General features: G+C 30.3%; 4 protein-coding genes and 2 pseudogenes across 66 annotated transcripts in view; 1 reads left to right on the plus strand and 5 right to left on the minus strand.

The window, feature by feature from the left end:
• Positions 1-25,030: 25,030 nt before the first annotated feature.
• Positions 25,031-27,615, minus strand: LOC111314605 (F-box/kelch-repeat protein At5g15710-like). Its single transcript, XM_022916125.2, has 2 exons — positions 27,456-27,615; positions 25,031-27,200 (listed from the first exon to the last, which is right to left on the minus strand). Exon 2 carries the CDS (start codon positions 26,960-26,962, stop codon positions 25,646-25,648), a length of 1,317 nt encoding a protein of 438 aa, XP_022771860.1. The 5' UTR covers positions 26,963-27,200; positions 27,456-27,615; the 3' UTR covers positions 25,031-25,645.
• Positions 27,616-38,582: 10,967 nt separating this feature from the next.
• LOC111314606 (uncharacterized) lies at positions 38,583-44,055 on the plus strand. 4 transcript variants are annotated; one of them, XM_089752109.1, is made up of 7 exons: positions 38,583-39,491; positions 39,569-39,605; positions 40,475-40,711; positions 40,821-40,868; positions 42,125-42,567; positions 42,708-42,809; positions 43,663-44,055. In XM_089752109.1, the coding sequence occupies exons 1-6, from the start codon at positions 39,196-39,198 to the stop codon at positions 42,778-42,780; spliced, it is 1,134 nt and encodes a 377-aa protein (XP_089608235.1). In that variant the 5' UTR covers positions 38,583-39,195; the 3' UTR covers positions 42,781-42,809; positions 43,663-44,055. The 4 variants fall into 4 exon arrangements, with proteins under 4 accessions (XP_089608235.1, XP_022771863.1, XP_089608234.1 ...); XM_022916128.2 differs by lacking the exon at positions 43,663-44,055 and adding an exon at positions 43,351-43,594; XM_089752108.1 differs by lacking the exon at positions 43,663-44,055 and adding an exon at positions 43,439-43,594.
• A 191-nt stretch (positions 44,056-44,246) lies between these two features.
• LOC111314607 (disease resistance-like protein DSC1) lies at positions 44,247-52,223 on the minus strand. Of its 10 annotated transcripts, none has more exons than XM_089752102.1 (6): positions 51,391-52,222; positions 50,144-51,248; positions 49,743-50,048; positions 47,394-49,600; positions 45,994-46,151; positions 44,248-45,289 (listed from the first exon to the last, which is right to left on the minus strand). In XM_089752102.1, the coding sequence occupies exons 1-4, from the start codon at positions 51,858-51,860 to the stop codon at positions 47,450-47,452; spliced, it is 4,032 nt and encodes a 1,343-aa protein (XP_089608228.1). In that variant the 5' UTR covers positions 51,861-52,222; the 3' UTR covers positions 44,248-45,289; positions 45,994-46,151; positions 47,394-47,449. The 10 variants fall into 10 exon arrangements, with proteins under 10 accessions (XP_089608232.1, XP_089608231.1, XP_089608230.1 ...); XM_089752101.1 differs by having other exon boundaries at positions 44,248-45,294; XM_089752098.1 differs by having other exon boundaries at positions 45,910-46,151.
• Positions 52,224-52,629: 406 nt separating this feature from the next.
• LOC111314613 (disease resistance-like protein DSC1) lies at positions 52,630-96,855 on the minus strand. Of its 49 annotated transcripts, none has more exons than XM_089753165.1 (20): positions 96,329-96,855; positions 95,066-96,164; positions 94,654-94,962; positions 92,742-94,519; positions 92,203-92,278; positions 91,999-92,085; positions 91,844-91,914; positions 91,331-91,409; positions 90,955-91,099; positions 90,152-90,283; positions 89,683-89,762; positions 89,390-89,571; positions 88,592-88,957; positions 87,260-87,666; positions 86,728-86,802; positions 86,556-86,616; positions 86,395-86,457; positions 85,569-85,674; positions 84,776-84,845; positions 83,120-84,270 (listed from the first exon to the last, which is right to left on the minus strand). In XM_089753165.1, exons 1-4 carry the CDS (start codon positions 96,808-96,810, stop codon positions 92,807-92,809), a joined length of 3,603 nt encoding a protein of 1,200 aa, XP_089609291.1. In that variant the 5' UTR covers positions 96,811-96,855; the 3' UTR covers positions 83,120-84,270; positions 84,776-84,845; positions 85,569-85,674; positions 86,395-86,457; positions 86,556-86,616; positions 86,728-86,802; positions 87,260-87,666; positions 88,592-88,957; positions 89,390-89,571; positions 89,683-89,762; positions 90,152-90,283; positions 90,955-91,099; positions 91,331-91,409; positions 91,844-91,914; positions 91,999-92,085; positions 92,203-92,278; positions 92,742-92,806. The 49 variants fall into 49 exon arrangements, 47 of the variants coding, with proteins under 47 accessions (XP_089609311.1, XP_089609315.1, XP_089609314.1 ...); XM_089753163.1 differs by having other exon boundaries at positions 85,569-85,683; positions 87,260-87,803; positions 89,390-89,553; positions 90,152-90,463; XM_089753160.1 differs by having other exon boundaries at positions 85,569-85,683; positions 86,556-86,802; positions 87,260-87,803; positions 89,390-89,553.
• On the minus strand, positions 77,746-82,680 carry LOC111313166 (disease resistance-like protein DSC1; annotated as a pseudogene). Its single transcript, XR_016332853.1, has 5 exons — positions 81,969-82,680; positions 80,761-81,826; positions 80,360-80,665; positions 77,939-80,220; positions 77,746-77,817 (listed from the first exon to the last, which is right to left on the minus strand). The product of XR_016332853.1 is annotated as a disease resistance-like protein DSC1 (transcript).
• Positions 96,856-142,607: 45,752 nt separating the features above from the next.
• Positions 142,608-144,179, minus strand: part of LOC111313168 (uncharacterized) — a 2,521-nt pseudogene continuing 949 nt past the window's right edge. Inside the window, exons 2-3 of the transcript XR_016332856.1 lie at positions 143,381-144,179; positions 142,608-143,235 (exon numbers count right to left, since the gene is read on the minus strand). The exon at positions 143,381-144,179 is cut by the window's right edge and continues 17 nt beyond it. The product of XR_016332856.1 is annotated as an uncharacterized LOC111313168 (transcript). The remainder of the gene's footprint in view (positions 143,236-143,380) is intronic.

Here is a 144,179-nt window from a genome sequence, read left to right on the forward strand (position 1 = left end):
TCTCCAATATATTTGTAAAATTTAGAAAAAAATTTTCATCTAGAAATTTATATAAAGATTGCTATTTACAACACTCATAGTGATTTCATCATAAAAAATTCAAAATCTAACTTTGTAAAATTACTTTTTTTTTTCAAAATTATCTTTTAAATATGTTGGTAAGATTTTTTGTTAGAATTATCTCTCAATATGTTGGTAGGATTTTACGAAAATTATTTTTTCTAAAAATTAATTTTTATTTAAAAATCATAAGATTTTCTAATATGTTGATAAAAATTTATCTTAAAAATCAAATTACTTTCCAATATATTGATAAGATTTTATTGAAAACTATTTTTTTAAAATTTATTTTTCATAAAAAATTAATAAGGTTCTCCAATATATTGGTAAAACTTTATTTTAAAAATCAAATTGCCTTCCATTATATTGGTAAGGCTTTTTTTTATTAAAACAATTTATTAAAATTTTGAATCTTTCAATATGTTGGCAAGATTTTTTTTATTTAAATATTTATTTTAAGAAAATTTGAACTCTTCAATATGTTGGTAAGATTCTTTTTATTTTATTTAAAAATATTTACAAATAAATGAATAATAAATAACATAATAAAAAGATAGAAAACAAATAAATAAACAACTAAACATAAATAAAATAAATAAATAAACAAGAAAAATAATAATAAAAAAAAGAAAACAGCTCGGCTTGGCAACTTTGAGAATACGACTTAAGGCACAGATGAGCGACACGGCTCATGACTCACAGCTCGCTGCTCAAGGCTTACTTGACTCAGCAGAAAACTAATATCTAAGAATGCGAGTCGGATGTGCTGCAAGTTGAATTACCACTTAAAAATGCACAGATCTTGCTCAAATCCAAGGAAGACAAAAAGGTGTTCTTTTGTAGGCAAATAAAAGGCTAAAAACCTTGTTTTTTCTTCAAAACCCATTTTTATTTTCTCTCTCTATACCAGTTTTCTTTGCCTTTCTCTCTAGACAAAAAAAGAACCCCAATTGAATATCACCAGTTTTTGGAAAAATCTACCAAAAATTGAGAAATTAGTAGAAAAAGCCGCTGGAAAATTCAAGAGCTATAAAAAAATTCAATCGAAATCTGGGTTTTCTAGAAATTTTTAGAAAAAAATTTATAAAAATTTCCAAATCTTTTTTGTCTTCTTAAATCTTCCAAGAACACCAATTCTTACTTTCACAATCTTAAAAAACTCAAAGTACTTTCCTTTCAAAAACTATCCTAAAAAAATTTCTACTCTTATACTCTTTTTGTTTTTGCCGTGTATATTTCTATACAATTCATGTCACTGATTTTTGTTGATTATGGGTTTGTATTTATAGGGTTTAAATTATAAGAGTAATAAATCAAAAAGTGTTTTAATCTCACTTCAATTCCAACTTCAAACTTTGATTTTAACTTTATAACCCTAAAAGAAACAGTCCCAAATAAACTCCACTCCAAGCTTTTCTGATTTTTTTTTTTTTTTTACAATTTAAAATAAAAACAAACTATTAGCCTTGAATTGATTAAAAGTTTTGAATTGACAAAACAAAAATTTGCCTAACCTGAATAAAACTTTTTTAATCTTAAATTGAACATTTTTTCAACCTTTTATCTTTTCAAAATTCATTTAGGAATTAAAACAAAGCAAATTCTTGAAACAAAATGGATGAAGGCATGTTTTGGATAGAAGGGATAGATCCCTTAAGGGAAGGGATCGATCCCCTCCCTTACCTGATTGATCCCTTGGCCAAATAAATCGATCAATTTTTCTTCTAGAAGCTAAACTTGTGAAATTTTGGCAAGAACCAATCGATCCCCTCCCTGTAGGGATTGATTGGTTAGGGTTATGTACTTAATCGATTGATCCCTCCCTTAAAGGAATCGATCTATTTTTCATACAGAATGGAATTCCCGTTTAAAAATCCACAAAAAGGATCAAGCCCCTCACATAAAAGATCGATTACCTAGGGATGGGATCGATCCCTTCCTTAAAAAGATTGATTTATTTTTAATATAAAATGCTATCTATGTTTAAAAATCCAAAAAAAGGATCGATCACCTAAGGAATGGATTAATCAGGTATATTACTTGATCGATTGAGTAAACTTTTTAAGGTATGAAATGGGCTTTCTTCATAACTAACCTAATTGATCACCTATATGAGGAGATCGATCCTCTGATACCCAAAAAAGCCCAACAGTTATTTTTTTTTGTCTGATATTTTACAGGTTTGAAGTAATAAATGCAAGGCAACGGCTTTCAACTCTTTCTTACATATAAATGAAGGCTTCCACTATAAATTAAAAGTATGAATAGCTAAGAGAACTTATTACCTTCACTAACTATTTTATTCAAGCATTCAAACTAGTTCAAAAGAGAAAAAAGTGCAAAAAATCTTTTTTGTATCAGTTTTCTCTAAATTTTATTGTCAATTTTGCTTTGTACTTCAAACTAACAAACACCTAACCTTAGAGAGGTTCTTTAAGTTTGCATAGCACTTTAGAAACTTTGTATTGTGAGATTATGAGCTTAAAGGGGAGGATAATCTTTAAGAGTTTGTGGTATTGATTGTGTAAAGCTTTGAGAAGCTAGGTTGTAACTTTCAACACATAATGGATTGAACTCCTTGGTAAGTAAGGCTAAGGAAAAAGACGTAGGCACCTAAAGAAATGATTGAACCTCTATAAATTTTTGTGTCTAACTCTCTATCTTTATCTCTTATTTACTCTAATTTATTGTGTTCATACGCTTAGATAAATTATTTTACAGAATTTTTGCTTACTAAGTATTGATTTTTAAAAATTTTATTATCAACCAATTCACCCCCCTCTTGGTTTATTTCAAGTTTTTGAGCTAACAATTGGTATTGAAGCTAGTACTCTTTTTTATAGGTCTAACAACCCAATAGTGATCCTAAAAATGGCTCATAAAAATATGGTGATCAATGTGAAACAACCATTCTCAGGCTACAATAAATATAATGGGCAACAAGAAGTGTTCTCATGATAAATGAAATAATTGTTATATCTCTTAGAAGTGAAGGCCATTCAATTGTAAAACCCCCTCTCTTTGTTGGTGATAATTACTCTTATTGAAAAACTAGGATGAGGTTGTTTATTCAAGCCAATGATTATAAAGTTTAGAGGGTCATTGTAAATAGTCCTCAAAATCTAATGAAGATGGTGGATGGTAGGGAGATGATCAAGTAAGAGAGTGAATAAGATGTCAATAATATGAAGATGGCTCAACTCAATGCCAAAGCAATATATACACTCTTTTGTGCATTGGGACCTAATGAGTATAATAGAGTTTCTTTATGTGAAAATGCAAAAAAAAAAAAAAATTGGAACAAGTTAGCTATCACTCATAAAGGTACAAATCAAGTGAAAAAGATAAAAATTAACATGCTCACTCATGATTATAAGTTGTTTAAGATGAAACCAGATGATACCATTAGTGAAATATCAAACTATTTCACCGACATCATTAACAATTTAAAAGCTCTTGGAAAGACTTACTCAAATGTGGAGATAATGAAAAAAATTCTTAATAGTCTACCAAATAGTTGAAAAGCTAAAATGACAGCCATTAAAGAGTCTAAAGATACTCACATACTCTCTTTGAATGAACTGATAAGTTTTCTCTTTACCTATGAAATGAAGCTCAAAAGAAGATAAGAACCTATCAAGAAAGGTGGCATTGCTCTCAAATCAACCTTTAAAGAAGATAAAAAAAATCTTAGATAAGAAAAAGATGATAAAGATGAAGAGATGGCTATGTTTACAAAAAGATTCAAAAAATTTATGAAGATGAACAAGTTCTCAAGTAAAAAAAGACCACAAAAAAAAATTATTAAAGGAGAATCAAGTAGAAGAGAAAAAAAGTAGATTATTTGCTATGAATGCAACAAACCGAGTCATTAAATTTGATTGTCTTTCGTGAAATAAGCAAAACATGACAAAATTAAAAAAGAAAGTAATGGTTGCAATATGGAGTGATAGTGACTTATCCAAAGATGAATCAAATAAGAAAAAAGTAGCCAATCTATGTCTCATGGCTCTTGATAAGTTCAAGGTAATTTTTAATCCATATGATTTAAATTTATACACATTTGATGAATTGCAAGATGCTTATGATGAATTAACCGTAAAATTTGAGAACATGAACATGAAATTTAAAAAAAATGATCTCTAAGTTGAAACTAGAAAATGAACTCTTGACTAAAGCAAAAGATGACTTAGAAAAGGAAATTGAGCTCTTAAAGTTGAATGTTAATGATTTGATTAAGAAAAATAAAAATTTACATAACTTATTTTCTAGGTTTTATATGAGACATCAAAAGCTTAATGACATGCTTGAAACATAAAGAGCATTCTTTGATAAATATGGATTCGGCTATAACGGTGGCAACAAAGAGACTCATTTAAAGAATTTTCTTGTTAGACCAAATGATTCATTTAGCATAAGTGAATATTACCATAAATTAGGTCATTCTATACAATATTATTCCTTAAAGAAAGTTACTTATAGCGGTAAGCTCATTAGAAGATGTGGATTCCAAAAGGAGTTAGCACATCTCAAGATGAGATTACTAAAATGAAGTGAATTCTAAAAGGCACAAAATTATTAGTACTAACAATCAAAGACCCAAGAAAGTTTAGATACCCAAAATAAAACTTTAATTATGTTTTTGTAGGTGGATGAGCATTACTACCAAGTAAATTCAAGCAAGAACAATTCATGGTACCTTGATAGTGGATGCTCAAAACACATGACTAAAGATAAGATTCTTACTTAAAAGCTAAAAGTGAAGGAAATGTTACATTTGGTGACAACTCTAAAGGCCAAATTGAAGGTATTAGCTCCATTGGTAACAATTTTTATACTACTATTGAAAATGTTTTACTTGTAAAAAGATTCAAGAATAACTTAGTATTAGTCAATTATGTGACAAAGGACTTACAGTTGTGTTTGAATCAATGTGCTATCAAGTGATTGATATCAAAACTAACAAACTTATTTTTGTTAAACATCATAAAGGAAATATTTATGTAGTGCATCTAAATGATATTTCCTCTAAAAATGTTTGTTTTATGGCTTAAAAAGAAAATGAAAGTTAGATGTGGCATAAAAGACTTGGACATGCAAGTATGCATGTAATTTTAAAATTTTCTCAAAATGATTTGGTTGTTGGTTTACCAAAATTGAAATATGAAAAATGATAAAGTTTGTGATGCATGTGCTCAAGAAAAACATATAAAAATTTCTTTCAAACCTAAGAATTGCATTTTAACTACTAGACCTCTTCAACTACTTCATATTGATCTTTTTGGTTCTATTAGGACAATGAGTCTTAGTGGAAAATAATATGGGTTTGTTATTGTTGATGACTTTACTAGATTCATATGGGTTCTTTTTTTGCATTCAAAGAATGAAGTTTTGAAAAAATTCATCACTTTTAGCAAAAATAAATACAAAATGAAAAAGGTTATTTAATTTTTAGTATTAGAAGTGATCATGGAAAAGAATTTGAAAATCTTGGTTTTAATGTGTTTTGTAGTGAAAATGGTATTAGCCACATTTTTCTGCTCCTAAAACTCTTCAACAAAATAGGGTAGTAGAAAGGAGAAATAAGACTTTTGTTTGAGAATCTAGTTAAAGTATTCTATAGCAATGCCATTTGTATTAAAATTGAAAAGTCATATAGATATTATTCTGATAAATTTAGAACCTACGTTATGGGTCAAGAAATTATGGTTAGCAAGCAATTGTTAGCTAAATATTCATGCTAAATGATGAGGGAGACACCAATATTAGGTGTGATATGTTGGAACTAGCTCAAGATATATTTAAAAATGATAATTTAAGAGTTGCCCTTACCCAAGCCTCTAGACTATTAATGCATGATAGGTTATTACACCTTATTGTCACTCATGTATTAGCACCTTTTGGCACTCAATACTCAACTATTATGAAGCAAGATTACTGATGGATATATAAAATCAAACATAAGGAAAAACTAATTTGGTGTATTTTATTTTCAATGATATGATTATGGTATTGCAAAACAGAGACTACACCTTAGTTTATGGGTTTTCAATCAGTAATCTTTTGAAAAAATTAAACATTAATACTATAAGAGATAAAGAGATGGTATTTAATGATCCATTTAGCATTTTGGGTGTTCTTACTCTGTATAGTATGAGATATATTCAAAATGCAGCAGGTTTATGAGTTAGAAAAATTGATATTTAGGCTATGCAAGAAGAGAAAGAAGAACATGAAATTTTAGATATTCTTGATATACCTAAAAAAAAACCTTTTACCCTATCATTTGATACCCAAAGAGCCTTAGAAATGCTTATACTTCAAATGAACAGTCTATATTCAGTAATTTGGATTATAAATTCTCAATTGAAAAATAAGGAAGTGACTCAAAATGAGCTAGTTTCTTAAGTTAGACAAGTTAGAGCTGATATTGAATAAATTCGATTTACACAACAGCAAATGGGGTAATATTTCCCTCATTCTCCATCTTCTCATCAATGATCCATCCTAGTGTCATTCTTCATATGTTTTCCCACATCTTTTTTATGTTGTAAATTTATCTTTAAAAACACTTTACATTATGGTTTGATATCAAACTTTGGTATTTGATATTTATATTAATAAAATCTATATTTCATTTTCATTATGATATTTGTTATATCACTTTGAAATTTGGCTTGTAAAATTATGGCTTGTGAAATTGATATATTGCTTGATGATTGTTATATTGCTTGACATTGAGACTGGTATGAATTTAAGTTGCCAAATTGAGTTGGTATGGCTTTGAATTGATTGTTATCTCCCTTTGATTGACTTCATGCCTTTTGCTATGGCAAAAAGGGGGAGAGACAATGGTATGAAAAATTTTTATTTAATTAATGATCTTGATGGCATTGATGATTTTGATGGTATGAAATTTTTTATTTTATTGATGATCTTGATGGTACGAAAAATTCTCACTTGATCATATTGACATTATTTTGTTCTTAGTTGTTTTAAAATCTTTTAAAAAAATTTTTATGCTTAAATTTATGGGAGCTTATTTTTCAAATGGAAAAATGTTTTTAAGCAAAATTTTCACTAGATTTTGTCATATCAAAAAGAGAGAGATTGTTAGCCTTGAATTGATTAAAAGTTTTAAATTGACAAAACAAAAATTTACCTAACTTGAATCAAACTCTCCTAATCTTAAATTGAACATTTTTCCAGCCTTCTATCTTGCCAAAATTCATTTAGGAACTAAAATAAAGTAAATTCTCAAAACAAAATGGATGAAGGCATGTTTTGGATAAAAGGGATCGATCCCCTCCTTTACCTGATCGATTCTTTGGCCAAAGGGATTGATCCATTTTTCTTTCAGAAGCTAAACTTGTGGAATTTTGGGAAGAACTAATCGATCCCAACCCTGTAGAGATCTATTGGTTAGAGTTTTGTACTTACCCGACTCTATCCCATTTGTTGTTTGTTGATGACTCATTATTTTCTTAGCAGCTAACAAAAATAATTGCAAGTACATGTTTAAGATGTTGGAATGCTACTTTAGTGCCTTGGGATAAAAAGTAAATCTGGGCAAGTCTAGCATAGTGTTCGGCAGTAATACTCTTAAACAACTAAATAAAGATATTGTGGCATGTTTAAAGATCCCATTAGCTGAGAATCTAGGATTCTATCTAGGAATTCCTTCATTCTAGGGAAAGATTTATTATTCAGCAATATAGGGAAAAGGTTCAGAAAAAGTTACAGACTTGGAAAAGGGGCTTGTTGTCTCAAGGAGAAAGAGAAATATTAATCAAAGTAATTACAGGTGCAATACCAACATATGTGATGAATTGTTTCGAGCTGTCAAAAAAGATATGAAAAAATTAATAAAGATATGGCAAGATTGTTGTGTGGATGAAAACTAGATGAAAAAAAGATCCATTGGATAAGATGGTGGAAGCTAACAATGTGTAAAAGTAAATAAGGGATGGGATTTAAAGAACTAAACCTATTCAATAAAAGCATTGTTGGTAAAACAATGTTGGAGAGTCATAACCAATCCCGAGGCTTATTAGGTAAGGATTATGAAAGTAATATACTTCCCTAATAGATCTATTTTGAATGTTAAAAAAAGTGATAAAGCATCATTAGCATGGTATAGTATTTTAAAAGGGAGAGATTTAGTAAAAGAACAAATATGTTGGCAAGTGATGAATAGGAAAAATATCTAAATTTGGAAGGATTGATAGATACCTAGTGGGGATACTTTAATGCCAAATAATAACACTATAAGGGAACAATTGCAACAGAAGGTTGAAAAACTAAAAGATAAAGAGAGGGTTACTAAAAGTTAGACTTCATATAGAGTTTTATATCAACTTAAGTCGTAGCAAATATTAAAGCTATACAAATTCGCATGAAGGGGGTTATTGGGGAGATAAATCACATTTGGAGCCTATGGGAGTACACTAGAGAACCTATACATACATGTTGGATACCACTTCAACCTAAAAGCTTAAGCTATTAGGTTCTTAGGTCAGTGTAGACATCCCAATCTATCTGGGGGTTTACATTTAATTTTTGTTAATAAAAAAAATAAAAAAATTAAAAATGAAAAAGCTGGAAAAAATAAAAAAACAAGAAGTTGATTTGGATTGGAATTGGGTTGTAGGGTTTGAACGGGTTTAAGGTTAAAGTTTAATAGAATTTAGGATTCCTATTCGGATGGGGATTCTTTGGTTTTTAATCTTATAAATAGAGACTCTAATTAAGGCTAGAGAACACACAAAAAAAACATAGAAAGAGCAACACAGAAAGTAGAAGCAAAAAAAGATGTTTAGAAGAGCAGAAGCAATCCTAGAATTTTTAGGAATTTTTTGAAGGTTTTTTTTTTTGGAAATTTCCATATTCTTGTTGAATTTTTCGGTAAAATTTGAATTTTTTAGTGACTTTCGATGAAATTCCCAGTTTTTGGTGAGATCCATAATTTTTGGTGTCACATCTTCAGAAATCAATGAACTTTCTGACGAACGTTCAGCGAATAACCCAAATTTCGATCAGATTTTTCAGAATTCGATGAAATTCAACCGATGTTCTAAAAAGGTCTAGAGAGAAAGGGAGAGAAAAAAGGGAGAAGAGAGAGAAGGAAAAAAGGAGATCTAGTGAAAAAAATCAAGATTTAGCCTTATGTACCCGACTAAAACGACGTTATTTTGGTGTTAAGACACCCATTAAGATCTGTGTATTTCCATTCGGGGGACCCAACTTGTAGTGCTGACCTGCTTTGACCCGCGTTTGACCCACATATCAGTGGATCCTTTGAGTTGAGCAAAGTCGCCAAGCTGCATTCCTCGAATAGCATTTTGTGCCTGGAGCCGAGCCGAATCCTCCCACCGAACCATTACGTTTTTTTTGTATTTTTGTATTTATTTTGTATTTATGTGTTTGTTTATTTTTATGAATATTTTTGCATGATTAAATTTTAAAAATAAAAAAAAATAAAAATAAAAATAAAATATTTTTTAAGAAGAAATAATAATTATCTAATGATGAACTTTTTAAAAATTTCAAATGATAAATTTCTATAAAAATTCTTAAGTGAGAAATTTTTTCTAAATTTATCCCAAATTATGGAATAATTTAGATAAAATTTCAATAATAATAATTAATATTTATTCTCAAACAAAAAAAAAAGAATAACAAAATTTTCTTATTGAAAATATTTGATAATTATCCAATAATGAGATTTTTAAAAATTTCAAATGGTAAATTTTTATAAAATTCTTAAATGAAAAATTTTGTCTAAATTTATCCTAAATTGTAGAATAATTTAGATAAAATTTCAATAACAACAATTAATATTTATTCTCAAACAAAAAAAAAGAAGAATAAAATTTTCTGGTTGAAAACATTTGATAATTATCCAATTATGAGACTTTTAGAAATTTCAAATGATAAATTTCTAAAAAATCTTTAAGTGAGAAATTTCTTTAAATTTGTCTTAAATAGTGGAAGAATTTAAATAGAATTTCAATAAAAAAAATAATTGTTATCCTATTTTCTTTCTAAAAACAAAAAAAGAAAAAAAATTTCTAAATAAGCCCAAATAGTGAAAATTTTAAAAATTTCAAAAAAAAAAATTTTCTAAATTGACCCAAATTATGAAAAATTTAGAAGTCCAAAAAAAAAAAAGAATTTCTAACTAGGCCCAAATGGTGGAGAATTTAGAAATTAACATAAAATATTTCTAATTTAGCCCAAATTGTGAAATAATTAAATATATTTTTAATAAAAAATAATAAAACTAAAAAAATAATTTTTCGATGATGGAGCCTCTTGAAAAAAATAAATAGGATCCTTGAATACTCTTGAGGTGAGAAAATATTTTTAAGAATTCTACCATATTGATGGAAGAATCTTATAAATTATTTTTAATATTTAACATAAAAATTTAAAACCATTAGAATCAAACCCTTAGGATAAATTTAAAATAATATGGTACCATCCTTTGAATGAGCATATGGGGTACTATAACCTTCTTCACATGTAACTAAACTTTCGAACCTTGTTCTAGTTTGTAGACTCAAACCTATTCTTTTAGGGACCCTTAGTCAAGCTTGGAAGCTTCTTAAAAAGATAGATTTCTTAGGTGACCAATCACACCTCGTTAAAAAAGATTGGTGGCAACTCTATCCATTTATTAAGTCTAGTTATAGCTTTTCGGATCTATATATTATGACTATTTGGCGACTCCACTGGGTACGTTATAGAGAGTCAAGCCATAACATTTTGATTTTATCCTATTCTTTGATCTAATGGTTTTAAATTGAAATGATTTATGTTATCTGTTTACTAACATTTTTGTCTTTTATTTTTAGGGCACCAAACCCATATGTTCCTTCGCGCACACTATTATATGCATTTGTATTATATAAGCTCTATACTCGGGCTCCGTTCTTCTTAGGAGAGAGTAAAATACCTACGCTCTAATAAGATAATAATCTCTGTAATGGCTAACGAAATATTCCTACTCAAATTAAATATTTTTTGTTGGTAGCCTGTAAGGGGTGAGGATTGGATTGTCTTACTAGTCTGTGATGGACCATGATATAAGGAATAATTTTGGAACCTTTGGTGGTCAATATCACTTAACCTTACATATAGTTCACACTTAAGATGCCAGCCCTAAGATAGAGCCTTTCCTACCTAATGATAGACGTAACCTGAAGTTAGGACATAAGAAGGAATAATTTGTCTGATATATGGTTGAAGTTAGGACATAAGAAGGAACAATTTGTATGATATATGGTAATCTAACCATTTTATTTTTTTGACTTTCAGCATTTGCATTTGCATGTCATGCATCACTTTCATTGTCATATGTAACATTTTACATCTGCATCACTTTCATATTTCATTCATGAAAATGTACACTTTATTTATGCATCAACATATCATGCATAAAGCATAATATTTTTTATCATAGTTGTGGTACCAAGGTTCAAGGATAGTTCTACAAACCAAGAATCCCACATAATTAACCCATTCATATAATACAAGAGCTTGAGCCAGACAAATGGAATAAAAAAATTTCAATCATCTTGAGAGGATGAAGAAAGCTCAAGAGAAGCTAGAAAGGGAGTTGAATAAGATTTTAGAGGCTTCGAACAAGTTAAACAAGGAAAAAGGTATAAAAGCATGTACTAGCCAATAATACCATCCATCACAAGAGGTGGATGACCCATTGTACCCTCTTAGTTTTAGGCCATATTAAGCTCAACTCGCATAAGGTCCTCACCACAGCAATTCACCTATCCTGTAGGGTACACATACCTTGAAATACCATCAACTTCAAATCTAAAACAATATCAGAGTTATGTAAATCCCATATTTATCGAGAAGGTAGTAGAACCAATACTAGTCCCTAATTTGGATGATTCAAAAGAGAAAAAGAAGCTGAGGCCCAAAGAGAAAGAGACTTTAGAAGTGTCAAAAACTGAACGGAAGATGAACTTATTAGAGGAAAGGTTAAGAGCAATAAAGGGAATTGATTTTTATGATTCAATAGATGTTGCTAGGCTCTGTTTGGTCCCTAATATGGTTATTCCTTCAAATTTTAAAGTGTCAAAGTTCGAGAAGTATGATGGAACAAAGTGTCCAAAAACTCACATTATCATGTATTATCAAAAAATGGTTGCTCATGCTAATAATGAGAAGCTATTGATGCATGTATTTCAAGATAGTCTTACGGTCTGTTGTTATATGGTATATCCAATTAGATAGGACCCGTATCCAATCCTAGAGTGATATGATCCATGATTTCATTAGTCAGTATCGACATATCGTATACTTAGGCCCAGATCATCTTTTTTTATAGAATATAAAAAAAAAAGTGATTGAATCATTTAAAAAGTATGCCCAGAAGTAGAAAGATATTGCTTCTCAAGTACAACCTTTTTTAACTGAGAAAAAAATCATGGTGTTGTTTGTCAGCACTTTAAAATCTTTTTATTATAAAAAGATGATAAGAAATGCAACAAAGAATTTCACCACATGGTAATTTCAAGCAAAATCATTGAAAATGCCATTAAAAATGGTAAGTTGAAAGGAAGAGAAACCAGGAAGGCACCAAAACTCAAGCCGTAAGCTTTGATAAATAGTTCAGGGGTTATTAACCTTATCCACTACAAGATTACTCTCCATACTATCTTGCTGTGAATAATACCTCATCTTACCCATACCAGCTAGCCTTATGCCATCTTATCCATCAACATATCAGTCCATTTTTAGCTCTCAAGCTCCTATATACAGCCTTAACATTCAATCACCCATAGGATCTCAGATTCATCCTGCTAACCCAATAAGTGGTTTACAAAAGCAACAAACTACTCAAGAAAAGCTCGAATTTGATCCAATCCTCATAATTTATATGAAGTTATACTGAGAGCTCTATAACAATCACTTAATTCCCCTCAGCCATTTGGAGCTGCTCAAGCTACCCTATCTTAAGTGATATGATCTTATAGCTCACTGTGACTAGCACTATAGAATTACCGATCATTTCACTAAAAATTGCATTACTCTAAAGCATAAGGTATAACGATTGATCAAAGATGAAATGATAAACTTTGATCAAACGGGAGTAATAACACTTAGTGGCAATCCATTACCTAATCACAATGTCAATATTCTAAGTGAGAATCAAGAATACATTAATCCGAAAGGGCCTAAAAAGTTATAATGAATTAAAGAGCCAGATGTTAAGAAAGATCCTTCACTTAATCGTATGGGGGCATAAATTTTGAAAAGAAAAAAAATGTTAAGGCTGATTGGAAGTTGCTTGTTATTTTAGGATTTTTTTTAAAGTAATGTTAGGATTTTTTTATGCAATAGGATTTCATTTGTTATAATTTTAATAAAAGGCAATTTAATGCATTTCATTACATTTTCTATTTCATTCAACCATTATTTCATGCTTTGTCACCTTTCATAATTTTTCATTTCCATTCTCAAATTTCGGATAGTGAATATTTAGATAATGATAATAATAATTTTGGGATTTAATTTTGAAAACTCATTCATATTGTTTTGAGGAGACTATTTGAGCAAAGAAGCCAGCTACTAATAGATATAGAATAAATATATCTTGAAGATATATAGTTCTTTATAAAGATTTATGAGTTTGTTTGGTTCAATAGATGATCTTTAAAGAAAGCATTCACATTTGAGATGAAAAATGACCATCTTTCTTTTACCATTTGAAAAACCATTCATTGCTACCCCTTTGAGCTTATTACGATTTTTTTTTAAAAGAACCCTAATCAAGGATCACCCTCCACACTATAGGGTAATTTTTTTTTGAAAAAAAAAGTGGCCAAAGATCACAAAAGGTCACAAAAGATAGAAAGCAAAAAATAAAAAATAAAAAAAAAGTAAGAGAAAAGAAAAATAAATGCCACAAATGGTTTGGGGCAACGTAATGAGAGTTTTTTTGTGATGAATAATGTGAATAAAAAAGAAAAAAGTAGTGAAATAATGTGGAATTGGGAAAAATGCCAAGTTGTATCAAGTGATGAGAAATAAGTCTCTAGTTTTAAACCCTTTAAGCACATGTTTGAAGCCTATTTTATCTATTTTTTATGACCCCTCACCATGGCCTACATTACAATCTTTAAAAGTTTATTTGAATCAAATGTGAGTGCTCGAATTGAATGATCATATATTGGACTAAGACATGCTCATAATGAAATAACAGAATCATACTACATTACTTTAGAGATCGATGTGTGAGAGATATCACTAATGGATGAAAAAAATGAAAAAAAAAAAAAGGAAAAAAAAAAAAGAATGAAAGAATGGGAAAATGCCAAAGGAAAGAAAAGGAATATTCAAATTGAAAACTCGAAATGGCGATTTAGGTAAAAAATCTCTGAGCTGAGAGTTAGATAAACAGTTCACATGAAGAAAGGTCAAAGACATCTGAAGATCCCTCAAATTTGGGGTAAAGTTCAATGAGCTCAAAAATGATCTCAAAAGTCAATGGAATGAGTTTTTGAAAAAAAAATTGGATTAATGTTAAGAATTGTTTGAGTATTCATTATTTGGATATTGTTACTCCATTTGTTCAATACCATTCCCAAGGACATACTTTGAATTTGCTTATTTGCCCAATTATTTTTGTACCAAACTCACACTTCATTTATTACCTTTCCCTCAATTCACCTTGTGTTATCTTATTATTGCATCTCCAAAATAAATCAAGAAAATATCTAATTGTATTATAATTGTCAAAAATTGAAATGATGATGAATTAATGACAATGTGCATAAAAGAGTCTTGCATTCCTTTAAAAAGAAATCCAAGATGATGGGGAGCAAAAAAAAAAATAGTGTAAAAACTTGAAAAGATGATTTGAAAGGACACATGGTGTGATCAAATGATGAATATGGTGATGGATTGATCGACATAACTTATGAGTTGTGATCAAATGATAATGATCAATGGACAAAATTCATTCTAGAATGGCTAGTGTTGACAAGCCTGTAAATGGTGATCAAGTGATGAACATAATCAATTGATAGAATTTATTCTGAGATTGATAATGTTGAAAAACCTGTGAATTGTAATTAAATGATATGGGGTAATTGACAAAACTTATTCTGGAATTATTAGTGCTAAGAAGCCTATGAATGATAACCAAGTGATAAAAATAATAAGGATCATTAGCATAATTTATTCCAAGATAGCTCATGCTGAGTAGATGAAAAGGAAAATATGAGATGGTAGGGTCTTAAAAATCAAATTACCACAATTAATTAGAATTTCATGACATAAACATTCGATTACATACATCATATTTGCATTGTTGTTTGGAGAATATTTGAAACTTTGGTTTGGCTATACATTTGCATTATAAGTAAACATTTGAATCATGATTGAAAAGATGACATTTGTAGTATTGTGAGGATCTAGATTGTTGCATTTGCGTAATTAAAAAAGCATTTGCATCATTGATCATGACATTCATTACATATAAAATTTTGATTTTGATAAAAGTTTGAAAGTCAACTGGAAAAGAATTTTGAATATTTTGATGAAATCTTTTAAGACAAGATTGTGAATCCTCAAATGAGAATCGTTGAATTTTTTAGTTTTCAAATGAGAGTTTTTGAATTTCAAATAAGAATCTTTGAGGTGTAAAACCCTAAAATTTACCAAATGTGAACCTTTAAACTTGAATGAGAAGTTTTGAACTTTTAGATATGAATCTCCAAAATTCGAATGAGAATCTTTAAATGTTAAATGCGAGTCTTACAATTTGTAAATGCGAATATTGAAATCTTACAAATCTAAATTATTGCATATCTAAAGTTTTGCGAATCAAATTTTTATGAAACTAAAATTTTAAAAATCAAATTTTAGTGAATGCTTGTGAAGCTGAAAAGTTCTTGCGAATCTGAACCTTTGAATTTCAAACTCAAACTATGAACATTTGAGTTTCCATTATAAATTTCATCAAACCTTATCTATGACTCTTTTGGACATGATTATCGATGAACCTTTTATTTTCAAAGTTGTTGTGCCTCTATTTAAATGAGCCTTTTATTTTTCAAAGTTATTATACCTCTGTTTAGAGGAGCATTTTATTTTCAAAAGTTATAGTGCCTCTGTTTAGAAGACCGTTTTATTTTTCAAAGTTGTGGTGCCTCTGTTTAGAGGAGTCTTTTATTTTTCAAAAGTTGTTGTGCATCTGTTTAGATGAGCCTTTTATTTTTTAAAGTTGTTAAGCCTCTATTCAGATGAACTTTATTTATTTTCAAGCAGTTTTTATGTTATTTAAGGAGTCTGACTAAAAAAAAAGTGTCGAGTTGATTAGGTTGTCTACGTCTTTATATAATTCTTGTTTCATAGAAAATGTACAAAGAAGAACAGCTATAGATACCCTTATCTGTCTAGGGGTCTACGTTTGATTTTTGTTAATAAAAAAAATTAAAAATTAAAAAAAAAACCAAAAAAAAAAAAACAGGAAGTTGAATTTGGGTTGGAATTGGGTTGTAGGATTTGAGCTAGGTTTAAGGTCGAAGTTTAAAAGAAATTGGGATTCCTATTCGGATGGAGATTTTTTTGTTTTTAATCCTATAAATAGATGCCCTAATTGAGGCTAGAAAACACACAAAAAAAGCAACAAAAAAGTAGAAGCAAAAAAAAAAAAGTGTTTAGAATAGTATAAGTAATCTTAGAATGTTTTTTAAAAAATTTCAAAATTTTTGGTAATTTTTTTCTAGAAATTTTTTGAAAATTTTCAGATTCTGGTTGAATTTTCTAGCAGAAGTTGAATTTTTCGATGACTTTCTTAAGAAATTCCTAATTTCCTATGATATCCCCAGTTTTCGGTGTCACATTTTCAAAAATCGTTGAACTTTTCGATGAACGTCTGATGAATAACCCAGATTTTGACTAGATTTTTCAAACTCTAGTGAAATTCAATCGAAGTTCTAAAAGGGTCTAGAGAGTGTGTGAGAGAAAAAGGGGAGAAGAGAAAGGGAAGAAGGGAGATGTGGTAAAAAAAAGTCGAGATTTAACCTTATATACCCTACTAAAACGACGTTGTTTTGGTGTTAAAAGACCCATTAGGATCCGGATGTTTTCATTCGGACACCCCGACTTGTTGCACTGACCCACTTTGACTCGCATTTAACTCACGTACCAGCCGATCTTTTAAGCCAAGCTGAGCCACCAAGTCGCGTTCCCTGAGCCACATTTTGTGCCTGAAGCCGAATCGTCCAACCGAGCCGTTATGTTTTTTTTGTATTTTTTGTTATTTTCTTTTTTTTTATTTATGTGTTTGTTTATTTTTAGGAGTATTTTTGCATGATTAAATTTAAAAAAATAAAAATAAAATATTTTTTTGAGAATAAATAATAATTGTCTAATGATGAAATTTTTAAAAATTTCAAATAATAAATTTTTATAAAATTTTTAAGTGAGAAATTTTGTCTAAATTTATCCCAAATTGTGAAATAATTTAGATAAAATTTCAATAACAATAATTAATATTTATTCTCAAACAAAAAAAAGAAAAATAAAATTTTTTAGTTGAAAATATTTTATAATTATCCAATGATGAGACTTTTAGAAATTTCAAATGATAAATTCTTAAGAAATCTCTAGGTGAGAAATTTCTTTAAATTTGTCCCAAATGGTGGAAGAATTTAAATGAAATTTCAATAAAAAATATTGTCATACTATTTTCTTTCCAAAAACAAAAACAAAAAAAAATTTAAATAGAACCAAATGGTGAAAAATTTAGAAATCCAAAAAAATAAATAAATAAAAAGAATTTCTAAATAGGCCAAAATGGTGAAGAATTTAGAAATTCAAAAAAACTATTTCTAATTTGACCCAAATTGTAGAATAATTAGATATATTTTCAATAAAAAAATAATAAAACTAAAAAAATAATTTTTCGACGACAAAGCCTTTTCAAGGAAACAAATGAGATCTTTGAATACTCTTGAGGTAAAAAAATATTTTTAAGAATTATACCAGATTGATGGAAGAATCTTATAAATTATTTTCAATATTTAACATAAAAATTTAAAATCATTAGAATTAAGGCTTTGGGATAAATTTAAAATAATATTGTATCATCTTTCGGGTGGACATGTTGGGGTACTATAACCTTCCTCACATGTAACTAAACTCTCGAACCATATTCTAGTTTGTAGACTTAAACTTGTTCTTTTAGAGACCCTTAGTCAAGCTTGAGAGCTTCTTAAAAGGATTCTTTAGGCGGCCAATCACATATAGTTAAAAAAGATTGATGGCAACTCTATCTATTTGTTAAGTCTAGCTATAGAATTTTGAATCTATATGTTATGATAGTCCTTCATGCATATATAGGACTTCTCATTTAGATTTCCTATTGATGTTGGATTTTTTACTCACACGTGAACTATATCCCAACAATCTCCCCTATTTACTTGTGAGTTCTGATCAAGTCTCACATTGGCTCTCCCGTGTGAGTAAGTCCGATCAATACCTCATTTGGGCTAGGCAACCTCACTTAACTTGGCTATCTAGGTTGTCTCAGTACTTCTTCAAGCTTGCACTCCAGATTTACTCAATACATCACCCATTGATCTGCCAACAATCTCCCTCCCCAGCAACATTATTGACACTTGAACCTGTGACTTTTTGGCCTGATACTACTTGTTAGGGAGATAAACTACACTTTGAGCCCATGGAAGCATACCAGAGAGCCCATACATACCTGTTGAATATCACTTAAGCCCAAAAACTTAAACTATTAAGTTCTTTGGTTCTTCATGCATATATAGTATACCTCATTTAGATTTCTTATGATGTAGGATTCTTTATTCACATGTGAACTATATCCCAACAGCGGTGAGGGTTGAATAGTGTGGCCATTAGTAGGTAATTGCATTTATACTGTAAGGAGTGGCTACCATGCATGTAAAGAAAGAGAAATGCAAAAATGCATGCCAAAACAATCGTCTTCACATCAGGTGGACAATGAGGGATGGTGCTTGCTATGGAAAAAATTTTCACATAAAATAAGCAATTTTTTATAGAGAGTCTGCCCTAATGCTTTAGCAACAAGGAAGAATCTATGGAAACGAAAAATATGTGAGGAGCCAATATGTGCTATATGTGGGAAAAGGGAAGAAACGGTTGAACATGTTTTATTATTATGTGAATGGATGAGGTGTGTGTGGTTTAAGTCAGGACTGGGGTATAAGGCTCACAAAAGTAGAATCACAACTGTTGATTGCTAGCTTAAGGAAGTATTAACAATGGGGGACATAAAGGAGGAAGAAAAGAGCTACTCAGCAGTTGCAATCCCATTTATGTGCTAGTATATCTAGAAAGGAAGATGTAATGCAAACCAAAATATGAGGAAACCTGACATGCTAACTACAGTGAGAATAGCACAGGCTGCAATAATGGAGTTTATGGATGCCTAGATTGGATGTGGCAGGAGGAAAATAGGCCATCCAAAGTTAGGAAAACCAAATAAGTGGGTGAGGCCTGATATTGGATAGGTTAAAGTAAACTGCGATGAAGCATTTTAAAAAAATCCATTGTCTGCTGGAATTGGTGTCGTAATAAGGGATCAAGGTAGAAAGTTGATAGGAGGAACTGGCAGAGTAATTTGTGCGAAATCTAGCATAGAAGCTGAAGCTATAGTAGTAAGGGAACGTCTGTGGTTAGCACTAGGCAAAAATACCCAAAAGTGGTATTGAAAATGGATTCTGAGATTCTTTATAAGCATATTAGTTTAACAAGCACAGAACATGAGTGGAGAATCAAGCCAGTGGTTCAAGACATATTAGCAGGCATTAGGAGAATGAAGGAATTACAGGTTGTATGTGTAGATAGAAAAGCTAATAAAGCGACGGATTGGATAGCTGTCCAATTTAGAAATAATATATGCTTGAGTAACTGGGTAAATGCACCCCCATCTTCTTTGGTGTTCATACTTGACAAAGATGGATTACCTGTCCCTCCGTAGTTGAGCAGTAAAAGTATAAAGATATGCAGGAGGTTCAGTTGTATATCTCAGTAGCTATCTGTGTGTTGCAATAGATGAGTTTGAAAGTGTACTGAATTGGTTTTAATGAATATAAAGTTTTGAATTGACAAAAAAAATTTTAATCTAAATCATATATGATAAAATTAAATTTGAGAATTTGAAATTTCAATATCTCCTCCTTATTATTAGGACAAGACTTAATTGACTGTTAGCAAAAATTAAGTTCCAATAAATGTAAGAGGGAAGAAGGTGAAAATAGCAACTAAGCCAGGACAAAAATAATATGATGCAGAGTTCCCAAAGAAGCATTCCCATGGCATCAAATTACGAGCTTGGGGTAACATGGGCAAGTGAGTGATGCATAGAATTACTAAAGCATGTCATCTTTAATTTAACCATGTATTTATAAATTTGAGCATAAAAAAAATAAATTAATATTATTAGTGTTTAACAGTTTAGAACACAAGGGAGTATCCTCCAAGTTGATGCTTGTGGTCACCTGATCTTGAGAATAGTGTGACCTCCTTAATTACCCAAGTCGGTTCCATGGTTAATTGATTCTCCAACTTAAAGAAAATGGATCGGAATTTCCATTAATGCTCAAGTGAGCTAATTCATTTTGGTTTTCCAAATTAATGACGGCCGTGTGTATCAAAACCATTTCTGAATGATTAAACCTGAAAAAAAAATTATGTTACAATTATATAATAGGAAAGAATAAGGTACTAGCAGCTTGATTTTGTTACCTCCAAAATAAAGTCAAAGAAATGAATTTTACGATAGCCAAAATTCGAATTATCAAAAAGAAAAGCATAGCTGGTATAAGATTTTCCCATGCATGCAAATTAGATTTTTTTCTTATAATTATCAAAAATCTTTTATTCCATAAGTTTGGCAGTTGATTCAGACAGTTGTATTCAAGATCCAAAAAACCAGCGCCAATCACAAATTCAATAAACCTGTTACTTTTTAGTTCATTTATGTTTCATTTACACGATCCATGAAAAAAAAAAATTTAATTTCATCATTATATCGTTATGTCATTGAATTCTTCTCATCAGCCATACAAAAGATACATTAGTCTTTAGTACATCTCCAATGCTCTCACTCAATGCTACTGTACTTTAGTTCCAGGTTTGCATCAAAATCCAAATTGACATTTGGTCTCCTTAACAAAAATTTTCCTGTATACAATGTTCTTTCGCTCCTCGAAATCTTAAGCTCACAAAGAATAAAATAAAGTAGATTTGGACACCTGGAAAACAACAGTGTGGCTCCATTTCCCAATGTCATGTCTTTGATCTTGAAACCTGTTGATGAATACTTCTATTTGTACAAATCCACCGCCACTTACCAAAAAGACAATTTTGACTGTGCTTTTTATTACAAAGAAATTATTTGCAATCCCTTTTAGTGTACAGAATTTGGTCCTTTGAGGTTTAAGGGAAATCCGAGTTCATGTGGGTGACTACTGTTGTCTCCCTGAAAGCACCGCCACGCCAAAGGAGCTGATTTTTTGGAATTTGATGTTCAATTTTCTAAGGACAATTTCACATGTGGAACAGTAACCTTAATTAATTATAGTATTAATTTGACTGTAATGTTTGCTTTTCTCATCAATTTGTAGTTGTCAAGAAATTGTTTGACAATCCAAGAAATGATTCCCTTTAGATTGCCTCTGTTTCTTCTTTGACACCATAAAAATATTTGGTCACAAGAATGTCATTTACATTGAAATATCTTCGAATCTTCATTCAAGACAATCTGATTAGCCGCCATGGACACTTGTAATAGAAATTACATTGAAGCATCAACCAATATTCACGAGTTTATTTTCCAATATTATATATATTATTGCTTTGTATTTTATCAAAATCAACCAATATTCACCTACCACCACCTGCCATATTCTTTGTCATTGTTGAAAGAGTGGAGTTTATCCTGCAGCTCTTTCCCTGTCCATTCTCCATGGATGGTCCCCGAGGAAAAACCTTGAAAAATTTTGAGCAAAACTTTCCATTGGTTTGCTCCACAACAATACAAGAATGAAGGCAAAGAATGGAAAGCGAAGCAAACATAAAACTGAATATGATAAGAAGTAATTGTTTTGGAGTGTCTTCAAAGGTGTGAACTGCATTTAATTGCTAGCAGATTGTTCATAAATTCCCTACACAAACTCCATTAATACCTTCTGTAGAGAGAATAAAAAAATAAAAAAAATAAAAGAGAAAAGAATTGAAAAAATTGAAAGCGTTGAGGATGATCAATGGTTTATTCAGTTGTTTCAAACCCTCCAAAACTTCTGTTCCAGGTGCCTTTTACTTCTCTGGTCAATCAAATATGTTTCAGATTGAGGAATAGTCAAATAAAGGGATAAAGGTAAATTCCAACCCTGTACTATAGGTCGATCCGAAATTTTCCTCTCTCCTTTTGTTAAATTTTACCATTATACTTTCAATTTTTTTGAATTTTGCCATAGTATTTTCAGTGTTGTTGATTTCTAAAAATGAAATAAGAAAAATTAGCCAAATTGAAAATGCAACAAAAAAATTTGCTTTTGTATTAACAAAATGTTCTATGAAATAATTTGATTCCGTTACTTTCATCCAATAATCAACGAAATAGAAAGTACAAGGGCAAAATTCAATAAAATTTAAAGTATAATGGCAAAATTCATCGAAATTGAAAATAGTGACAAATTCATTATTGAACCATAATATTATAGCAAAATTTACCATTAACCCTAAAATAAATACACACCACAACAGAATCATTTTGTTCTACTTAACAAAAAGATCGACCCTGCTAGTACGGAAGTGGTTCCAGCTGGAGCATGAACACTTCGCAGCTGCATCCAAGTTACTATCCACAGTAATCAGTAACAGCAGCTAAGCTGACCAACTAAGAACTTGTCTGCTTCTTTTAATCAAACATCTGTACTTTGATTTGCAACATCGTCAAAATCCTTCTAGACGTGGTTTAAAAAACGCAATCCTCAACAAGATATTACTTAAATAAGACATTCAATTCACAGAACCAACAATGAGGATTTAGAGGTTTCCTACCACCAAGGCCATTGTTATCCTATTTTAACAGTTCTATCCAAAACAACAAATGTTCTCAAATTTGAAGAATTGTTTACTAATCATTCCAATCCAAATATCGGTTTTCATAAAGATAAAAATATGCACTAAACTACAGGAAATGGATATAACAATTGGCAGTTTTTTGTTATTTATTTAGTCCATTACCGGTCACCGCTCAATGGCAACTATGACTCAACCCAGCCCCGTTAGCACCAGATCTTAAGTTTCATCTTCACTTCCAATCAAAGTTGGTTGTTGTACATAGGAGGTAATGAAGGGGATCTTACCAGCCTTCCTCAGCAGCAATGATGCTGAAACAGAATATCATTATTCATTCAACTCAAACAGCCAATGCAGTTATAGATGAAACTGCTTCACCGATTGAAACCAGATGCAATGCATGAGCATATAGTAGTTGTCTGTTAAACATCCAACTTAAAACTAATTAACAGTAAGTGAAAGAGTCCAACTTAAATATAAGATTACAAGAAATTAAATATTTATTATATGCTGGATAACACCACTTTAACAAGATCCCATCATGTGTAGGTAGAAATAGAAAAAACCTATCACGTGACAAATTTATAAAAGACAACAAAAGAAAATCTTAACTCTGATACCATGAAAAAATCTCTATAAAAAAACTATTTTATTTTTTTATATGTTTCTTATTACAATACTAGAATTACATAAAAATATATAGGTTAAAGATTGAATATTCTCAGCCTTAAAACCTGAGATTTTCATGTATTAAAACCGCTAATCAAAAGAGTAATTTATTCTCTGCACATGATAAGAAAATATCTAATGAATTTGGTATAATAACCCAAATCACTTCTTATTCTAAAAATAAGATACCTAACTAAAATAGATAAAATCAACTAATCAAACAATAATGAAGATCAGATTTCCACATTGTCAAACTGCAAACTACAGAAAAATTACATGGACTGTCATCGTTACTACAGTTTCAATTGTTTAGCTCGTTTGTGAAGCTACCAAACTGTAAAGGCTGCTCTGTGGAAAAATTTTATTACTAGCAAAATTCTATTACTACTTCATCCTCACCAAACCCAAATCTTGTATATGTAAAATGATTTAATTACTCCTGTTGACTCAATAAAGCATATTCTCACTTTAAGTCAATAAGAACAAAGTGGATCACTTAAGTACGAGAAAAGGTGATCATCCAAAGCAAGAAGCACCATGCAACTAACCTTCATTATACAACAAAAGCTAACAGGCCAGACTAATGATTATAAAGAACGGAAGCAGTACCAGTTACATGTGACTCCAAAAAACTAAAAGATTTAGTCAGATTTAATCTTTCGCATTGTGACTATAGAACTTAACAAAGACACTCTGCTCTAGAATACATACAGAACAAGTTCTAAGATATATTTCAGGGGAAATGACCTTCATATTTCCATTTAGTGAAAGTGAAACTCCTAGAAAATTTCTAGGTTGAATATCCTAGAAGGTTTTCGCGAAGCTTTCTCGATATGAAAGCTAATGCAAAAGGATAAAGCATGATGTTGATTCATTTGGTGCAGCAAAATACAACACATTATATGGTGTCAGAGAAACCACCAGATTGGATTAACTCATCACAGATCATAACCAAACTCAAGTGGTCCATTTTTTTTTTATGAGAAACAATAATAGTATAACTTCCAGCATAATCCAAGGATGCTCCAAATCATTTTCGAAGATCATGAAAAGGCACCATTTTGTTATTATTGGAATTGTGGTAAATTTCTAGCAAATGACGTCTAAAAAGAATTTAAACAGCCTTATTAGATTTATTTAAGGAAAAAAAAAGTAAAGAGGGTCGAGAAGAGTTCCCAAATCAATAAAAGGGGAGAAATCCTTCTAGAGAACTGAAAGAGTTAACAACATCGAAAGTACAATGTGTACAAGCTGTGATGAAGACAGCAAAATCACATTAGTCAGACATCAGGATATAAATCAACAGGCAAGGAAAGTAAAATAACATTTTGAAATGGAACTGCCAATGTACCAAACGTTAAGTAAGTATGCAAAGGCTACCATAAAAATAAAAATTTCTTCCAATTCTTCTCCAAAAATCATTCCCATGATATACACCTTCAAGAAGCCCAGCCCTCATCTAGTCATCAAAATACAAGTCTGCCCAGTGTCAATGTGGATCATTGAGTCTCATATGGAATGATATCACCAATTGCGCCAAAAACCTTGGTGATAGAAACAGCTTCAAAGGGATATGCTTAAGATGCTGATGCAGTAGCAAGGACCACTGGATTCCACTTGATTCACAATCCACCAACAAGTGAGAAGTAATTCCAGTATATGTGCAGGACGGGGGAAAAAGGATAGTACAAAAGTTGATATCATTCATTTCTTACAAAAGAAAGAGGAGTTTTTTGCTGCATGTTAACCTCTCAACAGCTCATGAACACAAATCTCCTTAAGCAAATTTTCCACCTCAGTGGACAGAAGCATCAAATCTTGGCTCATAAAAGCAAACCTGACTATTGTATGACTGAAGAGCACAGCCAGCAATCCAAGACCAAACCTTTTTATCCACATCATAAAGGAGGCCCTTCCCTTGGTTCCAGGATGTGAAGCATATAAGATTATCCTGTCCAAAGCACTCAAATCTCTCAGCTGATAGCCTCAACAAAGCTCGAAAATACTTAGGTGGCATTCTACTTATCTCCACCCACATAATCTTAGCATGATCCAATTCCCAAATTCTCATACTCTGTAGAGTGCTATAAAGACCAATTCTTCCAACCAGAAACAGGCGCTTCTGTGTCCCGGTAACCAAATAACCATCTAACAAAGATCTTGGGAACTTTGCTGGAATATGCTCCCAATATCCTGAATCCAGTCGATACATCATCAAACCAAGTGGTGAAAGGGTTTCCAAATACAACCTGGAGTCACAATACGCCATCTTTGAGGAGCAAAGATTAACAGCAGGCATTATCTGGTGGACTGTCCACGTATCAATCTTTGAATCATAGACTTCAGTGGGCAGTGACTTATCACCATAAATATCACTTGTGGCTATAACCTTAAAAGATTTATCTGTTCGATCCACAACCATAATCAATTGTCTTTGCTGGTTATAATTCATGCTTGGCAGTGTTCTCCAAGTTTGTGTAAGAGGATTACATACTAAAGTTTTGAAAGTTAGACCATCTAGTCCAGAAAAGCAAACTAGACCACCAGAAGAGCCAACCAACCAGAAGGCCCACTGAGGCAAAAAATTAAAGGGAACTCTATACCAAGTTTTTAATGGCAAGCTAAAAATGGAGCATTGTGGAGTCTGTGAGTTCTTCCAAAATGTAAGTAGACAAGGCCCATGAGAAGGCACTTGTGAGTGAAACTTAAGAAAACTATTATCTTGAAGTATTGAGTTCCATCGTTTACAAACTGAACGAAGCCGAAATATCATAAATGGAGGAACCCTAGCCAAAATTTCATTCAGTAAGTCCTCAGGCAACATTGCCCATATGTTATCCTCCATTTGAACATCAGGATGAACCGCCTTACCAAATGTAGCAACTGTTTCCTCATCTAAGCCCCGTGGTTTAGTCTTTATCACCTTCTGCCTAGACGGACTAGTGTTCCTCGATCCTACACGACCCAACGGGCTTGTATTCCTCGACCCACCGCCCCTAATAGGTGACACTTGTTTAGGACAACTCTCTTCATCACGAAAAGCCTCATTTTTTATTAAGTGGGAACTTGATTCTCCAGACCCAGATTCAGATGATTCTCCAACACCATCCATAGCTATTAATCCTCAAAACCTTAAGCAACCCAATGTTGTTTTTTTAATTAAAACCGAGCCCAAAGACCCTAGCTTTCAAGCTCAAATAATGAATTCAAGTACCGAGCAGATAATTCCTCAACACCATCCGTAGCTATTAATTCTCGAAATAAAGCAACCCAATGTTGTTTCTTATCTAAAAACCAAGCTGAATGTCCCAATGCAAGTCGTTTTACACGCAAAAATCCTAGCTTTCAAGCTGAAAACAATGAATCAAGTACCACACAGCAAATCACAGAAACCCAATTAATAAACCAAATAACTGAACAATACCAGAAGCGTACTTCAGATAAAAAATTAAACCCCCCCCCCCCCCAATTTTTAATCAGATCCACGCATGATAATCTTGTAAACCCAAATTCAAAGAAATGATGGAAGCATTGAGTTTAAATCAATGGGACGATAAAAAAAACATAGAAAAGTTTGAATCTTGGAGAATATTAAGATGCGTTACCTTAAATTCAAACAAGTTTTCTGCTTGGTGAGGAAAATCCTTTGTCAGAAGTCAGGAGAAGTTAAATTCTGGCATAGAAATGAATGAGAGAACCTAACCTCAGGGTCAGGACTCTCTCTTAAATTGTTTTTCTGATTTATTTTGTCATTATTTGAGGGCGGAAAAAAAAATTTTAAATGGTTTATTTGGGTGAAAATTGGGGGCCCAATCTTGTCATGGCACGGGATGTTCATTGAAGACGTGACACAGTAGCAAACTTGAAATTGATTGGTCAATGACTTAAGAGGATTATTTCAAATGCTTAAAGCTAATGTCCCCCACCAATTACTCTTTAATCAAAGACAGAGACTAGAAATTATTGCATATATATATATTTTTTTATGAAAAAGAATATAATAGTACAAGAATAAAATTTAAAATTATTAAATATTATCTAAAATAATTATATAAAGAAATTTAATTATGTATAATTTTTTTTATTTGCTAACTGTGATTTTTTTGTCAAAGACATTTACAGAGGGTGAGGAATAATTGATGGGTGGGCAAATAGTAACAAGTAAGGATACAGGGTAGTTGATGAAAACGTGATGAAAAATCAGACAGATTAAGCTTTGTGATTTTGGTTTGGGTCTTTTGTTTGTTGTTGCCTTGTTGGGCTCCACTAAATGCTTCTCAACTTACATCATTGAGCTCCACTAAATTGTTTTTGCCTGTCTGTTGATGGTTTCATTGCAGGTCTGTTCTTGCGACATGGCGGGTGGGTCTGTCAACTCCCAAAATTATCCCACCTTCCATTCGTCACATAGCAACTCTTGTTTATTCTCAGATATGGTGGCAACAGATAGCATCCAAAGCTCTATGCTCGATTAGAAAAACAATAATAAAAAGCATAAGAACTCCTTTGTGAGAAAAATATATTCCAGCATATTTTAAGTTGTTCAAAACTAACAACACTTAGTATGACACCAACTTAAGTCGTAACATCAACATTACATATATAGTAGCCTATATTTGTTTTTTTAAAAAAAAAATTTAAGATTGATAGGTTGCTCCAACTTCGAATATAATTGAAAATTAAATTAATATATTAACATATTTGATCTTAATTAAATTTAAAAACATTTTTATATATTTATATATTTTTTATATATATATAAATGTAGCTCGACCAAAAAAAAAAGGGGGACTACATGCATTTCAGTTTTTTTTTTTTTTTACACTTCAGTTTTTTTAAATTTTTTAAAATAAAATTATTTAATTATCTTTTCTATTTCACATAAATTTTTGAAAATATTTTTTTCTCAAAAATTCACTTTTGAGAGGTGAGATAATAAAATTTTAAGAAAAATTAAAAAAAATAAAATTTTATTAATTAGTGTAATAAAAAATTATTTTTAAAAAATCATAAATTTTAAAATTAATAAAAATAAATTAATTTTACTATTTTAATTTTAAAAAAATAATAAAATTTTAATTAAATATTTCGTCTCATATTGTTACAAAAAATGATAAAAAAACTATCAAATTTAATCAATATCTTAAAGCTAAAATTCTTAAAAGTTGTACAAGTAATATTACTTAATATTATATAATTTTATCAAAATCTAATATGATAATTAGGTAAACTAATCATGATAAATAGTCAGAGAGATTTTTGGAAAAAATTTAATTTAAATATAGTCATTATAAAACTTTAATAATCGATATTAAAAAAATTTTTAAATATGAATTTTTAATTTATAAAAAATAAAAATAGTAAATTAATTTTTTATTAATTTTAAAATTTATGATTTTTTAATAATTATTTTTTCATTACACTAATTAACAAAAATTTCAAAAATTTTCTTTTTTTTTATAATTTTTCTTAAATTTTCATTTTTGACGAGTAATATGACTTTTTGAATTTTTATTTTTGAAAAAAATTATGATTTTCTGGAAATATAATTTCATATGACTTTTTGAAAAATTATAAAATTTTAAAAAGTTATGAAAAAAATAATTAAATAATTTCATTTACAAAATAAATTTTTTAAAAAATAGAATGTAAAAAGAAAAATTGGGATACATTTAGTTTCCTTAAAAATAATTATAAATATTAAAAATTCAAATTCAAATTTAACATCACTATCTTAAAGGTAAAGACGTAATCAAATGAAATAACGGTCAAAATGGAAGCATTTATCACTATATTCTTTCTTTCCTCGTACACGGGTAGGAAGAACAGTTTTTCAAGTTCAATGAGCAAAGTTTTAGTGGCTGAATCTAATGTGGCAATTCAATCTGTTCTTGATAAATTTTAATTCAACATGATTTTATAGGATTGAAATTTTTTATTTTGAAAATTAAGTTTTGAGTTGAGTCAATAAAATAAAAAAAATCGAAATTAAATCAAATTTAAATTTTAAATAAATTCACTCAATCTAATATTATATAAAAAATTATTAAAAAATAATTTTTTAATAAATTATATTTATATAATTATATATTTAAATATTTATATTAAAAAATAATATTTTATTAATTTCAAATTAAATTAAATATGATTTATACAATATCAAATCAAATAAAATATAAAAAAAATTTAAATTAATTTAAATTTAAATTTAATAAATATAAAATCAAATTAAATTCAAAACGAATAAAAATTTACCCATTGCTAACTCTAGTTGAATCCTATTGGTAACACGGAAACTAGGAAAGGGAGTAAATAGCCTACAAACGCAACTCGTCCCAAATCATCAGCCCATTCAAGACACTGTGGCAGAGATCCAAAAGGCCCCATGAAATTTCAACCAAGTCTATCTACCCACAACCTTACAGGGTCTGATCAGACCACTCTGCATAAAATAATTGAAACAACAAAAGAAGAATTAAATTTAGGTCCCACAAGGCCTTGAGCAGTCTCGGCTTCAATTATTTTTTGGTTTGGATGCGAATTTTGATAACAGATTTTATGTTTTCTACTTTTCTTTAATGGGTTTATTAATTTTGGAAACCGTCAGTGCCCTGATTGATGTTACACAGCCTGCCATTAAACATCTAATTTAAGAATGTTTATTGTGCTTCCCAAAGTCTCAAAATACTGGAAAATCTTCAAGATTTGTTTTTTATAAGGGGGAAAGAGATCTTAAATTATTCAAAGAATTGGTTTGAGTGATTTGTTAACAGAGCGTTTGATTTTTAATTTTAATGATTAAAATTTAAATTTTGATAATTTTAAATATAAAAATTAATTCAAAAAGTTTGTCTAGAAACTAACACGAAAAGGAAACAAATGCCCAAAGCAAGTAAAAGAATGGTTGATCTTAGAAGTTGTCAAGACACCCACTCTCACTTAAGGAACAAGCATATTAAACTTGAGGCATAAGGCACATCAGTGAAGTTGCCAAGTTTCCATGACTTGAAACCCTCGATCTCAACAACCCAGCATTTCCTGCTATCTCGCCAGCTTTCAATATAGTCAACTTTGCAAATGAGAGATAATGGTTTTTTACACAATGAATGTTCCAATATCCAGCTATGCTAATGAGAAATCGACCCGGTGTAAAATAGGCAATTCCAAGAAATTAATGGATGTTAGATATCGTCATGTAAAATATGCAAAGTGACAATTTAATTAAAGTTTTCTTACGTTATGCATACTTTTTTGTGGCGAAAATTAATGTGAGCTTTTGAGATGCAAAGTAACAAGTTTCAGTATCGATTTGGAAACATAAAATTGTGCAATGAATTTGAAGTTCGACGGTTGACATACATTACCGCTACAACAAGTGAGATATTTAGCAACAAAAAATTTATGCTATGATATAAATAGTTGTGTCACTAAAAGTATTTGCAACAAATTTTTTTTTTTTACATCTTTGTTGGAAAAAATAGTTTACAACACTTACCACAACATAATACTTTTATATTGCAATATAATTTTGTATATAAAACGTTAGCAACAAATTTGTATATAATTTTGTTATAAAATGTAACATCTACTAAACTGTTGCAATATAACACTATTTACATTGAATTATATATGTTTTACAATATTTATAACATATCTTAAAAAATTTTGTTGTTTAAAATGATTTTTTTTTTTTAAATGTAGACCCTACAAAACTTTGGAATTATTGCGTGCAGGGACCCAGGATTAATACAAGATCTAGATTTGGAATGTAAACACATTATTACTAATAAAAATTAAGAGGCTATGATCATAAGTTAATCTTCATCTAATCAAAATGCCATGTTACTATAAATTTAAGAATGCCACGACAAAACAACTTTTTCCATGAAAATGAATCCTGGAGGAAGCGGAAGACTGAGGGATTCCCTATTTTTCAAAAGTGAAAATGATGCAATGTTTGGCAGAAAATATTGGCCCATGAAAGTTCACAACGAGCTGAAAGGAAAGATAACTATCAATATTTTGCAGTCTCCAGTGACAAACGGATGGAGCCCTTTGTTGAAAATATTGTGGACACTGAATTGCAATAATGGGAGTGTGCTTTGGTCTGTTCTCTCTCACCTGGCCCCAACCACTATTCACCATTGTTTTTTCCCCCTAATTTTATCCAACCCTTTGGACTATGTGCTACTTGGTATACATTTGAGTTTGGAACTAGATTTTTTGGTTCAATAATGGACCAAACATTCTTTGACAGTATGATTTCCATCAAAATCTCGTTAGATTTTGGCGCAATTGCAATCCAATGGCCCAAAATTTTTTATTGTGACCTATAATTTTCAGTTTTTAGAGAGAGATTTTTTTTTTCTAGTTTTAGAGAGAGATATTTGGATAAAGAGAATTAAAACACTTCTCCAAAAATCAATAAGGAAAATGTATGTTTTTTGATAATTATAAATGAGAAATTATTTTATATTTTATTAATGAAATTTTTAGATTCTATGAGTAAAAATAGCAAAATGAAATATATTTATTAAAATATATTAAAAATAAAAATAAATAACTAATAGGCATAACTCATGAGACAATTTTTTAATTTTGTTTATAGAGTTAAAAAAATTTCATAATCATATATATATATATATATATATTATATTATATTATATTATAACGTATATAGTTACCATATAGCAATTGCTAATGTGGATAGATTTTTTTTTTGATACGTAAGATAATTTTTAAAACTTCTTATTATGATGAAAAATAAGGTATTTATTAATTTTAAAATATTTATAAAAATATATATTTTAAAAATTATTAAATTATTTTAAATTTTAAATTTTAATCAAAAATCAATTTAAATTTTGATAAAATTTCTTTCTCTTGTACATTGCATCGTCTCAATTTAAAATCAATTTTAAGATAATTTATTTTTTTAATTTATCTGAAGTTAACATGAGTCTTTAAATTTATCATAACTTTTAAAATATTATTTAATATCTTTAATATTTTTTATAAATAATCTTTGTATTATCTTTAGTTTTTAAATATATTTCACAAAATAAAATGTGAAAAAAAAATATAAATATCAGAACAACTTTAGAAAAAATTTTCCTATACATCATCTCATCTCAATTTAAAATCAATTTTAAAGTAATTTATTTTTTTCAATTTATCTGCAGTTAACATGAGTATTTAAATTTATCACAACTTTTAAAAAATATTATTTAATATCTTTAATATTTTTTATAAATAATTCTTACATTATCTTCAGCTTTTAAATATATTTCGTAAAAAAAATATGAAAAAAAATATATAAATACCAAAACAACTTAAGGAAAGCTTTTCTTGTACATCAAGTTTCTTTTGTATATTACCTCATCTTTTAACATCAATTTTAAAGTAATTTATGTTTTTTTAATTTATCATGAGTATTTAAAATTATCATAACTTTTAAAAATATTATTTTATATCTTTAATATTTTTTATAAATAATCATTATATTATTTTTAATTTTTAAATATATTTCACAAAATAAATATGAAAAAATATACATAAATACTATAACAACTTTAGGAAAGCCCTCATTGTTGATAGTTCTTATTTATATAGCTTTTCCAATATCCCACTGAGTTAAATGTATTTTTTCCTACATTAATTTAGTATTTCTTTTTATTAGTCTATTCTTATCATAAGAACTAACATACTTTTTCTAAAGATAGGTATTATTTCACAAGACATATTATTCATTTCATCAGGTAATAAGTATTATTTTACTAAGCATATTATTCATTCCATCATGTAGGAATTTTTTTTATCTAACTATAAATTTTTTTAAAAAACTACAAAGACACATATTCTTATATTTTTACCAATGTTGTTTGCATAACTTTTATTTTTTTGCAGATTCTTCACTTAATCAGATAATATATTTTGTCTTTTAACTTATTATTTATTTAATATTCCCTATTCGTCTAAAATAAAAATAATACTCTAATTAATTGATATAATAGAGTTATGTACCTTAAATAAAAACTTATATGCCAGTTGTACATTCAAAGAATGAATAACTTCTCAACTCATATCCTTATTGTGAAACATGTAACATAATTTCAAATCAGGAAATTATTTTTTATAAAAAAATAAAATTGAAAAGAAATAATTTTGAGATAGTCTCACAAATAGTATTAATTTTAAGTTTATTTATATCTTAATTTAAAAAAACTCAGAACCCTAAAAGATTTCACTAAGATTCTTGAAAAATAATATATGAATCTTATGATAATTTTGTTATTATGAAACAAAAAATTTCTTGTAACCTTCAACAGAATTTAAATAGAAAACCTTATTTTTATTATGATTTGATATTTTAATTATATTATTTATATGTTACATATATTTTGAATATGTAAATAATTTAATAATATTAATTTAAATTTTTATTTAAATTTAAATAAAATAAAAATAATCTATGCATTGCACGGATAACATGATAATTATTATATAAAAACCAACTCATTATAATTATGCAAAAAAAATTTATGTCTTAAGAGTTTTTTAGTTGAATTTTATGCACATATATATATATATATATGAATCTCTATTATGCTGTAATTAATTTTTTATAGATAAAAATTTTTTTTTTTTTATCTAATACTTCATGGATAGAGTTTATTTTAAACTCTGCAAACGAAATTAATAAATAAATTTCTAGCTCTAATTAATTTTTTATAAGTAAAAGAATCTGCATTTTGCCTGCAAGTACTGTTCATTATTGAACATAAATTTCTCACAATTACAATTATATCCACGGAAAATTGGCATGATCGATCCATTATGTTGAAAGAATTTGCCTTAAAGCAGAGTTAAAAAAGGGTGAATTAGCTTCAAATATTAGGCATAAAATTATTGAATTTTTCAAGGTAGAAAATTAATTTTTCTTTTCCTTTGGGGTATTTTTTTTTTTGGTAATAAACAATAATGAAAATTTTGGGAATAGATAGGTTATTCAGTTCTTTAAGTTAATATAAGATGTATCATATTTAATAGTTTAAGATAAATAGATGTATGTCATACATTTAATATGATCCAAACAAATTATTAATAATAAAATTTAAATCTAAGATTTTTTTATAAAAAAAATGATCTTAATCAATTGAACTAACTACTTATTAATTTTATAGGAATATTTATTTCTCACTTTCGGCAGCTAAATTTTCTAAAGGATATGTATTATTGCATTATGAAAAAATAAAAAATTGTGGGCGAGGTGCTATAGTGCCCAGCAACTTGTAATTCTATTTTTCTAAAATTATATAAATATTGACACTTTCATCTCAAGGGAAGCCACTTCAATAAAACTTTTTTATCTCCCTGTCATAGTTATTAGAACAGATCAATCCGTTAGTCTGATTTAGTGAATCAATAAATTGATATTAAAACTGAACCAAATTTGTAATTAAACTAATTATATAATTAAATCACTTTAAATTATTGTGAATCGATGATTTATATAATAAATTAATAGATCCGATATATTTTTTAACTTGAATGATTCAATATCTAATTAATAAATTTAAGTAAAATATATAAAAAAAAACCTTTCAAATATTCAAAATAATCTAATTAAGTCTTTATACTACTATTTTATTTAAATAAGTCTCCCAACTTTTATTTTTTGCTATCAAAGTCTTTATAAATTTATATTAATGATATGTTGATATATTTTGAGATATGTAGATATGAATTGCAAAAAAAAAAAAAAAAAACTTAAACAGGTGTAAAATAAACAATTTTTTAAAAAAGATGATCTAATAATAATTTTATTAATTGATATCATAATTAAAAATAATTATAAAATTAATAATATATAAAATTAATAAAAAAATTAAATGTTCATAAAAATGATTAATTATTTGACCATGATATAAAATAATTAATAAAAAAATCTACATTCAGATAAAAAATATGAAAATGATTTTAATTTCCTTTTTACTAATTTTCATATAAATATAAATATTTCTGTTTTATTAATTTTATATATAGATATTTCTTTTTTTATTACAAAAAGATTAATTATTATATATTAATAAATAATATTTTATATTTTAATAAATGATAATAATAATAATTTATTAGTTATTATTTATTATATTTATTAAAATATAAATATTATTTCTAATTATTAAAATATAAATTATGATTTTAATAAAATGTTAAGTAATTTTATTTCTAACAGTAATTAATTGTTCTATGAAATTTATATTTTAAAATTTGTAATTTATTATATATCTTAAACTATATAGTTTTATGGTTGAATTATTAAATTATAATTTGAGTTAAAAGTTTGAATTTTAAAATATTTATATTTTTTGTAATGTATTTTATTAAATCGACAATTGATTTAATTGATTCGATGGTTGAACCATTAATCTGGTAACTTAAAACTTTAAACAATTTAATGTTCGGTTCGATTTTGATAACCATGCTCCCAATAACTATATATGCAATATATTTTTTATTTAAAAAGAAAATTAAATTTAAATTTATGAGCCATTTGAATCAAAATAATATTTTTAAATTTAATAATTTTGATCGAAAGATATAAAAAGTGTAAGAATTACACTAATATAAATAAAAATTTTCTCACTTTAAGAAGTTATATTCATAATTTAATTGGCGAGAGTTGTAAAAAATAACAAAAAAAATTATTCCTTATATAACTTAATTTTTTTTTGCCAACTTATATAACTTGATCAATAAATTAATATATAGTAAGAAAGGGAGAATCTAAGGTAAAATAAATGTATTAGAACATGAGGCTCTCTAAGTATAAGGTGATCTTGTAGTGGCCAAAAAAATTTAATGTGATTTTGCGTGTACTAGCCTTGAATGCAATTTACTCGGATAAGTAACCATACTTAATTATTTGTTGTTTAATTCGATTAAGAACTCAGATTGATATATATTTAAAAAAATTAGATTTGTTATGTATAAATATATAATGGATTTAAAAATGGTTTCATTATTTTTTATATAAAAAAATCAAAATTTCAGAATAGAGAAAAAGTATGTAGCATTAAGATTTTAATTTCAGATCCATTAACAATTACTTTTTAAAAATGATAACATGAATAACTAAATTTAATTATAATTTCTTTTTTTAACATTTTTATTAATTTATTTTCAATTTATTTTTATCATAGTGCAAGAATATTTTTTCCCATTTAGGCTGTGAAGCATGCATTTTGAGTGCATCTTTGAATAAATATTAACTTTGATTGACATTTCGCCTATCTAATTTACTATGAAATTAATGTACCTCATCTTAATATGTAACGTAAAAAAGAAAAAAAAAAGGCAACACCCAATGGCAAAGACTAAATGAAGGAAAAATTAAAAATGAAATTTGGAGGGACGAAACGCCACTGAAAATCTACAAAATATTCAGCTCATTAGGGAGTCAACACTGCTAGAACCGTTTGGTCTTTTCAATTAATTTTAGCCATTTATTGATGGCATTTAATGCGACATGGATCTACTAGAAACATACTTAAACAACAATCGGACCAACAACCCTTTGATTGAATACTAAAGAAAATTTATAATAGGTTGTAAATTTTGGATTCCAATGAAAACAATTTTCATTATGGCTTCAAATATTCAAAAAAAAAAAAGTGATGACATAATTTCCTTAGGGCATTAAAATAATTTAAAAAATTTGATGTCCTAACTACTAATATATTTATAGTGGGTTTAAAGGCACTAGACAATGGTAAATGACTTAAATTCGACATACAAATACCCTTTATTTTTCAGAAAAAAACTTCCATGAAAAAAAAATAAAATTCAGTACTGAATCACCTTTGAATGGAAGGCCTAGAACTAGACCAGCTTATTTTCTGTAAAAGCACGAGAAATCTGAAGAAAATCGTGTACATACCATATGCTACATTTTATTTTTAAATATGCGTTTGAATCTTCGACATGAAGATTAGCTATGTTCATTCGAATAATTCAATTAATTTTAAATTAAATTATTTAAAATTAAATTAATTAAATTATGATATTTTATTTTTATTAATTAAATTGAATTTATTAATTTCAAAATTTTAATTAATAAAATTTAATATTAATCCAATAATAAAATATATTTAATTTAAATTATATTTTAAAATTTTAATTTCTCATATTTATAACAAGCCGAATAAAATTATCAAATAAAATATTTAAATACTAAAATATTAAGTGAAATCTTTAACAACTAATAAAATGAAACAATTTGTTTCATGTATTTTTAATTTTATTTTCAAGTTATATATATTCAATTAAAATTTTGATTAGTTTGATCATTTAAATAAATTAACGACAAATTAAGATTTTTTTTTATAATAATCGATTAAAATTAATTTAATATTTGATCAATTAATTTAATTAAAAACAAATTATGAACATCATGTTATATAAACTTGTGATGTAGTACAATTATTACAGTAGCATAATATTTTTTATTTCAAATTCAGTAACCTAATTATAATTTAAAATAATATAGTAAAATAATCTTTAAGTCTTTTAACGTAAAATATGAAAAATTGTAATATATAAAATTAAAATTTATGATAATATTTTTATTTTGCAAATGATGAAAAGAAATTAAAAAGTTAAATAGAAATGCAAATCCAAGAAAAAAAGGACAACATTGAATCCCTATCACCGCCACGGACATGTCCAAACCAAAGACAGCACAGCCAATTCCAGCCGTTAGCACACTTTGAAAGATCCAATCCGACCAAAAACAAAGTCCAAAACCCCCAAAACAAAATCAAAAGCTGGCAACAATGATCGATCCTTGCTTTTACTTTTCCCCAGTCTTTGCCCTACGTGGACACGTGTCACTTTGCACTTCATCGGTCACCATCATTCTATCCCTCCTCTCTCTTTACTTATTACTTCCACCACACGTGCTGTTCTTCCTCTTTCTCGCCGGATTTTCCTCCTTCTGGACCCTAACAACACCACCATATTTTCTTTCAGTTTCTCTCCCATACACTCGAAAAATCCTAAGGCAAACATAAAACAAAAGGATCCCATCAATATTTTTTTTTTTTTTTGTTTTCACTGAAATTTTTCATATTTTGAAACATCCATCATTTTCTCCCTCCCCAAACACTTCACAGAAACCAGAAAGTAAATAATGTTTGAATTGATTTCTACATTTTTAAACAAAAAAAACAAAGAAAACCCATCAATATTTTCTTTTCTTTTTTTATTTTGGCTTCTACTGACGAAATGTTAATATTTTGAAACTCAAACTAAAGGCTTCTTGTTATTTATATATTTTTGATAATGGGAGGTGTGACGTCAACGATGGCAGCGAAGTTTGCGTTTTTTCCGCCGAATCCACCGTCGTATACGGTGGTTGAGAGTGGAGGGAAGCTGGTGATGAATGGGGTAGTGGCGAGGGAGAACGTCGACATTTTAAAGGTGGGAACTAAGAGAGGAAATCAGGTGGTGGCGGTGTATATAAAGAACCCTAGAGCTGTGTTGACTGTGCTTTACTCACACGGTAATGCAGCTGATCTGGGCCAAATGTATGATCTTTTCAGTGAACTCAGTTTACATCTCAGAGTTAACTTATTGGGGTAAGTTGAAAAAGCGTAATCTGAGACATTTTACTTGATTGATCATTTTTATTTATTTATTTATATGCTTTTCGCAGGTATGATTATTCTGGATATGGGCAGTCAACTGGGAAGGTATTTCCACATATTGGTTATTTTATTTTTATTTTTTGTTATATTAATTATTTGTTTGGTTGGTAGGAAAGAGTGGAGTGAAGGAAGAAGTTTTCCAACATTGGATCTTTCATTTTGTAAGATAGTAATTGAGAAAGTTGGGGAGTTGTGAGGGGAGGAGCTTCTGTCTTCAATTTTTACTTGGTCACCACTTTGCTTCTATGTTTGCTTACTGATATTTCAGCTGTTAGAAAATTGAAAATTTTGATGAATCTGGAATTTAAGACATTTTAGTTTTTTCTTTAAGGTTGTGTTTGGGAACTTGAATTTGAAAAATATGGATTTGTTATGCAAAACACGATTATAGTAATAGTAATCTCCATGGATTTGTTATGGCTATATAGAGTAGTGAATTCGAAATATGTAAATAGAAAGTTGAATTTTATAAGTTCATTTTCTCATATTATCTTATGTACATATGCATGTTAAACGTTTACCCTTTTTTTTTTTGTAAATAGATATGTTAAATCTATATTTGTTTATATATAATGTCTATGTTACAAAGTATTTATAACAAACCAAATTCATATTCATGCTTTCATATTCATGATCTGAAACAAAGAATTAGTTCCTTGAATTATTCTGCAAAGAAAGCAATATTGTAATACTTAGTGCAGTTATTTGATTTGGTTCAGTTCTTAGCTTTGTAAATTAAAAAAGCCTAATAATAAAGCATAGAGTTTCATCTATATTTCTACAATTTTCTCTGCAGCCAACTCAAGTATTTATTTATTTATTTATTTTTGAAGAACTTTTTGTTGGAGAATTTGTAGAGTATCATTGAGTTGTGCGTTTTTATATCTTTTCTTATTTTTCAATTTCCCTGACAGCCAACTGAACAGAACACCTATGCTGACATAGAAGCTGTATATAGATGTCTTGGGGAAAATTATGGAGTGAAGGAGGAAGATGTTATCTTATATGGTCAATCGGTTGGGAGTGGACCGACTCTAGATTTGGCAACTCGGTTACCTAAATTGAGGGCTGTGGTACTTCACAGCCCAATCTTGTCTGGTCTAAGAGTATTGTATCCAGTGAAGAATACTTACTGGTTTGACATATATAAGGTTCTTTCCAATTTTCCATGCACATTTATATAACTTAATGTCTTAACCTTTTACATTATCTTTTGGCAACTATTCTATCTTAATGTTTCTTTCCCTGTTCATGATGCAGAATATCGACAAAATACCGTTTGTCAATTGTCCTGTTCTGGTACTCCATGTGAGTATTTCTTTGATTTGTTTGTAATGATTTACACTTTGTAGTTGTTCCATATTTGTAAAAGTTTGCATGTTATGACATGGTTTGATCACATAAAAGCGACTGCTGTTCAAATTTTAAAGAAATGGAAAACAGTGGTTGACGGAGCATTGGTACTGCAGCAACTGTTGCTATAAATTTGCTTTGCATGCATTTCTTTTTTCAAGTTTCTAATTATTTCATTTTGGGCTATGCATATTTCTAGTTCCTAAGCTTTATGTGTTTGATCTTGGGTTACCATTCTAACAAATGATCACATAGGAGCTCATATGCTTCTTATGGTTTATGTGTTTCCACTTGTTGGCTGCGTAACAAGTATGAGACCTACTACAGCTACTGGATTTTATATTAAATTACTTTTGTTCATGTATGCAAATGCTATGAATAAATTTTGAAGCCTTAAGGTCACTTGCTCTTTTACCAGACCATATGGAGACTTAGTTAGGGTGTGTTTGGATGGGGGAATTGGAAAATCCACAGATCTTTTTGAAATACTGCATATTTTTAAAAAGATTTCAAATTCTACAGTGTCAGCTTCATCTAAATGATACTGTTTTTCAGGCATTGAAATACAATATCCCAATTTGAGGAAGCCCTAACTTAAATGTCCAATTTATAATTTCTAGTATTTGAATTGCTGGTTTTAAGTTGCTGTGATTTTTCTTTTCTCAATGGAAATACCTCATCCAAACTCATTTTTAGCATATAATAGACCTTTGGCAATTTGAAAAATATCTTCCTCAATCCTTCTTGCTTCCTACTGTTTTCCAATGCTTTGCATAAAACTGTTTCTTTTTCTTAAGTTTTACCCTTTTCTTAGTGCTCGGTAGATCATGAATTTGAGGTTGACTCTCCAATGCCTTATCATGGTTTTCCTACATGGTGCCAATTGCTTGATGACTTCATGGTGTCTATCTAGAATTCTAAGACACATGTATCCATATATGGTGTTCGTAAATAATGTGATCGGAGGCAAGATCTTGTGTCTATTTGTCAATAATGTTCTCCAAGTCTTCAAATATCTTGTTAGTGACTAGAAACACAAGTAGGTTATGATTTGCTGTTGGCAGACATCTTGTTAATAAGTGACACTTATCCTCAAAATGATTGCTGTATGTTGATGCTATTGACATTTGTAAACTTGGAATGTATCGTTAATGTTTTCAGAAGTATGCTCATTATACAACCATTATTTATATGTTTTTGTTGCATTCCAGGGGACTGCTGATGATGTTGTGGATTGGTCCCATGGTAAGCAGCTTTGGGAACTTTGTAAAGAGAAATATGAACCTTTATGGGTTAAAGGAGGGAATCATTGTGACTTGGAACTATATCCACAATACATCAAGCATCTCAAAAAATTCATTTCAGCCATAGAGAAATCTGATCTAAGAAAAGGTTCTGCCCCACTTCCTGATCAACCAGATAAGCCACGGAACAGCACAGATTTTAGGGAGACATCGAGACCAAGCACAGATCAGAGAGAAACGTTTTGGGCTAGTACTGGCCAAAGAGAAATGCCACAGTTAAGCACTGATTGTAGAGAAAAAGGAATAACCAGCACTGATAAGAGAGAAAAATCAAGAAAGAGCGTGGATCGGCCTGGCAAATTCTGCAATGGCTCGGACCCACCTGAGAAAGCAAGGAACAGCATTGATCGGTTAGTTTGAATTCATGCTACCAATTCTTTTGCCTTTATATTCCCTGTTTTATTGTTTTCTGTATTAGTTATGTCCTTATGATGGCAGGAGTGTAAACAATACTGGTTTGATTGACTTTTAGAATTGAAATCTGATGCAGCTTTGGGGAGATGATGAGATCTGTTGGATTGTGCAATGTTGGTTGTTTCAGGCCCACAGCTACTGCTGTCTGAGTAGGGGAAAGATCAGACTACTAATTGAGGTTGTATTTTGTTCCACCTTTTTTTTTTTTTTTTGATTGGTCAATAGGGGTTGTTTGGGTGGTAGGAAAAAATCTTAATGTTTATTAGCCATGTTTTAGAGTGAAAATAGGAAATCAATTTAATCAGGGGATTGTGTTATCTTAATTGGTTGTCCTTTGAGTTAATAAATCCATAATTTTACTGCCCCATGCTATCACCTTTTATCTATGAGTTAGTATGCGGAAAGACACGTCTGTATGCCAACACATGCATGAACCTTATTTATGTGTTTTTTCAATTAATATTTTTATAAAATGAAATAGTTTATTATAACCTTGATAATTCATGTATCCATATCTGTCTATTTCATGTCAAATATATGCAAAATATAAAAATTACGGTATCACAATTCGTATCGACATATTTAACATGAAACACTTTTTTTTTAATTTTTTGTCAAATTCATACACAATTTTTATTAAAATTTTTAATCATGTTGTCCTCGTGTATTTTTTTTTTTTTTGATCATATTGTTTTATTGTGTTATGTTTAAATTGACAGAGGTTTCAATTTGCTATGATAATGTTGAATTGAAAATGCCCCGTGATTGATTTGGCTGTATTGATTTTCATCTTTCAAGTGACAACAGTTGTTGGAGGCTTGTCCTTGTATGATTTTGGAATTTTCATGCATGCACGTATGGTGCCATGTTCAATGAAACTTTAGGGCTTTTGTTTGGAGGGGCTGAAGATGTAATTATCTTTTCATGTTGATGTCTCAATAGGGAATAACTTGGGTTTTATAACCTTGTAATTTGCTTGCAAAGTTTGTATATTTCATGTTCATATTCTGAATCAAAAAGGATGGGTAAAGGAGTGGCTCGGGGCAAAACCAGAGTGGATCTGCGGCAAAGTGGAGCCTCCGGAGGCTGGGCGGCTTGTTCTGTGCCGTCATTTCGGATTCCCTACTGAAGGAAGTTTCATTCAACCATCTTTTTGAAGCAGTTGGCATAAGCACTCAGTCTCTTTCATCTGAACACTTAAAACCTGATTCCTGATATTCCTTTTTGAACATATATTAGCCGAAAAAATAAAAAAACATATTAGGTTATAGAATATAATACTAATTCTTTTCATTAGCTCATAATCTTGACACTCATAGGTCTATATTTCTCATGAGGTTGATACCTTCCTACCAGTGAATAAGGAGCGAGAGACAAAAGTGAAGAAAAACAGACCACCATTGATTAGACCAAACAAATTTAAACACTGAAATGATTATGTTACATGAAGATTTAGGTTACATAAAAATAATACGGTATAAAATTTTAACAAAAATTATATATTAATTTAATAAAAATAAAATATATATTTTATATTTGATGTATTCATATGAATTTTGATATTTTGATATGATGATTTTGTTACATATATTTGATACAGTAGTTAAATATGTATACTGGAATTTAGGTTGACTTTAAGTTCTACAAGTTGTGGCCCAGAAAATTTTTTTTTTTAATTAGTTGGAATGAAACATAAATTTCTACAAAAAATTGAATGAAGAAGCCTATCTCATGTCTTATTTTTTGTAACAAAGACAGCTGCTGAGGAGAAAAGGAGCTTTAAAAGGAATCTTTTTTCTATCCCATGTCTTCATTTTTGTTACCACTTTGTCTGCCCGGATGTTCGTCTCGAAAAGCCAGATAAAAAGTTTGGTTTCGGAATAAGAAAATTCAGGAAATAGCAGCAAGCATCATTTATAATTATCTTAAATGATGTCAAAAATCATATCATAGACAAACTAAATGATCATCAAAGCAAAATGCAGTGACCATTGACATACAATATGATTAGACCTAGGCGGCTAAAACCACCATTTGTTTCCAAAACCCAAGCAATGAATCCGAATAAAGCTCACAATCAAGCCATAACTAGTCAACCGCAAAACCAAATTAGCTAGCAGTCATGATATTGGAAGGTTAGCCTTTTTTTTTTACCTGATTAGATGAGCTGAGAGAAAGAAGAGAAGAGGAGAAGAAACAGGATTGAATGATCAGAAACAAAGAGTCAAGGTGAGAGGGAAACGTGCGAGGAGACATTGCTTACTGTGCAGTGCGGAAATGGAGTCAAGAGACCATCTTTTCTTCTCTTGTGCCTTCTCAAGGGATACCTGGCAGAGGATTCTTTTTCTATCGGGGATTCACAGACAATGGGGGATTGGCATTCACAATTCACTTGGGCCAAATGGAAACTTAAAAGGCAAGTAAGTCCTTCGTTGCAGTTCTCCTATGCATAGCCTGGAATGCAGCTATAAACCACACATGGAGGGAGATGAACAACAGGCTATTTGGTCACAAGCCTGTTTCCGTTTCAGAAACTTTTAAGGGCATTGCTGACCTGATCCAATCAGATGGCAGCTTGGTAGCTACAGCCATATTGTCTGGGATTAGTTTATTTTTTTCTGTTTCTAGCAGTATGTTGCCCAACTGCAGCAGGATTTCCTGGTCTTTGGATAAACAAAATTTTAGCTTATCCCAAAAAAAAAAGAAAAAAAAAATCAAGGGGAAATGAAAACAGAAAAAATGGTGCAGAAATTTATAATAAAATTATATTGGTTTGTGATCATAGATAGTGCCATCAAATAGTTAATAAACTTCATCTTCAAATTATCAACCAATATCTAGCCAAAAAAAAAAAAAAATTGACCAACACAATGTGATAAATGGAAAAGAAAATCTATTTTAAAATTTTCTTTCTCTTTATATTTCTCCTTTTTGTCCTATAGATGACTTATCTTTTTTTTTTTTTTTATTCATTAAAAGACCTAATTTTTTTTTTTGTCCTATACATGAATTGACTGGGCTAAATCTCAAGTTCCAAATCCTTCCCCTCCATGTGGGATAAATATAAGCACACCAAACTAGCTGGAGAAAGAAACTGTAAAAGATTGCAATTCAAAATATACCAATAACCAACTCCAGGTTCATTCCATGAGTTTCCAAAACAGAGCAACTTTCACTAATTCTGAAATATAGCATCATGATCATCATACATAATCCTTTGATGATATCTGGAGGAAACACCAAACTAAATAAATCATAACAAGTCAAAGGTGACCTACACTCTCAAGTAAAGACAGAAACGCCAGGAGTCATGGTGCCTCAAAAAGTCCAAAAACCAGAAAGAGCTTCAAAAAGTGACTTACGATTGCCTCAAAGTCTCAGTCCAGACACAAGTATGAAGTAAACGATCAGTAAACTTCATTCTGCAGTGGTATCAAGGCCTTTCCTATTATCAAGCGTTCCCTAAACTCTCTGTTTTCTAATCTGCTTTCCTTAGAACAATCACTTGCATCTTCATTCCCTTCATAGTAGCAAATTTAAAAAGTCAATGCTAACCTCAAGGCTGTGACCAACTTTTCAAAATTATTCGCTAGTTCTACAATCAAGTGTTAAAACTTCAGAGAAAAATATAATATGAAGAAGTGCAGTTTCTTCAAGTACTTAAGGGAAATGCATAATCAAATTGTTGGTTTTCCGCCCATAGCCACATGGTCTGTTGGTAGAGTGTTCGACTTTTAGTTCCAGTAACCAGGTTCAATCCTTAACAACCTTAATTATAAAAAAAAAAAAAAGGACAAATTGTTGGTTTTCGTACTACAAATGTTAAACCAAGGACCTCCTCTATCAGTAATCAATATATTCACACTTTACCCGACCATTTTTCATTTATGTTTCATTCTTTCAGCTCCTTTTTGTAACTGTCTTTTCCATGGGTGAAAGGAGAAAGACATAATGGATGTAAACAAGATATTGGCACCACTAGTCCTCAATACTAAACATGCTGAATTAGTTGCCTTTCTTTTAGTATTTTAGTTTAACTCTCCCTATTCTTAATGTTGGTGTTTGTGTTCTTTCTACCACATTGACATTATACAATGTGCAGCATTTAAATTGAAGACCACATGAAAGTTAAAGGAAAGAACATAAACTTCCAGTATTGCATAATTATAGAAGCTAAATATTGGACCATCCAGTGATAATACCCTGCTGCAGGGGATGTCGATTCTCTACCTTGATAACGTCATAACATATATCAAGTCATATTCAAGTTAACCACTGTAATTTAGGAAAAAGGTAGGCGTTCTAATGTGAGAAAAAAAATTTTTATTTGTCCCAACCTCGATTTTAAATCCAAGAGAAAAATATTTTGCTGAGAATTTTTTCTGGTAATGACAAACATAATGGAAACACCAATATTTACAAGTTCAACGGTATCAGATCAGACTATTCTTTTGCATTCCCAAATGGTTTTAGTGATCCTAAGGAAGGTATCAACTAATTAACACCTATATCAAGATAAAGCAAAACCAAACACATACAAGTCATGCAAATAAACGTTTAGGGAGGATCAATTGAAGGTTTACCTGGCTGACATAAATGTGGTAATCAAACTTCATCATAGAAATCAGAAATCAACTAGTACCCAGGAAATACAGGAAAACAGCAATTAACAACATAAAACCAACAAAACCAAAAATTTTACATAATTTATGTTACTTTCAAGCAAATATAAAATAGAAACTAATGGATTAAGTGAACTTACTTCTCCTTGAAATCAACCTTGGCCTTGTTAATTAGATGCATAAAGCAGAAATTTGATCAAAAGAGATGAAAAAGCTTCAATCTTTTTTGATCTTGTTCAATCTCATCATCAGCCTCATCATCAAAGCTGAAACTTCCACTGCTCCAATGTCCTTTTGTGATAGTGGGATCATCATGGCCATTGTCAAAATTGACACTTTCTTGATGTATTAATCTGCCAAAATTTAGACTGCTTCCTTTTATTGAGAGCCAATTTGAATGAATCGGGGAGTTTGGCTGGCGTTGTATCATTTTAGGATTGCATCTGTCCACATCATCTTGAGTGCGTGGCAAGCAAGCAGAAATTCCATAACTTGATTCCAAAAACTGAAGGGGCGGTTTCCTCTTCTCTTCACTAGAGCTGAAATTTTTGTTGGATTCGACATTGCACTCAGTATAACACTCAGCATCCACATAAAATACATGAACACCACATTTCTCCACCTTGATATGATCTACACGCCTTCCATCATCTTTAGCTGTGATGTAGAATTCAAACGAGGCCTCCTCATAGTGCTTGTCTTTTTGAAACATATTCTTATCAAACCAAATGATCATGTTATTGGACTCAAAGAACATGGGCTCATCATAATACATAGGTGAAGTCCATCTACTTCTAAAATTATGACAATCACCAAATTTGGTTTTTAGCCGAATTTCGCAAACAATTTGAACACCAATGTCTTCATAATTGACCTTGAAATCAACCACAACAGATGGAACAAAACACAAGAATCTCTCACTCTGCCAATTTGGACACAGCTTGATAGTTATTGAAGAATCCATGCCTCGGTACTCAAACCTTTCTGAAATTTCACTACTGGCAACAACTCTATCAAGAATATTATCGGGTACTATTTCATAAAATCCCCTTGACCTTTCTTTCACCCATTCCTCTACCATGCATTGAAGTCTAAGATGTGCATTGGCCACTATTTTTTCGACTACATCTTGATCCAAATCAAAGCAATTACTAAATAACATGTGGAGTAGGCAAGAATTCTCCCAAAACTGTCTTCTGCTCAACACCAGTTCTAATGAAGTACAGTCATGTGCATTTAGGTTTTGTAGACATAGTGGAAGCTCAGGCAATACTATAAGGCTCTTGCAACATTTTAAGTAAAGAGAAATTAGATTGGGAAGTTGTTGGATGCTCATGGGAATTTTTACTATATTTGACCCACTCAGATCTAGAGTTGTCAAAACATGAAATTTGCTAAAGCTACTGCTAAGCACGACACTCAGAACATTCAAGTTTCTATTGCACCTCACACGAAATATGTGGTCGTTCAAGATGGGTGACACTATTATACTTAATCTTTTCAAACAAGCAAGCTCAGTTAGATGTTGCATAGTCTCCACTATTTCTGGGAAAGTCTCTAAATTTGAACAGCCTAGGAGACAAAGTTGTTGAAGACATTTCAGCTTGCAAATACATGTTGGAAAGCTTTTAATCCTTGTACAGTCATTCATACTCAACATGGACAGGCTTTCAAGCCTAGCAATTGATAAGGGCACTCCTACTATTGCTGTGTTGTCCAGTAATAAGATTTTGATGTTGCTCGAAACATTTGGAAACTGGGTGATGTTTGGGCAATGACGGAGATGGATTGCTTTTAGGAACTCCATATTTACAATAGTGCTTGGAAGATTTTCAATTCTTGTGCCACTCATATCTAAAAGGGCAAGTTCTTTGAGACAACTGATTGATGAAGGCACCTCTTTGATTTGAGTATTGCTCAAAATTAAGTCTTTTATGTTCTCTGAAACATTTGGAAAACAAGTAACGTTTGGGCAATGAGAGAGACAGATTGTTCTAAGGGAATTCATCTTAACAACAGTACTAGGAAGATTTTTAATTCGTGTATGGCTCATTTGTAAGGAAGCAAGTTCTCTGAGACACTCAATTGATGAAGGCACTTCTTCTATTTGAGTCCCACTCAAGTTTAATGTCTTTATGGTTCTAGGAATTTCTGGAAATATTGTGATTGGGCAGTCACTAAGACAGAGATTTTCAAGAAATTTCAAATGAACCATGCATGGAAGCTCAACCAAGCTTATGCACCCACTAACCTCCAATTCTTCAAGGTTTATGGCTCTCGACAGATCTGGGATCTTTGTTAAATTCTTGCAATTTCGGAGGTCAATAGCTCTTAAATTCACAAGATTCTGTAGGATAAAAATAAAGAATAACTACATCAATTTAAAGTCTGTAATTAAATTTATAGTTTTACTCAAAAATGGAAAAAAAAAAGAAAAGAAATGAATTATGTTTTCTTTTTGGATGAGCACAATATTAAAGTATATATACCTGATCTTTTGCCCAAAGTTGTTTGAAGTTACTATTCGGTAATCTTAATTCCACGAGCTTCTCAGGACTAAAATTTGATGGCAAAGATTTCAACGGGCAATACTCCCACTGAAAATAACTGAGCTCACCTGGAAGAGATTTAAGATCCTGCTCTGAAAGCAGTGATTTACCTTCCTTTCCACAAAACTGAGAATAATAGAATTTGATAAACCTGAGATCATGCATCTTTGCAAAAACATCTTGATGTAATTGTATTTCATCAATTCCATGCATGTCTAGCAATATCCCTTCAATTGATTTACTCCCCTATCACAAACAACAAATTATAAAGTATAAATAAGAGAATTTTTATCATTTAATTTATGAACAAGTAAAAATAAGATAATGCTCTTAACTCTTACCATATCATGTTTTAAAACTCGAGACACATCTGTAGGAGTCCATAGCCTACTGCGTTCTCCAGGCTCTTTGGATTCTTGGCGAACAATATTCCAACCCATTTCTTGTAGCAAATCATGCATCCAAAGTGTATCATCCGATTCTATAATATTAACCAGGCACTTATCAACCAGGTTGCTTATTCCAAAAAGCACGCCTTTATAACAACTATTTAATATTTTTGCAACAACCTTAGTCTTTTCCCCTTTAAAAAAGCATGTGATATCAAGAAATATACTCCTCTCTGTGTCATCCAATCCATCAAAACTAATCTTCAATAGATTATGAATTTTTGGGTTGGGATGTTCCTTTAATTTATTTAATGCACTTTCCCATTGTTCTTCACACTTCTGATAAAGTGTAGAGCCCAAGACCTTAAGAGCAATAGGAACCCCTTTAGCATATTCCAAAACTCTATTTGATAGATCCATAAAATCATCAGGAGGATGGTTTTTCTTGAAGGCATATAGAGAAAAAAGATGAAGTGAGTTAGGATATTTTAATCCCTTAACCTCATATATTCTATCAGCTGATCCATTCTTAAGTACTTGTTTATCTCTAGATGTTATTATAATTCTACTTCCATAACCCAAGCGATCAGGACTGATTGCTAATATTTCTAATTGGTCCAAATCACTGACGTCATCAAGGACAACAAGTACCCTTTTTCGATGGAGTCTATCATTCAAGAATGTGGATCCTATTCTGGGAGTGCCAGTATTGGGGATTTCTTCTTCTAATATTATAGAAAGAAGTTTATCTCGTAGAGAAGTGATTCCATCACGTTTTGTTGACTCCTCTTTGACATTTGCAAGGAAACAGCAGCTATCAAATTCACCATAGACTTCATCATAAATAGCTTGAGCAAGAGTTGTTTTGCCTATACCACCCATACCCCAAATTCCTATTATTATCATTGGGATGTCTTTCTCATTAACGGCTAACAAAGATATAATTCGCTCTTTGTGAGAATCTATTCCAACCAATCCTTTAGCATCACTTGGAGACATGCAATGCAACTTCTTTATAATATCTTCAACAATTTTCTCCATGTAATCAGGCTCGGATCTAACAAATACATAAAATGAATGGACTAAAATCAATATTTTTTTGGACGGAAATCAGGTTTTAGCGACGAAATTTTCCGTTATAAACTACAAAAATTAAAATTAATATAAAAAATATCAAGAGCATTGAGAAGATTTGTTACCTGTCAGATTTATCTCCCACTATATGCCACCCCTTTATATAGCCTGCTTCAGTAAAAGCATCTTTCCACCCTTGCAATTTGTATGCCCACTTTTCTTGATGATCAGCAAAAGCTTTTTCAAAACTCCCAGTACGTTTTCGAACATCGGACGGACTAACATGGTAGAAGATAGGCACTACTTCTTGTTTGTTGGCACGGTTCAGTTCCATGATCTTGAAAAGTTCTTGCAAGCACCATGATGAACAAGCATAGTTTGTTGAGAAAATAATTACCGAGATCCTTGATTCCTCGATTGCTTTCAACAGTGCCGGAGACAGTTTCTGCCCCTTTTTCAATTCGTTTTCGTCCATGAAGACGGCGATCCCTTTCCGTCTCAAAGCTTGATATAAATAAGCGGTGAAGTTGTTGCGAGTGTCTTCACCACTGAAACTGAGAAAAACATCATGCTTTGGTTGATGAGAGGAAGCCATGGAAGCAAGATTGTGTGATTTTGAGAATGACGGAGCAAAATGGTATCAATTAAAGCAGGACGGATCCCAATACACAGCAGTTTTTATAAAATCGGAGGCGACAATCTAAACCAAGTTTATTATTATTTTTTATTTCTTCAGTTGTTTTCTTTAACGGTCAAACTGCATGACCATGGTCAAATTAAAACACTGGAGAAGCCTATCCTCTCGTAAATAAAATCTCCAAAGATTTTATTTTTCTTTTTCTAAAAGGGTCAATTTTCTTTGGATGATTTCCGGTTTGATTTTACTTCAGTTATTTGAAAACAATATGATTTGAAGTTTTTTTTTTTTTTTACAAAAATTGAAATTCTTTCGTTCATTAATATGTAAACTTTAAAAGTGTTTATGAAATAAATCAAAATGACATTTTTTATTATGAGTTTAATCTATCTAAAATTCATTCATTTATGCTTTAAATTATTTAAAAATAAAATATTATTTTATATTATTCATATACAATATTTCTTCAATCTCATATTGTTTGAGACCTTTTTATTTTCATAAAATTAAAAAAAAATGTTTTGACTTGATTACATTCAATATTAAATTTTTAAAATTTTTATAAAAATGAAATTCCAAAATTTTTAATATCAAAAAATTAAAAATCATGAAAAATAATTTGAAAATATAAATAGTAAAAAATTTAGATCTTAAATAAAATAATTTTAAGATATCTCAATGAGCAAAAGACTAAAAAAAAAAGAAAAAACTGAAGAATACTACAAAGTGAGCCGATAATAAGGTAGAAAATGATCATTCATCACAGAAAAATACTATAGTAGTTCCGGAGAAGACACAGAAGAACTTAAAAATAGTTAAAATTCATGATGAACCATAATGAATGAGATCTAGAAAGGACAGGTTTGTCGAGAACTTGTAGTGCCTTTAAGTCTCAGTTAAAGCACCAGGCATAAAGCACAGAATCTCAAAGAAAAGTTGAAGCTCTTTAAAGGCTTGGTCATCCCTCCTATTACTGCAAAAACTTCAATTTCATCCTGGTTTCATTTGAGTAGAAGGGTCACCATGGTCTTTTCCTATTATCAGCCATCTCATTCAATCATTGATTCCCCAACGTCAGGAAAATGGCATCCTTATTGTCCTTGCTTCCAATTTCTCGACGGCTGCCCCTTTTCCAACCTCATCGGGGCTAAAACTATAATTGTAGTCAGTATATACTAATGTTCACCGTTGTCTTTCTCACTGCAAGCATCTTTGAATAATAGCAATGACAAACTCAGCTTCATGGTGAGCCTAGTCCAATCACGAGGAAAGCTGGGCTGGATCTTATTAGGATTGCATTTGATCTCTTTACCTCTGCTTTAGCTGCATGGCAAGATGCAATAAAACAACATCGTATATCATCTTTAATTGAAAATTTCTCATTCAATGTTGGTTGAAAATGAGCACCATTGCCAGTGAAACCATAAACTAATGAAATGACAATCTGCTTAAACAATTTCTACTCAACATAGTTGGAGTTGTTAAAATAAAAATACTAGTAATTCAATCAATATGCACAATCACTTGCAATGAAAATTCTGACATCAGAAGCTAGTTAGCCATCTGAGTTTGATTAAGTTCTTGTAACAATTTATATTCGTAAAAAGCTAATTGATCAATTTAATAATTAAATAACTACTATTCTTAGAAAATGAAGATGCTGTAACAAAGGCTGGTAATTTCCTAAGTGGAGTCAGCACAAGAAGTACTAAATCTCTATCCCATCAGATCACATTATTTTAAACATAGCAAGTTAAGAATGTAGCAAGTACTCAAGCTCTCATTGTTTGATTTATAAATGACCATTGCAGTAATGAGAGTCTACCTCAAAGCAAAAATCACATATCTTAATTTCCACCTAACTACGACAATCCTCAAGAGTTTTCAATAAAAAAAAAAAGATAGACAATTAAGCATCAAAAAGGTTAAATATTAAAACTATAAATAGAAAGAAAAATGTTGAAAGATGTCCCTTCAACACTTACAGCACCACTCACCATTACCACATTTTAAGTATCAATAATCTATATGCAGCTTGAGCTTGACCATATCTCAAAAGCAACCAAGATGTAACCGCCTCCTGTAATGTTATCAAAATAGAAAGTGATTGACTTTCCTATTACAAATACCTAAATAAAACGAAGAATAATGTTTTGTCAAATAAGTAGAGAAATTTTAGCCCAAAGATGTAATATAATAAATTACAGCTGAATCCTATCTCAGAATGGTAATATGGCCAAACGCATAATAGTGGGTTCATTCGCATTTTTAACATTGCTCGTTGGGTCTGTCTTTTTCCCTGCTTTACTTGGACCAACGGGCAATTTTACATCTTCTTTCCAATAAACAGTGCCAAGTACTTGCAATTCAGACTTTACAATTGTATGCAAACAAACATTATTTGACAACTTTTAGAAAAGTTTGTCATTGCTAATCAAACATATATTGAAATGAAACTGAGAAGACCAATTTCAGATGATAGAACATAGAAATTTATTGAGTTTATCTAATAAGATAATTTATTGAGTTTATCTAATAAGATGCCTAAAATCTTCCATATAACAACCCAGAAGTACATAGAATAATCTTTCATTAATAACTACAAAAGCTAAACTAAGGTTTTGTACCATTTTCTACACCATGAAGCAGATGAAAATCTATTTGGCTTTCTGTATGTCATTCATATTCAAAGATAGCAAGAAACTAAAATGGCTTCGGTTTGATTTCATCATAGAACCATTATTTAGTAACTTCATATATAAAGAACAGTTGTATCATAATATAAATAGTAACAAGTAAAATTTTGGCTAGTACCTTAAATTGCTTCATTTCGAGTTTTGGCATTGCCTTAGGACTATGTTTTATCCTCTGCCTTGGAACTGTGTTTTGCCATCCTTTGCTTCAACCAATCATTTGCATCTTCATTCACTTAATAGAAGCAAATTTAGAAAGTCAAGGCTAATCTCATAGTAGTAACCATTTTTTCAAAATTATTCACAACTTTACAAGCACTAAACCTTCAGACACAAGAATCATTCCTTCTTAAAATTCATAAATAATTTGTACAAGCAACTACAGGAAATGCTAAATTGAATTCAAGGCATGCACAGGTTTAATTTCTCCAAGCAACTAGTGGAAATGCTCAATCGAATTCAGGACTAGCACAGGTTTACAGCTACAAAAGGTTTAAACAAGGAATTTAACTATCGGTAATTGATATGTTCACAATTTATCCTTGACTTACATCGTAAATTTCGTTTCCTCTACTTTTCTTTTACATATATATAAAAAATTGACCCTATAAGTTCCCTGACAGAATGGAGAAACATTATAGATAGAAAAGAAGATAATTTAGCTGCTCTCCTCGTTACTAAACATGCTCAAATAGTTTCCTTGAGTTTTTTTCGACAGAGGGGTAGTTTAAAATCTTTATTTCTTTATAGGGATAGTTTTAAATTTATTTACATAAATGGGGTACTTCATGCCATGTCAGATTTTTTAAATAATCATTTATATTTTTTAAAAATATTTTAAAAAATTGAAACACCTAAACACTACCATTATTTTGTTTACTAAAACTATTTTCTATTGGCCTCTGAAGCATAGTGAAGCAGAGTAGGAACAGGGCTTCAAATTCAACAAGAGATTTCATCATGAGATTATGAAATGCTAGGGATATTTATCCTTTCAATAGGATAAAAAGGGAAGGTGGCATTTTAATGTTTTGATATTACATGCCTTTAATAATATTCCTATGTTCTCTAACTCACTGCACATATTTTCTGCTGTACATTATAACACTATAAATAGCATAAATATTTGTAAGTAAAAGTTTTAAGACTAGTACTTAATAATATAAATGGAACCCTTCCTCTTCACTCATAAGTCATTTGCTATGCAAGTTACAAAAACTGCTGTTATATTAGAACAGAAATTATCCCTAGTAATCAAAAGAAAAATATAAATGCATGCAACAACAAGGCCACCAAGAAGAAACTAGCAAAACATTTATCACGATGCAATATATCTGTTTTCCATGAAATTTGTTTGATATGCTGCATAATGACAATAAGATTGCATGGAAAAATAGACAGAATAAAAGATACTTACAATTGAAGAACCGAATAACGATGCTGTATAAATCTGTAGCAGAATCATTTTATTTTTGAGCCGGGTGAATAGCTCATCAGCTTTGATATGCAGCTCCTTGCCCTTTGAATCATCACTGCCCCTGAAAATCTTCTTTACACAATCAAGCTCCTTTGTTAGTGTTTCTGGACCCCAGTCCTTTGCACAGCATAAAAACACATCCTTAATAAACCCAAGCGTTGCTGAAGCATGACCACATCCCATGAAGTGAAATTACATTTCAGTAGTACCAGATGGCCCCTTTAAGCTATGACTTGGCTTGATTAAGATTCCTCTGCATACCACAAGCAGCATAGCACCAATAGCAACAAACATCACAACCAACCCAACGGCTAGTATTGTTAGCACAATTGAAGTTCAGTGGATTTTCCATGTCCAATTAAACCAACTACATTAGAATTAGTTTCAGTCCGCATTTGCCATATCCAACTAAACCTAGGCCATACAGTTGGCCATCTTCAACAAGGCATCAAAGTAATGTGCTTACACAATCAAGTAATGTGTAGCCTTAAAAGTAGCCCAAACCATAGAATTCAGGTAGCATCCTAACTAGTGATGGTAGCAGCTCATTAATGCCTGTGAATAGCAAAAATATTCCTTAAATTGTGGGTAAAAGTATAAGATTATCAACTTTCTCTTTTACCTTTTGGAATTTGAAATGACAATTTATATTATGTATTGCAAGCAGGGAAAATATGAAAGATAGCACATTTGCCCTAAATAGCCAAAGTCTTCAAAAACTAACCTTCCACCAAAAAGCTTCGCTAGCAAACCCCTGGCAATTGACTCAATGCATATCCCCAAAAGAATGGTGGTTGCAGTAATCCAGCTACTGATGAATTCCACCCAAACTGATGTGACATACGAATTATAGCAACACTCAAGTTCACCTACCCCATTTAACAAGCTTAACAAAATTAGTTCAACCTAAATATAAAACCCGAGTCCACACAAGTGATTGCTGTTTCTACTACATAAACCCAAAAATCTACAATTCAAAACTATAAACCCCAAAAACTATAATTCAAAACTATGATGGAATTAAGCATATAGATGAAGAGTTTGGGAATTTAATTTCAAGGCAACAACAAATCCCCAAAAGAAAAAGAGAGATGAAGCACATAAATGAAGAACCACCTAAATTTTTCCCTTTCATACTTGCCACTGTTATTTGATTGAAGGAGAGTTAAAGCATCGAAGCAGAGAAAGTGTAATCCCTTGTATTTTGTATGTAAAAGGAAAACAAAAAAAAAAATGACATAGCATGAGTATCCCATTTAGGTAAATAAGTTTCAGACTTTCCTTAAAGATGTTAAAATAACCTTTTATTGAAAAAAAAAAAAAAACTCTAGTTTCCTTTTTTTTTCTCTCTTTTTGTTTTTATTTCCCCAATTCTCAATAATGGTGCAAGTGTGATCTATTTTTTCTACTGTGAGATGATAACGACAAAGTTCTGACTATCAGATGATATAAACTTACTACATCACTGATGTAGCTTTAAGCAAGCACTGAAATTGATTACGATTCAAGACCACATGATAGTTAAAGATTTCATGTTATGCTTCATATAATTTTTCTGAAAAAAAAGAAAAAAAGAAAAAGGAAAACTTGCACTTTCGACTAGTTATAGAAGCTCATTTACCTTGATGATCTACAACTGTAGAGGCAGCAGCCATAGCATGTAGTAAGTAGCAAAGGGATGCAAATCTCTAGCTTCATAACATCATATTGAAGTCAAACTCTGTAATTTAGCTTGAAAAGGTAGCACATAATTAATTTGGGGGGAAAAAAATTACATTTGTCACAACCTAGACTTGAAAACCCAATATTTCTCTGAAAACCCTTTCTATTGGTGACAAAGAGACACTTGAAACATCCATGATCTGCAGTTTCAAAAATGCCACATCAAGTTAAGGTTGAATTTTCATGAAAGTTTCAGAAAATGTGCAAAATACTGTCGTAATTCTAAAATGCAAAATGAACATAGGCAAAAATAGAACCTTTTATGGGAGAGGGGACCTTGCTTTCACATTCCAACTGCTCTTAGGGATCCTAGGAAAAGCATCAACTGAAACCTAGATCAAGATAATGCACAGGTTATAAGCAAAAGCAATTTCGCACGCAAGTGGATCAGATAAATATTTTGGGAAGGTGCATGCAAATTAGAAGTCAACTACTATCTAAAAAGAAAATTAGGTAATAATAAAACAAAACACCAACTAAAACACCACAATATTTGCATACTTTACATTACTTTGAGAGCCAAAACGAAATTTAAAAAAAAAAAATTTTAAAAGCGGGAAATTTCAGAAAAGAAAAACAAAATTATCTCTGAATCAGAGGAGAAAAATACAATAGTGAGTTGAGAAAAATGAAAGGAGAAAATAGAATGATGAGAGAGTGGTCGGAAACAAAATGTGAAAGAAAAGCATGAAGGAAAATTTGAATGATTCAAAGTTGAAAGCATTTCGTATTCTTTTGTTTTTTCTAAATTACCAAGATTTAAAAGTGATGACAAATTGAATCAAAGGATGACTTACCAAAGCTTTGGAACTGAATTGCCTGGACTTTAAATAATATCAGAGCTAAAACGTCTTTTGTGCCTAGGTCTCGTTGTAGTCGTAGGATCATCAAGGCCTTCCTCATCATTAGCTCTGTAATTAGTGCTGAACGCAACCTTTTTGTCATTGGGTCTGACAGCATCCTCATATAATACTTTGACACCACATTTTCGCACTTTGATATGCTCAATATTGGAATTAAAATCCTCAGCTTTAACGGAGAATTCAATGGAGGCCTCATCAAAATGCTCGCTGATGGATGATGCTTCATTGATTTCACTTCCAAAACCATTACCAAAAAGGATCACATGATTCGAATCAAAGCTTCGCCAGAAAGGGAAATTCCAATTGCAATCATGAGTAAATTTGAGAGGATCACAGTCACGGCGCTCTGTTGTTAATAGACATTTGCAATCAACATCGAAATGTTTGAATTTATGAGGGCGCTTAAAATTAACACAACGCATAGAAGAAAGCCCAAAATTCTTTTACTAGAACAAGCTGGACCCAACTTGACAGTTATTGAAGAATTTTTACTCCGATTCTTGAATGTCTTTGGAATTTTACTTCCAGGGAAACAAGAAAAGAAACAGTTACTATAAGCACGATCAGCAGCTACAAAAGATCCAATCGCATCCACCTTTTCCGTACATTGAGCTTTAAGCTGAGCATTAGCCACAATGTTGTTGACTGCATCCCTTTCCAGATTGAAGCAATTATGGAATTCAAAAAAATCGTCGTCCGATTGAGGAATTAATGAACGACGAAGTAATTTATATGTCCGAGCTTCCACATATTGCAGATGTTTCCATTGGTGAACTCTCTTTAAAGATTTGCAGTTTTCTGCCTCTAAAATTTGTAAACATGGAAGTTCTGGCAATGGTTTGAGGTTCTTGAAATTGTTTAAACATAGAGAACATAAATTAGGAAGTTGTTTGATACTCTTAGGAATTTCCACTATATCTGATCCAGATAGATTCAAAAATTCCAAAGAGACACGCCGATATATATCCGCGGATAACACTGTTATGGCTGTTTCCTCTGAACCACGATAGCCTAGACATTCCATAGTCTCTAATATTTCTGGGAAACGCTCTAAGTTTGAACAGCCATAGAGATCAAAATAGATAAGAGATTTTAACTTACAAATGCTGGTTGGAAGCCTTTTAAGCCTTGTACAGCCACGCATCCTGAATGCAGTAAGGCTTTTAAGCCTTGAGATTGATGAAGGCACTTTTTTTATTCGAGTGTTATCCAAATCTAACATCTCTATGTTCTCCGGAACAATCGGAAAATTTTTTATGTTTGGGCAATCACGGAGCCGGATGTCTTTAAGGGCATGCAACTGAATAATAGTGCTTGGAATATTACGAATTCGGCCACCAATCATATCCAAAAATGCAAATTGATGGAGAAACCCGATTGACTCCGGAATTTCTTCTATTGCAGTGCCTGTTAAAATCAACTCTTCAATATGCTGTGGGAGCTCAGGAAATTTCTTCAAATTTGTTAACCCTTCACCTCTTAGGCGAGAGAGAAGAGATTTCAAATGAACCATGGATGGGAATTCAACCAAGCTCTCGCATCCACTAATTTCCAGTTGTTCAATATTTTTGGACGCTGACAAACTTGGGATCCTCGTTAAATTCTTGCAAAACCGAAGATCTAGCACTCTTAAATTCTCAAGATTCTGTGCAATGAAAGCGAAGAAACAATATGAGATTAGTTTAAACTTTAAAGCCTTTAAACTTATAGGGTACTACAAAAATAAAAATTAAAAACAATAAATATTATTTTTTATGAAAATAAAATGTTAAAGAATACCTGGTCTCCAGTCCAAAATTCTTCTACTGGAGTGTTATCCAAATATAAGACCTCTATCTTCGCCGGAACAATCGGAAAATTTGTGATGTTTGGGCAATCACAGAGTCGGATGTCTTTAAGGGCATGCAACTGAATAATAGTGCTTGGAAGATTATGAATTCGGCCACCACTCATATCCAAAAAAGCAAGTTGATGGAGAAACCCGATTGACTCCGGAATTTCTTCTATTGCAGTGTCTGTTAAAATCAACCTTTTAGTATGCTGTGGGAGCTCAGGAAATTTCTTCAAATTTTTTAAACCACAACCGCTTAGGCTAAAGCAAAGAGATTTCAAATGAACCATGGATGGGAGTTCAACCAAGCTTTCGCACCAACTAATTTCCAGTTGTTCAATATTTTTGGATGCTGACAAACTTGGGATCCTGGTTAAATTCTTGCAAAACGAAAGATCAAGCACTCTTAAATTCTCAAGATTCTGTGCAATGAAAGCGAAGAAACAATATGAGATTAGTTTAAATTTTAAAGCCTCTAAACTTATAAGGTACTACAAAAATAAAAATTAAAAACAATAAATATTATTTTTTATGAAAATAAAATGTTAAAGAATACCTGATCTCCATTCCAAAGTTGTTCAAAATTGCGACCACTTAATCTTAATTCAACAAGATTCTTCGGACTAAAATTTGACGGCATAGATTTCAGCATGCAATTCTCCCAATGAAAATACCTAAACTCATCAAGAAGAGATTTAAGACCTTGGTGCGAAGGAACCAACATACCTCCCTTCCCAGAAAAAGTATGATGATAGAATTTGATAATTCTACGATTAGGCATCCTTGCGAAAGCACGTGGATGTAACTGTACTTCATTAATTTGAGACAGGTCTAATAATATTCCCTCCACTGATTTCGTCCCCTATAATCAACGGTAAACAATAATTTACCGTAATGCATCAAACATTTATCAAGTCAAGATGAGCAAAAAAAAAAAGAAAAGTTAGCTCAGTTAGCTCTTACCTTGCCATTCTTTAACACGTTACAAACATCATTTGGAGTCCATAATCTGCTACGTTCTTCTGGCCATTTAGATTCTGAACGGATAATTTCCCTACCCATTTCTTGTAGCAAATCATGCATGCCAAGCTTGTTCTCTATTGTAACATTTAAGAGGCATTTATCAACAAGGTCGGTAATTTTAGAATGAGCAGCGTCATCATAGCAACCGTCTAGGATTTTTGTTACACTATCTCTACCACACCCTTTAAAGAATATTGCGATATCAAGAAATATCTTCTCCTCTACATCTGCCAGCCCATCATAGCTAATCTTCAGCACATCGTTAATTTCCGGATTGGAATGTTGCTTTAATCCATTCAATGCACTTGTCCAATATGCTTTGTTCTTCTGATAAAGTGCAGAACCCAAGACTTTAAGAGCTAGTGGAACGCCTTTAGCATATTCTAAAAACTTATTTGATAGATCCTTCAAATCATCAACAAGGTGGTCTTGCTTGAAGGCATACATTGAAAAGAACCGAATAGAGTCATTGTGACTTAATTTCTTAACCTTGTATATTCCATCAACTGATCCATTTGTAAGGACTTGTTTGTTTCTGGATGTTACAATGATTCTACTACCAGAACCAAAGTGGTCATGGCTAATTCCTAAATTTTCTAATTGGTCCCACTCACTGACATCATCAAGGACAAGAAGAACTCTCTTTCGACAAAGTCTATCCTTAATGAATATGGGCATTCTAGGAGCACCGATATCGAGGCTGTCCTCGTTTAATAATTTGGAAAGAAATCTATCTCGCAGAGTGATTGCATTTGCACGTTGTTTTCCTATCGTCGCTCTAACATCTGCCAAGAAGTAACAACTTTCAAATTCACCAGAGACTTCATCAGATATAGCTTGAGCAAGAGTTGTTTTGCCTATACCAGCCATTCCCCATATCCCAATAACACAAACATCCTTCTTCTCTTCAATGCACAATAGCGATTTGATTTGCTCCATAGGTGGAACTATTCCATTGAGGCCTCTCAATCACCTTTAAACAACCGTTTCAACTTGTTTCCAATATCTTGAACAATATGCTTAATGACTACGGGCTCAGGCCTATCGAATAAGCAAAAAAAGGAGTAAGTTAGGCCTAAGGTAATGAAGATTATGTGACCAAAACTTACGCTTCTAAAGGGAAATTTTTTAAAACAAAAATATCAAACGAAATCATATATAATATTATACTACAGAATATATAAAAATTTGATAAAATATGTCATGTAAATGTTTATATAAATAACTTATATTTATGACACGTAAAAAATTATTTAAAAAATTTATTTACAGGGATGTCTATTTGAATGACTTTTAAATTGTTACCAACAAAATCTAATTTAGATATATTATCTCTTTAAATTTTAAATGAACTTCCAAATGATCTAAACAATATCTTTTTAAATTTAAAATTCTCAAATATAGTGATATTTTATCATTTAAAATGAATTTTTTAATAATCTAAATATATATATATTTTTAAATATAAAAATCTTGAATTAGTGATGTATCTTTTTAAATGTAAAATATAGGTGTGTAAAATCAAGAACATATTTTTTTAAAAAGAAAAATATATCTGAAGTAAGATAATATTTATTATATTTTATTCAAATTCAAATATAAAAAATTCCAATAGATTAACAAAAAAAATTGTTAAATAACATTTCCATCAATTTAGATTTTGAGTTAAGAAATGGATAAAACTGCCCAGATTCAATATTGAATTCAAATGAATAGATTAAAGTGAAATAAAAATTTAAAATTTAACAAATTCATTTTATTTTATTCAAATTTTATCTATTTAGAGTTTTTTTTTTAAATTTAATTTCTCAAAAAAATATTTACTTTCATTTAGTTTTGTTTTTTTTAATTCAAAAACATAAATATCACTTATATGTTATATTTAAATTCAAAAAATATTTATCAATTTAAAAGTTATCTAAATATCTTAATTATCATCCAGAATCTATAAATGATTTGAGGTGCATAGTTTTTTCTATTCAATTTGCAACTGTTCATGATTTTGTTTTTATACAAAAATAATACAATTCCTTTTTTTGCTTTTGACACACGTTTATTAACCTTTTCTTTTCATTTTTTTTGCAAAAATGAAATAAAGATCACAAGTGAAAATATGTAAATACTACTTTTATTTCTTCTTTAAAAAATAGTATTTTTCTATTTTTCATGCTTTTTAATATTTTGATCACAATTATAATAGTAAAGGTATGTCAAACTTTTTTATGATTCAATTAAATTTTTATTCAATGCATTAAGAGAAAAGAAATTGACATAGTAATATATAGATTGTCTATATAATCTAATAGTCATATGATGTTAAAATTTTACGTTATCTTGCGATCCATTTCTTCTCCTTTTTTTTTTTTTGTTTTTATTCCTATCATATTCATATTCATATTATATATTTATTGGCACGAGAATACATTTTTCATCTAATTCAATATTCATATAAAGTTAAGATTTTAGGTAATGTTAAAATCTCAATATAATTTTTATCTTCATAAATTTCTTACAATTCTTTATTATTTGTTTTTTTAATTTAAAAATAAAATATCACTTATTATATAATTATTTTTAAATTCAAAATATATATAACAATATTAAAAAAATGATTTAAATTATATCGGTATCTTATTTTATATTATATTTTAAATATATTTTAAATATATAAATTAAATAATATGAATTTATATATTTACATATATATTTAAATAAATAAAATTAATTCGTCCACTGCACGAGTTATCAAACTAGTTAACCAATGGTGCAAGAAGCTTAGAGTAAGAAAAACAACTACTTACTCATGTCCTGAAAGGTCCACCCACTTAATTTGGCAGCTTTGGTCAAAGCATCTCTCCACCCCTTAACCTTGTCTGTCCTGTTTCTTTCATGGTCAACAAAAGCTTCTTCAAAACTCCCTTTTAGTTTTCGTACATCGGATGGGTTAACATGGTAGAAAATGGGTACCACAAGTTGTTCCCGTGAATCCCTGCATTCCATTATCTTGGAGAGTTCATCCAAGCACCATGATGAAGTAGCATAGTTTTGCGAAAAAACTATTACTGAAATCATTGATTCTTCGATTGCTTCCAACAGTGCGGGAGAAATTTCCTCTCCCCTTGTAAGTTCGTTGAAATCAACATAAGCTCCAATTCCTTTTCTTTTAAAAGCTTCATATAGGTGACGGAGGAAGGCATTGCGTGTGTCTTCACCTCTAAAACTCAGGAAAACATGATGCTTTGCTTGAGTAGAGGAAGCAGAAGCAGAGGAAGAGGAAGCCATAACAGAGAACAAGAAGGTTTTGTGATGTAAGTTTGTAACACGGTAGGAAAAAGAAGTGAATAATGAACACATATAAAAAGACTCCAAAGTGAAAAAGAAAGAGAAGCAACGTGGAACCATCGTTTGGCAAAGGAGTCAAGCAAAGGGAGACTTACAACTTGATGCAATGCAATGCGCATATTGAATAACTGTGAACACATTAGTAAAAATAAAAGTTATATATTGAGTAACTTTCTATTTCCCTTTTCAATAAATATTTTTATGTATGACGGTAAGTAAATATTCTTGGTCCACCGCACGCAACGCGGAATGGTACACTAAAAGAGTAAAGCAAATTGTAAAATGTCTTTGGATTCCATTTGGTGGGGTACAAAGTGACGAAAGAAAAGACAAGCAACGCGGAATCGTATACTAAAAGAATAAAGCAGCAAATTGTAAAATATCTATGGATTTCGTTTGGTAGGGTGCAACTGTACTATGTTAAAAATTCTACGAAGTGAAAAAGACAGGGAAGGAACGCGGAACAATCATACATAGCAGAGGAGTCAACCAAAGGGAGACTTAGAAATTTTTTTTTTTTTTGGTAAGAAGGGAGACTTACAAATTGATGCAATGCAATGAGAATATTGAATAACTAGTTTGCTATCTGTGTGTGGATTATCTTTAGTTATTTAAATATATTTAAAAATATAAATTAATATTATTTAATTTTTTATATATTTAAAAAATATATAATGCGTATATTATAATTAAGATAACAAAGTATAATAAATTGATTATAAATATCTTTTGAATAAATATATATAATGATATATGTGTTTTTAAATTTAAAAAAATAAAAAATTATAAGGAAAGTTACCAATATAAAAATATTGATTTGAAAATTTTAAATTTGAAAATAGATATTTTTAGGTGAAATTTTAATCAAATAGGATTAATTTTTTTAAGTTTTATAATATTTTATTATAATTTATTGAGATTTTTATTTTTAAGAAAAAATATAAAAAATTAATTATAGATAATTTGGATAAGATTTTTTTTTAAATTTGGATATTTGAATTAAAATAATGTATAATAGGTATTATTCATATGTCAAAAAAATGTCCATTTAAGCATTCAAGTGGTAAATTTTATCATATATTCTTATATATTGTAATATATATATGATTGATACAAATTACCAATAATATTTATGGAAAAAGAAATATCGAGTGAGAAAATTGTAAAAAAAAAAGTTTGTATTACCTTTTTACCCTCACCATTATCTAACGTAATGATAAAAGTTGTTTTTGTTTGCAAGAACCTAACCCTTTTTTCATTGTAACCCTGCTCATTTAGTTTTTAAGGTTGCCGTTTTCTAAAAATCTATTATTCCTTTTGAATTTGATTTTTTTTTTTCATTCTAAGGTAATTATTGTTGGTTTAAATTGTGGAATGCATTTTTTTAAAAAATTTTAATGAAGATAAAAATTACACTTAAATTTTCAATTTGATATAACAGATTTCATTGATGAATTTATCTTTTAAAATATAAAAAGATGCAATCCTTGAATCCGAACCAGAAAAAAAAAAAAGATTTCACTGATCAAGTTTTTTGGGTTGTGCAATATACATATAAACTTAATAACACGTACATGTTGCCAATCTAACGCACAATATGTCAGTTTTATATTTACATAATACACTTGATGAAAAAATATAAATATATATGATTTTAGACATCATTTAATCTTCTAAAATATATAAAAAGAAGTTTTAAACGTATTGTTATGAATTAATGTTGAAATAATGGATTTTTATCACTTGATATCTTAGAATTTGAAATGTACATATAACTAGTATCTATATATAGTTCAATGAAAAGATTTTGGATTTAAGTTATATCGATAATTATTTATTGAAATCATCTCAAATACATAATTTGCATTCATTTATTTTAAACTGTAAGATATAATATGTATTTTAAATTGTCAGAAAGAGACAAACTGAGCCCTATACATGTGTAACGCTAATTGTCTTGTTGCCTCTAAACCAAGGAAGCCTACACGTTCCATAGTCTCTAATATTTCAGGGAAACACTCCAAGTTTGAACAGCCACTGAGATCAAGTGATTCAAGAGATTTTAACTTACAAATGCTAGTTGGAAGGCTTTTAAGCCTTGTGCAGCCACGCATGCTGAACTGAGAAAGGCTTTTAAGCCTTAAGGTTGATGAAGGCACTTCTTCTATGGGAGTCTCATCCAAAAGTAAGACCGCAATGTTCTCCGGAACAATCGGAATATTTGTGATGTTTGGGCAACAATGGAGACAGATTACTTTAAGGGCATGCAACTGAATAGTAGTGCTTGGAAGATTATGAATTTGGCTATGACTCATATCCAAATAAGCAAGTTGATGGAGAAACCCGATTGACTCCGGAATTTCTTTTATTGCAGTGCCTGTTAAAATCAGCTCTTTAATATGCTGTGGGAGCTCAGGAAATTTCTTAAAATTTGTTAAACTATGACCGCTTAGGCTAAAGCAAAGAGATTTCGAATGAACCATGGATAGGAGTTCAACCAAGCTTTAGCATCCATTAATTTCCAGTCGTTCAATATTTTTGAATGCAGACAAACTTCGAATCCTGGTTAAATTCTTGCAAAACGAAAGACTAAGCACTTTTAAATTCTCAAGATTCTGTGCAATGAAAGCGAAGAAACAATATGAGGTTAGTTTAAACTTTAAAGCCTCTAAACTTGTAGGGTACTACAAAAATAAAAATTAAAAACAATAAATATTATTTTTTTATGAAAATAAAATGTTAACGAATACCTGGTCTCCATTCCAAAGTTGTTCAACATTGCTATGACGAATTCTTAATTCAACAAGATTCTTAGGACTAAAATTTGACGGTATGGATTTCAGCATGCAATTCTCCCAATGAAAATACCTTAACTTATTAGGAAGAGATTTGAGACCTTGGTGCGAAGGAACCAACATACCTCCCTTCCTAGAAAAAGTAGGATGATAGAATTTGATAATTCTAAGATTAGGCATCCTTGCGAAAGCACGTGGATGTAACTGTACTTCATTATTAATTTGAGCCAGGTCTAATAATATTCCCTCCACTGATTTCGTCCCCTATAATCAACAGCGAACAATAATTTACCGTAATGCATCAAACATTTATCAAGTCAAGATGAGCAAGAAAAAAAAAAGTTGGTTCAGTTAGCTCTTACCTCGCCATTCTTTAAAACTTGACAAACATAACTTGGAATCCATAATCTACTACGTTCTTCTGGCCATTCAGATTCTGAACGGATAATTTTCCTTCCCATTTCTTGCAGCAAATCATGCATGCTAAGAGACAAGTTCTCTTTTGTATCATCTAAGAGGCATTTATCAACAAGGTTGGTAATTCCCCAACGAGCAGCCTCATTATAGCAACGGTCTAGTATTTTTGTTACACTATCTCTATCACACCCTTTAAAGAATATTGCGATATCAAGAAATATCTTCTTCTCTACAACTTCCAGCCCGTCAAAGCTAATCTTCAGCACATCGTGAATTTTCGGATCGGAATCTTGCTTTAATTTATTCAATGCACTTGCCCAATATGCCATGTCCTTATTACAAACTGTAGAACCCAAGACTCTAAGAGCTAGTGGAAAGCCTTTAGCATATTCCAAAAACTTATTTGATAGATCCTTCAAATCATCAACAAGGTGGTCTTGCTTGAAGGCATACATAGAAAAGAGCCGAATAGAGTCATTGTGACTTAATTCCTTAACCTTATATATTCTATCAACTGATCCATTTGTAAGGACTTGTTTGTCTCTAGATGTTACAATGATTCTACTACCAAAACCAAAGTGGTCGTGGCTAATTTCTAATTTTTCTAGTTGGTCCCAATAATTGACATCATCAAGGACAACAAGAACTCTCTTACGACGGAGTCTATCCTTAGTGAATGTGGATCCCATATTATTGATATCGAGGCTTTCCTCGTTTAATAATTGGGAAAGAAGTCTATTCAGCAGAGTGATTACATTTGCACCATGTTTTTCTAACTCCTCTCTAACATCTGCCAAGAAATAACTACTTTCAAATTGACCACAGACTTCATTATATATAGCTCGAGCAAGACTTGTTTTGCCGATACCAGGCATTCCCCATATCCCAATAATACGAAAATCCTTCTTCTCTTCAATGCACAATAGCGATTTGATTTGCTCCATACGAGGAACTATTCCAATAAGGCCTCTGCGATCACCTTTAAACAACCGTTTCAACTTGTTTCCAATATCTTGAACAATATGCTCAATGACTATAGGCTCAGGCCTATCGAATAAGCAAAAAAAGGAATAAGTTAAGCCTAAGGTAATGAAGATTATATGAACAAAACTTACGCTTTTTAAGGGAAATTTTTTTAAATAAAAAAAATCAAACGAAATCATATATAATATTATATTACAGAATATGTAAAAATTTGATAAAATATGTCGCGTAAATGTTTATATGAATAATTTATATTTATGACACGTAAAAAATTGCTTAAAACATTTGCTCACGTGAATATTTATTTGAATGACTTTTAAATTGTTACCAACAAAATTTAATTTAGATATATTATCTTTTTAAATTTTAAATGAACTTCCAAATGATCTAAACAATATCTTTTTAAATTTAAAATTCTCAAATATAGTGATATTTTATCATTTAAAATGAATTTTCTAATAATCTAAATATATATCTTTTTAAATATGAAAATCTTGAATTAGTGATGTATCTTTTTAAATCTAAAATATAGGTGTGTAAAATCAAGAGCATATTTTTTAAAAAAGAAAAATATATCTGAAATAAGATAATATTTATTATATTTTATTCAAATTCAAATATAAAAATTTCCAATAGATTAACAAAAAAAATTGTTAAATAACATTTCAATCAATTTAGATTTTGAGTCATGAAATGGATAAAACTACCCAGATTCAATATTGAATTCAAGTGAATAGATTAAATTGCAATAAAAATATAAAATTTAACAAATTCATTTTATTTTATTCAAATTTTATCGATTTAGAGTTTTTTTAAAATTTAATTTCTCAAAAAATATATATTTACTTTCATAAATTTCTTTATGATCCTTTAGTTTTGTTTTTTTTAATTCAAAAACATAAATATCACTTATTATGTTATATTTAAATTCAAAAAATATTTATCAATTTAAAAGTTATCTAAATATCTTAATTATCATCCAGTATCTATAAATGATTTGAGGTGCATAGTTTTTTTTTATTCAATTTGCAACTTTTCAAGATTTTGTTTTCATACAAAAACAATACAATTCTTTTTTGCTTTTGACACACGTTTATTAACCTTTTCTTTTCATTTTTTTGCAAAAATTGTTTAAAGATCACAAGTGAAAATATGTAAATACTACTTTTATTTCTTTTTTAAAAAAATAGTATTTTTCTATTTTTCATGCTTTTTAATATTTTGATCACAATTATAATAGTAAAGGTATGTCAAACTTTTTTATGATTCAATTAAATTTTTATTCAATGCATTAAGAGAAAAGAAATTGACATAGTAATATATAGATTGTCTATATAATCTAATAGTCATATGATGTTAAAATTTTACGTTATCTTGCAATCCATTTCTTCTCCTTTTTTTTTTTTTTGTTTTTATTCCTATCATATTCATATTATATATTTATTGGCACGAGAATATATTTTTCATATAAAATTAAGATTTTCGGTAATGTTAAAATGCATTTTTTTCTTTTTATAATATTTTATATTTTAATATCTACTTCTTTTCTTTTTTAGAAACTAAGACTTATGAATTTTAAATTTGTAATTTAATAGAATACAACAACAGTAATTAAAATATAATTTTGAGCTGTGCTATGTCATCAAAATGGATCACAAAGATTTTCCGACTATGATTGTTTTATTCTAAACATTAATTTGATAAGTTAAGGATATCTCTTTTTAAATTTAGAAATCTCAATATAATTTTTATCTTCATAAATTTCTTACAATTCTTTATTATTTGTTTTTTAATTTAAAAACAAAAATATCACTTACCATATAATTATTTTTAAATTCAAAATATATACGATAGTTTTTTAAAAAAACAATGATTTAGATTATATCGATATCTTATTTTATATTATATTTAAAATTATTTTTAATATATAAATTAAATAATATTAAATTATATATTTACATATATATATATATATATATTTAAATAAATAAAATTAATCCATGCATTCCAAGAATTATAAAACTAGTTAACCAATAGTGCAAGAAGCTTAGAGTAAGGAAAACAACTACTTACTCATGTCCTGGAAGGGTACACCCACTTAAGTTGGCAGCTTTATTCAAAGCATCTCTCCACCCCTTAACCTTGTCTGTCCTGTCTCTTTCAAGGTCAACAAAAGCTTCTTCAAAACCCCCTTTTTGTTTTCTAATATCGGATGGGTTAACATGGTAGAAAATGGGTATCACAAGCTGTCCCAGTGAATCTCTGCATTCCATTATCTTGGAGAGTTCATCCAATCACCATGATGAAGTAGCATAGTAGAGAAAAAACTATTACTGAAATCATTGATTCTTCGATTGCTTTCAACAGGGCGGGAGAAATTTCCTCTCCCCTTGGAAGTTCTTTGAAATCAGCATAAGTTCCAATCCCTTTTCTTTTAAAAGCGTCATATAGGTGACTGAGGAAGGTATTGCGTGTGTCTTCACCTCTGAAACTCAGGAAAACATGATGCTTTGCTTGGCGGAAGGAAGCAAAAGCAGAGGAAGAGGAAGCCATAACAGAGAACAAGAAGGTTTTGTTATGTAAGTCCGCAATACAGTAAGAAAAAGACAAAGAAGTGCATAATGAAGACAACCAAAAGGACTCCAAGGTCAAAATGAAAGAGGAGCAACGCGGAACCAACATACAGCAAAGGAGTCAAGCCAAGGGACAATAACAAAATGATGCAATTCAATGAGAATATTGAATAATTGTACATTACCAATAATATTTGTGGAAAACAGAAATATCAAGTGAGAAAATTATAAAAAAGGGAAGTTTATGTTAGTTTTTTACCTTCACCATTAACTAACATAGCGGAACAGCGTATTTTTGTTTGCAGAACCCTTTTTTTCAATTAACCCTGCTCATTTATTTTTTAAGGTTGCCTGCTTCTTCTTTTTTTTTTTTTATAAAATCTGTTATTCCTTTTTCATTTGATTTTGTTTTTCAAAGGTAATTATTGTTGGTTGGTTTGAATTATGGAATATAATTTTTTTTAAAATTTTAATGAAAAAAATTACACTTAAACTTTCAATTGGGTGCAAGAGATTTCATGAATGAATTTATCTTAAAAAATACAAGAGATGCTATCCTTAAACGTTAACAATAAGTGGATTTCATTGACCAAGTTTTTTGGATCATGCAATAAGCCTATAAACTCAATAATATGTACATGTTGCTAAACTGATACGAAAAATATACCAGATTTATAGACACATAATAAACATAAAAAAAATAATAAGTATGTAAATTTAAATATTTTTATAAGTACGTAGGATTTTAAACATAACCATATTTTTTATTGTATATAAAAACTTAAACTCACTCAAAATAATAATAATAATAATAATGAATTTTGATGACAAAGTATCGTGGAGTTTGTAATATACATCAAACTCATATATATACATTCAACAAAAAACATATGTATAATAAAATCATACATATGTACATTTTTTAATTTTAATATATAACCATTCATATATGTATATCTCAATCACTGTAAACATATATAAAATACACTTAAATTATATTTATATCAATAAAACTTTAAAGAATAAATTAATTGTATAAAGTTAAATGGTATTATAAGTATATATGGTTTTAGACATCATTTATCTTCTAAAACACAAAAGAAGCTTTAAACTTACTGCTATAAAATTATTAGAATAATGGATTTCTATCATCAAGTATCTTGGAATCTGAAATGCACATATAGATAGTATACTTGTACATATAATAAAAAACATATGTACAATGAATCTAATTATATATACATTGATAAATTTTAAAGATAAAATTTTAAAAGCTCAATATTATCAAATATACTAATTTCTTTTCAGGAAAGAAAGGGAATGCATGGCAGAAAAAATACTGGGGAAGGCAGGAGCTTTGAAATCAACTATTAATATAATTGGTTTTGCTTAATTATTTTTTTGTCTTATATTTTTATTTGATTTATCATTTGTAATTATATTATATTCAATTAATCTTAAAATTTTAAAATTGTTTGTATTGTGATATTAGTTATAACTTATGAGTATAAATTAGTTATCAAGCGATGGTTTTTTTCTTAAAATCTAGAAAGATTTTTTTGGATAAATCAATTTTTTTGAATCCACAAAGTTAAGGATTAGTTTTTAAAGTATATTTATAAAAATTAATAAATTAATAAATTATTTCACTTGTAAAATTTAAATACTCTATCATTAGTATAAAATTAATAATTTATTGGCTATTTTATTTTATAAAAAGACATGTAAAAATTAAAATAAAAAATATTAATTTAAAAAAGTATGTTGCCTATATTCTACAAAACATTTTTTGGTTAAAATAATAGTTATTATTATTAACAGTGACATGTGCATCCTATGTGAAGCATAAGGCTCATAATTTTAGAAAAAATTAATTGATATATTGAAAATAAATTTTTTTAATTTTATAAATGAAATAAGATGGTAATATATGTTTTGCTTTTTTAAAATTAGTTTTTTTTTTATTTTTTAAAATATGCATTAAAAGTTATATGTTATTATCTTAATTTTGTTGTGAAATTAAAAAATTTTACTATCAATATATTTAATAATTTCTTAAAAAAATAAAAGTTAAAGTAGTGTCCTTTGTTATCAATTTTATAACTTTCTATTTCCTGCTTCAATAAATATTTTATGTATTTACTAAAGTTTTTTTATTTTTTGATTAATTTTAATTATTCAAATAAAAAGTATATATATATATATATATATTTTTTTAAAATATTTTATTTTATTTATTTATTTTTTTACTAATATTTATTCAAACATACGCAAAGGAGTAAAGCAAGTTGTAAAATCTCTTTGGATTCCGTTTAGTGGGATGCAAATGTAAGTTGAATATTCTACGAAGTGAATGTCAATTTTTTTACGTTATATCCATTCTATACGCATACTCATAAAATATTTTAAATTCATTTTTTTATTTAATGGGTAAAGCAACACTTTTTAAGTAAAAAGATAAATCTTTTTTTTTAGTTTTTTTTTTTATATTTTTTGGTAATTTTTTATAAACTTTTTTTAAATGAAAATATATTAAATAACAAGATGATTTAAAACTTATAAATATATATATTTTAAATGAAAATATATTATATCTAAGTATCAAATGGATTTCTATACAAATTAAAACCAAGAAACCACAACGAAAGCAAAGGATAAGAAGCTGGATAAGAAATTCAATTGAGACCCAAAATACTATAATGGAGACTAATATTAAAAAAAAAAATCAAAAAACACAAAAGGAAAAGATGTACAATATGCCAAAATGTAACATCGTTATATTTACACAAATTGTGTCTCTTGTTAAAGGACTAATAATAAACAAGCATTCCCTATATACAAAAAAAAAAAAAAAAAAAAAGCCATGAGAAATTGCATGTGTGATTAATGTTTGTTGATCATCCCAATAAACTAAAATATGGTGACAATGGATTAGATTTCCTTGAAATAAACTAAACAAGTTTGAATCCATGATTAAGGGCTATTTGTGGTGAAAGGCAAAAAGAAAATCATGTTTTTTGTGCACGCAGCTGGCAGAAGATGGAGAATTCGATTTGGTTTATCATAGCAGAGAGTTCAAGCACAAACTACTACATCCAAATTTTCTATCGGACAATGGTTGATCCATGAACACAGACCAGTTCTGCTACAATGCAACAACGAGTCCCTTGGAAGAGACTAAAAACACCTTTGATCTTTTTATACATTAACGTAAGCAACTGCTTTATGTTGGTTTTCCATCTCATTCTTTTTCTTCTTTTCTTTTGTACGTACTGGCGCATCTATTTCTGTTCATTGGTACACATTCTCTTTAGAAAGAATTCCAACCAATGAGTGAAGATTCTTCCTATTCAAGTCAATCCGCCAACAGAATCCCCACAAGCAGAGGTGCCTACTTATGCCAACAGCATAAGCTGAAAATTGTCAATTGTCAGTATCTTCAAGGCCATGACTGGCACAACACTTTGAGATACGAAAGCTATGGCGACAAATCTGCTCACGTTTGCACCCCCAACCCAACGGTTATAGGACAAGCATCTGGGTCAGTACGCGTATCGATCATTCAATGTAGTTCTCCCATCACCAAATTGACCTGCAAGGAATATGAAAAAACTGTAAATGAAATCAGTGATAATCCAGTGAATGGAATCAAGTTGAAATCTATTCAGCAGTAAGCATTACAGATGCTACTGTTATACCGAAATTTCAGGTTCAATTGTCACTAACCAATAATTAAAGGAGTACCTTCAGGATGTACCCATGATTCATATTCTGGATTTGGATTACTGTTAAGAAATGAAGGCTTCTCAGGACCAAGCAATCCTTTTTGCTTTTTCTCTTTCTTCTTAGATTGATTTCTGATCAACATTTCAGGGTGGGTTTCATACAATTCCTCGTCCTCTGCGAGGTACCCTCTAGTGTGCTTCAGTAACAGTGCCACAGCATTCAGTGCCATTTCTTCAGCTCCTGTAGAGGATAATGGATATTGCTCAGACGCTTTGCCATCACTTTCAGGGTTCTGAACCTGTTTCTGTTTCCTTATAATCAGACCAGTGGCAGAAGTTTCAGTTCCTGAGTGCCCTTTAACCTGTGGATCATCAACAGGCCCAAGTACTTTCTTCCTATCTTTGTAATAAACAAATTCTTCAACTTTATGTGTATCTACTTCTACTACTTGCTGTGACTCTTTAACCTCCTTGTTCTCAACAGCACCAAGCCACTGGAGCTTTGCAACAGTATAGATAGCCTTTTTACCCTCTGCTGTATCACTAATAATATTCTCTTCTGGTTTCTTAATTGATTCCATAGAGACATCTGCAACAGCCTCTTTCTGCATGGAAGAATTTGCTGGTTCTGTAGATGTACTGATTTTTTTGGGTTCCTTTGGAGGCTGCTTCTTGACAGCAGCAGCAGGAGGTCTAGATTTGTCAGATGCTGCAAGGCAAAAAGACACATGTCTGTATGCAAGGCAAAAAGACAGAGTTTAATATAACCTTAATAATTCGTGTTTATATGTCTGTCTATTTTGTGTTAAATACATATAAAACACAAAAATTGTAATACCAATTTGTATTAACATATCAAATATAAAATATTTTTTTTATTTTTATCAAATTCATCTACTATTTTTATTAAAATTTTAAGTAGTTTTTTTTTTTTTTGTATCCATTTATTGTGTCCTATTTGATTTGAGAGAGGTTTCTACTTTACTATGACAACGTTGAATTGAAAATGCTCCGTTATTGATCGGCTGGATTGGTTTTCATCTTTCAAGTGCAAAAGTTGTTGGAGGGGTGTCCTTATATTATTTTGGTATTTTCACGCATGCGTGTATGGTGCTATGTTCAATGAAACTTTAGGGCTTTTGTTAGAGGGACCGAAAATGTAATTATCTTTTCATGTTGATGTCTCAACAGGGAATAACTTGGGTTTTATAACCTTGTAGATTGCTTGCAAAGTTTGTAGATTTCTTGTTGATAGTAAGTGGTGTGGCATTTTTTGTGCATTTGAGCTCGCATGTTTAAGTACACATGCAAATCCACCCATGTTTCCATTTGGGAGTGGAAGCATTTTTTTTGCCTAGCTTTATTTATCAGTAACTTTTAAGAGCGTTGCTGACCTGATCCAATCAGATGGAAGCTTGGTAGCTACGGCCATATTGCCAGGGATTAGTTTATTTATTTCTGCTTCTAGCAGTATGTTTCCCCAACTGCAGCAGGATCTCCTGTTTTTTTGATAAAAATAATTTTTAGCTTATCCAAAAAAAAAAAGAAGAAGAAAACATGCAAGGGGAAAAGAAAACGGAGAAAAATATGAGATGCCAAGTGTGCAGAAATCTATAATAAAATTACATCGGTTTTCCTACTACAAACGTTAAACCAAGGACCTCCTCTATCAGTAATCAATATTCACACTTTACCCCTGACCCTTTTTCATCATACGTTGCATTCTTTCAACTACTTTTTGTAACTGTCATTTCCATGGGTGAATGGAGAAAGACATAATGGATGTAAACAAGATATAGGCACCGCTAGTCATATCCTCAATACTAAACATGCTGAATTAGTTGCCGTTCGTTTCTTATTTTAGTTTAACTCTCCCTATTCTTAATGTTGGTTTTTCTGTTCTTTCTACCACATTGAGATCATACAATGTGCCAGATTTAGATTCAAGACCACAAGAAAGTTAAAGGAAAGAACATAAACTTCCAGGATTGCATAATTACAGACGCTAAATATTGGACCATCCAGCAATAGCACCCTGCAGCAGGGGATGTCAATTCTTTACCTTGATAACATCATAACATATATCAAGTTGTATTCAAGTTAACCTCTGTAATTTAGGAAAAAGGTAGGAGTTCTAATGTGAAAAAAAACAAATTTTATTTCTCCCAACCTCGACTTTAAATCCACAAGAAAAATATTTTGCTGAGAATGTTTTCTGGTAGTGACAAACTAGATAATGGAAACACCCATATTTGCAGGTTCAACGGTATCAGATCAGATTATTCTTTTGCCTTCCCAAGTGGTTTTAGTGATCCTAAGGAAGGTATTAACACCTATATCAAGATAAAGCAAAATCAAACTCACACAAGTGATGTAAATAAACGTTTAGGGAGGGTCAATTGAAGGTTTACCTGGCTGACATGAACGCAGTAATCAAACTTCATCATAGAATTCAGAAATCAGCTAGTACCTAGGAAATACAGGAAAACATCAATTAACAACATAAAACCAACAAAACCAAAAATTTTACACAATTTATGTTATTTTCAGGGAAATTATAAAATAGAAATTAGTGGATTAAGTGAACTTACATCTCCTTGAAATCATCCTTGGTCTTGTTAATTAGATGCATAAAGCAGAAATTTGATCAAAAGAAATGAAAAAGCTTCAATCTTTTTCAGTTTTGTTCAACCTCATCATCAGCCTCATCATCAAAGCTAAAACTTCCACTGCTCCAAAGTCTTGTTGTGATAGTGGGATTATCAAGGCCATTGTCAAAATTGACCTCATCATCAAAGCTGAAACTTCCACTGCTTCAACGTCTTTTTGTGATAATGGGATTATCATGGTTGTCAAAATTGACATCTTCTTGATGTATTAATCTGCCAAAATTTAGACTGCTTCCTTTTATTGAGAGCCAATTTGAATGAATTGCAGGGTTTAGCTGGCATTTTATCATTTTAGGATTGCATTTGTCCTCATCATCATGAGTGCGTGGCAGGCAAGCAGAAATTCCGTAACTTGATTCCAAAAACTGAAGGGGTGGTTTCCCCTCCACTCCACTAGAGCTGAAATTTTTGTTGGATTCAACATTGCAGTCAGTATAACACTCAGCATCCACATAAAATACATGTACACCACGTTTCTCCACCTTCATATGATCTACACGCCCTCCATCATCTTTAGCTGTGATGTAGAATTCAAACGAGGCCTCCTCATAGTGCTTGTCTTTACGAAACATATTCTTATCAAACCAGAAGTTCATGTTATTGGACTCAAAGAATATGGGCTCATCATAATACATAGGCGAAGTCCGTCTACTTCTAAAATTATGACAATCACCGCATTTGGTTTTTAACTGAATTTTGCAAACAATTTGAACACCAATGTCTTCATGATTGATCTTGAAATCAACCACAACAGATTGAACAAAACACAAGAATCTCTCACTTTGCCAATCTGGACACAGCTTGATAGTTATTGAAGAATCCATGCTTCGGTACTCAAATCTTTCTGAAATTTCACTACAGGCAACAACTCTATCAAGAATATTACGGGAACTATTTCATGAAATCCCCTCGACCTTTCTTTCATCCATTCCTCTGCCATGCACTGAAGTCTAAGATGTGCATTGGCCACTATTTCGTCGACTACACCTTGATCCAAATCGAAGAAATTACTGAATAACATCTGGACTAGGCAAGAATTCTCCCAAAACCGTCTTCTGCTCAACACCAGTTCTAATGAAGTCCAGTCATGCGCATTTAGGTGTCGTACACGTGGTGGAAGCTCAGGCAATATTATAAGGCTCTTGCAACATTTTAAGCAAAGAGAAATTAGATTGGGAAGTTGTTGCATGCTAATGGGAGTTTTCACTATATTTGACCCACTTAGATCGAGAGTCGTCAAAACATGAAATTTGCTAAAGCAACTGCTAAGGATGACACCCAGAAGATTCAAGTTTCTATTGTACCTCACACCAATTATGTGGTCATTCAAGATGGGTGAGACTTTTATACTTAATCTTTTCGAACAAGCAAGCTTAGTTAGACATTGCATAGTCTCCACGATTTCTGGGAAAGTCTCTAAATTTGAACAGCCTGTGAGACAAAGTTGTCGAAGACATTTCAGCTTGCAAATACATGTTGGAAAACTTTTAATCCTCGTACAGTCATTCATACTCGACACGAACAGGCTTTCAAGCCTAGCAATTGATGAGGGCAGTTCTTCTATTGCTGTCGTCCAGTAATAAGATTTCTATGTTGCTCGAAACATTTGGAAACTGGGTAATGTTTAGGTAATGACGGAGATGGATTGCTTTTAGGAACTCCAAATTTACAATAGTGCTTGGAAGATTTTCAATCCTTGTGCCACTCATATCCAAAAGAGCAAGTTCTTTGAGACAATTGATTGATGAAGGCACCTCTTTGATTTGAGTATTGCTCAAAATTAAGTCTTTTATGTTCTCTGAAACATTTGGAAAACGAGTGATGTTTGCGCAACGAGAGAGACAGATTGTTCTAAGGGAATTCATCTTAACAACAGTACTAAGAAGATTTTTAACTCGTGTATGGCTCATTTGTAAGGAAGCGAGTTCTCTGAGACACTCAATTGATGAAGGCACTTCTTCTATTTGAGTCGCACTCAAGTTTAATGTCTTTAAGGTTCTAGGAATTTCTGGAAATATTGTGATTGGGTAGTCACTATGACACAGATTTTCAAGAAATTTCAAATGAACCATGCATGGAAGCTCAACCAAGCTTATGCACCCGCTAACCTCCAATTCTTCAATGTTTATGGCCCTTGACAGATCTGGGATCTTTGTTAAATTCTTGCAATTTCGGAACTCAATCACTCTTAAATTCACAAGATTCTGTAGGATGAAAATAAAGAATAACTACATTAATTTAAAGTCTGTAATTAAATTTAGAGTTTTACTAAAAAATGGAAAAAAAATATAGAAAAGAATAATGTTTTCTTTTTGGATGAGCACAATATTAAAGTATATAGACCTGATCTTTAGCCCAAAGTTGTTTGAAGTTACTATTCGGTAATCTTAATTCCACAAGCTTCTCTGGACTAAAATTTGATGGCAAAGATTTCAATGGGCAATACTCCCACTGAAAATAACTGAGCTCACCAGGAAGAGATTTAAGATCCTGCTGTGAAAGCAGTGATTTACCTTCATTTCCACAAAACTGAGAATAATAGAATTCGATAAACCTGAGATCATGCATCTTTGCAAAAACATCTTGATGTAATTGTATTTCATCAATTCCATACATGTCTAGCAATATCCCTTCAATTGATTTACTCCCCTATCACAAACAACAAATTATAAAATATAAATTAAATAATTTTTATCATTTAACTTATGAACAAGGAAAAATAAGATAATGCTCTTAACTCTTACCTTATCATGTTTTAAAACTCGAGACACAACTGTAGGAGTCCATAGCCTACTGCCTTCGCCCGGCTCTTTGGATTCTTGGCGAACAATATTCCAACCAGTATTATCCGATTCTATAATATTAACCATGCACTTATCAATCAGGTTACTTATTCCAAAAAGCACGCCTTTATAAAAACTATTTAATATTTTTGCAACAACCTTAGTCTTTTACCCTTTAAAAAAGCATGCGATATAGAGAAATATACTCCTCTGTGTGTCATCCAATCCATCAAAACTAATCTTCAATAGATTATGAATTTTTGGGTTGGAATGTTCCTTTAATTTATTTAATGCACTTTCCCATTGTTCTTCACACTCTGATAAAGTGTAGAGGCCAAGACTTTAAGAGCTATTGGAACCCCTTTAGCATATTCCAAAACTCTGTTTGATAGATCCATAAAATCATCAGGAGGATGGTTTTTCTTGAAGGCATATAGAGAAAAAAGATGAAGTGAGTTAGGATATTTTAATCCCTTAACTTCATATATTCTATCAACTGATCCATTCTTAAGTACTTGTTTATCTCTAGATGTTATTATAATTCTACTTCCATAACCCAAGTGATCACGACTGATTGCTAATATTTCTAATTGGTCCAAATCACTGACATCATCAAGGGCAACAAGTACCCTTTTTCGATGGAGTCTATCATTCAAGAATGTAGATCCTATTCTGGGAGTGCCAGTATTGAGACTTTCTTCTTCTAATATTATAGAAAGAATATCTCGTAGAGAAGTGATTCCATCACGTTTTATTGACTCCTCTGTGACATTGGAAACAGCAGCCATCAAATTTATCATAGACTTCATCATAAATAGCTTGAGAAAGAGTTGTTTTGCCTATACCACCCATACCCCAAATTCCTATTATTATCATTGGGGTGTCTTTCTTATTAATGGCTAACAAAGCTTCAATTCGCTCTTTGTGAGAATCAATTCCAACCAATCCTTTAGAATCACTTGGAGACATGCGATGCAACTTCTTTATAATATCTTCAACAATTTTCTCCATGTAATCAGGTTCGGATCTAACAAATACATAAAATGAATAAACTAAAATCAAAATTTGTTTTGACGGAAATCAGGTTTTGGCGACGAAATTTTCCGTTATAAACTAAAAAAATTAAAATTAATATAAATAATATCGAGAGGATTGAGAAGATTTGTTACCTGTCAGATTTATCTCCCACTATATGCCACCCCTTTATATAGCCTGCTTCAGTAAAAGCATCTTTCCACCCTTGCAATATGTGTGCTCACTTTTCTTGATGATCAGCAAAAGCTTTTTCAAAACTGCCGGTACGTATTCGAACATAGGAAGGACTAACATGGTAGAATATAGGCACTACTTCTTGTTTGTTGGCACGGTTCAGTTCCATGATCTTCAAAAGTTATTGCAAGCACCATGACGAACAAGCATAGTTTGTTGAGAAAATGATTACCGAGATCTTTGATTCCTCGATTGCTTTCAACAGAGCTGGAGACAGTTTCTGCCCCTTTTTCAGTTCGTTTTCATCGATGTAGACGCCGATCCCTTTCCGTTTCAGAGCCTGATATAAAATAAGCGGTGAAGTTGTTGCGAGTGTCTTCACCGCTGAAACTGAGAAAAACATCATGCTTAGGTTGATGAGAGGAGGAAGCCATGGAAGCAAGATCCTGTGCTTTTAAGATTGGCGGAGTAAAATGATATCAATTAAAGCCAGAACTGATCCACATACGGAGCAGTTTTTATAAAATTGGGGGCAACAGCCTAAACTAAGTTTAATTTTTTTTTTTTTGTTTCTCCAATTGTTTGTCAAACTTCATGGCCATGGTCAAATTGAAACACTGAAGCAGCTTATCCTCTCATAATTAAAATCTCCAAAGATTTTATTTTTCTTTTTCTTTTTCTTTTTCTAAATGTTCCATTTTCTTTGGATGAGATTCGGTATGATTTTACTTCATTTATTTGTAAAAAATGATTTTAAGGTGTTATTTTTTATTTGTTTGCAAAAACTGAAATTCTTCCATTGATTAATTTGTGAACCACATAGATAAAAGACATTCATGATATAAGCCATTTGGCATCTCTAAATGTGAGCTTAACCTCTCCAAATCCATGCATTTATGCTTGATGCTATTTAAAAATTTATTAAAAAAATTATTATTTTATATTATCATATATATATAATTTCTTCCATCTCAAATCTTTTGAGTTTTTTTATTTTCATAAAATTTTAAAAATTTCTGACTTTATTTTAATATTAAAATTTTAAATTTTTTTATAAAAATAAAATTCGTTAAAAAATAAAAATAATATACTAGTTCGGGAAAAGACAGAAGAACATAAAAATAATTAAAATTTCATGATAAACCGTTGTGAATAAGATCAAGAAAAGACAGTCTTGTCGAGAACTACTGACTTAAAGTCCGAGTCTAAGTGTCACGGACTTAAGGAAGAGTCCTGAATCCCAAATCGAACATAATAGGAAAGGTCACTGAGGTATATAAGGGTTCACACCACCTCCGTCTTATGAGGTGCCCTTTGTAGGACAAAACCGTGAGGCCAAGGGGGCCAAAGCGAATAATACCTCACAAGAGTGTGAACCGAGGCAGGAAGGTTGATCTGGAACGCCTGAAGGGTGAATGCCCGGGTCTCGGAGCCGCGCGGGTTCGGAGCTTAAGTCTCGACCCGTGACAAGTGGTATTAGAGTCAGCCCTAAACCGTTCGATCCACGCCAAGCATCTCAAGGGAGACAGGCAAGATGGTCAGCCTCCGTGACGAGGGCATCACGAGATTGGGTGCAGCAGAATGTCACGGACCTAAGGAAGAGTCCTGAATCCCACATCGAACATAATAAGAGAGTCACTGGGGTATATAAGGATTCACACCACCTCCGCCTTGTGAGGCGCCTTTTGTAGGACAAAACCCTGAGGTCAGGGGGCCAGAGCAGATAATATCTCACAAAGGTGTGAACCGTGGCAGGAAGACTGATCTGGGATGCCGGAAGGGTGAATGCTCGGGTCCCAGAGCCGCGCGGGTTCGAAGCTTAAGTCTCGACCCGTGACACAAGCACAAGCATAAAGCAAAAAATCTTAAAGAAAAGTTGCAGCTCTTTAGGGCTTGGTCATCCCCCCTACTACTGCAAAAACTTCAATTCCATCCTTGTTTCATTTGAGTAGAAGGGTCACCATAATCTTTTCCGGTTTTCAGCTATCTCATTCAATCATTGGTTCACCACCGTCGGGAAGATGTCATCCTCATTGTCCTTGCTTCCAATTTCTCAACGGCTGCTCCTTTTCCAACCTCATCAGCGCTAAAACTTCCGTTGCAGTCGGTGTAAGTTAGTGTTCACCATTGGCTTTCTCAGTGCCAGCATCTTTGAATAATAGCAATGACAAACTCAGCTTCAAGGTGAGCCTAGTCGAATCACGAGGAAAGCTGGGCTCGATCTTGTTAGGATTGCATTTGATTTCTTTACCTCCGCTTGAGCTGCATAGCAAGATGCTATAAAATATGAAAATGGGCACCATTTCAAGTGAAACCATAAACTAATGTATTGACAATCTGCTTAAACAATTTCTACTCCACATAATTGGAGTTGTTGAAGTAAAATACTAGTAATTCAGTATTCATTTCTGCACAATCACTTGCAATGAAAATTCTGACATCAAAAGCTAGCTAGCCATCTAAGTTTGACTAAGTTTTCATATCAATTTATACTAGTAAAAAGCTAATTGATCAGTTTCCTAATTATATAACTAGTGTTTTTAGAAAATGAAGATGTTGAAACAAAGGCTGGTAATTCCCAAGTGCATTCAGTATAAGAAGTACTAAATCTCTATCCAGTCAGATCACATCATTTTAAACACGGTAAGTTGAGAATGTAGCAAGTACTCAAGCTCTCATTGTTTGATTCATAAATATTAAAGCTATCAATTCAAAGAAAAATGTCGAAAGATGTCCCTTCAACACTCACAGTAACACCCACCATTACCTCTTTTAAGTATCAATAATCTATATGCAGCTTGAGATTTACCATATCTGAAAAGCAACTGACAGGTGTCCTGCAATGATACCAGAATAGAAAGTGATTGACTTTCCTATTAAATACAAATAGCCAACTAAAATGAAGAATAATGTTTTGTCAAAGAAATAGATAAATTTTAGCCCAAAGATCTGATATAAGTAAAAATTTCGAGCTGAATTCTATCTTGAATGTTAATAAGGGCAAACACATCATGTTGGATTCATTTGAATTTTTAACATTGGCGGTTGAGTTTGTCTTTTTCCCTGCTTCACTTAGACCAACAGGCGATTTTCATCTCTTTTGCCCATAACAGTGCCAAGGACTTACGAGTCAGACTTTGCGATTGTATGCAAACAAACATTATTTGTCGACTTTTAGAAAAGCATGTCGTTGCAAATGAAAAAAAATATTGAAATGAAACTGAGAAGACCAACTCCAGATGATTTAACTTACAAATTCATTGAGTTTATCTAATAATTTACACAAAATCTTCCATATAACATCTGAAAAGTAGATAGAATAATCTTTCATTAATAACTACAAATGCTATACTCAGGTTTTGCACCATTCTCTGATCTATAAAGCAGATAAAAATCTCTTTGGCTTTCTATATGTCATTCATATTCAAAGATATCAAGGCAACTAAAGTGGCTTCCGTTCAATTTCATCATAAAACCATTATTCAGTAACTTAATATATAAGGAACAGTAGCATTATAATGTAATTAGTAATAAGTAAAAGTTTTCCACTTGGCTAGTACCTTAAATTGTCTTCATTTGGAGTTTTCGCATTGCTTAGGACTCTGTTTTAACCCTCTGCCTTGGGACTGTGTTTTGCCATCCTTTGCTTAGACCAATCATTTGCATCTTCATTAACTTAATAGAAGCAAATTTAGAAAGTCAAGGCTAATCTCAGGGTAGTGACTTTTTTTTCAAAATTATTAACAACTTTACAAGCACTAAACCTTCAGATACCAGAATCATTCCTTATTAAAATTCATAAATAAATTCTCCAAGCAACTAGAGGAAATGCTCAATCAAATTCAGGGCATGCACAGGCTTTTAGCTACAAAAAGTTTAACCAAGGAATTTATCTATCAGTAATTGATATGTTCACAATTGATCCTTGACTTGCATAATAAATTTCATTTCTTCTACTTTCTCTCTCTCTCTCTCTCTATATATATATATATATATATATAAAATTAAACCTATAATTTCCCTTACTGAATCAAGAAACGTTATATTATAGACAAAAAAGAAGATAATGTAGCTGCTCTCCTCATTACTAAACATACTCAAATATTTTCTTTTTCTATTTTTTGATCTCACCCTATTCTCAATGTCGGTGCAAGTGTGTTCTGTTTTTCTCTACCGTCTGATGATAACAACTGAGTCCTGACAATCAGATGATATAAACTTAATACTTAACTGATGCAACTTTAAGAGAGCACTGAAATTGATTAAGATTCAAGACCACATGATAGTTAAAGATTTGATGTTATGCTTCATATAATTGTTCTGAAAAAAAAAAGAAAAAGATAAAGGTAAACTTCCACTTTTGCCTAGTTATAGAAGCTAATTTACCTTGAAGATCTGGAACTGCAGAGGCAGCAACAATAGCATATTGTTGCAAAAGGATGCAGGTCTCTAGCTTGATAGCACCATATTAAAATCAAATTCCGTAATTTAGCATGAAAAGGTTGCACATAATTAATTTGAAGGAAAATAATAACATTTGTCACAACCTTGACTTGAAAATCTACTATTTTTCTTATTGGTGACAAAGAGTATACTCAAAACACTCATCTGCAGGTTCAACGGTGTCAATCAGGTTAAGGCTGAATTTTCATTAAAGTTCCAAAAAATGTGCAAAAAACCTGTGAAATGCATAATCAACATGGGCAAGTAGAAATCAACCCTTTTATGGGAGAGGGACCTTCCTTTTGCATTCCAACCTGCCTTACAAATCCTACGAAAAGAATCAGCTGAAACCTAGATCAAGATAACGGAAAGTTATAAGCCAAAGCAATTTCACACAAGTGGTTCAAGAAGGAGCATACAAATTAGAAATCAACCACCATCTAAATGGATCATTAGGCAATAGAAAACAAAACACCTACTAGAAAAACCACCAAGTTTTCATACTATTTACCCTACTACTTAAAAGCCAAAACAAAATTTTTTAAAAAAAGTTGAATAAAGTGGGGAAATTTCAGAAAAGAAAAACAAAGCTATCTCTCAATCAGAGGACAAAAATACAACAGTGAGTGAGAAATAGAAAGGAGAAAATAGAATTAGGAGAGAGTGACCAGAAACAAAATGTGAAAGAAATGGACAAAGGAAAATGTGAAAGATTCTAAGTTGAACGTATTTCTTATTCTTTTGTTTTTCTTTTTCTAAATTACCAAGATTTAAAATTAATGACAAATTGGATCTAACGGTGACTTACCAATGCTTTGTAACTGAATTGCCTGGCCTTTAAATAAGATCAGAAAGCAAGATATGTTTGAGAAGTTGCACCTCCTCAAAAGAAATGAAAGTATTTCAGTCTTTTAGGCTCTGGTTCTTCCTCCTCATCAGAGCTAAAACTTCTTTTGTGCCTAGTTCTCATTGTAGTCATAGGGTCATCAAGGCCTCCCTCATCATTAGCTTTTTATTTTTTTTCCATCACTGATCCTTCGAAAATCTCTTTTTTTGACATCAAATTTCAAGGAGCCAATTTGGATCAATTGCAGAGTTAGGTTCCATCATGGAAGCATCACATCTCTTCTCTTCATCTTAGTGAATGATAAATTAGCATGACAACTTGATTCCAATGTCTCAATGGTTGGATTCACAGCCTCTTCAAAATCAGACCTGTAATTTCTACAGGATTCAACCTCTTTGTCATAAGATCTCACAGCATCCACATATAATACATTGACCCAACATTTTTGCACTTTGATATGCTCAATATTCGAATCAAAATCCATAGCTTTAACTCTATAATTTCCCTGACAGAATGGAGCAACATTATAGACAGAAAAGAAAATAATTTAGCTGCTCTCCTCATTACTAAACAAACTCAAGTAGTTTCCTTGAGCTTTTTTCTGACAGAGGAGTAGTTTAAAATCTTTATTTCTTAATAGGGGTAGTTTTAAATTTATTTACATAAATGGGGTACTTCATGCCATGTCAGATTTTTTAAATAATCATTTATATTTAAAAAAAAATTGAAACACCTCAACACTATCATTACTGTTTTTACTTAACACTATTTTCTACTGGTCTCTGAAGAATAGTGAAACAGAGTAGGAAAAAGGCCTCCAATTCAAGAAGAGATTTCATCATGAGATTATGAAATGCTAGGGATATTTATACTCTCATTAGGATAGAAAGAGAAGGTGGCATTTTAATGTGCTGATCTTACATGCCATTAATAATAGTCCAATGTTCTCTGACTCTCTGCACATATTTTCTGCTGTATATTATAACACTATAAATAGCATAAATATTTATAAGTTTTGAGACTAGTACTTAATAATTTAATTGTAACCCTTCCTCTTTACTCCCAAGTCATTTAAGCTATGCAAGTTCCAAAAACTGCTGTTGTATTAAAACAGAAATCATCCTTAGTAATCAAAAGAAAAATATAAATGCATGCAACAACAAGGCCACTGAGAAGAAACTAGGAAAACATTTATTGCAATGTAATATATCTGTATTCCATGAAATTTGTTTGATGTGCTTCATAATGACAATAAGATTGCATAGAAAAATAGACAGAACAAAATATACTTACAATTGAAGAACTTAATAATGATGTTGCACGCATCTGTGGCAGAAATCATTTTATTTTGAAGCCAGGTGAACAGCTTATCAGCTTTGATGTGCAGGTCCTTACCCTTTAAATCTTCACTGCCCCTGATAATCTTCTTCACAATCAAGCTCCCTTGTCAGTGTTTCTGGACCCCAGTATTTTGCACAGCATAAAAACACATCCTTAACAAACCCAAACATTTCTCAAGCATGACCAGATCCTATGAAGTGAAATTGCATTTTTGTAGTACCAGATGGCCCCTTTAAGCTATGACCTGGCTTCATAAGATTCCTCTGCATACCACAGGCAGCATAGCACCAATGGGAACAAACATCGCAACCAACCCAACTGCAAGTATTGTTAGCACAATCAAAATTCAACGCATTTTCCACATCCAATTAAACCAACAAAATTAGAATTAGTTTTAGACTGCATTTGCCGTATCCAACTAAACCTAGTCCATACAGTACCTAGTCCGTACAGTTGGCCACCTTCAACAAGGCATCAAATTAATGTGATTACACAATAAAAGTAGCCCAAACTGTAGAATTCATGTAGCATAAATAGAGATGGTAGCAGCTCATTAATCCCCGTGAATAGCCAAAAAAAATTCCTAAAATTCTGAATGCAGACCTTAAATTGTGGATTAAATTATAAGATTATCTACTTTCTCTTTGACCTTTTTGATTTAAAATGATAACTTTATATTCTGCATCACAAGCAGGGAAAAATATGAAAGAGGACATTTGCCCAAAATAGCCAAAGTCATCAAAAACTAACCTTCCACCAAAATGCTTCGCTAGCAACCCCTGGCAATTGACTTAATGTATAACCTCAAAGGAATGATGGTTGCACTAATCCAGCTACTGATGGATTCCACCCAAACTGATGTGACATAGGAATTATAGAAACACTCAAGTCCACCCAAGTGATTGCTGTTTCAGCTACATAAACCCAAAAAACTATAATCCAAAACTATGACGGAATTAAGCATAGAGATGAAGAGTTTGGGAATTTAATTTCAAGCTAACAACAAATCCCCAAAGAAAAAGAGAGATGAAGCAGGAACCCACCTAAATTGTTCCCATTCATGCTTGCCACTGGTCTTTGGTTGAAGAAGAGTTAGAGCATTGGAGCAGAGAAAGCGTAATCCCTTGTATTTTGTATGTAAAAGGAAAACAAAAAAATAATAAAAAATATGACATAGCATGAGTTTCCCATTTAGGTAAATAAGTTTCAAACTTTCCTTAAAGATGTTAAAGTTTTAAGACTAGTACTTAATAATATAAATGGAACCCTTCCTCTTCACTCATAAGTCATTTGAGCTATGCAAGTTACAAAAACTGCTGTTTTATTAGAACAGAAATTATCCTTAGTAATCAAAAGAAAAATATAAATGCATGCAAAAACAAGGCCACCGAGAAGAAACTAGGAAAACATTTATCACGATGCAATATATCTGTATTCCATGAAATTTGTTTGATGTGCTTCATAATGACAATAAGATTGCATGGAAAAATAGACAGAACAAAAGATACTTACAATTGAAGAACTGAATAACGATGCTGCATACATCTGTAGCAGAATCATTTTATTTTCAAGCTGGGTGAATAGCTCATCAGCTTTGATATGCAGGTCCTAGCCCTTTGAATCATCACTGCCCCTGAAAATGTTCTTTACACAATCAAGGTCCTATGTTAGTGTTTCTGGACCCCAGTCCTTTGCACAGCATAAAAACACATCCTTAATAAACCCAAGCGTTGCTGAAGCATGACTACATCCCATGAAGTGAAATTGCATTTCTATAGTGCCAGATGGCCCCTTTAAGCTATTACTTGGCTTGATAAGATTCCTCTGCATGCCACAAGCAGCATAGCACCAATAGGAACAAACATCACAACCAACCCAACTGCTAGTATTGTTAGCACAATTAAAATTCAGTGCATTTTCCATATCCAATTAAACCAACAACATTAGATTAGTTTCAGTCTGTATTTGCCATATCCAACTAAACCTAGTCCATACAGTTGACCACCTTCAACAAGGCATAAAATTAATGTGCTTACACAATCAAGTAATGTGTAGCCTTAAAAGTAGCCCAAACCGTAGAATTCAGGTAGCATCCTAACTAGAGATGGTAGCAGCTCATTAATGCCTGTGAATAGCAAAAATATTCCTAAAATTCTGAATGCAAACCTTAAATTGTGGGTAAAATTATAAGATTATCTGCTTTCTCTTTTACCTTTTGGAATTTGAAATGACAACTTTGTATTATGTATTGCAAGCAGGGAAAATATGAAAGATAGCACATTTACCCAAAATAGCCAAAGTCTTCAAAAACTAACCTTCAACCAAAAAGCTTCGCTAGCAAACCCCTGGCAATTGACTCAATGCATATCCCCAAAAAAATGGTGGTTGAACTAATCCAGCTACTGATGAATTCCACCCAAACTGATGTGACATAAGAATTATAGCAACACTCAAGTTCACCTAACCCATTTAACAAGCTTAACAAAATTAGTTCGACCTAAATATAAAACCCAAGTCCACCCAAGTGATTGCTGTTTCTACTACATAAGCCCAAAAATCTATAATTCAAAACTATAAACCCAAAAAACTATAATTAAAAACTATGGATGAAGAGTTTGGGAATTTAATTTCAAGACAACAACAAATCCCCAAAAGAAAAAGAGAGATGAAGCACATAAATGAAGAACCCACCTAAATTTTCCCTTTCATACTTGCCACTGGTCTTTGATTGAAGGAGAGTTAAAGCATCGAAGCAGAGAAAGCGTAATCCCTTGTATTTTGTATGTTTAAGGAAAACAAAAAAATAGTAAAAAATATGACATAGCATGAGTATCCCATTTAGGTAAATAAGTTTCAAACTTTCCTTAATGATGTTAAAATACCCTTCCATTGGGAAAAAAAAAAAAGCCCTAGTTTCCTTCTATTTTTGGCCTTTTTGTTTTTATTTTCCCCAATTCTCAATGATGGTGCAGGTGTGATCTATTTTTCTACTGTGAGATGATAACGACAAAGTCCTGACCATCAGATGATATAAACTTGCTACTTCACTGATGTAGCTTTAAGAAAGCACTGAAATTTATTACGATTCAAGACCACATGATAGTTAAAGATTTCATGTTATGCTTCATATAATTTTTCTGAAAAAAAAAAAAAAAAAGAAAAAGGTAAACTTACACTTTCAGCCAGTTATAGAAGTTCATTTACCTTGACGATCTGGAACTGCTGCGGCAGCAGCAATAGTATGTAGTAAGTAGCAAAGGGATGCAAATCTCTAGCTTCATAACATCATATTGAATTCAAACTCTGTAATTTAGCTTGAAAAGGTAGCACATAATTAATTTGAGGGAAAAAAAAATTACATTTGTCGCAACCTAGACTTGAAAACCCAATATTTCTCTGAAAACCCTTTCTACTGGTGACAAAGAGACACTTGAAACATCCATAATCTGCAGGTTCAAAAATGTCACATCAAGTTAAGGCTGAATTTTCATGAAAGTTCCAGAAAATGTGCAAAATACTGTCGTAATTCTAAAATGCATAATGAACATAGGCAAAAATAGAACCTTTTTATGGGAGAGAGGACCTTACTTTCACATTCCAACTGCTCTTAGGGATCCTAAGAAAAGCATCAACTGAAACCTTGATCAAGATAATGCACAGGTTATAAGCCAAAGCAATTTCGAACACAAGTGGTTCAGATGAATATTTTGGGAAGGTGCATGCAAATTAGAAATCACCTACTATCTACAAAGAAAATTAGGTAATAATAAAACAAAACACCAAGTAAAACACCACAATGTTTGCATACTTTACATTACTTTAAGAGCCAAAACGAAATTTAAAAAAAAAAAAAAATAGGGAAATTTCAGAAAAGAAAAACAAAATTATCTCTCAATCAGAGGAGAAAAATACAATAGTGAGCTGAGAAAAATGAAGGAGAAAATAATATGATGAGAGAGTGTTCGGAAACAAAATGTGAAAGAAAAGCATGAAGGAAAATTTGAAAGATTCAAAGTTGAAAGCATTTCGTTTTCTTTTTTTTTTTTTTTCTAAATTACCAAGATTTAAAAGTGATGACAAATTGAATCTCAGGATGACTTACTAAAGCTTTGGAACTGAATTGCCTGAACTTTAAATAATATCAGAAATTTGCGAACTTGCACCTCCTCAAAAGAAACGAAACCATTTCAGTCTTTTAGGCTCTGGTTCTTCCACTTCATCAGAGCTAAAACGTCGTCTGTGCCTAGGTGTCATTGTAGTCGTAGGATCATCAAGGCCTTCCTCATCATTAGCTCTGTAATTTGTGCTGGACGCAACCTCTTTGTCATTGGATCTGACAGCATCCTCATATAATACATTGACACCACATTTTTGCACTATGATATGCTCAATATTGGAATCAAAATCCTGAGCTGTAACGTAGAATTCAATGGAGGCCTCATCAAAATGGTTGTTTATGGATTCATTGATTTCCCTTCCAAAACCACTACCAAAAAGGATCACATGATTCGAATCAAAGCTTGGACAGAAAGGGGCATTCCAATTCCAATGATGAGTAAGTTCGAGAGGATCACGGTCAAGGCGGTCAAGGCGCTCGGTTGTTAATAGATATTGGCAACTACCGCCGAAGTGTTTGAATTTATGAGGGCCCTTAAAATTAACCACAATGCATAGAAGAAAGCCCAAAAATCTTTTACTAGAACAAGCTGGACCCAACTTGACAGTTATTGAAGAATTTTTACTCCGATTCTTGAATGTCTTTGGAATTTTACTTCCAGGGAAACAAGAAAGGAAACCATTACTATAACGATAAAAATTATTAGCAGCAACTTCAGAAGATTTCATCGCAAACACCTGTGCCGTACATTGAGCTATAAGCTGTGCATTAGCCACATTGTTGTTGACTGCATCCCCGTCCAGATTGAAGCAATTATTGAATACAAACTCACTGTTGCCAGATAATAAAAATGTCCCAGCTTCCATAAAATGCGCATGTTCCCACTGGGAAACTCTCTTTAAAGATCTGCAGTTTCCTGCTACTAAAAAATGTAAACATGGTGGAAGTTCTGGCAATGATTCGAGGTTCCCACAATCAGATAAATATAGATACTGTAAATTAGAAAGCTGTTTGATACTCTTAGGAATTTCCACTATGTCTGATCCAGATAGATTCAATACTTTCAAAGGGACAAACCGAAATATAGTCGAGAATAACTCTGTTATGGCTGTTTTACTTAAACCAAGATATTTTAGACGCTTAGTCTCTAATATTTCTGGGAAACACTCTAAGTTTGAACAGCCACAGAGACCTAGTGATACAAGAGATTTTAACTTACAAATGCTGGTTGGAACGCTTTTAAGCCTTGTGCAGCCATACATGTTGAAAGAAGTAAGGTTTTTAAGCCTTGAGATTGATGAAGGCACTTCTTTTATTGGAGTGTAACCCAAAACTAAGAGTTCTATGTTCTCCGGAACAATCGGAAAATTTGTGATGTTTGGGCAACTTTGGAGACTGATTTCTCTAAGGGCATGCAACTGAATAGTAGTGCTTGGAAGATTATGAATTCGGCCACCACTCATATCCAAACGAACAAGTTGATGGAGAAACCCGATTGACTCCGGAATTTCTTCTATTGCAGTGCATGTTAAAGTCAACTCTTCGATATGCTGTGGCAGCTCAGGAAATTTCTTCAAATTTTTTAAACCATAACCGAGTAGGCTAAAGCAAAGAGATGTCAAATGAACCATGGATGGGAGTTCAACCAAGCTTTCGCACCCACTAATTTTCAGTTGTTCAATATTTTTGGATGCTGACAAACTTGGGATCCTGATTAAATTCTTGCAATCTGAAAGATCAAGCACTCTTAAATTCTCAAGATTCTGTGCAATGAAAGCGAAGAAACAATATGAGATTAGTTTAAACTTTAAAGCCTCTAAACTTATAGGGTACTACAAAAATAAAATTTAAAAACAATAAATATTTTTTTTTATGAAAATAAAATGTTAAAGAATACCTGGTCTCCATTCCAAAGTAGTTCAAAATTGCGACCACTTAATCTTAATTCAACAAGATTCTTCGGACTAAAATTCGACGGTATAGATTTCAGCATGCAATTCTCCCAATGAAAATACCTTAACTCATCAGGAAGAGATTTAAGACCTTTGTGCGAAGGAACCAACATACCTCCCTTCCCAGAAAAAGTAGGATCATAGAATTTGATAATTCTAAGATTAGGCATCCTTGCGAAAGCACGTGGATGTAACTGTACTTCATTATTAATTTGAGACAGGTCTAATAATATCCCCTCCACTGATTTCGTCCCCTATAATCAACAGCAAACAATAATTTACCGTAATGCATCAAACATTTATCAAGTCAAGATGAGCAAGAAAAAAAAAAGAAAAGTTAGTTCAGTTAGCTCTTACCTTGCCCTTCTTTAACACTTTACAAACATCATCTGAATTCCATAATCTACTACATTCTTCTGCCCATCGAGATTCTGAACTGATAATTATCCTACCCATCTCTTGTAGCAAATCATGCATGCCAAGCTTGTTCTCTTTTTTATCATCTAAGAGGCATTTATCAACAAGGTTGGTAATTGCCCAACCAGCAGTCCCATTATAGCAACCGTCTAGTATTTTTGTTACACTATCTCTACCACACCCTTTAAAGAATATTGCGATATCAAGAAATATCTTCTTCTCTACATCTTCCAGCCCATCAAAGCTAATCTTCAGCACATCGTGAATTTTCGGATCGAAATGTTGCTTTAATTTATTCAATGCACTTTCCCAATATGCTTTGTTCTTCTCACAAACAGTAGAACCCAAGACTTTAAGAGCTAGCGGAACGCCTTTAGCATATTCCAAAAACTTATTTGATACATCCTTATAATCATCAACAAGGCCGTTTTGCTTGAAGGCATGCAGCGAAAAAAGCTTAATGGAGTCATTGTAACCTAATCCCTTAGCCTTGTACGTTTCGTCAACTGATCCATTTATAAGGACTTGTTTGTTTCTGGATGTTATAATGATTCTACTACCAGAACCAAAGTGGTCATGGCTAATTTCTAATTTTTCTAATTGGTCCCAATCATTGACATCATCAAGGACAAGAAGAACTTTCTTACGACGGAGTCTATCCTTAATGAGAAAGGGCATTCTAGGAGTACCGATATGGAGGCCGTGCTGGTTTAATAATTGGGAAAGAAGTTGATCCCGCAGAGTGATTGCATTTGCAACAGGTGTTTCTAACTTCTCTCTAACATCTGCCAAGAAGTAATAACTTTCAAATTGACCACGGACTTCATCATATATAGCTTGAGCAAGAGTTGTTTTGCCTATACCAGGCATTCCCCATATCCCAATAATACGAACATCCTCCCCTCCAATGCACAACAGTGATTTGATTTGCTCCATACGAGGAAATATTCCAATGAGTCCTTCGCAATCACCTTTAGACAACCGATCCAACTTGTTTACAATATCTTTAACAATATCCTCAATGACTGTGGGCTCAGGCCTATCGAACAACCAAAAATAAAGAAATGAGTTAAGCCTAAGGTAATGAAGATTATATGAACAAAACTTATGCTTCTTAAGGGAAATTTTTTAAAACAAAAAAATTCAAAAGAAAATTAACCAACTTGGTGCAAGAAGCTTAGAGTAAGAAAAACAAACACTTACTTATCTCCAGCAATGTGCCACCCACTTAAACCGGCAGCTTTAGTCAAAGCGAGTCTCCACCCCTTAACCTTGTCGATCCTGTTTCTTTCATGGTCAACAAAAGCTTCTTCAAAACTCCCTTTTAGTTTTCGTATATCGGATGGGTTAACATGGTAGAAAATGGGTACCACAAGTTGTCCTCGTGAATCCCTGCATTCCATTATGTTGGAGAGTTCATCTAAGCACCATGATGAAGTAGCATACTTCTGAGAAAAAACTATAACGGAAATCATTGATTTTTCGATTGCTTCCAACAGTGCGGAAGAAATTTCCTCTCCCCTTGGAAGTTCTTTGAAATCAGCATAAGCTCCAATCCCTTTTCCTTTCAAAGCTTCATATAGGTGACTGAGGAAGGTATTGCGTGTGTCTTCACCTCTAAAACTCAGGAAAACATGATGCTTTGCTTGAGTTAAGGAAGCAGAAGCAGAGGAAGAGGAAGCCATAACAGAGAACAAGAAGGTTTTGTGATGTTGAGTCTGTAACACAGTAGGAAAAAAAAGTGAATAATGAACGCAACTAAAAAGACTCCAAGGTGAAAAAGAAAGAGAAGCAACGCGGAACCATCATATGGCAAAGGAGTCAAGCAAAAGGAGAATTACAGATTGATGCAATGCAATGAGAATATTGAATAATTGTGAACACAGTAAAAGCAGTTATCAATAAGCAGTGACTCAATCGTCCGTATCATTTTTTCAATTAAATGATTTTGAGTTCAAATTTTATCGATAATTAAAAATATAAATAATATATTAATATTTATAAATTATTTAAATTAAATTAAAATAAAACTCAAATAATTTAATTGAATTTGAATTAAAATAATTTGATTCATCGATCGAGTTAAATTAAAATATTTTTATATTCGATTCGAATGGTTATTGAGTTTGATTAAATTTTTATATTTAAATATATTTTTATTATTTTAATTAATAAAATATCTTAAATTTTAATTCGAATTTAAGCATAAATAATTAAATTTTTTATCTAATATAAAAATTAAATTTATTTTTATATGTTAATCGAATTTAATCGAATGAACTCGAGTAACTTAATTTTTATCTCGAATTAAATTTGAATTAAAAAAATAAAATTTAATTGAGTTCGAATCAAGTATTGAATTTTAAATTTCGAATTGAATTTGAATTCGAGTTCGAGTTTAATATTATATCAGTTCGAACTCGATCGATTATATCTCTATTGATAATTATTTATTGAGATTATTTTAAATATTTAACTTATAATTATTTATTTTAAATTATTAAATATGATATATTTTATTATAACGGATTAAATAATTTATTTATTTTCGAATTTTTGTTAAAAAAAGAGTAAAAGCAGTTTCCCTTTTATCAATTTTATAAGTCTGTTCTTTTTTCAATAAATTTTTTATGTATGACAGTGAGTAAATATTCTCGGTCCACCGCAAGCAACGAGGAATGGTACATTAAAAGAGTAAAGCAAATTGTAAAATGTCTTTGGATTGCATTTGGTGGGGTACGGAGTGACAGAAGAAAGACAAAGCAACGCGGAATCGTACGCTAAAAGAGTAAAGCAGCAAATTGTAAAATTATCATTGGATTTCGTTTGGTAGGGTACAAATGTAATATGTTAAAAATTCAATTAATCTTAAAACTTTAAAATTGCTTATATTGAGATATTAGTTATAACTTATGAGTATAAATCATTAAAGTTATCAGGGGATAGTTTTTTTCTTAAAACCACAGATTTTTTTTATATAAATCAATGTTTTTAAAATCCACAAAGTTAAAGATTAGTTTTTAAAGTATATTTATAAAAATTAATAAACTATTAAATTATTTCACTCGTAAGATTTAAATACTCCATCATTAGTATAAAATTAATAATCAATTAGTTATTTTATTTTTATTTTATTTTATAAAGAGACATGAAAAAATTAAAATTAAAAACCTTAATTTAAAAAGGTATGTTGTTTATATTCTACAAAACATTTTGTAGTTAAAATAATGGTTATTATTGTCAAGAGTGACATGTGCGTGCGAAGTGAGGTATATGGCTCATTATTTTTTTAAAAAAATTATTTTATAACACATTTTATTTTTTATAAATTAATTTTTTTTAATTTATACTAAAAAATATATATTATAATTATAATTTTATTTGTTAAATTAAAAAAATCTCATACCAATGTATTTAATAATTTTTTTATTTTAATCTCTTATTAGAAAAATAAAAATCTCACTTATCATATGTCTCGAATATATAAATAATTATTTTGTATTACGGGAAGAACTAATAAATAATAATCCATCATGTCCTAAATTTATGCAATTAAAAATACCTATAGTATCCATTTAAAGTGATTTTTATAAATTAAAAAACTTTAAAAATTTTTTATTTCAATTGAAAGGTTATGACTCAAGCTATACTTTCTTTTTTTTGCTATTTAATTTCTGTTTTTTTTTTTTTTGTAAATATTTCAGTCAATATATTTTATAAAAGAGACGTGTAAAAATTAAAATAAAAAAACCAATTTAAAAAAATATGTTACCTATATTGCACAAAACATTTTGTGATTAAAATAATGGTTATTATTATTAAGAATGATAGGTGCATGCGATAGGAGGTATCAAGGCTCATTATTTTTAGAAGAAATTATTTGATATAATAATAATGAAATTTTTTTAATTTTATAAGATTAAGATGGTAATATATTTTTTATTTTTTTAAATTAATTTTTAAAATTTTTAAATATATATTAAAAAAACATATGTCATTATTTTAATTTTATTCATAAAATTAAAAAATTTTATCATTAATATATTTAATAATTTATCTATTTTTAATCTCCTGTTAAAAAAGAAAAAATAAAAATAGTTTCCCTTTTATCAATTTTATAACTTTCTATTTCTTGCTTCAATAAATACTTTTATGTATGTAGGATATTCTCAATATTGTTGGCCCACTTTATCAATTTGTAATTACCCCAAAGCAAATTAAAAAATGTCTTCCGTTAGTTTGGTGGGTACAAAGTGGCAAAAGAAAGAAACAATGCGGAATCGTACAACAAACGAGTAAACCAAAATGTCTTTGGATTCCATTTGGTGGGGTACAATGTGACAAATCGTCAAAAAGAACGACGAGCAACGCGGAATCCTACAATAAATGAGTAAACGAAATTGTAAAATGTCTTTGAATTCTGTACGGTGGGGTGCCAATTTACTTTTGTTGAAAATTCTACAAAGTGAACACCAATGTTTTAACATTACCAGTTAGATTCATACTACTTGAAAGGACGAAATAATTTATTTTTTTAAATTTTTATTTCTGGATTTCGTTAGGTAGGGTGCAAACGTACCATGTTAAAAATTCTACAAAGTGAAAAAGAAAGAGAAGGAACGCGGAACCATCATACATAGCAAAGGAGTCAAGCAAAGGGAGACTTACAAATTGATGCAATGCAATGAGAATATTGAATAACTAGTTTACTACCAATGTGTGGATTATCTTTAGTTATTTAAATATATTTTAAAATATAAATTAATATTATTTAATTATTCATGTATTCAAAAAATATATAATACATATATTATAATTAAGATATCAAATCATAATAATTTGATTATAAATATCTTTTGAATAAAATTATATAAAATGATATATGTGTTTTTAAATTTTAAAAAATAAAAGATTATAAGGAAAGTTACCAATATAAAAATATTCATTTGAAAATTTTAAATTAGAAAATAGATATTTTTAGGTGAAATTTTAATCAAATAAGATTAATTTTTTAAGTTTTGTAATATTTTTATTATAATTTATTGAGATTTTTATTTTTAAGAAAAATCATAAAGAATTAATTATAGATAATTTAGATAAGATTTTATTTTTAAAAAATTTGATATTTAAATTAAAGTTATGTATAATAGGTATTATTCATATGTCAAAAAAATGTCCATTTAAGCATTCAAGTGGTAAATTTTATCATATATTCTTTTATATATATATATATATAATTGATACAAATTACCAATAATATTTATGGAAAAAGAAATATCAAGGGAGAAAATTGTTAAAAAAAAGTTTATATTACTTTTTTACCCTCAATACTGTTTATCGTAACGAAAGAAAGTTGTTTTTTATTTGCAAGAATCTAAGCTTTTTTTCATTTTAACCCTGCTCATTTGGTTTTTAGGGTCGTCGTTTTTTAAAAATCTATTATTCTTTTTTAATTTGATTTTTTTTGTTCATTCTAAGGTAATTATTGTTGGTTTAAATTGTGGAATGTAATATTTTTTAAATTTTAATGAAGATAAAAGATACACATAAATTTTTAATATGATGTAAGAGATTTCATCGATGAATTTATCTTTTAAAATACAAAAAGATGCTATTTTGAATCTAAACCAAAAAACAAAAAAAAAGATTTCACAGATAAATTTTTTTGGGTTGTGCAATATACATATAAACTGTACATGTTGCCAATCTAACACGTACAATATGTTAGTTTTATATTTACATAATAAACTTGACGTAAAAAAATAAATATATATGATTTTAGACATCATTTAATTTTCTAAAATATATAAAAATAAGTTTTAAACATATCATTATAAATTAATGTTGAAATATTGAATTTTTATCACCAAATATCTTGGAATCGGAAATGTACATATAACTAGTATGTACGTAAATTTAATGCAAAATATATGTACAATAATTCTAGTTATATATGCACTAATAAATTTTAAAAGATCAACATTGTTAATTTCAATAGAAAAAAAGGTATGCATTGGAGAAAAAATACGGGGGAAGTTAGGAGCTTTAAAATTGCTTAATTATTCTTTTTTGGCCTTACACCTTTATTTGAATTATCATTTTTAATTATATTATATTCAATTAATCTTAAATTTTAAAATTGCTTATCTTGTGATATTAGTTGCAAATAATGAGTATACATAATTAGCTAAGTTATCAGGTGATTTTTTTTTCCTTAAAATTTACTGTTTTTTTGGAAAAAATTATTTGATATATTGGTAATAAGATTTATTAATTTTACAAGCAAAATTAAAAGGATAATGTATATTTTATTTTTTAATTAATCTTTTTTATTTTTTAAATATATATTAAAATACATATATCACCTTTTTTATTTTTTTATGAAATTAAAAAATTTATCATCAATATATTTAATAATTTTTTATTTTTAATCCCTTGTTAAAAAAGTAAAAGTAATCGCAGTTTCCCTTAACTTTCTATTTCCTTGTTCAATAAATAATTTTGCGTACGACTGTAAGTACTCAATATTCTTGGTCCACCGCAACAATTTGCAACTACCCCTCGAGCAAATTGGAAAATGTCCTAGATTCCGTTTGGTGGGGTACAAAGTGAGCAACGCGGAATCGTACACTAAAGGAGTAAAGCAAATTGTAAAATGTCTTTGGATTTCGTTTGGAGGGGGTGCAAATGTACTTCGTTGAAAATTCTACGAAGTGAAAAAAGAAAGAGAAGGAACGCGGAACCATTATCATAGAAAGTAGTCAACCAAAGGGAGACTTATAAATTGATACAATGCAAAGAGAATATTGAATAATTGTAACACATTACTAATATTATTTATGGAAAAAGAAATATCAAGAGAAATTTGTATAAAAAGGAAGGTTGTATTACTTTTTTACCCTCACCACTATCTAACTTGAAGAACAAATGTGTTTTTATTTCCAAGAACCTAACCCTTTTTTTCAATGTAAACATGTTCATTTATTTTTTAAGGTTGCCGTCTTTTTATAAAATCTATTATACCTTTTGCATTTGATTTTTTTTTTCATTATAAGGTAATTATTAATGATTTGAATCGTAGAACGTAATTGTTTTTTTAAATTTTAATGAAGATAAAAATTTACACTTAAACTTTCAGTTTAGTGTAAAGGATTTCATTGATGAATTTATCTTCTAAAATACAAAAGATGCTATCCTTCGACCTTAACAAAAAATGGATTTCATTGAGTTGTGAAATATAAATATAAACTTAATAATATGTGCATGCTGTTAAACTGATATGAACAATATGCCAGATTTATATGTACATAATAAACTTGATGTAAAAAAAATTGTGCATGATTTTAGACATCATTTAATCTTCTGAGATCATCTTTGATTAAAATAATGATGTATAAAATATGATGATAATCATCTTAAATTATACTTATATTACAGATAAAAAAAGATTATAACGAGGATTATCATTTTTTATATATAGAATGATTCAATTTTAAAATTATAATAAAATTTTAAATTTTATAAAATTACGAAAAAATAATTTTTATCAATAAATAATTATATCTTAATATTTATGCATATCAAATATAAGATAAAATAATATTATTTAATATAATTTTATTATAATATTATTTCATCTTATCTTATCTTATCATAATAAAAAATTGTATGTACAATTGAATCTAATTATATCTACACCAATAAATTAAAAAATAAAAAGCTCAACGTTGTCGAAAATACTAATTACAGTGGAAAGAACGAGAATGCATGGGAGAGAAAAAGATGAAAGAAGGCAGAAGCTTAAAATCAACTACTTGTATTATTGGTTTTGCATTTTTTTGTCTTATTATACCTTTATTTGAATTGTCATTTTTAATTACATTATATTCAATTAATCTTAAAATTTTAAATTGCTTGTCTTCTAATATTTTTTACAAATTATGAGTATACATAATTAACTAAGTTATTAGATGATTTTTTTTCCTTAAAATCCATAGTTTTTTGGATAAATCAATTTTATAAAATCCATAAAGTTAAGGATTAATTTCTAAAGCATATTTATAAAAAATTAATAAATAATTAAATTATTTCACTTGTAAAGTTTAAACACTCCATTATTAATATAAAATTAATAATCTTTAGTTATCATATATAATATTATTTTATAACATATATAGAGACTTGATAAAATTTATTTAAATGGACGTTTAAGTGGATGGTTTCTCTTTTCAATATGTAGAAAAATCTCTAAAATTTCTTTTTGTAATGACGTGTAAAATATTTTCTAATTTTAAGCTATTTATCAAAAAATATATTTTTAAAAATTATTTAATTATCCAAAACTTTTAAATTTAGTTAGAAGATCAATTCAATTATTTTTAAATTGCTAACAAAAAAATATAGTTTAAACATATTAATTTTTAAAAATACATTTTCATATAATCTAAATATATATCTTTTTCAATTCAAAATTTCAAATATAGTGATATATTATCTTTTAAAATAGGTTTTCTAATAATATAAATATATGTGTTTTTTAAATCTAAAAATCTCAAATGCAATGATATTATAAAATAATTTTTTTAATAATTTAAATATATATCACATTAAATTTGAAAATTTAAAATATAACTTTTATTTATTAGAGGTTTCATTATAGTCCTTTCTTATTTGGTTGTTTTTAAATTTAAAAAGATCAAATATTATATACATTAGAAGATAACTTATTATTTAATGATACTCTCAATGTTTTTTTTTTTTAATTTTTTTCAACCCTTTTGCTTGAAAAGAAATAATTTTTTAACCTGTGAGATACAAAAGAATTTTTGTCATATTTTTATAATTTTTTGGTATATGATTATATTTTTTTTATAAAGAAACATGCAAAATTTAAAATAAAAACATTAATTTAAAAAAGTATGTTGTTTTTATTTCGCAAAACATATTTGTGGTTAAAATAATGACTATTCTCATTAGGACTGACAGGTGCATGCGATGTGAGGAATCGATGCTCATCAATTTTAGAAAAAATTATTGGATAAATTAATAGTAAAATTTTTTAATTTTACAAGGAGATTAAAAAAAGCAAAAGTAAAAGCAGTTTCCCCTTTATCAATTTTGGAACTTTCTTTGCCTTTTTCAATAAATATTTTTTATGTATGACCATGACTACTCAATATTCTTGGTCCACCGCATCAATTTGTTATTAACCCTCAAACAAATTGAAAAATGTGGATTCCGTTTGGTGGAGTGCAAAGTGACAAAAGAAAGACAAGCAACGCGGAACCGTATAATAAAATAGTAAAGCAAATTGTAAAATGTCTTTGGATTTCGTTTGGTGGGCGAGGGGGGTGGAAACGTACTCTGTAGAAAATTTTACAAAAGTGAAAAAGAAAGAGAAGGAACGCAGAACCATCATACATAACAAAAGAGTCAAGCAAAGGGAGAATTACAAATTGCTGCAATGCATTGAGAATATTGAATAATTGTAACATTGCTAATAATATTTATGGAAAAGAGATATATCAAGTGAGAAAATTGTAAAAAAAAAGAAGGGAAATTTATATTACTTTTTTACCCTCTCCACTAACTAGCATAAAAAACAAACGTGTTTTTGTTTCTAAGAACCTAACCCCTTTTTTCAATCTAACCCTGCTCATTTATTTTTTTAAGGTTGCCATTTTTTTAATAAAATCTCTTATATGCATAAAATTTTTTAAATTCGTATTTTTTTTTATTTAATGGGTACCAACAATTCTGTAACTCTTTAAAAAAAAGTATAAAGATAATTTTTTTTTAGTTTTTTTATATTTTTAGTAATTTTTTATAAACATATTTTTAAATGAAAATATATTAAATAACAAGATGATTTAAAACTTATAAATATATATTTTTAAATGAAGATATATTATATCTAAGTATGAATAAATTCTTAGAGAATTTAAAACTAAAAAATCACCGTGAAAGCAAAAAACAAGATGGAGGATAAAAAATTCAGTTGAGACCCAAATACTATAATTAAGATAAAAAGGAAGCTTGTATTACTTTTTTACCATCATCACTATCTAACTTGAAGAACACATGTGTTTTTATTTCCAAGAACCTAACCCTTTTTTTCAATGTAAACATGCTCATTTATTTTTTAAGGTTGCCGTCTTTTTATAAAATCTATTATACCTTTTGCATTTGATTTTTTTTTCATTAAAAGGTAATTATTAATGATTTGAATCGTGGAACGTAATTGTTTTACTAAATTTTAATGAAGATAAAAATTTACACTTAAACTTTCAGTTTAGTGTAAAGGATTTCATTGATGAATTTATCTTCTAAAATACAAAAGATGCTATCCTTCGACCTTAACAAAAAATGGATTTCATTGAGTTGTGAAATATAAATATAAACTTAATAATATGTACATGCTGTTAAATTGATATGAACAATATGCTAGATTTATATGTACATAATAAACTTGATGTAAAAAAAATTGTGCATGATTTTAGACATCATTTAATCTTCTGAGATCATCTTTGATAAAAATAATGATGTATAGAATATGATGATAATCATCTTAAATTATACTTATATTACAGATAAAAAAAGATTATAAAGAGGATTATCATTTTTTTATATAGAATGATTCAATTTTAAAATTATAATAAAATTTTTAATTTTATAAAATTAAAAAAAATAATTTTTATCAATAAATAATTATATCTTGATATTTATGCATATCAAATATAAGATAAAATAATATTATTTAATATAATTTTATTATAATATCATTTCATTTTATCTTATCTTATCATAATAAAAAATTGTATGTAAAATTAAATCTAATTATATCTACACCGGTAAATTAAAAAATAAAAAGCTCAACTTTGTCGAAAATACTAATTACAATGGAAAGAATGAGAATGCATGGGAGAGAAAAAGACGAAAGAAGGCAGAAGCTTAAAATCAACTACTTGTATTATTGGTTTTGCATTTTTTTTTTTGTCTTATTATACCTTTATTTGAATTATCATTTTTAATTACATTATATTCAATTAATCTTAAAATTTTAAATTGCTTGTCTTCTAATATTAGTTACAAATTATGAGTATATATAATTAACTAAGTTATTAGATGATTTTTTTTCCTTAAAATCCACAGTTTTTGGGATAAATCAATTTTATAAAATCCATAAAGTTAAGGATTAGTTTCTAAAGTATATTTATAAAAATTAATAAATAATTAAATTATTTCACTTGTAAAGTTTAAACACTCCATTATTAATATAAAATTAATAATCTTTAGTTATCATATATAATATTATTTTATAACATATATAGAGACTTTATAAAATTTATTTAAATGGAGGTTTAAGTGAATGGTTTCTCTTTTCAATATGTAGAAAAATCTCTAAAATTTTTTTTTGTAATGATGTGTAAAACACTTTCTAATTTTAAGCTATTTATCAAAAAATATATATTTAAAAATTATTTAATTATCTAAAACTTTTAAATTTAGTTGGAAGATCAATTCAATTATTTTTAAATTGCTAACAACAAAATATATTTTAAACATATTAATTTTTAAAATACATTTTCAAATAATTTAAATATATATCTTTTTCAATTCAAAATTTCATATATAGGGATATATTATCTTTTAAAATAGGTTTTCTAACAATATAAATATATGCATTTTTTAAATCTAAAAATCTCAAATGCAGTGATATTATAAAATAAATTTTTTAATAATTTAAATATATATCACATTAAATTTGAAATTTTAAAATATAACTTTTATTTTTATTAGAGATTTCATAATAGTCCTTTCTTATTTGGTTATTTTTAAATTTAAAAGGATCAAATATTATATACATTAGAAGATAACTTATTATTTAATGATGCTCTCAATGTTTTTTTTTCAACCTTTTTTGCTTGAAAAGAAATAATTTTTTAACCTGTAAGATACAAAAAAATTTTTTGTTATATTTTATAATTTTTTTATTTACGATTATATATTTTTTATAAAGAAACATGTAAAATTTAAAATAAAAACATTAATTTAAAAAAGTATGTTGTTTATATTCCGCAAAACATATTCGTGGTTAAAATAATGACTATTCTTATTAAGACTGACAGGTGCATGCAATGTGAGGTATCGATGCTCATTAATTTTAGAAAAAATTATTTGATAAATTAATAGCAAAATTTTTTAATTTTACAAGGAGATTAAAAAAAAAAAAAGTAAAACCAGTTTCCCCTTTATCAATTTTGTAACTTTCTTTTCCTTTTTCAATAAATATTTTTATGTATGACCAAAACTACTCAATATTGTTGGCCCACCGCATCAATTTGTAAGTACCCCTCAAACAAATTGAAAAATGTGGATTGCGTTTGGTGGGGTGCAAAGTGACAAAAGAAAACAAGCAACGCGGAATCGTACAATAAAATAGTAAAGCAAATTGTAAAATGTCTTTGGATTTCGTTTGGTGGGCGAGTGGGGGTGGAAACGAAATTTTAAGAAAATTTTACAAAGTGAAAAAGAGAAGGAATGCGGAACCATCATACATAGCAAAGGAGTCAAGCAAAGGGAGACTTACAAATTTATGCAATGCATTGAGAATATTGAATAATTGTAACATTGCTAATAATATTTCTGGAAAAGAGATATATTGAGTGAGAAAATTGTAAAAAAAAAAAAAGGAAATTTATATTACTTTTTTACCCTCTCCACTAACTAGTATAAAAAACAAACGTGTTTTTGTTTCTAAGAACTTAACCCCTTTTTTGAATGTAACCATGCTCATTTATTTTTTTATGGTTGCCATTTTTTTTTTTGTAAAATCTATTATATGCATAAAATTTTTTAAATTCGTATTTTCTTTATTTAATGGGTACTGACAATTCTGTAACTCTTTAAAAAAAAGTAAAAAGATAATTTTTTTTAGTTTTTTTATATTTTTCAGTAATTTTTTATAAACATATTTTTAAATGAAAATTTATTAAATAACAAGATGATTTAAAACTTATAAATATATATTTTTAAATGAAAATATATTATATCTAAGTATGAATAAATTCTTAGAGAATTTAAAACTAAAAAATCACCATGAAGGCAAAAAATAATATGCAGGATAAAAAATTCAGTTGAGACCCAAATACTATAATTGAGATAAATATTAAAAAAAAAACCAAAAAACAAAAAAAGAAAGGATGTACAATATGCCAAAATATAGCATCATTATATTTAACAAATAGTGTCTCTTGTTAAAGGACTAAAAATAAACAAGCATTTCCTGTATACAAAAATAGAGAATATGTGATTAATGTATGTTGATCAGCATCTTCTTGAAGATATGAAGTGAAATCATCCCAATAAACTAAAATATGGTGACAATGGATTAGATTTCCTTGAAATAAACTAAACAAGTTTTGCATCCATGATTAAGGGTTATTATTAGTGAAAGGCAAAACGAAAATCATGCTTTTTGTGCTTGCAGCTGGCAGAAGATGGAGAATTCGATATAGTTTATCATGGCTGAGAGTTCAAGTACAACCTACAATATCCAAATTTTCTATTGGACAATGGTTGATTCGTGAACACAGATCAGTGCTACTACAATGCAACTCCAAGTCGCTTGGAAGAGACTGCAAATACATTAGATCTTTCTACACATTAACGTAAGCAACTGCTTTATACTAATTTTCTATCTAATTCTTTTAGTTCTTTTCTTTGGTACGAACCGACGTATCTATTTCTATTCATTTGTACATATTTTTTTTAAAAAAAATTTATTGGTGTTAAGCTTCGACTTGAAAGTATTTTTGAAAACAAAAAAAAAAGAAAACAGTTGAGGTAAAAGTAAGGTATATTTTCTGTGTTTACACTCTGACACATAAGTCAGTAAGAATCAGGTAGGTAAGAAAGTAGGAATGAGAGAAAGAAATAAATGGAATGAACCTACCTTAACGGTACTTGTATCTTTATATTTATAGGCAAGTTGTAGGGAACCATGAAGAGACAATAAAGACAAGACCTAGTTAAGGTGATACTGATATTAGTTGCAAATTATGAGTATACATAATTAGCAAGTTATCAGGTGATTTTTTTTCCTTAAAATTTACTGTTTTTTTGGAAAAAATTATTTGATATATTGGTAATAAGATTTATTAATTTTACAAGCAAAATAAAAAGGATAATGTATATTTTATTTTTTAATTAATCTTTTTTATTTTTAAAATATATATTAAAATACATATATCACCTTTTTATTTTTTTATGAAATTAAAAAATTTATCATCAATATATTTAATAATTTTTTATTTTTAATCCCTTGTTAAAAAAGTAAAAGTAATAGCAGTTTCCCTCAACTTTCTATTTCCTTGTTCAATAAATAATTTTGCGTACGACTGTAAGTACTCAATATTCTTGGTCCACCGCAACAATTTGCAATGACCCCTCGAGCAAATTGGAAAATGTCCTAGATTCCGTTTGGTGGGGTACAAAGTGAGCAACGCGGAATCGTACACTAAAGGAGTAAAGCAAATTGTAAAATGTCTTTGGATTTCGTTTGGAGAGGGTGCAAATATACTTCGTTGAAAATTCTACGAAGTGAAAAAAGAAAGAGAAGGAACCATTATCATAGGAAAGTAGTCAACCAAAGGGAGACTTATAAATTGATACAATGCAAAGAGAATATTGAATAATTGTAACACATTACTAATATTATTTATGGAAAAAGAAATATCAAGAGAAAATTGTATAAAAAGGAAGCTTGTATTACTTTTTTACCCTCATCTCTATCTAACTTGAAGAACAAATGTGTTTTTATTTCCAAGAACCTAACCCTTTTTTTCAATGTAAACATGCTCATTTATTTTTTAAGGTTGCCGTCTTTTTATAAAATCTATTATATCTTTTGCATTTGATTTTTTTTTTTCATTATAAGGTAATTATTAATGATTTGAATCGTGGAACGTAATTGTTTTTCTAAATTTTAATAAAGATAAAAATTTACACTTAAACTTTCAATTTGGTGTAAAGGATTTCATTGATGAATTTATCTTTTAAAATACAAAAGATGCTATCCTTCGACCTTAACAAAAAATGGATTTCATTGAGTTGTGAAATATAAATATAAACTTAATAATATGTGCATGCTGTTAAACTGATATGAACAATATGCCAGATTTATATGTACATAATAAACTTGATGTAAAAAAAATTGTGCATGATTTTAGACATCATTTAATCTTCTGAGATCATCTTTGATAAAAATAATGATGTATAGAATATGATGATAATCATCTTAAATTATACTTATATTACAGATAAAAAAAGATTATAAAGAGGATTATCATTTTTTTATATAGAATGATTCAATTTTAAAATTATAATAAAATTTTAAATTTTATAAAATTAAGAAAAAATAATTTTTATCAATAAATAATTATATCTTAATATTTATACATATCAAATATAAAATAAAATAATTTTATTTAATATAATTTTATTGTAATATCATTTCATCTTATCTTATCTTATCATAATAAAAAATTGTATGTACAATTGAATCTAATTATATCTATACCGATAAATTAAAAAATAAAAAGCTCAACGTTGTCGAAAATACTAATTAAAGTGGAAAGAACGAGAATGCATGGGAGAGAAAAAGACGAATAAAGGCAAAAGCTTAAAATCAACTATTTGTATTATTGGTTTTGCATTTTTTTTTTCTTATTATACCTTTATTTGAATTATCATTTTTAATTACATTATATTCAATTAATCTTAAAATTTTAAATTGCTTGTCTTCTAATATTAGTTACAAATTATGAGTATACATAATTAACTAAGTTATTAGATGATTTTTTTTCCTTAAAATCCACAGTTTTTGGGATAAATCAATTTTATAAAATCCATAAAGTTAAGGATTAGTTTCTAAAGTATATTTATAAAAATTAATAAATAATTAAATTATTTCACTTGTAAAGTTTAAACACTCCATTATTATTATAAAATTAATAATCTTTAGTTATCATATATAATATTATTTTATAACATATATAGAGACTTTATAAAATTTATTTAAATGGAGGTTTAAGTGAATGGTTTCTCTTTTCGATATGTAGAAAAATCTCTAAATTTTTTTTTTTGTAATGATGTGTAAAACACTTTCTAATTTTAAGCTATTTATCAAAAAATATATATTTAAAAATTATTTAATTATCTAAAACTTTTAAATTTAGTTGGAAGATCAATTCAATTATTTTTAAATTGCTAACAACAAAATATATTTTAAACATATTAATTTTTAAAATACATTTTCAAATAATCTAAATATATATCTTTTTCAATTCAAAATTTCATATATAGGTATATATTATCTTTTAAAATAGGTTTTCTAATAATATAAATATATGCATTTTTTAAATCTAAAAATCTCAAATGCAGTGATATTATAAAATAAATTTTTTAATAATTTAAATATATATCACATTAAATTTGAAATTTTAAAATATAACTTTTATTTTTATTAGAGATTTCATAATAGTCCTTTCTTATTTGGTTATTTTTAAATTTAAAAGGATCAAATATTATATACATTAGAAGATAACTTATTATTTAATGATACTCTCAATGTTTTTTTTTTTTTTCAACCTTTTTTGCTTGAAAAGAAATAATTTTTTAACCTGTAAGATACAAAAAAAAATTTTGTTATATTTTATAATTTTTTTATATACGATTATATATTTTTTATAAAGAAACATGTAAAATTTAAAATAAAAACATTAATTTTAAAAAGTATGTTGTTTATATTCCGCAAAACATATTCGTGGTTAAAATAATGACTATTCTTATTAAGACTGACAGGTACATGGAATGTGAGGTATCGATGCTCATTAATTTTAGAAAAAATTATTTGATAAATTAATAGCAAATTTTTTTAATTTTACAAGGAGATTAAAAAAAAAAGAAAGTAAAACCAGTTTCCCCTTTATCAATTTTGTAACTTTCTTTTCCTTTTTCAATAAATATTTTTATGTATGACAAAACTACTCAATATTGTTGGTCCACCGCATCAATTTGTAAGTACCCCTCAAACAAATTGAAAAATGTGGATTGCGTTTGGTGGGGTGCAAAGTGACAAAAGAAAGACAAGCAACGCGGAATCGTACAATAAAATAGTAAAGCAAATTGTAAAATGTCTTTGGATTTCGTTTGGTGGGCGAGTGGGGGTGGAAACGAAATTTTAAGAAAATTTTACAGAGTGAAAAAGAGAAGGAATGCGGAACCATCATACATAGCAAAGGAGTCAAGCAAAGGGAGACTTACAAATTTATGCAATGCATTGAGAATATTGAATAATTGTAACAGTGCTAATAATATTTCTGGAAAAGAGATATATTGAGTGAGAAAATTGCAAAAAAAAAGAAAGAAATTTATATTACTTTTTTACCCTCTCCACTAACTAGCATAAAAAACAAACGTGATTTTGTTTCTAAGAACCTAACCCCTTTTTTCAATGTAACCCTGCTCATTTATTTTTTTAAGGTTGCCATTTTTTATTATAAAATCTATTATATGCATAAAATTTTTTAAATTCGTATTTTTCTTTATTTAATGGGTACTGACAATTTTGTAACTCTCTAAAAAAAGTAAAAAGACAATTTTTTTTTTATTTTTTTTATATTTTTCAGTAATTTTTTATAAACATATTTTTACATGAAAATATATTAAATAACAAGATGATTTAAAACTTATAAATATACATTTTTAAATGAAAATATATTATATCTAAGTATGAATAAATTCTTAGAGAATTTAAAAGTAAAAAATCACCATGAAGGCAAAAAACAAGATGCAGAATTAAAAATTCAGTTGAGACCCAAAATACTATAATGAAGATAAATATTAAAAAAAACCCAAAAAACAAAAAAAGAAAGGATGTACAATATGCCAAAATATAGCATCATTATATTTAACAAACAGTGTCTCTTGTTAAAGGACTAAAAATAAACAAGCATTCCCTGTGTACAAAAATAGAGAATATGTGATTAATGTATGTTGATCAGCATCTTCTCGAAGATATGAAGTGAAATCATCCCAATAAACAAAAATATGGTGACAATGGATTAGATTTCCTTGAAATAAACTAAACAAGTTTTGCATCCATGATTAAGGGTTATTATTAGTGAAAGGCAAAACGGAAATCATGTTTTTTGTGTATGCAGCTGGCAGAAGATGGAGAATTCGATATGGTTTATTATGGCTGAGAGTTCAAGTACAAACTACAATATCCAAATTTTCAATCGGATAATGGTTGATTCATGAACATAGATCAGTTCTATTACAATGCAACTCCAAGTCGCTCGGAAGAACTGCAAACACATTAGATCTTTCTATACATTAACGTAAGCAACTGCTTTATGCTAATTTTCTATCTAATTCTTTTTCTTCTTATCTTTGGTAGGAACTGATGCATGTATTTCTGTTCATTTGTACACATTTCTTTAGAAAGAATTTGTCGATGTCGAGCTCTAACTTAAAGATATTTTTGGAAATGTAAAAGAAAAAGACGATTAAAAGCAAAGGTAAGGTGTTTTTTTTTTGTGTTTGCATTCTAACGCATAAGTCAGTAAGGATCAGGTCAGTTATGAGGTAAGAATGAAAGAAAGAAATAAATGAAAAGAACCTACCTTAGCGATGCTTGGATTTTTATATTTATAGTAAGCTGTGAGGGACCATAAGGAGACAATAAAAACAGAACCTAGTTGAGGTGACACTGATTATGTCAGATTTCAGGTTGACACAAATGATAAAGATACCCTTGGTTATTTGTTAAAAGCTTTGAGAGAGGAAAAGACCACTATACTTTTTTAATCATTAAATGCCCATAACACTCTATCCCTAATCAGGCGGTCTAAGTATCAAATCATCAAATTTATTATCAAAATCTCTGGTATAAGACAAATTGACTGAAGGATCAATTGGAAGCTTGATTCATTGAAGGTCGACGCTAAAGGGGGAGGTCAATTTTAGGGGATGACTAGCTTTAAGCTATGGTTTAACCTTGAGGTTATCCAATCTTGCGTGTGTCCTAGATCAAGTGCATAATCGGCTTAAAGGTTGTCGATGTGATAATTGTGTAGAATGATTCGAGGTTAGTGTTAGAGTTCATTTGCCCGTGATGAGACTTGTATTTTATTTTGAAAATTTGGATTTGAGCCTTTATTTTAGACTTTGGAGGTGAACTAGACTCTCAGTTTACCACAAACGGTTGTTCGATTTAGCTTGTCTAACATGGGGTTCATCTAGTAAGGCTGGTTTGATAACATTAAATGAGGAGAAAGATGGTTTGAGTAAAAAAATTTGAAGTGCGATAACGAAAAGATATCTTTTCACATTTACTTTGACACGTGATACAGACTGTGTCGTTTATTTGATTTGTGATGTATCTATATAAAGAGCTGTTAGGGCTTTAATTTTTCATTTTTTTGCTTCTTTTACTCTTAATTTGACCTAAAATTTTTTATCTCAAAAGCCCTCTAGCCTTTAAAGTTTTTTTACACCCTCTTCGGTATGTATCCCTAACCATGTCCTCTATTATGAGTTCTAAGGAGGCTAGGAGTTACAAAGTAAAGCCAATGGGAGGTCAGTGTGGGCAACAAGATGACAATCTGATCCTTTCAATTATTAGGGACTGCAATTATGCAAGGATAGCCTATTGGTTTAATCCAATGTCCGATGAAGGGCAGTGACATAATGAGGAGAATGCTCAAGCAAGAGAGGAGCGAGTTCTAAGCACAGAAGAGCTATGTGCTCAAATTGACTTCGAACTTTAATATCCACCTCTTTTCTCCATCTCTTAAGTTTGTCCATCTTCTATGGTTGACCTTTCTTTCTCTTCAATTGTTTCTCATTTTGGGGTTCTATCTCATCCACCTTATTCTTCTTTTACTTTCCCCTCTCAATCATTTTTCCTTGACATCTTTTCCTTTCCTAAGAGGTTTTCACCTCATCCTTCTTCCTCGAGGATCGAACTTTTTTTGTCTATTACTTTACCTTGGAATTTTTCTCCCAACTAAGAGTCAAAGTCGTCTGACAAGAGAGGTTCCAAATAGAAACAAGAAGAATGGAGCACCTTGACTGGAAAAAGTGACAGCAAGGGGGAGAACCTTGTGATGAGTGAGCTAAAGGGTAGAGCAAATCTAGAAGATTGTCTTAACATGTGTTCGGCTCATTACGTTTATACTCTGGGTACCACTTTCTTTTTTCCCAAAAAGGGGTATAGTATAATAATGCCTAATTCCTCAAACCGGATCATTGATAGATTAGAGCCACATTGACTTTACATGCATTGGGATTTTTTTATGGTTGATCTGAGGTTTTCACTTTGTTTTTATTCATTTCAATTTTTAATTTTTACAATTTGACCATTACTCAGCTTACCCCAAATTTTATTCGGTACATAGTTGCTTTTGTTATTCTTTGTCAATAGTTAAATATTTTTTCTCTCCCTTTATTCAAGGAGTTCTCTCTAAAAAAAATCCAAGTGATGGCAAGTAGTATTATATCAAAGCTTGGTAGAATAAAAAACTTATCGTCGATTGCCTGAGCTTAATAAAAAAATTGGAAGTTTCTTTTCTTATGCCTTGAGAAGCAAAAGGCAAATAAAGATGGTGAGCTTGAAGTTGAGACCTAGGAAATAAGGAGCACACCTGGCTTTTTTGTGGACACGCCGATGGCCCTTTCCATCCTGGATTTGTTAGATCAAAATAAAATTTTGGACTTTACCCATAGGAGGAGCTCGTCATTGATGCCCATGAGCTGACCTCTCTAGAAGTAACAAACATGACTGTTATAATGATTTTTTATTTGAAGAGACTCGATCGTTAGATTTGATAAAAATTTTTAAAGTCGCCATCAATCTTTTTTTGTAGGGTGTGATTGACTACCAAAAAATATCATCTTTTAATAAAAATATTAAACTTGTCATAACAGTTTTGAGACCACCAGACGTAAAGTATTTTAAAATTGAAAAAATAAAAAAGGGAGTCACCACTAATCTTTGTTAGGATGTGATTGGCCACCCAAAAGATTATTTTTTTAATAAAACTATAAATGTGTGTTTAAAGTTTATAAAAAAGACAAATATTGATCTACAAAAATCAGGTTGGGTCTGAGAGTCGATTATATGTGGGGAAGGATTAGCACCTCCACAACGCCCATAAATTAGTACTATTTAATCATGCACTATTTTCGGTGTTAGAAAAAATGATTTTGACTTAAAATTTAATACTAATTCCCTTCGTTTGAAAAAGTAAATAAAATTTTACTGAAGTTCTTTATTTAGGAATATTGAGAAAATCTTTAAGTTAAAGAATTATCTTCAAATTCTCTAACATCTAGGCAAATTTTAAAATAAATTTTTTTATTTAAGATTTAACGCAATCTTCCTTAAAATGAAAATAACATTCTTAGTAAAAAACAACTATTGGTGACTCTCCAACATCTAGGCAGAGTACCAAAAATTATTTCTTTCGGAATGTTATTTCTATTTTATTTTGTAATGTCAAAACTTTAAAATATGTATTTTTTGTAGAACATTTTATATGAGAAAATAAATGATGGTATTGTCAGGCAACAAATAAAAATTAAAGACAAAGAAATGCAACACGAATAACATGATGATGCATATATGTTATTAGATGTTATGCAAAGTGATGATATATAAATTTAGAATAGGGTTCTTGAATATAATGAGATCACCCCGACTCTCCAACATCTAAGCTCAAAATCTGATTTTGATTGGGCCTGAAGCCCATTTTGTTTAAAAGCCCAGTCTGTCTTTTGAATTGAAATCGAGTCTTGACCCGATAGCTCGAGAATTAAAATTCAGTAACCAAGACTTAATTAAAATCTGGATAAATTTGGTATCTACAGCTGCCCATCTTTACGCATTACTAAGAATCAAGAATAGGATAAAAGACAAAGACAACAATTTTATCCAATGAACCATCAGCGAACCGATTTGAACAGGTTTGAACAGTCTCAACCGAATCGCCGTTAACCGGTCCGGTTCAAGTAAAAAAATTTGCTTTTTTTTAATTTTTTAATTTTTTTTATAAATTGTTATTTTTTTATTATTTGAGTATTTTTTTTATTATTTATGCATGATAAATTTTTAAATTTATTAGAATAAATATTTGATTATTTTAATATTAATAAAATAAAAACAAAGTAAGATAATAACTAAAAAATGCTTGAAAAAATAATAATATTTTTTATAAAAAAAACTTTATAATAAGAATAAAATATATTTTTCCTACCTAGATGTTGGAAGGAATAAAAACCTAATATTTTAAAATATAATTTCGTCTAGATGTTAGGGAATTATAAAAAAAAATTAAAATTAAAAAATATAAAAAAAATATAAAATGATTATAAACATAATAAATATAATTTGGCCTAGATGTTGGGGAATTATTATAAAAAAAATTCTAAATAAATTAATATTATTATTAATGATAAATTTTCATAAAAAATATATATGAAAATTTTAATTAATTTTCAAAAATTATAAAAACCGAACTTGCTTCAAAAATTTGCCTAGATGTTGGAGATTTTTAGAGATGTTCATGTTTCTCTAAACCAAAATGTGAAACCTTAAAATCTAAAATCCTCAAAATTCAAATCCATAAATCCTAAATTTGGTACACAACTCCGTACCATCACCGAAAAAATCATTCAAACTCCAAAACCCCTAAAACTCTAAATTTATTCTGAAACTTTAAGGATACGTGTGAAAATCTCATATAAAATAATTTGTTATCGAATACCGCCTAGATAATGGAGTATTTAGAAAACTTTATTTCATTAAGTTTTTTCACACGAATTCTTAATTCGCTTTAATAATGAGACTAATTAAGTACAAAAGTATAATAATAAAAAGGAATCTTAAATATAAACAGTCGTACCTAAGCTTTGCCTAGATGTTGAAGAGTCTGGTGGTCTCATTATATTTGAGAACTCTATTCTAAATTTATATGTCATCACTTTGCATAACATACAATAACATATATACATCATCATGTTATTCGTGTTGTATTTTTCTGTCTTTAATTTTTATTTACTGCCTGACAATACCATTATTTATTTTCTCATATAAAATGTTTTACAAAAAATACATATTTTAAAGTTTTGACATTACAAAATAAAACAGAAATAACATTTCGAAGAAAATAATTTTTGGTACTCTACCTAGATGTTAGAGAGTCACCAATAGTTGTTTTTCACTAAGAATGTTATTTTTCATTTTAAGAAATGTTGCGTTAAATCTTAAGCGAAAAGAATTATTTTAAATTCTGCCTAGATGTTAGAGAATTTGAAGAAAATTTCTTTAACTTAAAATTTTTCTTAATATTCTTAAATAAAGAACTTTAGCAAAATTTTATTTATTTTTTCAAACGAAGGGAATTAGTATTAAATTTCAAGTCAAAATCATTTTATCTAACACCGAAAATAGTGTATGATTAAATGGTACTAATTTATGGGCATTGTGAAGGTGCTAATCCTTCCCCACACGTAACCAACTCTCAGACCCAACCTGATTTTCGTAGACCAATATTTATCTTTTTTATAAACTTTAAACCCACTTTTATAGTTTTATTAAAAAGATAATCTTTTTGGTGACCAATCACACCCTAACAAAGATTGGTGATGACTCTCTTTTTTGTTTTTTCAATTTTAAAATACTTTATGTCTGGCGGTTCGGTTGAGATGGGTTGGCGGATCAGTTTGCATAGATCTCGGGTCAGGTTCGATCCACGCGCGGATCCTCTTATGCTCAAAATGATGTCGTTTTGGGCTTTAGGCTTCTATATATATCTAAAAAATTTTTTGGTTCATTGTTCTTCTATTTCAGAAAAAAAAAGGCAGAGCTTTGAGGAGAGCTCTAGTGCTCTCCTGCCATTCAGTCGCCAAACCACCCTGTCGATCGTCGCTTGGGTCACCGTCAGCGGTGGTCGTCGGTGATCGAAAAATTTTAAAACTGACTAGAAGGTTTCGTTCAACCTTCTGAGCTCAGATTTGTCACCCGTTTCCCCAAAAATTGCTTTGATCAACTTAGATCGAGATTTGAAGTTTTTTGGTTCTTTTTTTTTTTGAAAAATAAACTGATAGCTTCTTTTTTTTGTTACAGATGACTCGACGCTGAGTTCCTTCTTATGGGGAAAACTATTTATTTTTGTTTTTGTTTTTGTTTTTTTTGTTTGGGTGTTTTTATATGGATGTTTTGTGTCTTTTTTTTTGGGAATGTAGGGTGTTTATGTATAGATCCTCTAGCTTAGAAAGGGAGAAAGCTAGGGTCTTTATAGAACCGAATGTATGTTCAGAAAGGTGGTTTAGGGGTTGTAAGGGATGGCTGTAGGTGTCTGTAGCGTGTGACTATAGGGGTGGTGAATGTCATAAGCGTGGTTGGTCTGATAGGACTGGTCTAGTGGCTGGTCTTGTCTGTTGGGGCCGACGGTGCCACCATTTTTTATTTTTTTGTTTGATGAATTTTTAGTAATTAATTAATTTTTTAATTTTAATTAAACCAATTTTATTACTATTATTATTAAAATCATTATTGTTATTATTAAAAAAAAAAGATCGAATAAAATTAGTGTCTACAACTATCCCGCTTTACACATTACTGAGAATCAAAAATAGGGCAAAGATAAAGACAACGATTTTGTTTGGAAGTAAATAGTGGATTTCTCAAAAGTTTTTCTTTTTTTTTGTTTTATTTTTAACCACAGGTCAAATGATAAAAAAATGACCGATACGACACTACGAGTCGATAAATAAAAAATCGATCGAGATAACACCAGAAGTCGAGAAGTAAGAAAAGACGATCGAGACAACACTGCGAGTCGAGGAATAACAAGATCGAGATTGAACTTAGATTGAATCATAAGTTGAAAAATAAAAAGATTGGGATTAAATCATGAGTCAGAGAATAATGAGGATCAGGATTAAACTGCGACTTAAAAGTAAAGAAATCGGGATTGAATTGTGAATTAAGAAAATAGAAAAGACTGAGATTGAATCACAAGTTAGAGAATAATAAGGATCGAGATGAAACCGTGACTTAAAAGTAAAGAAATCGGGATTGAATCGCGAGTCAAGAAAATAAAAAGACCAAGAATGATCCGTAAGTTAGAACAATAAAAGTGACAGGGATTAAATCACAAGTCGAAAATTATATAAATGATCGGGATTAAACTACGAGCCAAATATTAACGATGACTGGAACTGAATCGCAAATCAAGAAGCAAAAGTGACTAAAATTAAACGGCAAGTCGATAACTATAGAAATGATCGAGATTAAACCACAAGCCAAATATTAACAATGACTGGGATTGAACCGCAAGTCAGGGAGCAAAAGTGATTGAGATTAAACTGCAAGTCAAAAACTATAGAAATGATTGAGATTAAACCATGAGCCAAATATTAACAATGACTGGGACTGAACTACAAGTTAAGGAGTGAAAGTGACTAAGATTAAATCACAAGTTAAAACTATAGAAATGATCGGGATTAAACTACGAGCCAAAAAATAGCAACAATTGGGATTAAATCATGATTTTGAATTAAAGAGATCGAGATTAAACCGCGAGTCAGAGAAATATTGAAAATCAAGATTAAATCATAAATCAGAAAATAAAGAGACTGGGATTAAACCACAAGTCAAAAAATGACGTTAAGTTGGATTGAATCACAAGTCAAAAAATAAAGAGATCGAAATTAAACCGTGAGTCGAAACATAAAGAGACTGGGATTAAATCGTAAGTCAAAAGAATAATAAGGATCAGGATTAAATCATAAGTTAGAGAAATATTAGTGACCAAGACTGAGCTATAAGTTGAAAAATAGGGGATCGGATACTCTATAGACCAATAGTTTTGATTTTAAGAATCATCTTGGAGGTAACCTATCGACTTCAAGGCCATCATATTTATTTTGAAAAAAAAAATGTTGACTCTTCTTGATGTCTCATAAGAAAATTTTTTATGCAACTTATTAAGAGATTTGTGATGTATACAGTGATTATAATGAATGAAAAGACAAAGATGCAATCAATGAATTATATCATGCATTTTCATCCAAGTTAATTCACTTTTTGGTTCAATTCTTTCAAACTTTAAAAGCCGCTTTCAATAATCTCATCCTTTTAAATCTTTCGATTTTCGATCGAAAATCTTCGTCTTATGATGGACCCACTTGGCTTTTAGTCACTCTAAAATCTTTTTTCTTTTGAATTCTTTCTTTATCCCCTTTTGTTCTTTGTTTTCAACTTCATTTTATTCTTTCTACCCTCATATTACTATTTTTGTCATCCTTATATTGCATTCTTTTTTTGAGCAGTGCATTGGTCTATTATGAACTTTATCAATCACTATCTTAATTTTAAATGACAAATGCAATGATTTCAAGGTTAAAATTAGTTGTGAAACACAGTCAATAATGGGGTATTTTAAGTTTAGAAAGATAAATATAAGCCTTTCAGGACACAAAAAATAGTTAACTCAAAAGTATTTCAAAAACCAAATTATCAATTCTCTAGTAATGAAAATTTGAATGACCTTGGCCCACTCAGACTAGGTCTTCTCCAAAAACTTGTTACATTTATGATCTTGTCATGTGTGATTTTATATAACCAATCTTGCCCTATATCTGTGACTAATGGAAACTTACCCCCTAAAAGTCATATCCCTTAATTCTGATGACTATTCATCCATTTAGTGGCATTCATTCGTTCTTTGAAAGGCTTTCTCCTAGCTCCACCTTCATCAAGCTGTCTTTTTATGTTTTCAATTCAAATGACCCCCTTTAATTCAAACCACCATTTTTGGGTTTTCAATCTGAATCACTTTTCTTTTTTTTCTCTTTTTTACCCTTTTTTTTTACATCTTTTTTTTAAGCAAAATATTTTTTGATAATGTTTGAATTTATAGGATTTGACAATTCATTATTGTCCATTTCTGCAAGGATTAGAGCTCCACCAGAGAATGCCTTTTTTTTATCACATATGGACCTTTCTAATTGGGCATCCATTTTCTCCTATTGTCATGTTGGTATGGCAAAATCCTTTTTTAAACCAATTCACCTTTACGAAAGCACCGAGGTTGTACCTTCTTATCATGTGCTTGCATGATTCTTTTTTGGTACATTTGCCCATGACTGAGCGTCGAGAGCCTTTTTTTTTTTCAATAAGATTCAATTACTCAAACGGTCATGAACCCAATCTATTTAATCTAATTTTACCTCTATTAATACTCTTAGAGAAAGAATTTTTACTTCAATTGGTAATACAGCTTCCATCCAATTTACTAGCAAAAAAAAATGGCCCATGTAGAAAGTTCAAATTGATGTTCTATAAGTAAGAAGGGCAAAGGGTAATTTTTCATGCCAGTCTTTATATGTATCCGTCATTTTTTTTAATATTCTTTTGATATTCTTATTCGCAGCTTCTACTGTACTATTCATTTTTAGACGATATAGTGCTTAATGATGATGTTTGATCTTGAACTGTGCACATAATTCTTTCATTATTTTATTGTTCAAGTTGCTAGCATTATCCAAGATAATCTTTTTTGGGAGACCATACCAACATATTATCTCTTTTTTTTATAAATCTACACACCACTGATCATGTAATACTAGCATACGAAGCTGCTTCTACCCACTTTATGAAGTAATCAATTATCACGAAGATAAAATGATGTTCATTCGAAGCTTTTGGGGTTATGAGTCCAATCACATCCATTTTTCACATAGAGAAAGGCTATAGTGATGCTAAGACATGCAGTGAGACTGAAAGAGAATGAATTTTATTTGCATAAATCTTGCATTTATGGCACTTTTTAGCATAGTTAATGCAATTATTTTCCATTGTAAATCAGTAGTAACCGGCTCTTATAATCTGTTTGGCCATCATATGCCCATTAGCATGTGTTCCATAAATTTTTTGTGTACTTCTTCAAGTATCTTTCTTGCTTCGACAGCATCTACACACCTCAGCAAGATCTGATATTAACTCTTTTTATACAAGATTTTTCCATCAAACACAAACCCTACTGCTAATCTTTGGATGATCTTTTATCATTTTTTGAGACCTGTTTAAGGTAGTTTTGGTACTTGATGTACTGTACAATGTCATAGTACCATGGTTTCTAATCTACCTTCTCATCTACATTCGAACAATGGGCTGATGAATCTCTCATTTATATTTTGATGGGCTGGATTCCCATACTGTCATTTAATTTGAACATTATTGCCAGAGTAACCAAAGCATCAGCAATCTAATTTTTTTCTCGAGGAACATGCTGGAACTGGATTTTTTTAAACTATTTTATTAAGCTGGTTATGTGCCTTTGATATAACACTAGTTTGGGGCCTCTGGTCTTTCATTCGCCTTTCTATTGATAAATTACTAAGCTGAATCCCTATATACTTCTAGTGTTTCAATCTTCTTTTCAATGGCCATCTGTAACCCTATGACACATGCTTCATATTTTGTAACATTGTTGGTGCAATTAAAGTCTAACCTTGCAGTACAAGGGTAGTAATTTTCTTCTAGGGATATTACTACCCCAATGTCACGCCCCATTATATTGGATGCCTCATCAAAAAATATTTTTCACACTTTTTTTACAAACTCTTTATCTTCATCCTGTAGGATCGTTATCAAATCTTCATCTGAAAACTCAAACTTTATAGGTTATAACCTTTTATAGTTCGATCAATAAGAAAATCAGCTATTACACTCCCTTTTATGGATTTTTGTGTCACATACACAATATCATATTTCGAGAGTATGACTTGTCATCTCGTTATCTTGCCTGATAAAAATGATTTCTCAAAAATGTACTTGAGGGGATCTAATTTTGATATTAGCCAAATCGTATGGTAGAGCATGTTTTGCCTAAGTCTACGAGTAGTCCAAGCTAGGGCATAACATATTTTTTCTATTTAGGGGTACTTGGCCTCATACTCTGTAAATTTTTTACTAAAGTAATAGATAGCATGCTCTTTCTTACCAGTTTTATCTCTTTGCCTCAATATACATCCTATTGATTTTTTTTGAATTGTTAGATATAAAATCAATGGCCTTCCTATAACTGGTGGTACTAACACTGGTGGACTTATCAAATACTCTTTAATATTTTTAAAGGCATTTTGGCATTCTTTTTCCCATTCACCATGATTATTTTTATGAAGTAACCTAAAAATTAGATCGTATTTCGAGGTAAATTGAGATATGAAGTGAGAAATATAATTTAATCACCCCAAAAAGCCTCTCACTTCTTTTTACGTGAGTGATGCTGACAACTCTTGAATGGCTCAAATATTATCAGGGTCTACTTCTATACCTTTTTCACTAATATAAACCCTAACAATTTTCTAGATTTAACACCAAAGGTGCATTTGGTTGGATTCAACTTGAGCTGGTATGTCCGTAATCCTTCAAAGAGCTTTATGAGATTAACAATATGATCTTCATCTTCTTGAGATTTAGCTATCATGTCATCAATATATACCTCTATCTCTTTGTGTATTATATCATGAAAAAGAGTGACCATCACCCTTTGATACGTGGCACCAGCATTCTTTAGCTCGAAAGGCATGACTTTATAGCAAAATGTGCCCCATATTGTCACAAACATGGTTTTCTCCATATCTTCATAAGCTATTTTGATCTGATTATAGCAAAAAAATCCATCCATGAATGAGAAGGTGGAGTGTTTAACAATATTATCCACAAGGGTATCAATATGTTGCAATGGAAAATTATCTTTTGGGCTGGCCCTATTAGGTCTCGATAGCCCACGCACATTCTAACTTTTCCATCTTTCTTAGGAACTGGGACTATATTGGCTACCTATTTGGGGTAATTGGCTACTTTAAAAAAACTAACATTATATTACTTTTTTACTTTTTTTTTTATCTTCAGTAATATTTTCTACTTCATGTGTCTTAACTTTTACTGTACAGGTTGACATTCTGATTTTAAAGGCAATCTATGCTCAATCACATCTATGCTAAGTTCAGGCATATCTTGGTAGAACCATGCAAATACATCCACATACTCTTGTAGTAGATTCATCAACTTTTATTTTTCAATCGGTGATAATGAAGTACCGATTCTAACTTCTTTTTAATCCTCACCATTTCTTAAATTCAATAAGTCAGTTGATTATTAATGGGGTTCTATAATTTTTTCCTCTTGCTCCATCTATTTTAATAGATCTTGAGGCAAATCATAGCCTTCTGAATCAACATTGTTATTAAGCTTGCTAATGTGAATCAAATTTTCAAAATCAAACCTGGTGTTATTGCCTTGATCATCCATAATGTTCATTATTAGAAAACCTAAAAATGGGTATAATCACAAAGAATCTTGGCAAGGGCAAAAAGGATAGCAATAAAAAAGGAAAGTAAAATGAAAAATAAAGAACCTGGTATACGTGAAATGCATTGCATCCATCATTTTATTAAGACAATGAAAATAAGCCATACATTTAACCTCCGTATGCTCTTGGGCAGAAGCAATTGGAATTTTCGAGTTAAAAGGTTCAAGGATAACAAAAATGGTACATCATTCTTGGATCTCTTAACCTAAAAAGGAAAAAAGATCTTTTCATCTTGCATGACTCATTCATCTGCTCTAATTTGAAATTGAGAAAAGGCTTTCTCCAATTCTATTACCGGTTTTCTTTGTTCAATCTCCTTTGATCTAGGATAGATATGCCCACTTGAATGAAATGTTTCATACAAATAAGGGAACATCATTTTTTTTATCAATCAAGTCTTGCCCTTTAAGGCGTGCCATTCTCTTTTCTTTTTTTTTTCAGCATTATGTTTTTTTTTATCAGTAGCCGTAGGCTTATAGCTTAATCCCCATCTTTCTTTATTTTTCACTGAGCATGGTGCTCTTATGATTCCTTACAGAGTTTTTTCTAACCTTGCCTGACTCGTCAACCTTTGCCAACAGTCTGTCTGATCACCATGTCTGTAGTTTTTGAAAATTGAGGGATTGGTATCTTTGACCCTTCTTTGACATAAATAGTATTTGCTACTTCAAAAGCTCTGAATGAACATTCGATTGCTTCTTCTACAGCCTCAATGTAAGGAATAGTTAAGGTCTTTGTTACTAATAAATCTTTCTCACCATCAACAGAGACTTGTTTCCCTTTCACGATGAATTTTGTCTTCTGGTGTAAAGATGAAGGTATAGTTTCGATTGTATGAATCCAAGGTCTTTCTAGTTGATAACTATATACAGAAGTTATGTTCATCACTTAAAATAAAAAATTAAAGGTACAAGGATCGATCTACAATGAGATCTCTATATCACCAATTACCTCTTTTCATGCTCCATCAAATGCTCTTACAATCATATGACTATTTCACATGTAAGAGGAATCTACCAGGAGTCCTGGCAATGTCATTAGAGGTATGACATTAATGGAGGATCCATTGTCAATCAAAACTTTGGCTATAGTGTGGGTTTTACATTTTATAGTAATATGTAAAGCCTTAACACTACCTCATCCTTCAAGAGGTATTTTGTCATCATTGAAGGTGATGAAATTCGGGCTATGATATTCTCAACCATGTAATCTACCTTCTCAATAAAAATGTTATGTCCGATATAAGCTTGGTTGAGCACTTTCACAAAGTGTTCCTATACGGTTTAGAATTCATCAGTAGTGATAGTAAAGAAATACGAGCTGACAATTTGTTTAGCTGGTCAACCACTCTGTACTCACTATACTTAATGATTTTTAAAAACTCACAAGCTTCTTTTTCTGACACTGGTTTGTTAGTCTGCACTTCTAACCTTACCACTGGCTGATAATCTTGGCTTTCCCTTATGTTTTCTTCTTCTATCTTATCTTTTCCTTTCCTAGCCCTTTCTAACATCTTAGGAGTATAAATCCAACCACTTCGAGTCATTCTTCCTATTCCTGCCATGTTGGCAGTATTTCTCATACTTGAATTATTTGGGGTTATATCAGGGCCTTGCATCACAACATCATAATCATATTTTCATGGGACTACTTTATCGATCTGATAAGGGAATGAACTAGGGACATAAATGATCATTAGTATCCTAAAATAAAGAATGACTTTTTCAATTATGGGCTCCGATTTCTCATCATAGTAGACAGTGAAAGGTTTTGGTATAAAAGACTTGCCAAGATGCTCATCACCTATTGTATTCATACTACTTTCATCACATTCATCATAAAACTCAATGATAGCCTCATCCATCAAGCTCTGAAATATTCATTTAAAGTCCTCACAACCTTGGATCGAATGTCCAAATGATCCTCTATGGTACTTGCAAGAATGGTCGGGGTCTTCATAACTTCCATTATTATCCAAAAACAACGGTTGAATCATACTCATCTTACATAAATAGTCATACACCCATTCAAAAGGGGTCTTTATTTCATCCACGTATCTTTTGATTTTTATATCTTTTTTCTTACCCATCATATTAATTTTCCCTTCGGTGTGATCTGGGAAAGAGTTTTCATTGACACTTGGCTTGAATTTGGTGTCAAAAGTTAAAAGGTCATATTTATCAGACCCCGCACCTTATGTTTAAGTGCCGTGTAATTTTCAGTAGAGTGTCCTGTAATACCATAGTGATAATCGCACTTAGCGTTAGGGTCATTCCAACTCGGGTAAGGTGGTTTTAATGGCTTTACGTAGGAAGGAGTGATAAGATGACCTTTCACTAACTAAGAGTACAAATCAGTATAAGACATAGAAATTAGATCAAAATGAGGTCTTTCTCGATTGTTATTATTTTGTGGGTTTCTTTGATTATTGTTTTGGTAGGTTGGTTGGACGAATGGTCGAGTTGGAGGTGCAGAGGTGTAATTGGATAGCTGTGGGCTAAAACTTGGTCTGGCCAGTAGTTGTCGAGGTGCTCAATAATGATATGGTTGTTGAGAAATTTGGTTATTGATAGGGTAGTAATGAGGGTATGGAAGGCTTGGATTATATGGGACAAAAGGATGATGCGAGAGATTTCTATGAGTAATAGCATGTGTCTCTTGCTCTTTCTTTTTTGAACTTGTTGTTTTCTTTTCGAGCCCTTCAATTTTACCATTTTTGATAGTGCTCTCTATCATTTTTCTTGAGATTACCATGTCAGAGAAGTTTTTTGTGGCATTCCCCGCCAACTTATCATAGTATGGGGCTTTCAATGTTTTGACAAATAGCACAGTTATCTCTTTTTCGTTAGTGGTGGTTAGACTTAGGCCGCTGTATCTCTCAATCGATGTGCATATTTCTTAAAGGTTTTCGTTGATTTTTTCTCCATATTTTGTTATGACAACCTATCAAGGGCTGTATCAAGGACATGCTTATACTGAGCAATAAAAGTTTTGGCCAAGTCTTTTCATGTATGAATTTTACTTCGGTCTAATTGCACATACCATATCGCTGCCATTTCGATTAAACTCTCTTAAAAGCATTGTATTAAAAGTTTGTCATTTTGGGTATGACCTATCATCTTTCGACAAAACATGATAATATGAGCATAAGGACATTTTTTTCATCATATTTCTCAAAGTCTGAGGTTTTAAATTTGGTTGGGATAACCAAATCAGGTACTAAGTTCAACTCATTAGCGTCAACAACCCCATAGATATCATTACCTTCCACTGCTTTGAGCGTCTCTTCAAGTTGATCATACTTGTTTTGTATTTTTGAGTTTATAATAGGCTCCAAAATTTCATCAAACTTTTTCTATTCAACTGGTTCATCAAGATTTGGTACTATGGTGGGATCAGCTGGGATAGGCCCAACATTAGTATTTAAATGGATCAATTGTTGGCTAGCAGAATGATTGACATAAGGATATGGCTGCACACTTGGTGGGCGTATGTGTATGTCACGAGGGGCTTGAGCTTGGGCCTGAGGTGGAGTGAATCCAGGAGGATAGAATGGTTATTTATATTAACTTCTTCCCCTGTCTTTGATACCTAACAACTTTTTTACCTTTCACTAAATCAGTCAATAATTGTCTTAATTCAACCATTTGGGCTTCTATATTTTGCTATATCTCCATCACTCTTTCTCTTATTTCTTATTGTACCCTTTCGATTCTTTCAAATCTGGTTACATTCTCTTCTTCTATAACTCGAGCTTGAGAATGAGTATTATATCTATGCAAGATTGTCTGACTTAGATTTTTCGACTTTGCTATCCTTGAGCCTTAGTTTATTAACCATGAATTAGAACACATGATATAATATCATTGCTTAGTATTGTTAATATTTATCTTTAGTAAAATGCATGTATGGAATGAATGATATGCAAATTGTAGGTATTGTTTTAGATCAATCGAAACAAAAAAAAACTTTCATTAATCATGGGAATTTTTATATATTATATGATCATCCTTGTTTTAAAAGCATAAAAACATTTAATTTGAGCATATTGCTCTCTAGCTTCACACAAAAAGTTCAATAGTCTCTGATTGTAGCCTTGGGTGGGTACAATCTCTTATTCCAGTGCTTCCGTCTTTTCGATCATGTAGCTTGCCTTTCAGATAGCCTTATACATTTGAGGGGTCAAATGTTCTATGTATTGTTGTCTTTCTAAACTTTCAGATCTCTATATTTCTCGAGCATCCACTTTTATATTGCAAGTACGAGCCCAATAATCTTTTTTTTCTTGCCATTCACCAAAATCTTGTCTATGTGACTCTGATTGCTTGTCAACTGAAGCTCTAAGCTCATTAATTCCTACTCTAAAGCCTTTTTCTCATTTTGCAAATTGGAGTTCCTATTCTGTTCATTCCTTAGTTCGACTTTTAGCTTTTTGTTTTCTTTTTGGCACCTCGTTACCTTTTCAAAACTTTTTAAAAGTTTTTTTTTCCATTCATGCTATTCTTTGGTGAGGTCAGATATGATTTCCTTGTTCTCTCGAGCTCTATTCTTCTAATACCCCACTATATCCCTTAATTCTTCCACATCCTTCTTAGATCCCTTCAAAGGTCTACTGTCCAACCTCAATTTCTTATTTTCTTGATGCAGATTTTACAGATCTTTTTTCAATACCTTTCGTTCTTGATCAACTTTTGTACTGTATCATTTTTTATCATTAAATCATGTCTCGGTTGGTTAACTTGATCCATCATGGCCATCTTCTTTTTCTTTAACTTTTTCTTTTTAATCTCAAATTCTGGTTGGGCAATTTCAAAAGTTGATAATACTAGTACTGAAATAGAAGTTGGTAACTTTTCTGAAATATCGACGGTAGAAGAATTTTGTTAACCCTTTTCATCCTCCACGTAAGGTAACCTTTTGCGACATTATCTGTAAATCTAGTAGTACTCATTCGGTTGACCTGCTTCTATGCTTTGATGATTTCACGAACCCTTTTCATATAATCGAGTGTCCCATAATCAAACTCGAGTGAACTGAGTCTATAAGTCATAGGAATGAACTGCCGTGAGTCATATTATCTTTGAACCATAAGAGGTACATAACCCACTGTCCCCCATATTCCAAACAAGGGTACCTATGACTCGTTTCCACAACTATACAAGATAGCTATAGGAAGCATCCATGGTGTCTTCCATGTTACATCTTCATTAGTGAGTTCCAAAAAGAACGACATCCACTAACTTTTTGTCCAATCCCTTATCCATTCTTTGGCAACAAACTCCTTGATGGGAATGAAATGAATGAAAAATGGCCTAAATAATATCTTTTCATTTCCTTACAAATAACTTTTGAGCCAAACAAAAAGTAACTGAGCACACCTTATAAAATCGCCTCTCATCTTTTTTTTTACAAAAATTAAGTGATCTAACAGTCTCTGCCAAAATAGTTGGTGACGAGTTTATACCTTTATCCAATTACTCAAAAAGTCAACCACTGATGCTTCTATATGTCTTAACACCTTAGGGAATATCATCAATCTATACACGGCCAAAGCAAACACATCCAACCTCTGATTAGTATCAATATATTATTTTATATACTCAAGCAGAAAAGCTGATAGAATAGTCTCAACCTCGTTCTTTTCTTTCTTATGCTTATCTATCTCCTCAATCCCTACTTGCATGATCTTGGTTAACTTCTTTCTATATCCAGTAATCTTATGCTTTTTCTAATGGATCTTATCTTGATATGTAGACTCTATTCAGAGTAAGGATGAATATTCTTCAATTGTGGGGGTCAAGCTTTCTTGGTTGAATATAAAACATTGATAAGGTGGATCTTAAAATTGTACTGATGCTCTAATAAGCTGTTCATTAATCTTTACTAACATGAGTTATGCCATATCTTCATATTTCTTGAAAAAGGATTCTTTTCTTTCTGTTCCCCATTGTTTCCAAATAGCCTTCAATTCTGATGTGTCATTTTGACTGAGATCCACGTACACTAACTGTGGTAGCGATAGAGTACGACCATTTACTAAATAATCTCTTTCTTTTTTTTGAGTACTTTTTGATTGGCTTTTAACCTCTAAGTAGCTCTCACACACAAATGACATCTCGTAGGTTTTCTGAAAGTTTTTTTTGCTAAAGATTGGTCCAAATCAATACCCTCTTAAGAAATGTGATATCTATATGATGTATGCAGTAAAATTGAAGGAAACAAAAGAATTAAACAAATCAATAAATAAGTAAATAAATAAACAAACAAATATATGATAGAATAGAATATATATAGCGTCTTAATTTTAGGTAATGGCATGGCTCCATCCTAAGGCTGGGCCTTACAGCTCACTATATGCTGGGTTAAGATTTACATGTCTAAAGGTTCTCAGACTATTCCTCACATCATTGTCCGTTATAGACTAGTAAGGTTCCTCGATTCTCACCCATTATGGGCTATTATCGGAAATGGTTCAATCTGAGTGAAAGTGTTTCACTAGCAAATGCGGAGGTTATCACCTCATGAAAGTGTAGCTACTTCACTTTCTCCTAAAAAGAATAGAGCCCAGGTCTAGAGCTCATGCATGTGAATGATATGCAAAATATGTGCAAAGTAATGTATTAATCAACATAAATAAATCATATCACAAAACCAAAATAAAGTAATAACTAACAATTTATTTTATTCATTAAATTTTTTTAAAAAAATGGAATAAAGAAATTGAATTAACTATCAAATAAAACCAATTAAATCCAACCATTATCAATAGCGCATAATTAAAAATTTTGGCTTGACTCTCAAATATCCCCAGTAGAATCGTCAAGTTGTCATAACGGTTTTGGGATCGCAAAACGTAAAGTATTTTAAAATTGAAAAAATAAAAAGGAGAGTCGCCATCAATCTTTGTTAGGGTGTGATTGGCCACCCTAAAAGATTATCTTTTTAATAAAACTATAAAAGTGGGTTTAAAGTTTATAAAAAAGACAAATATTGGTCTACAAAAATCATGTTAGGTTTGGGAGTCGGTTACATGTGGGGACGGATTAACACCCCCACAATGCCTATAAATTGGTACCATTTAATCATGCGCTATTTTCAGTGTTAGACAAAATAGTTTTGACTTGAAATTTAATACTAATTTCCTTCGTTTAAAAAAATAAATAAAATTTTGCTGAAGTTCTTTATTTAGGAATATTGAGAAAATCTTTAAGTTAAAGAATTATCTTCAAATTCTCCAACATTTACACAGAATTTAAAATAACTCTTTTTTCTTAAGCTTTAACGCAACATTCCTTAAAATGAAAATAACATTCTTAGTGAAAAATAACTATTGGTGACTCTCCAACATCTAGGCAGAGTACCAAAAATTATTCCCTTCGGAATGTTATTTCTATTTTATTTTGTAATGTCAAAACTTTAAAATATGTATTTTTTGTAGAACATTTTATATGAGAAAATAAATGATGGTATTGTCAGGCAGCAAACAAAAATTAAAGGTAGAGAAATGCAACACAGATAACATGATGATGTATATATGTTATTGGATTTTATGCAAAGTGATGACATATAAATTTAGAATAGGGTTCTTGAATATAATGAGACCACCCTGACTCTCCAACATCTAGGCAGAGCCTAGGTGCGACTGTTTATATTTAAGATCCCATTTTATTATTATACTTTTATACTTAATTAGTCCATTATTAAAGCGAATTAAGAATTTATGTGAAAAAACTTAATGAAATAAAGTTTCCTAAATACCCCATTATCTAGGCGACATTCAGGAATAAATTATTTTATGTGAGATTTCCACATGTATCCTTAAAGTTTCGAAATAAATTTAGAATTTTAGGGGTTTTGGAGTTTGAATGATTTTTCGGTGATGGTACGGAGTTGTGTACCAAATTTAGGATTTATGGATTTGAATTTTAAGGTTTCACATTTTGGTTTGGAGAAACACAAACATCTCTAAAAATCTTCAACATCTAGGCGAATTTTTGAAGCAAGTTTGGTTTTTATAATTTCTGAAAATTAATTAAATTTTTCATATATTTTTTTTATGAAAATTTATCATTAATAATAATATTAATTTATTTAAAATTTTTTTATAATAATTTTTCAACATCTAGGCGGAATTATATTTATTTTGTTCATAATCATTTTATAAAATTTTTATATTTTTTTAATTTTAATTTTTTTTATAATTTCTCAACATCTAGACGAAATTATATTTTAAAATTTTAGGTTTTTATTCCCTCCAACATCTAGGCAAGGAAAAATATTTTATTCTTATTATAAAGTTTTTTTATAAAAAATATTATTATTTTTTAAAGCATTTTTTAGTTATTATCTTACTTTGTTTTTATTTATTAATATTAAAACAATCAAATATTTATTCTAATAAATTTAAAAATTTTATCATGCATAAATAATAAAAAATACTCAAAATAATAAAAATAATAATATATAAAAAAATTTAAAAATCTAAAAAAAAAATTTTTTTTCCTGAACCAGACTAGTCAACGGTTTGATCAACGATAGTTTGATTAGACCGAAAAAGGTTCGATTTGGCACGTGGTTTGGTTGAGGCGGTTTAAATCGGTTCAAATTGGTTCACTGACAGTTCGTATGGATCTGCTATAGGATGGCTGAGGCAGGTTGGGGGGTCAATTTGCACGTATCTCGGGTTGGGTAATGGGCACATGCGAATCTTTCTATGCTCAAAATGACGTCGTTTTGGGCTTTAGGCTTCTATATATATCTAAAAAAAAATTTTTGTTCATTCTTCTTCTGTTTTAAAAAAAAAAGGCAAAACCCTGGGGAGAGCTCTAGAGTTCTCCTGCCATCCGGTCGTCGGATCGTCGTGCTGACCGTCGCTTGGGTCATCATCAGCGATGGTCACCGGTGATCGAAAACTTTCAAAACTGACCAAGAGGTTTCGTTCAATCTCCTGAGCTCAGATCTATCACCCGTTTCGTTTGAAAATAACCTCGATTGACGTAGATGGATGTTTGAAGTTTTCTGATTCTTTTTTAAAAAAAAAAAATAACCAACAGCTTCTTTTTTTTTATTGCAGATGGCTTGGCACTGGATTTCTCCCTACGGGGAGGATTGTTTGTTTTTGTTTTTGTTTCTGCTTTTCTGTTCGGGTGTTTGTATATGGATGTTTTGTGTTTTTTTTTTTTTGGAATGCAGGGTATTTATGTATGGATCCTATAGTCTGGAAATGGAGGAAGCTAGGGTCTTTATAGAACTTGACATATGTTCGGAAAAGTGGTCTAAGGGTTGTAAAGGGTGGCAGTAGGGGTCTGTAGCGCATAACTGTAGGGGTGACAAAGGTCATAAGCGTAGCTAGTCTGATGGGACTGGTTTGGTCTCTGGGGCCGGCAGCGTCACTATTTTTTATTTTTTTATTTTTTTTGTTTGATGAATTTTTAATAATTAATTGATTTTTTTAAAAAATTTTAATTAAACCAATTATTATTATTATTATTAAAATCATTATCGTTATTATTAAAAAAAAGTAGACCAGACAAAATTGATGTCTACAAAACTTAATTAAGATTTACTAAAAGAAGTTTAGATTTACGAATTAGAATTGGGTCTAAGAGTACGATTACAAGTAAGAAAGGTATTAGCACCCTCATGTCGCTCGTTCAAGGAACATGACTGTCATAACGTCTAGATCCGGGGATCTATCGCTAGACATTGACTTTAGGGAGTCGCCACCAATCTTTTTTATCTAGGTGTGATTGGCCACCTAAGGAATCTGTCCTTTTAGGGAACACCTAAGTTTAAGAGTCCCTAAAAGAATAGGTTCAAGTCTACTAACCAGAACAGGGTTCGGGAGTTCGGTTACGTGTGAGGAAGGTTATAGCACCCTCACAACGCCCATCAAAAGATGGTACCAACTTAAATTTGTGTTATCCAAAGAGCCTTAAAATTTTACCAAGTAATTAATTATTGAAAATCATTCTCAATTGACTCTAATACTTTTAGCAGAAAATTGAGAAAATTCCCTCACCTCAAGAGTATGCAAGAAAAACTACTGTTTCACTTGCAGAGGCTCCGTCGTCGGATTATTTAAAGAAAAATCAAAATCAAAATCAGAATAGAAGAAAAGAAGGATTTTTTTTTGTTCAGGGAAAATTGATACTTTCAACTTTTTCCAAAAAATATTTTCTTGAAATTTTAATTTCGAGGAAAATTGATACTTTCAACTTTTCCTCAAAAATTTATTTTTTTGAAAATTTATTAGGGAAAATTGATACTTTCAACTTTTCCTCAAAGACTTTTTTTTTGAAATTTTATTTTTAAAGAAAATTGATAATTTCAACTTTTCCCCAAAAATATTTTTTTTGGAAAATTTGATTTTTATTTAAAGAAAATAGAATAATAAAAAAGTGAAAATAAATAAAGATAAAAAATAAAGGAAAGTAAAACCAAAATAAAGATAAAAAGAATATTAAATAAACCTAATCTAATAAATAAAAAATAAAAAAACAAATAAATGAAAATAAAAAAAAAACCTGGAGCGGCTCGGATCGCGGCTCGACTCGGCTCGACTCAAGGAAGAGAAAACGGCTCGGAGAAGCGGCTCGGGAAGAACGGCTCGGCTCGGCTCGGCTCGGAGGGGGCTGGGCACGCGTGGGTCAGAATCGGGTCGACGCTCGGGTCAGGTCGATTTCGACAAAACGCGCGGATCCTCTGATTAACTTAAAGCCAAAACGACGTCGTTTTGGGAGGGTATAAAAGGTAATTCCCTCTATTTTTCGACAGAACACTCCTCCCCTCTTTCTCTCTTCTTCCCTTTTTCTCTTCCTTCTCTCTAAAAGGACGAAGAACACCGGTAGAATTTTCGCCGGAATCTGGAAAATGTCGTCGGAATCTGGAAAATTTCGTCGAAAGTTGCCGGAATTTCACCGGTTTCTGGGATTCGTTGCCGGAAACTGGGCTGGTGCCAGAAACTTCAAGGTTGGCCGGAATGTTCACCGGAAAATTCAAATTTCGCCGGAATTTTTCGCCGGAATCTGGAAATTTCCCAGAAATTTCCAAAAAATTTTTTCGCCAAAAATTTCTAAAAATTTTTTCTCACTCCCAGAACACTCCTAAACTTTTCTTAGCTTCCTATACGCCTCCTTTTCTCTCAAATCAGTAGCTTTGCTTACTGTTTTCTCTGTGTGTTTGCATCTGTTCCAGGGGTCCTTTATATAGGGATTGATCAGGAGTTCCTGATCAATCTCAATTCCTCCTTGGACGGGAATTCAATCTTTGAATCCAACTGGACTCTTCTGATTGAATTTCCATTCCCAGTGGGATTCTTCAACTTCAATCTCAGCCTTCCAAAAATCAAAATAAAAAAACAAAATAGATAATTAGAAAAGATAGGATAAAAAGAAAAAAAAATAATCAGATAATCAAAAAGAATCAGATAAAATTAACAGATAATTTAAAAAAATAAAATAAGATAAACCCAAAAATATATTACCAGAAAAAAATAATAAATAATAATAATAATAATAATAATATAATAATAATAATAATGAATATATAACTATATACATATAAATCTATTCTAAATAAAAATAAATAAATACAAATATACAAAAAAAAATACAGGATAAAAATTCAATTGGGCCTTACCCATTTGGGCCAGGCCCAATTGGGTGTCTACAATGACCAATTAAACATATGTAATATTTTAATTTTGATGATGTGGCTTTTTTTATATATTTAAATTTAATTTCCTAAAATTTATTTATGAAAAACATCTTTTGTTGTGAAATTAATATTATTATTATTTCATATTCTATAAATTCTCTAACGTTTTAATGGAATTTATAGAAAATCTTTATTTAGAAAATATTTTAAAAAAAATTAACCATTCACAAAATTCTCAAAATTTCATTATAAGATATTTTATTTATTTATAAAAAAAGATTTTAGAAACATTTTGACTCTTTGGTGAGATTTTAAAATTTATTAACAGATTTTAAGATTATCCTAACTCTTCAATGAAATCTTAAAAATTTTAAATAAGTTTTAGGATCATCCCAACTTCCTGACAAGATCTTAAATAAAATTATTTTTTATTAAAGATAATTAAAGGATTTAATTAATTAATTTTTATTGTGATTATTTTTTAATTTTTACTATTATTATTTTTTTTTTATTATTATTATTATTATTAAAAAAATTTATATTATCTTGACTCACTTATGAAATCTAAAAATATTAATATTTTATTTGTATTAAAGAAAATCAAACTCTTTCAATTTTCTTTAAAAATTACAATTTTTTAGAATATTTATTCAAATAATTCATTATCATTATGATTTCTTATATTGTTTTTATTATTTTTTTATATTGTTTAAATAAACCTTTATTCTAATAAAAATAATTTTGGATTATTCTAACTCTATGGTAAAATTCAAAAAATTATTTTTACTTGCAATAATTAAAAGAAATCGACCTCTTTCAGTTTTCTCTAAAAATTACATTTAAAAGATTCATTTAAACAATTTATCATTTTTTTATTTTTTATCAATTTTTTTATTTTTAAATTTTAAATTTTTTATTTTTAGCAAAAATTTATTTTTTAAAAATTATTTCAACATTTTGGTGAAATTTAAATAATATTTTTGCTTGCAATAAAATTTTATTTTCCTTAGATAACTATTATTAATATTAATTTTTTTAAAGATTTATGCATATTATATTTTTTAGGTCTATATTTTATTTTAATTATTTTTTCATTTTATTTATTTATTTCTAAAAGAATTATTATTAGTAATAACAAAAAAATAACAATAATAATAATAACAATAATATCATCAAAATACAAACAAATAACATAAAAATCAAACACAAATAAATAAAATAAAAACAAAAACAAAAAAAAAGGAAAAGGAAAAGCTACTAAACGGGTCGAGTCGGTGCGTGGATCTTACACGGGTTGGGCACGGATTAGATGCCCAAAACAGCATCATTTTGTGATGCCTATAAATGGGCCTTTTAAAAAAAAATTTTTTTTTCCTTTCTTACTTTTCTCTTTAGAAAAGTCCTCCCCTTCACCAGCCACCATGGAACCCATTTTTTGATCGGATGCTGTCGTGCACCGGTGGATGAAAACTTCAACCGATGCTAAAAAGTTTAAAATTTTCAGATTCTGGCTAGAGCTTTTTTCTCTAGAAAAGTCCTCCTCCTTGCTAGCCACTGTGGAGCCCATTTTTCAATCGATTATTGCCATGCACTGGTGGCCAAAAACTTCAACTGACGTTAAAAAGTTTAAAATTTTTTAGATTCTGGTGATGTACCTAAATTTTGATATCGAAAAGTTCAATAATTATTAGAAAATTCAAATTTTTTCAGTTTCTAGTGACCTAAAAAAATTTCAAAAAAAATTTTAAAAATTCTTAAAATGATCTTTTGATTTTTTTTTAAAACATCTTTTTCTAAAATAGTTTTTACAAAACAAATTTTAAAAAGGCCTAGATTGAAATTTTTGTTTTGAAAATTTTTTTTTGTTTCTGGAAATTTTTTTTTACTTTGCTGCTGGCTCTTTTTATTGAATGACTGTGTTGTTTTTTTTTTTGTTGCTTTTGTGTATGTGTTTTCTTTAGCCCCCTGCCCTCTTTTTTTTTTTACATTATTCCCATCGGTTCTCCTTTTATTTTTTTCTCTCTCTTATTTTTGTTTCTTTTTTGTCTTTATTTGTAAAATCTTGGCTCTTTTTATAGAGTTAATTGGGATATTAAAATCTCAGAAAATCTAAGATTTTATGGACTTTTTGGGGATTCGTGAAAAAATTTGTTCGGTGACTTTATGCTACAAGATTAGGTTTTGATGAAAGAGAAAAATAAACCATTTTGCCAGTTTGATTTTAGCTGGGAGAGTTGAAACCAATTTGTTTTTTACTTTTTTCTTTTTTTTGTTAATTTTTTTGGGACAAAATAAATGTCCACAATTGTTCCTTTTTATACATTTCTGAAAATTAAGAATATGGCAAAGATAAAAGGACACCAATTTTGTTTGGGCAAACACACATAAAAGATGAAACATTGAACACAAAGTTTTTTTTTTTTTAAAGAAAATTTGAAAGGCTTCTCTAAACAGAGGCTTGAAAATTTTTTAAAATTTAAAAAGGCTCCTCTAACCAGAGGCTATAAAACTTTAAATTGAAAAAGCTCTTTTAACCATAAACAACAAAACTTTAAATTCAAAAGGCTCTTCTAACCAGAAGCTATGAAACTTTAAAATTTAAGGCTTCTCTGTCCAAAGGCTATGAAACTTTAAATGGCTCATTTGACCAAAGACAATGAAACTTTAAATTGAAATCTAAGAGGACTTATAAATTATGCCCTTTGGTCTTACAAATTATGCCTAATTTTGATGGAGTCCTTTAACCAAAGACTTTTAAAATTACAAAACTTCTATGACCAGAGGCTATTAAATTTTAAAATTTAATGCTCGTTTAACCAGAGGCAGTGAAACTTATAATTCAAGAAAAAGCTCATCTGACTAGAGGCGATAAAACATTAAATTTAAAAGGCTCTTCTAACCAAAGGTAATGAAACTTTAAATTCAAAAAGCTCATTTAACTAAAGGTAATAAAACTTTAAATTGCTTATCGGACCAAAGGTAATGAAACTTTAAATGAAAAAAAAAATACTGAGAGGCAATGGTATTTGAAAAATTCCTTTAAACAGAGTGGTTACATCTTTTCTACTTTTAACTTTTCCTTTTGTTGGTCTTGGATTGTCATAGACTCATATATATTTATTATGTTATGTGCGTGCATGAATGACATTTTCATATTTTTGCAATGTTATGTAATGAATGACGATCATGATGCAAATACACTTATGATGCAAATGAAGAGACCATTTTTTTCTTTTTTTGTCATTTTATTTTAATCCTTAAAATTTTTCAATGTTTGTTTCCTTTCTTCTTCTCTTGAATCCCATGCATTCCAATAGTTGCTTAAGATTTCTCTCCACATTTTTCATAATTAATGTCTACCACTTTTATGACTTATATGTCTCCTTTCTTATTAACATTTGTTCTTTATTATTTTGCTTATAATTTTAAATCTCTTTCAAAATAATGTGTGTGTCTTTCATGATCGTTGTCACACATTTATCATATTTAAAATTTTATGACAATACATTGTACATTTTCCTTTTAATGAGAGAGACAAATGAAGGATAAACAAAGGGGTATTTTATTTCAGTAAGAGGGAGAAGTGTTTTATGCATTATTTAAAGGGATATAACAAGAACAATAGATTTTATGCATTATCCAAAGGGATATAACAAAGAAAATAGATAATCACATTACGAATATTGAAATCATCGTGAGCTAATTCATCTTGGATTTTTTTTTAAACTTTTGATTGGTGCCTTTTGATTTTTTTCAAAAATGCAGTAGACCAAGCTAACCCAAAACTAATGAGATCTTTTGGCACATATTGAGAATTGGCCCATCCCATTTAATGTTTTTTTTTATTTAAGTCACATTTTCAGGTTTTCAACTAAGATATCTTTTCAGTTCATTTTACCTTTTCGCTTTTTTTTTTTAGCATAGTACTTCTTTACTGCATCAATATTGACTGAATTTGGTAAATCATCCCCATCCATTCTTGCTAAGATTAGTGCCTTATCAGAGAAGGCACATTTTTTAGTTAGATAACTCCTTATGTTCTGTCTCAGTGGCTTAGGCCATCTAAGAGTGGGATTTTTTTTAATTTGCATCAAAATCCTCTCACACGAGGTATTCAGTGTAATGTAACTTTTTTCCCCACTAGGGTTTCTAGCTTTATGTGGTCTTTCTCTTGGAGGAGGATCATAGAAATCTTTACCTTTCTTATCACCAAAAAGGGGGGATGAACCTCTCTCACCTTGATCTTCGAGGAGGAGAGATGAGCCTCTTTCATCTTGGTTAGTTTTCATTGTAATTTTAGTATTAATGTATTTCTCCACTATCAGTAAGACATAGACCAAAGTTTTAGGTGGTTCTAACGACAATTTTAGTTTTAGGTAGTACTTTTTATTGTTGAGTCCACTTGTTAAGGTTGCAATAGTGGCTGTCTGTTCTAGGTCTTTAACCTATAAATCTTCCATGTTAAAACGCATGACATAGCTTTTCAAAGTTTCATTCCATCCTTGGTGGATTGACATCAAGCTTAAAGTCATCTTCTTTGCTTTTCAGCTACTCACAAATCTAGATAGAAATGAGTGATTGAGTTTCTTGAATGTAGTGATTGACCTTGGCTCTAGGCTACTATACCAGGATCAAGCTGTGCCCTTTAATGTAGTGGTTAGACCTTTACACATTAAAGCCTCGTTTGCCTTCTACATCATCATGTTAGTTCTATAGAGTTCTAAATGATCAAAGGGGTAGAAGTGCCATTGTATGTTTCCAAGATTGGTATTTTAAATCTTTTGGGAGGTATGGCTCTGTCAATTTCTTTAATAAAAGGCAATGTCTGCAAGAGCTTAGCTCATCCTCGAATGCCACTATTTTCGTTTTCAATTCTTTTTCCATGGCTTGCATCCGAGCTTCCAAATCTCTATTCGATTGAAATTCATGGTTTATTTGTTTAGATTTTTAGGTTGTGGCATGTGTTAAATTGTGGCTGGGGTAGTGGTGAGTCGGGTTTATGTATTCTTCTTTTTTGGAGGCCGAAAAGGCCTCCGCCTCTTTGTAGCTCGGTTGTCCGATAATGACTTCTTGGCTAAGTGTAATAAAGTCCTACACTTTCGAAACTTGGGATAGGGTTATAATTTGTAGCATCTGCTTGAGAACCAATATTTGTTCTGTTAGAACTTAAAATTGTTCCATGGTTGGGCCTACCTATAGTTAGGCTAGGCAGACAAAATGCTGGTTAAGGTGAGTTTTTGTTCCAGTCGGGGCAGTTACCTCTCCTTCCTCTAGGATTCTCTTCCTTAGTGGCAATGTTTTATGCTCATCTAACATAAAGGAGTTCTCCTACTTGGCATGCCAAATGTTGGTGTTGAGCTCCGACCTAGGGGTATTCCTAAAAATGCAAAAAAGAAGGACGGTTAGAAGCAAAGGTAGGGTTTATTGCCTGTGTTTGCACTCCGATGTGCAAATTAATAAGAATTAGGTCAACAAGAAAGTAGGAAGAAAAAAAAGAGGTGAATGGAATGAACCTACCTTAGCAGTGCCTGGATTTTTATATTTATAGGTAAGCTATGGGGAACTATGAGGAGACAATAAAGACAGACTGAATTAAGGTGGTACTGATAATGTTAGAACGACATGAGATGTCAGGTTAGCACAAATGACATAGATACATCTAGTTGTCTGTTGAAGACTTTGAGAGAGAAAAAATCCATTATACCCTTTTGGCTGTCAAATGACCCTAACAAAATTCCAACTAATGACTGAAGATTCTCCCGATTCAAGTCAATCTGCTACACAGAATCCCCACAAGCAGAGGTGCCTATTTATGCCAACAGCCAAAAATTGTCAATTGTCAGTGTCTTCAAGGCCATGACTGGCACAACACTTTTGAGTTATGAAAGCTATGGTAACAAGTCTGCTCAAGTTTTCACCACCAACCCAACGGTTATAGGACAAGCATGTGTCAGTACCCATATTGATCATTCAATGTAGTTCTCCCATCACCAGATTGCCCTGCAAGGAACATTAAAAAATTGTAATAAAATCAGTGATAATCCAATGAATGAAATCCAGTCCATTCAGCAGTACGCATTACAGATGTTACAGTTATACCCAAATTTCAGGTTCAGTTGACACTAAGCAATAATTAAAGGAGTACCTTCAGGAGGAACCCATGATTCATATTCTGGATCAAGATTGCTATTATGGAATGAAGGCTTCTCAGGTCCAAGCACTCGTTTTTTGTTTTCTCTTTCTTCTTAGATTGATTTCTGGCCAATATTTCAGGGGTTTCATACAATTCCTCATGCTTTGCATGGTACCCTCAAGTGTGCTTCAGTAACAGTGCCACAGCATTCAGCGCCGATTTCTTCAGCTCCTGTAGAGGATACTGTAGATTGGTCAGAGGATTTGTCATCACTTTCAGGGTTCTGAACCTGCTTCTGTTTCCTTATAATAAGACCTGAGGCAGTAGTTTCAATTCCTGAGTGCCCTTTAACCTGTTGATCATCAACACTCCCAAGAACTTTCTTCCTATCTTTGTAATCAACAAATTCATCAACTTTATGTGCATCTACTTCTACTACTTGCTGTGACTATTTAATCTCCTTGTTCTCAACTGCAGAAAGCCGCTGGGCCTTTGCAACAGTATAGATTGCCTTTTTACCCTCAGCTGTATCATTAATAATATTCTCTTCTGGTTTCTTGATTGATTTCATAAAGACATCTGCAACTCCCTCTTTCTGCGTGGAAGAATTTGTTGGTTCTGTAGATGTACTGATTTTTTTGGGTTCCTTTGGAGGCTGCTTCTTTACAGCAGCAGCAGGAGGTCTAGATTTGGGAGGTCCTGGTGCTGGTGTTTGTGCCTTTGTATCACTTTTCTTAGCAGCTTCTCCTGTTGGATCAGCAATCTTCGACAGGCAGAAGATCCGGTCCAACTCCGACTGAAGGGCAGACGG

This window comes from Durio zibethinus, chromosome 23 (assembly GCF_047325235.1).
Source record: "Durio zibethinus cultivar Kanyao isolate XHJ-2024 chromosome 23, ASM4732523v1, whole genome shotgun sequence".
NCBI classification, from domain to species: domain Eukaryota; kingdom Viridiplantae; phylum Streptophyta; class Magnoliopsida; order Malvales; family Malvaceae; genus Durio; species Durio zibethinus.

Excerpts from the sequence above, each read along its gene's own strand:
- LOC111314605 (XM_022916125.2), bottom strand. The coding sequence starts at position 26,962 with ATGGATGGTGTTGGAGAATCATCTGAATCTGGGTCTGGAGAATCAAGT.
- LOC111314606 (XM_089752109.1), top strand. The coding sequence starts at position 39,196 with ATGGGAGGTGTGACGTCAACGATGGCAGCGAAGTTTGCGTTTTTTCCG. Across the intron at positions 39,606-40,474 it reads ATGGGCAGTCAACTGGGAAG|CCAACTGAACAGAACACCTA; the intron begins GTATTTCCACAT and ends TTTCCCTGACAG. Across the intron at positions 40,712-40,820 it reads ACTGGTTTGACATATATAAG|AATATCGACAAAATACCGTT; the intron begins GTTCTTTCCAAT and ends TTCATGATGCAG.
- LOC111314607 (XM_089752106.1), bottom strand. The coding sequence starts at position 51,860 with ATGGCTTCCTCTCATCAACCAAAGCATGATGTTTTTCTCAGTTTCAGT. Across the intron at positions 50,049-50,143 it reads GAGTTTTAAAACATGATATG|GGGAGTAAATCAATTGAAGG; the intron begins GTAAGAGTTAAG and ends TGTTTGTGATAG. Across the intron at positions 49,601-49,742 it reads AACTTTGGGCAAAAGATCAG|AATCTTGTGAATTTAAGAGC; the intron begins GTATATATACTT and ends TTTATCCTACAG.
- LOC111314613 (XM_089753147.1), bottom strand. The coding sequence starts at position 96,810 with ATGGCTTCCTCTTCCTCTGCTTCTGCTTCCTTAACTCAAGCAAAGCAT. Across the intron at positions 96,165-96,328 it reads TGGCACATTGCTGGAGATAA|GCCTGAGCCCACAGTCATTG; the intron begins GTAAGTGTTTGT and ends GTTGTTCGATAG. Across the intron at positions 94,520-94,653 it reads TACTTTGGAATGGAGACCAG|AATCTTGAGAATTTAAGAGT; the intron begins GTATTCTTTAAC and ends TTCATTGCACAG.